We start from the raw sequence: 131301 nt of genomic DNA on the forward strand, positions 1-131301 counted from the left end.
CTGACTGATTGCACATTCTACTGGCTCTCAGCTGCAAACCCCTCTGGGAAACAAAAACCTCAGCCTCTACCACAAACATCCTTATTCTTGCTTAGGGGAAATAATTTGGAGAGTAACTTATAGTTAACAAAGCAGTGGAACTTAACCTGGAAGGGGCTGCTGAGAGGGGCAGCTAGGATCTCAAAGATACAACGATGGAACCCACTGTCTTAGCTGCCAAATGCTCCCATGGGTTATTCTGATACCCCACACAGTGAGCCCGGACTTAATCACAGTCTCTCCCTTTGAGATGAGCAAGTGAGCATTGGGTGGAATACACTAACTAGCCTGACCTTGTGAATAAGACAATCCCGGTGATGTTAAAATCGTATGCTCTGTTCACTCCTCCCCCACACACCACTGAAGACTTACTCACTGGTTAGAAGGAAGACTTTTTACATCCTTGAAGATGGCTTTCGTGTATGAAAAAGATCATTCATAGTTTTACTTGGGTCCTGAAAATTAGAATTTGATTTACTAAATATGTAGATTCAGAAATAAATGGTTCTTCCTTAAGCAGCTTTAAAAAAAAATCAGCTTAGGAATCTTATTATCCTATTTATAAGTCTAGCAAATATTAACAATTACTTTGAGAGGGCTTTTGATTAATGTTTAGTCCCATTTATACACTTAGTTAATTAAACCTCTTTAACATTTTAAGCAGCATTTATAAATTTAATATATTCAATTCCTTTTTAAGTACTTCATCTGACAAATCTTCCTGAGTAATAAAGTGACTCATAGATTTAATAAATTAAGCATACAAAAAATGGTCAGGTTTAAATTCTCTTAAATTTCCAATCTATATGTAAACTTAGAAAGATTTCATCTTAATATCACAAAGCTCAATCAATCATCCCAGTGAAATACAAAAGAGGAACCAAAATCTCTTTAAAACTGCATGAATATAAAGTATGATTAAGTATCATTGCTATAGACTCAATGTCTGTGCCCCCTTCAAATTCACAGGTTGGAGCTCTAGTGCCCAAAGTGATGATATTAATAGGGGCCTTTGGGAGATGATTAGGTCATGAGGGTGGAGCCCCCATGAATGAAGTTAGTTCCCTTATGAAAGAGACCTCAAAGATCTTCCTTGTCCCTTCTGCCATATGGGAACACAACAAGGAGATGACCAATTTGCAATAACATGGGTGGACCTGGAGGGCATTAAGCTTAGTGAAATAGATCAGACAGAGAAAGACAAATATTGCATGCTCTCACTGGTAAGTGGAATCTAAAAAATAAAACAAATGAATGACCGTAACAAAACAGAAACAGACAAACAGATGCAGAGGGCAAACTAGTGATTACCAGGGGGAGATGGGTAGGGGAGAGACAAGATGTGGGAAGGAGATTAAGAGGTACAAACTACTAGATATAAAATAAATATGATACAAGTATATAATATGCAGCACAAGGAATACAGCCACGTTTATAATAATTTTAAGTGGGGTATAATCTATAAAACTTACTGAATCATTATGTTGAATACCTGAAACTAATATAATATTGTAAATCAACTACAAATCAATTTTTAAAAAAAGACAACTACTGTCTATGAACCAGGAAGTGGGCCCTCACCAGACACCAAATCTGTAGCACCTTGATCAGGGACTTCCCAGCCTCCAGAAGGGTGAAAAGTAACTTTCTGTTGTTTATGAGCTATGTAGTCTGTAATATTTTATTATAGCACCCTGAATGGGCTAAGATAATAATATATGAACAAATTCTTTGAACTTGAAAATATTAACACTACTAGTTTTGATTCCCTTAAACAATTGTGTGCTGAATTTTTAATTTTCCCTGGGCTACTAAAATGTCTATGCCTAAGGGAGGTAATTTCCTTTCTTCTGAGGTTGTTTATTGATGAGACTGCATCTTCACTAGACAGGTGACTCTATCTGTCAAGCCCTATATGTAGACTCTAATTTTCTGATTTAAAGATGGAGGTAGCCAGGACTTCCCTGGTGATCCAGTGGTTAAGAATTCGCCTGCCAACACAGGGGACGCAGGTTCCATCCCTGGTCCAGGAAGATTCCACGTGCCCAGGGACAACTAAAGCCTGTGCACCGTAACTACTGAAGCCTGTGTGCCCTAGAGCCTGTGCTCCGCAGAACAGAAACCACCACGATGAGATGCCTGCGCACCACAGCTACAGAGTCGCCCCACTCACCATAGCTCGGGAAGACCAGCGCACGGTCACACAGACCCAGTGCAGCCAAAATGACTGAATAAAGAAACATTTTTTTTAAATAAAACATTTTTGCAACCCCGTGGACTGTAGCCTATCAGGCTCCTCCGTCCATGGGATTTTCCACTCAAGGGTACTAGAGTGGGTTGCCATTTCCTTCTCCCGGGCATCTTGTGCCAACCCAGGGATTGAACCCAGGTCTCCCACATTGCAGGCTGATCCTTTACCATCTGAGCCACCAGGGAAGCCTTTTTTTAAAAGATAGAGGTAGCCAAAGAGATCACCCCATCAGATACAAGTGATTGATCACTGGTTTTCAAACCAGAGTCCAATACATAACCCCCATCCAAGATCCACATCTGATTTTATATTTGTTTGTTTGTTTGTTAGATTTTAAAGTCTCTATTGAATTTGTTACAATATGGTTTTGGTTTTCTGGTGGCCAGGCATGTGGGATCTTAGCTCCCCAACCAGGGATCGAACCTGTATATCCTGCACTGGAAGGTGAAGTCTTACCACTGGACTACTACGGAAGTCCTCTGATTCTGTATCTGCTTAACTCAAAGGGCTTCCCTGGTGGCTCAGCTGGTAAAGCATCCACCTGCAATGCAAGAGACCTGGGTTGAGAAGATCCCCTGGAAAAGGGAATGGCTACCCACTCCAATATTCTGGCCTGGAGAATTCCAGGGACTGTATAGTCCATGGGGTCACAAAGAGTCAGACAGGACTGAGCTACTTTCACTTTCACTTTCATTATGTGTGACTATGTATTTTTTCATATAACTCTGAAGAACCCTACATTCTTCCCATATGCTTCTTATCCTCTAGGACTGCATAATTCTTATGGATATTAAACTTTTATGTAATTTAATTCTGGTTATCTCTCAGAGCTTTGTCTGATTATTGTTATAACTCAAAAGGTCATTCTCCAAGGTCATCGCTCAGCCCCATCCTCTCACCCTACCTTACCCACTTCTGTCCCTGAGTTCCTAATTCTCCAGGGAGTGGAAAAGCAGGCTCCTCTCAAGATCTATGCTCCTTTCTACCTGGAAAGGCAAAGGCAAACATTCTTAAGCCTAGTACCTTCTCTCAGAGATTGCCTGGAGTTACAATGGCACTACAGCCTCCTGCTTCCCACCTCCTTGGAACAGGCACTGCAATGGCCAAGGTCTCCTGGAAGAACAAGGTCCACATCCAGAGACGCTGGAGCAAACGCCTAACCTCCCAGAAAGGTGAGGGAACATTACCAAGTCACCAACCAGTGCCTGAACTAAGGCTACAACCCAGGACTCCCAACTCCCAGCTCTGTGCTCTGACCACTCAGCCACAATGCCCTCAAGAAAAGCAAAGTCAGCCAAGACAGGAAGGAGCTCAGAGATCAGAGCCCCAACCAGCCCAAACATTAGAGCGTGCTGGGTACAGCCCTTACAGTTTCTTGATAAACAGCATCAAAATAGGCATGGTTCCTGCCGTTTCTAAAATAAAAAAGTCACTTGGTGACTGAAAATAAATGTACCTACCAGGTATTTGCATTTTCATACTAGGGAAAAGCAATAATAAGAAATGATTGTCAGCTATGGTGAGAATAGGGGGGCAGGGCTGGGCCCCAAGGAGCAGGGGCTGAAGGAAAGAAAACAGGGCACGAGGGTGGCCTCCAGGAGTCCCAGCCTTGGGGAAAGCAAGCCCTTACAAAAGAGCCTTGTACAAAAGCCAGAGTTTCTTTCTTGGCTGCACTGGGTCTTCATTGTGGTACGTGGGCTTTCTCTAGTTGTGACAAGCGTGGGCTTCTTTGCACTTCTGTAGTTGTGGCACGAGGGCTTAGCTGTAGCATGTGGGATCTTGGTTCCCAAATCAGAGACTGAACCCACATCGCCACACTGGAAGGTGGATTCTTTACCACTGGAGCACCAGAGACGTCCCCTCCAAAAGCCAGAGTGAAGATGCTCTGGTCCCTCCATTATTAGCATTTTGAAGAACCACTGGTGGAGCAGGAACAGGACAGCTCAGATGGAACTTGAACCTTCCTGCTAGTTCAAACCCCAGCTTGTCTCCTACGACTCCTGGGGTTTCTGGTAGCACTTTCCCTTTCCCATCAGCCTGGTATGCAGACTCACCAACATCTCCCCCACCAGCTGGCTAGGACAGAAAACCTCGATGCCTCTTTGGGTTTGGAGGGTATTATTACCAACAGACACAGAGAAAGTGATGCTGTAATTGAAACTAACAAACATAAAAAAAACAAAGCATTCTCAGAATTCTTTAAAAGTTCTACTGCTGTCACCCTTGGCTATTCCTGGATCCTCGGTGGGGCGGTGTCCTTGACCTCTTGGCCCTTCCTTCTTCGCCACCTGCTCAGTCATATGCCCTGAGCACCCTGTGGCCAGGCATTGTTTTGTTGTTAAGGGTACAAAAAAAGCTAAGGATGGGTCTCTGCCCATCTTATGGCGGAAAAGGGAGACAGACAAGTACAAGTCATGGGGCTAGGGCGGGAGAGGTGCCACAGTAGGCATGGCAAAGAAAGAAAGTGAAAGCGTGACTCTTTGTGTCTGACTCTTTGTGACGCCATGGACTGTAGCCCACCGGGTTCCTCTGTCCATGGAATTCTGCAGGCAAGAATACTGGAGTGGGTTGCCATTTTCTTCTCCAGGGGCTCTTCCCAGCCCAGGGATTGAACTCGGGTCTCCCACATTGCAGGCAGACTCTTTACTGACTGAACCACCAGAGAAGACCGAGGCATTTCAAGAGAGTCTCTAAAGAAAGTCTTGTCAAATACCATGTGATACCGCTTATATGTGGAATCTAAGAAAAGGCTACACATGAACTTATTTACAAAACAGAAATAGAGTTATAGATGTATTGACAGAAAACAAACTTGTTACTGGGAGGTAGGGGGAGAGGAGGCGTAAATTGAAAGATTGGGATTGACACATATGAAATAGATAACTAATAAGGACCTAGTATATAGCACAGGGAACTTTGCTTAATACTGTGCAATGACTTCCAGGGGAAAAGACTACACTCCAAAACATTTTTTTTAAAAAGTCATTTCACCAACTTATGGTTGCCCAGTGCAGGGGCGGGGAAGAGACAGTTAGGGACTTTGGGAAGGCCATGTACACACTGTTATATTTTAAATGGATAACCAACAAGGTCCTACTGTGCGGTACATGGAACTCTGCTCAGGGTTACATGGCAACCTGGATGGGAGGGGAGTTTGGGGGAGAAAGGATACATGTATATGTATGGCTCAGTCCCTTAGCTGTTCACCTGAAACTTTCACAACATTGTTTGTTAATCAGCTATACCCCAATACAAAATTAGAAGTTTAAAAACAAAAGTCATTTCGAATGCTCCTCAATGCTCCCCTCCCTCTGTCATTCCAGAAGCATCCAGCACCCCCACTCCATCTCCAGCTGTGTCCCACCTCCTCTCTGTCCCTCCCCTTCCATGATCCAGGCAACTTCCTCCCTGGAGCTCCCTGCTCCTTCTCCCAGCCCCACAGATCCAAGTGGTATTCACCCACCACCCACCGAACATCCCAACGGCTGTCTGCTTAGTCAGCACCTGATAAAATTTGTTCAATAAAAAGAAACATTTCCAACCAAATTAAAAATAATCCCAGCAGAGGTTTTGAATATTAAACCTTCCTTATAGAACATAAACCCTACAAATATTGGAGTTTGTTCTTGGCACAAGTGGTGAGTCACACAACCGATCAAGTTCTCTCTCAGGTAATTATAACATTTATTTATCTAGAACCCAGACTCCTCACTCTGAGTTTCCTATTTGCCAGATAGGATTCAATCCCCCGTTCGATGCTTGCCCAGAAGCTGTCTGATTGTTATTTTCAGCAACGGGCTTAAGTGCCAGCTGTTCAGGCAGTGTTTGGTGCAAGCACCCTTGGGTTCGTTTCATCTTTCCACTGCTGCTCAGAATTCCCTTTGAGAACTCTAAGTGTCAACAGGCACGATCATTATCTGAGTCACCTGATACGATACAAGAAGAGATGTCACACGAGCTGCCAAACAGGACACATTATTGCCAGGCTGTGTGCCCTGAGGGAGGCGACCAGGGCAATCCAAGCAGATGGTCTATGAGCTCTGACAGCCAAAAGCTTTCACAGGGGCATCAAAGTCACGAGTGAGCTGAATCTTCAGCACCGATCAAGGAAACACCAGCCGCCCTCTTTGCTGAGAGGAGAAGAATGAATTAGCCCTTCTCTGGGCCTGAAGTGGACTTGAACTTGTCCAAGGATACTGAAAGCTTGGGGCAGCTGCCCAGAATGCGGCCATATCCCTGCTCAGAGAGCTGCAAGGGGAAGGGCTAAGATGGCAATGAGCCCACTCTCCTCCTTATTGGAAGGGTCCTGGGCCATCCCAGATGTGCCCACTTGCCAAGCTGTTTCCATTGTAAAGCAGGAGGTGGTGGAGCCCGTCACTCAGAAGTATGGCCTCTACCTGCCCTTATCCCAAAGAGCTGCACCACCAGGACCTCATGGGCTCCTCTCCCTTGGCTCCCCTCCACCCTTGGAAGAAGGCAGCCTCAGTCAAGCTGCAGACCTCAGGGGGATAAAGTTGAAGGGTCAGTAAAGAGAAAGTCAGAGAAAACACAGATGCCGCCAAGGCCTCAGGACACACTCCAAATGTCTCCAAACGCAAAGATCTCTGAATGATCTCTGAAAGGCCAGGCCACGAGCCTTTCTGTGTGTTTGTCACTGTCCCATCCCCCTTGTCTTACCCTGGCACCCACTCTCCCTCTGTCCTCGGCCGTCCCTCAAGGGACCCATCCCTGGCAAACCTGTGAGCTGCTCAGCCCCCTAAGTGGTCTCAGCACCTCCAAAGACCCCCATCCTGGGTGAGAAAGAATTCCCCCCAACGCAGGCCCAGTTCAGCGCTTATGTTGGCCAATTCTGGCCTTGCACTTCCTTCCCTACAGTCGTCTTCCCTCTGGGGTAGGGGTAGGGGAAGGGGAGGGTAAAGGTGATGATCTCTAAGGCTCCAAGCTCTTAGGCATTATTCGTGTCCTTTCCCATGGAGGGGATTGGGAAGGGATGTCCATATTCAGAGGTTATAATTCGCTCAATCTTTCACTGAAATTTGTTCACCTAATTTCCTTGGTGGCTCAGTTGGTAAAGATTCAGCCTAGGATTCAGGAGACACCGGGTTTGATCCCTGGGTTGGGAAGATCCCCTGGAAAAAGAAATGGTAACCCATGCCCGCGTTCTTGCCTGGGAAATCTCATGGACAGAGGACCCTAGCGAGCTACAGACCGTGGAGTCGCAAGAGGCGGACACGAATTAGCAGCTAAATCATCATCCACATTGTTCTGACTGAGGCCTCGAGGGCCTAGTTATACTGGAGGCCACCTGACCCTTGGTGATGGACAGGGAGGCCTGGCATGCTGCGATTCATGGGGTCGCAAAGAGTCGGACACGACTGAGCAACTGAACTGAACTGAAGACTCATTCAGTTTCCAAAGGCCCCGCCCCCTAGTTTCTCAGTTTTCCAGTTGAGCAACGCCCACAGTTCTCAGTTACTCGCCAGGCAGAGATGACTGACACAAACTCTGTCCAATGAAGAGCCGAGATTTCAGGTTCCAGGTCACTACTTCCTCTCAGGTGTTCTGATAGAAGTAGGTTCCTTCCCGTGGGCGTCTTAGCATCCCCAAGACCCAACAGGGAAGCTGCCCCAAGGCCCAGAAGATGGGACCAGGCGACCTGATTTAGAGCTCAGGAAAGGAACAGGGTCCTGCGTGCAAAGCATCTCTGCCAAGGCTATCTCTACGTGTGGCCTCTGCCATCTCCGCATTTTGTATCGGCTTTGCATGCCTCTGTCCCAGTTTATATTTGACCTTCACTTTGCTCCTTGGCGAAGTTCCTCAGCAATTCCACCTGCCCTTGGCCCATCTAAGGGAAAAGGAATTTTCTCTTCACGGAGGGCAGATGCAATTGGAGGCCTTCATGGCCCAGAGACTCAAGCAGCCGACTGGACTGAAACATTAATACTTAAGTCTGAATGACAACCGAGGACAGCTGGAGGGACACCTGGCGTCTCTCTTCCTTATGAACAGAACAGTCTCACAGCTCTCTATGCCCTCTCCAAATTTCAGGGCTCTAAGCTGTCGGCCTGAACATCTGGGAGGAAAATGGGGAAAGAAGAAGGAAGAAGTTGGGCCAGCCCCAGAGGAAGTCGTTAACGTAGGGTCGAGGCATCCCAGTTCGGGTGTTCACGGGAGTCCATGACACCTCTTTGCCCCACCCTCTTGTCTCCCTATGTTATGCTTAGTTGCTTAGTCGTGTCCAACTCTGCGACCCCATGGACAACAGCTCGCCAGGCTCCTCTGTCCATGGGGATTCTCCAAGCAAGAATACTGGAGTGGGTTGCTCTGCCCTCCTCCATGGGATGTTCCCCACCCAGGAATCAAAGCCAGGTCTCCTGCATTGCAATTGGGTTCTTTACCAACTGAGCCACCAGGGAAGGCCTAGGAGTTGCTTCCCTGCTGCTGCTGCTGCTGCTAAGTTGCTTCAGTCGTGTCCGACTCTGTGCGACCCCATAGATGGCAGCCCACCGGCTCCCCCGTCCCAGGGATTCTGCAGACAAGAACACTGGAGTGGGTTGCCATTTCCTTCTCCAGTGCATGAAAGTGAAAAGTGAAAGTGAAGTCGCTCAGTCGTGTCTGACTCCTAGCGACCCCATGGACTGCAGCGCACCAGGCTCCTCCGTCCATGGGATTTTCCAGGCAAGAGTACTGGAGTGGGGTGCCATTGCCTTCTCCGGTTGTTTCCCTAGGAGGAACTAAATGTACTTGAATGGGATCTTTGACCAAAGCGGGTCCACCAGGTGGCAGTGCTTCCCGGGCGCAGACCGGACAGGGCCTGCAGTGTAAGAGAGCGGCCACCAGAGGGCAACACAGGGACTAACGGCTGCTGGTTGCCTAGTAACTGTGACGCAACGGGCTCCCAGTTTGCACCCTCCTCAAGGCCTCCCAGGTTATTTCTGGCCTAACAAAGACTGTTGCACAAGGAGTGGCCTCAGGAGTCCCAGAATTGCCTCTCCTTTAAGCCTGGAGAATCTAAAATGGTCCAGGGACCCCAAATCCAGCTCCACCCTGGCGTCTAGGGGACTGGGCAGCTACTGTCCCTGCTCTTCGGAATGTCAAGGATGACGAAAAGAAAAACATTTTCCATTCCCCTCAGTAGCTCCACAGTCATTGGGACGCTCTGGTTTCCCTAGAGGCTAAAGCAGAGCAACCTGCTCTCTCTCCCCTCTCCCTCCCTCCCCTTCTAAACTGGGGCTGCATTAATGGCAAATGACCTTAAGCCAGACCTTGAGCCTCCAGCAGCTGAACTGTACTTCAGAGTAGGGGGTGGGGTTGGGGGTGGGTGATAAGGCCCATCTCTGACCTTCTGTGGTCTCCATTCTCTCCCTTTCCCCTGAGAATTCTGTCCTTGCCTCAAAACTCTCCCTGATTTTGATGACCCTGAAAACAGAATTCTTCCAATTCCAGGTGGTAAGCATGACCCGAGAAACCAGAGAGGGAACAAGAAAGTGAAGCAGACACAAGACAAGGAGTGTGGTTATAATGAGCTCAAAGCCTGTGCCGGTCTGGTCTGTGAAAGGACCTGGGTGAGACGAGGTCAGCGCCAGGGGTAGAGTCAGGGGGTCCTTCTGGTCGAGGCAACGGTAGTGGTTCCAGGCACGTCTCTGGGTCATGAGGAGCCACCTGGCCCTGGGGTTGGGCTCTGACTGGGGCCCAGGTGTTGATCACTAAGGTGTCAGGGTCTCCCAGTGGCGCCGTGGTGGAGGATCACACGGGCATATGAAGTTCGTTGTACTCGTCCTGGCCATCTTCATCAAAGTTTGGTTCAGCATCTTCAGAGTCCAGCTGTAGAAGGGAGTAGAAAGTTGGGAAGGGCAGGGGAAGTGGGCTTGCCGCCTCCCATTCATCAGCTCCTCCTCTGGATGGCAGCCCTCACTGCCCCAGACCTTTAGGGACCATGGCCCCAGGCTGAAGCACCTCCCTCTGGCCAAAAGCTTCAGGTCACCCTCTAGTGACGCCTCCTAATGATGATGATAGGAGCCACCACACAGAAAAACTTTCTTGGTGCTCCGAGCTCCTGGGGTGCCTTTGTACACCATGTGTGAATGGACAGTTTTCAAAAAGATGTCCCTTCCTCTAGCTCAGAGGATCCCAGCCTGGGCCAGTTTCACAGAAGACAGGTTTTCCACAGAAAGGATGGGGGTGGTGGGTAGAGATGGTTTTGGGGTGATTCAAGCACATTGCATGTATTGTGCACAGTATTTCTATTATTATTATTACATCAGCTCCACGTCAGATCATCAGGCATTAGATCCTGGGGAGTGAGGCCTCCTGCTCCAGCTGACCGAAGCAGGGCTCAGGATGGATTTCAACGCCACCCACCCCACCCGTCCCTTAGCTGTGTGTTTTGTTCAGGACACAACCTGCACAACTGTCTGCAACAGCCTCTGCTTCCTTCACACCAAACCACCCTTCTCATTGCTTTACCTGGACTCGTGTTTAATCATCACAATTTCATACGGGAGAATCAATTAGTAGCCCCATTGTGCTGTGCTTAGTCACTCAGTCGTGTCCAACTTTTTCCAACTCCATGGACTATAGCCTGCCAGGCTTCTCTGTCCATGGGGATTCTCAGGCAAGAATACGGGAATGGGTTGCCATGCCCTCCTCCAGGGGATCTTCCCAGCCCAGGGATCGAACCCAGGTCTCCCGCATTGCAGGTGGATTTTTAACCAACTGAGCCACCTGGGAAGCCCAAGAATACTGGAGTGGGTAGCCTATCCCTTCTCCAGGGGACCTTCCCAACCCAGGAATCCAACAGGGGTCTCCTGCATTGCAGGCAGATTCTTTACCAGCTGAGCTACCAGAAACCCAGGAGCCCCACTGAGATTTCAGAAGATCAGTCACACAACAGAAGAGACTGGGAGCCAGGCCTCCCTGAATCCAGGACCCAGGCCCCCTAAGACAGACCCAAGCACCATCCCTTACCGCCTGCAGCTCCCTGTCCTGGAAGAGCCGGGGCAGAAGGCAACGCCTCAGAGGCACTGTGAGCAGCAGCACGAAGGGAAAGGCGAGTGAGGCCGCCGTGGACTTGACCACCCAGAGCAGTGCGATGCAGCCCAGCTGAATGCACGTAAAGAGGTGCATCCGCCAGGTCTTCACCTGGGGAACAGGTGTCGGGTCTCACCACATCCTTAGGGACTCAGCTCCACAGGTCCCAACTTATCCTCCAGTCATCAAGTCCATCTCCAGCGCTGGGGTCCCTCGGAGTCCCCCCATCACCCCGTCTCCCCATCTCCATGCTTCCCAGCCCTACCTTGGTCACATAGGGCTGTTCAGGATGGTGTTTTGCCGGCATGAGGATGAGCAATAGACGCTGGGACAGCTGGATACCAGACAGCGATGTGACCCCCATGTACAGGAAAATCCCAAAGAGCACGGCTAGTGGGATCCGACGTAGCACAGCCCCCATGACGATGGACAGGCCTGGAGGAGGAGATAGACACCTCCATGATGATGGACAAGCCTGGAGGAGGAGACAGACACCCAAAGGACCCCTCCAACAGCGCCTTCAGGGACAGATGAGCCTGTGCAGTCACTGCGATCTAGAGAAGATGGAGCCGGACAGAGAACCAAGGACAGAGAACCAAGGCAAAAAGCACGTGGAGTGTCAAGGAACAGGTATGGGGTCAGAGCCAGGGCTATTTATGAGGCGTTTGGAAACTCAGAAGAGATCTGGGTCAAGTCGGGGATGGAGAAAGGATTTCAGGTTCCAGAAGGCAAGTCTGTGGGGTGGGGGCCGGAGCTTTACAAGGCGGGAGCTCTCACCTACAAGGCTGGCGATGAGCACTCCAGTGACCCGCTGCTCCCGCACTTCCTGGATCTGGGGCTTGTCGCCGGGCGCAATGGCAGTGCGCATAACAGTCAGCGCATTCACGTGGGTCACCGAGCGGACGGTGGCGGCCGTGAGCCAGGGCAACCCAAACAAGCCACAGAGCCCACCCAGGGAGCCGATCAGAAGCAGGTCCAGGTGGAAGCCAGAGCCTTTGAGCAGCCTCCGTGCCTTCTGGCTAACGATGAGCCTGGGGGAGAGCAGGGGTGAGGGGTGGGTGGGCACACCCAGCAGGGACCAGAAGTGGGCGGAGGACATGCAGAGCAGAGGCTGTCCGCCAGGACCTGCCAGCTTTCTCTTCCAAGCTCTTAAACTGAAGTTCTCACATTTAAGCAAGTTTGAGGCAAATTCCCAATACTGTGGATACTCAAATACCACAAAAGCCAGATGCCAACTCTCACCACGTCATTGTGGTTTAACCAAAATGAGACACATGTGAGGATCACAGACTGAGAGAGCATGCTGCTGCCAGGGTGTTCTGAGGACTGTCAAGTGCCACCCTGCAAGCGGTGGTGGCGACAGATACCCTCTCAGAGCACCACGGGGACACCGTGCCCAGGTCCAGGGACCGTCCCCCGGGGGCTGCCAGTCCCCCAACCCCACTCCTCTCCCACCTCCTCCGCCCGGGGCCCGCCCAGTCCCCTCACGCGGTGATCTGTGTCTCCATGAAGATCAGGATGAGGACCAGGAGCGCGGGCACGGCGGCCGCCACCATCATCCAGGGCGGGAAAGGGCGCGCGCTGCCCAGGGGCGGGATGAACCACGTGCGCTTGCTGGGGGAGGTCACCGAGAGCCCTGTGGGCACCGTCAGCTTCTGCACGGCCAGAAGGAAGACCGGGTTCAGGGACGCCAGTGACTCCACATAGCAGCTGTTCCTGCCCGGCTCTGTGTCCCCAGCACCAGGGCTCCAGGGAATTGGGGTGTGAACAGCTTTGGGGAAAATTAGTTCTGTAATCCTCCAAAGTCATTGTCCCTCCAAGGGTCTGGCAGTGAATGAGGAAATGATCCACCTTCTCCCTGAGCCCCAGAGGAGCTGTCAGGAGACCTGCTCTGGGGGCATCTGTCTTTCTGCCCCCAGTCCCACACCGGTTCTCCCAAGAGTCTTGACTAGGGTCACACACAGCCCCAGACCCCCTGCTGGCCTCTGCAGCTGCTTCTGAAACCCCCCACCCACCCCTGTGTGGCACCAGCATGTAGCAGCTCCACTAGGGAAGCTGGGTTCCAGCCCTGACTGGCTGCTGGGGCAGTGGGGACCTGTTATAGCCACCCTCTCAAGGCCTTGGGGATGAGAACCAGCTGCCAGACGGTGTCGGGGCTCACTCACCTGTGTGTAGGTGTCTGTGATGGAGTAATCCACCAGGACCATCACCAGAATGGAGATGGGGATGCCGAAGTCCCCGATGATGCGGCGAGCCTTGAGAAGGACCAGTCAGGGGAAGGGAGTCCGAGGGGGATGAGGGGAGAGTCAGGAGACTGACATGGGGGTTTATTACCCAGACCCTTCTTGAGCCTGCAGTAGTAGCAGCATTATTCACTCCATCGTGTCTGACTCTTTGCGACCCCGTGGATTATAGCCCAGCAGGCTCCTCTGTCCATGGGATTCTCCAGGCAAGAATACTGGAGTGGGTTGCCATTCCCTTCTCCAGGGGATCCTCCCAACCCAGGGATAGAACTCGGATCTCCTGAACTGCAGGAGGATTCTTTACCAGCTGAGCTACCAGGGAAACCTGAGCAGGAGCCAGAAGTCTCCTGATCTGTCCCTTTAAACCCCACAGGTGCCCACCCAACCCAGGAGGGCATTAGTCTCCTGGTCACACTTCTCTGAGGACTTCAGACAGGGGCAGGGGGCTACACGGACTTGGCTGCGTTCTCCCATGACCAGGAGAAGGGAGGAGCCTCTCCTCTCCAGAGCGGAGCCCGATGGTGCCAGCAGGAATGGAGGGACGCCCACGGGGACTCTACAGGCCCTACTCCTGCCAACCACGCACCTTGCCGCCCAGGAAGCGGCTGTTTCTGAACTTTCGCAGGAAGAAGGCAATGAGGAAGGTCCCCAGCATGAGGATGAGGGACAGCAGAGCCGTGTTAGGCTGGTTCCTGGGGCCCGGCGGCCCCTCGGTGGGGGGCAGGGCACTCGCATTCAGGTCCAGCTCCGCCTCCAGGGCTCCCTCAGGGGGGTAGAATGGCAGCAGTGGGTGCTCCGTGAACACCTGGGTGGATTACAAGGTTGCCCCAGTGCTCACCTGGGCAGGTGAGCCTGACTTCACAGCATCAGTACACACCTGTGAGGGCGAGGGCGAGGGCGAGGGCGGGCCCCTCCCCGGGCCCCTCCCTCCCACCCCTGACCAGGCAATGTAACACAGGACATCCAGCTCCATCTCACACACATCCATGCCGCTCCCCTACACACAGTGACCCAAGGACCCCCAGCCCAGAAGCACTGACAGGGTGCTTTCTTCCCCTTTCTTCCCATACCGGTGCAGGCGAATCCCAGACTTTAAACCTCTGGCTTTGACTCCTGCATTTCAGCTCAGATCTGGCTGAGAGCATCCTCACCGCCCCCGGCCCACAGCCCCCTTCCTCCTTGTCCCCTCCCCCTCCAGTGCTCCACACCCCACCCAGGGTGCTGCCCAGCCCCCACGTAAACCCACCCCCAAGACCTCTGGGGCTGCCACCTTGTAGAGCTTGTGGAAGGTCTCATAGATGAAAATGAGCGAGATGAGGAAGGCGAAGATCTCCTGGGTGAAAGGTGAGATGTAGCGGACCAGGAAGCTGCCTTCCGCGGCCACTAGGGCAAGGACGAAGACCACCAGCCAGAGGCCAACCCACACACGGCCCGTGAGATACTCTAAGTCCTGGGCCCGGCAGAACTAGAGATCAGCAGAGAGAGGCACTTACCCGGGCTGTCAGGGCCCCACGGGACAGGCGGGACAGGTGAACCCCAAGGGAGTGGAGGGAGCCACCCCGGAGGCCCATCACCTGGGCCAGGGGCGCAAGGTAGAGCAGGTGGCCCCTGGGGAGGGACTGGGTGACAGTCACCTTGAAGAAGGCTTCTTCGAAGACAAGCAGTGGCCCAGAGAAGCCGACCACGAGCAGCGGCTGGGCCCCCAGCAGAGAAAAGAGGACGCCAAGCACAGCCGTGGACACGATCAGCTCAGACACACCCATCAGCCCCTCCGTCTTCTCCCCTGGAGCGAGTGGAGGTCAGTGGGATGGCTGTTGCCCAGCTCCTTCCACCTGGCCCCCCTTTCTCAACTAGCTTCCCCTAACCTGTGCTGTGTTGTGCTGAGTCGCTCAGTCATGCCCGACTCTTTGCGACCCCATGGACTGTAGCCCGCAAGGCTCCTCTGTCCATAGGGATTTTTCCAGGCAAGAATACTGGAGTGGGCTGCCATGCCCTCCTCCAGGGGAGTCTTCCCAACCCAGGGATCAAACCCAGGTCTCCCCCATTGCAGGCAGATTCTCTACCATCTGAGCCACCAGGGAAGCCCTCCCCTAACCTGGGGACCCAGGAAATACAGAGCAGTGCCCCCTAGAGTGGTAGACAGGGCTACCAGCAGCACCGTCAGCACCAGCCCCCCAGGGTGGTGACTGGATGCCCCACTCCCTCTCACATTACAGGCATCCTAGAAGTGACCATGGGACCCCCTGGCCCAGGAATGCTGCAGGTGACACTGAGTCCCCTCACCTCTCCTCCTGCCCCTCACCTAGCAGCCCCCCGAAGGTGATGGCGGGGCTGAGGGCAGCGAAGTAGATGAAAAGCACGGCGGCCACGCACTGGGAGTGCAGGGCGTCCCGCAGGTCGCTGGGGTAGTGCGGGTACCGGCGCTTCACGTCCCGGACAAGCCCCCCAAACACCGAGCCAGTCCGCAGCAGGGGATCATCATCAGGGGTGGCCTCAGAGCCCCCCAGTTCCATCGACAGTTCTGGGGGAACACAGGGGCTGCTGGAACCTTGTGCTGGGAGCAGGCCCTGGGCCGCATCCTTCCCAGCCCAGGTCCCAGGGCAGAGACATGGGTCAGGGATTAGAAGCCAGAGTGCGGGACTCAGGAGTCAGATGGGGCCAGGGAGACATGGGTGCAGGGGGCCCCGGGCCCCATAGGGTCAGACCTTTCCCGGGGGCCACGTAGCCGCCCTGGGTGGTCAGCTCGGGTTTCGTCTGCTCACGCTCCCGGCGCTTTCTGAGAAGCTCGCGCTGGAAGGCAGCCACGGAGCGCAGCAGGTCTCGGCCCTCCACCTCGGACGGGGGGATCACGATGCTGCCATCCAGGAACTCACTGATGGCGCTCAGGAGGTCCTGCCGGTCGTCTGCCTGGTAGGCAGCCTCGTGGAACAGCTGGAGGCAGGAGAGGCAGGGGCTCAGCCCACGGCCCAGGGAGGGGGGCCTTCAGGGAGGAGGTGTTGGGCCATCACAGAGCCAGAGGCAAGAGGGGGATGTTCAGCCACACACACAGGTCCAGGATGCTGGTCAGAGCTCTGACTCAGGTCCTTTCTGGCAGGGAGCCACGGCCCTGAATACCACTCCTCACCCCGAGGAGCATTCTCTATCCTCCTGGGAGAGTCTCCAGACTTTTCCACAATGCAACAGTGATGCCCGGCATGGCCTTACCAATCCAACCTCCATTCTGATTGGAGAGTGCCCACAGCCTGCTGGTCAGTATTTCGAACACCATCCCTGGCTAGAGGGCCCTCCTGTCCAAGCCCTGGAGGATCCTGCCTCCCTTTCAAGTCTCCTGTCACATCCAAAGCTTCAGAGTCTGGGCTTCTCTCCTGCATCCACCTCCCTGTGCCTCAGCCCAAGGCTCCCTTTCTTCCACCACTCCAGAGTACTGCCTCCACCCAGCGGGGGCGTAGCATCCCTGCATCCGTGGGTACCACTGGGGGGCAGTGAAAGGGACAAACAGGGCTCCTGGGAACAAGACCCACCTTGTCAGACATGAGGGTGGCAATGGAGCGCCCAAGCTCATGATAGTCGGTGCTGGTGTGGCTCGGCCCCAGCATCACGAAGAGGAAGCGAACTGGCACAGGGACCTCAAGCACAGACTCCAAGAGTACAGCCTCATTCAGGCGCACAAAGGCGGCCGCTGGCTGCTCCAAGAAGGGCACACAGCCTGGAAGGAGAGCAAGGCGCAGGGTGCTGGGCAAGGGGGAACGGTCAAGGCAGGCCCTGCAGGGGATATTTGGGGCCATCATGTACTTGTTGAGCAGGTTGCACACTGCATAAAGGAACTCCAATCTAAAGAAGCCCTATCTGTTTATATGCTTGTATATTTATTATAATTTACCAACAGGTGGAAATCAAGGGTATTAAGGAAGAGGTACCTTTGTCTAATTCTCACAAAGGTGCTATATGGACTGGCAGCAGGCCAAGATAGCAGAAAACTGAACAGGAAGCAGACAGAGGATTAGGGAAGAAAAGGCTGGGGCAAGATGGGCTGAGAGGAAGAGAAGGGGCAGGCTGAGGGCCTGGCTAGAATGGAAGAGACAGCCTGCAGGCCAAAGTCAAGACAAGCAGACTGTGGTGGAGGCATCCACGCCCTATAACCCCTATCCCCAGCGCCCAGCCCTCCTTACCCACGAGCACAACAGTAGCCTCAGCATCTTCAGGGATCTTCTCCAGCAGCTTCAGGCTTTTCCCCCGGTGACCATCTCCCCCGGGCATGTGCAGGGGCTTCTGAGGACGCAGAACTGGAATAGGGCTGGGACCCAGACCGGAGGCCGTGGCAGGCCCTCCCATCCCTCGCTCCAGGCCTGGGCTCTGCCTCCAACCCCTGGATCTGGGTCTTGCTTTCTCCCTGCACCACCCCCAACCCAGCCAAGGTGGGGGCTCCTGGTGATGTGTCCCACATCAGGAGGAGACCAGCCCAGGATCTGGACCCCTCCTCCAAGTCCCACCACCACCGCAGCTTTATTTAAGTGGCTCCCCTGGCCCTGCCCCATGATCCCACTTAAACCTCCTGTTTCTCCATGCCTAGCTTGGCACCAAGCATCCAACCATCTTGATCCACTCAATGAAACCCTTGCTGTTTCCCAGCCCAGGTCAGAGCAAAGCAACTGACCTCCTTGGCCTCAGGGTCGTGAGGCCAGAGTGGGGCTGGCTCCCCCAGGTCATCGGCCATGGTGGGCACTGCACCGTCAGGGCCGTGGCTGGGGGTTGGGTGGTGATTTCCTAGGACCGAGTTCACACTGGAGCTGGACGCATTTCGGGGAAAGAAGCCACTGTCCTTGTCATCATTGGGATGGCTGGAGAGAGGGCAGAGGGGGCAGGCAGGTGAGCAGGAGAGGCCCTTGGTGGCCTGAGGTCATGGGGAAATTAGATATGGAGGGTTGGGGCCTCCATTCTCTCTGCCTCAGTGTAAGAAGAAACTTTCTAATGGTTGATACTTTCTAATGGGTTAAGGAATGAGCTCTCTGTCACTTGAGGTATTCAAGCAGACTGGAAAGAGCCATTCGAGAGAGTCTGCACTCCTGGAAGGCAACTGAACCTGAAGGCCATCCCCTCTCCCTGGCGCTCCAGCCTGGCACCTGTGTTTCAGCAGCAGAGTGCGAAGGACACTGGCTCTGTCCTCCGGCCGGATCTGGTCAGACACAATCATAGTCTCTACCACGAGGTGTGCGATGCCTGGCAGAGTGGTCTGCTCCAGGTCGAGAAGGGCAGCCCCTGGGAGAACAGACAGGGAAGGGATCTCATTCCCATTAGATATAGACACACACACACCGCCCCCTCACAGTGGCCTTGCTCCCCCAAGGGCAGGCAAGTATGCTGGGTGAGCATAGCATCCCATGTGCCCAGGGAGATACACAGTTCCACATGGGATGGGAAAAGAGAGCACGGGGTGAGGGCACGGCCCCTCCTTGCCCAGAAAGGGGTCATCTGTTGGCTTTCTGCCTGGACAGACACCTACTGTGCTCCAGGTATAGAACCAGGTCCCCAGGCACAGCCCCGGCCCTCAGAATACGGCTGTGCGGACCCCACATTCCCGAGGGGCAGCCAGGCCTCGCCTGGCCCCAGGGCATCGTCCCAGGAGCTGGGCAGCCTGGTGCCGGCCGAGCTCTGCAGCGCCCCTACCATGGGCTATGGTCCTCCTGAGTTCCAGCAGGCTTCGGAAGGAGAGCGAGGCCACGTGGGGCTTCCCCCAGCGCTCCGTCTCTTCCTCCACATCCTCCTCAAACTTGATCCAGCGGGCCGTCTCCCGCCAGTGGGGCTCCTGGCTGCGATCCAGCATCAGCTCGTTCAGCTCCACAAACACCTGGGGTGGGGTGCCCAGTGTGAGGGCCTGGGGGGCCGCCAGGTGTGCCTGGCCGTCCTGGGGATGTGGGTGATGGGCCAGGCAGGCAGGGAGGGAGGGAGAAGGTGGGAAGAGAGGCGAGAGGAACCGAAAGGCCCATCCCTGCAGGGTCAGGTACCTCATGGGGCCGCCGGTCCAGCTGCTGCTGCTTCTTCTTTCTGCGCAAGACGGGGGCCAGGCCGCTGGCACTGCCCCTCCCACTCTGCGTCCGAGACGGCTTCTTGACCAGGTGCCGCCGCATGCCGGGGTTGTCCTCCAGCCGGTGACCTGCGGAGAAGGTGGGCTCTGCCATCCCAGGGCACCAGCTCAGGGCCCCCCGGGGTCATGGCCAGCTCCCCCTGCTCCGCCCAGCCAGTCTACTTGGGGGAGGGGGGGTGGGGGGGCGCCACAGTCACCCAGGGGCTATGCCAACAAAACCACATTTTCCGGGGTGGGGGGCCGCATTTCATACATGAGGAGACTGAGGCTCAGAAAGGGGACAGGACTAGTCCAAAGTCACAGAGGGGATGCTGGCTAAGCCACAGGAAAAAGGCAGACCCCCACCCACCCTGGTCCACAGCCCCTGCCATGACCACTGCCTCTCAATCTGTAGAGCCAGGACCCACCGTAAGTCCCCAGGCTCTGCACCCTCAGCACTTTGCCTGTGCCCCCTGGCACCCACGTCCCCACGTGGGTACAGTCAGGCAGAGCTTCCGTCCCTCTCTCCCCACGCACCCCTTCCAGGCCCGGAGCCGGGACAAGGCCAGCAGCCCAGTTACTCACAAGCCAGTTCCCCCGCCATGGGGCTCAGCTGGCCCCTGATGGATTCCCACAGGTCATAGTCCTCAAAGTCCAGCACAAACATCTCTAAGTCCTCTGAGGTCAGCGAGTCTTGAGGGCTGGGGGCTGGAGCCCTCCCAGGGACCTGGCCCTCAGTGTCCCCGGCCCCAGGGCTCGATGCCCCCTTGGGCTCTGTGACCTCCTCCAGTGGGCTCGTCATCCCCTAGATGGCTGAGTCTGCAGCCCCTGCTCCTTCCCAGAGCCCTGGCTCTCCGGAGAGATAGGAGCTTGGACAGCGGTGGTCTTGGTCCGACCAGAGCTGCAAGTGGCCAGGCCTCCCAACCCTGACTCCCCAGCTCCCCAAGCCTGCTCCCCGATGCTCCCAGCCCCCACGCTGGGTCTGTAAACACGCCCTCCCCCTGGCCCCCCCATCCCGCTGCCACCGCTGCTCCTGCTGCTGCTTCTGCTGCCATCGGATTGTTCCTGTCCCTGTCCTCAGGCCCTGGCAACTTTCCATGACGTATTGAGCTCAAAGCCCTCCCTCCAACTCCTCCCCCTACCCCGACACACTGTGGTTCCAAGGGGGAGGAGGGAGGGGTCGGTGATGCCCCTGGCCTGGGCACAGTGCCCCATGGGTGATGACAGGTGGCACAGAAACCAGGGCACTGATAAGATGGAAGGAATGTGCCGAGATCACAGCCAGGCCCAGTTGAGGGTGGTGTGGTGGGAGCAAGGGGGCCCCGACACAAGATGAGTGGCCCAGACTCAGGGGTCTGGTTCGGGGTGAGGGGGTTAACAAGAGTTTGCCCCAAGGAGAGGAGCCTCGGGAGAGGGGGTACAAGGATGTCTCTAAACATCATGTGGGGGCTGCCTCATTCCAGGGGTGACTCAGAGGACACAACCAGGACGGAAGGCTAGGGGTGTCATCAGGGGAAATCTCAGCTCTGGCACCCGAGGCATAGTCTGGTGAGGTAGTGAGCTCCCTGTCACTGGCCACATTCCAGCAGGCAGGGATACTGCAGAGGGGGCTCAGCCCTGGGTAGGGGAGCGCACCAAGCTTCTCCAAGGTCTCTCACAGGCTGGGCACCCCTGGGAGTGTGTGTCACTCACTCTTCATATCGTCCAGGTCCGCAGAGCCCAGCATCTGGGCCTCTGCCTCGTCAGTGGGCACCTGCTGCTCCGGGCTGCCCGGGCCGCCCAGGGCACTGCCTGGGCACAGCCGCTCCCTCAGGTCATAGCTGGCCGACGGGCTCCACGGTCGGCCCTTCTCTCCGGTGATTCGGGAGACGCGGGCCCGGGGACTAGGAGAGCTGAGGAGGCAACACGGCAGCCTTGAACTTGGCAGGGAAGCTCGATGGAGATGGGCCAGGTGAGGGGGTTCCCCTGCCCTCCCCCAGCTTGGGACAGGGCTGGACTGGCCCCCCTGGGGACTAAACACAGGCTTCTCCTGGGCAGAGAAAAAGCTTATCTCCACCTTCCTAAGCCTATCACACAGGTCCCCAGGTCCTCTTTGTCCCATTCTCCTCTCCACCCAGACACCCTCTCTCTCCTGGAAGACTGTCCCTGCCAACCCTCCTGGTCCTTCGTGCAGAGAAGGGGTACGCCCTGCCTGCCTCCTCTGCCCGCTTCTCTTGTCTCCTCCCAGCTTCTTCTCTGGGGTTCAGGAAGGAGCCTGGGACCTGCGCTGGGCTGGGCCAGGGGCCGGTACCTGACAGAGTGCTGGGGGCTCTTGTCCGAGCTCGGGCCCACCGAGGGCAGGGGCTTAGTGAAGGCAGCCCTCCCGGAGAGGCTGGGACTGTCATCCTCGTCACTTCCGATGGAGAACTGTGGATAAACCGTGTGTGCCTTGGGTCCGTGCCCCGACTCAGCCCCAACCCCCCACTGCCAAGCCTCCCCTCCTCTCCGCACCCCTCCCTGAGCAGCCAGCCCCACTTCAGGGGTCCCTACCTTTGCTTTTGTTGGGGACCCTGGGGGTGGGGGCTCTGCAGGTTCAGCCTCAGATTCCCCCTCTTCTTCCTCTTCCTCCTCCTCCTCGTCCACTCCGGCTCCCCCCTCCTCCTGGATGGGAGGAGTCCCCTCGGAGGGGGGAGCAGAGGTTTTCTCCTTCTTCCTCTTCCTCCTGGTCTGCCGAGCAGAGGTGGGGGGCAGTCGCCGCAGCTTGTGGGGTGGAGGCAGGCGCGCCGAGAGCGGGTGGTGGGTGTGGTGGGATGTGTGTCGGTGAACTGGGGGTGCAGGAGAGCCGGTTGGGGCCCCCACAGCAGAAGGGGGCCCCTCACCACCCTAGGAGCACACACCTTATTATTCTAGCTCAAGGCCACAAAGAAGGGCACCCTGGTCCTTCCTCCAGAGTCAGGCTCCCCCCAACACCTGTATCCACAGCCTGTCATGGGTAAGGCCTGGTAGAGGGGGGGATGGAGTGATGGAGAGGGGAAGATGGGGGTATGAGAGGCCAGGATACAGCAAGGAAGGTAAAGGTGGAGTCAGCCGAAACAAAGAGGGGAGGAGAGGTGGCCAAGAGGAAAGGGCAGGGCCAGAGGAAGGACAGAGCCTTGAGGAAGATGAAGGTCACCAAGAGTGGCCTCCGGCCCATCTCCCTACATCTCCCCTGTGTCTGGGCCCCAGCTCCCCTGGCAGGCAGACAGGTGATGGGTGAGTGAGGCAGGATGACTTAACACGGCGTGGTGGCCCAGCGCAGCGTCCAGCATAAGATGGCCCTGGGTGACCCAGCCAGTGGTGAGCACGGTGATGGTGGCAAATGAAGGTGATGGTGGTGAGGGCGGCCACACTAGGGGTCCCCGGGCTACCCACACTCAAAGTCCCGCTCGCTGTAGCTGCGGCTGGGCTTCTCGGGGTCCCAGGCCGGGGGCTTGCTGATGAGGTCCCCAAACCTGCTCACAGCCAAGGTCTTGCCCAAGTCATCATCCTCCTCCATGTCTGGACTCAGAGGTGGCTCCTCCAAGGGCACCCGGACCTGCAGACCCAGCAGCCTCTCCTAAGGACCCTCGATCCATGAACTTGACACACCTACCCCAACTCCAAGCCCCAGGTGGAGGTGGGGGAGACCAGCAGACCCCATCTTCTACTCCCTGAGGCCCAGACTGGGGTCAACTTCCCAGGCTCTCAGGGCTTGGGACCAGAGGAGTCAACAGATCAGAAAAATACCAAAAGACCCCCCTCCTTCTCCATATCCCTGCCCAGCTCCATCCCTGGATCGGGAGCGGGGTGGTCACAGAATCGACCAGAGGACACCCCCGCCTCTTCCTGCGGTCCCTCCCCCTCCTCTTCTCCCACCCCCGCGAGCATCAGTCACCTGGGGTAGGGGGGAGGCGCCCCCGGGTGGCGGGATCACTCCGTTGGCCATGTCCGGAGAAGCAGCTTGGGAGGCTCGGACTCACTGAGGGACCCGTGACCCGGGTGAGAAGAAGGGGGCGCTGCGCGAACCTAATGGGGAGCCCTGGGGAAGGAGGGCGGGGTCAGGAGTCTCGCGCCGCCGCCCCCTCACTCTCTCCAGAGCCGGATCCCCCCGGCCTCCCCAGCGCCCATCCAGGCCCCGCCGCACCCCGGACGCCCCCGGGCCGGGCGCGCCGCGCCCCGCCCCGCCCTGCGGTACCTCGGGGCTCCGGAGAGTGCGAGGCCTGGGCCGGCCGCCGCGCCCCATCTCCCTCCCGCGCGGGCTCCGGGGCCTGTCGCCACGCAGGGTCGGACGGCCGGGGGGCGCCCGCGGCCGCGGGGAGTCGGGCGGACGCAGGCGCCGGAGCCCGCAGCCCGCGGCTCCACCTCCTCGCGCTCGGCTCCGCAGCTCCGCCGCCGCTGCTGGGCCGCACAATGGGAGCGGGCGGGCGGTGACTCACCCCGCCCCGGCCAGCTCGGCTCCCACGCACCGGCCCCCGCAGGACCCCACCTTTCCACCAGCCCCTTCTCCCGTGCCCCACTCGTTGCCCCGGGCGGGTGCGCCGCCCTCCACTCCCACAATCCCCAGATTCACGCATCAACCTTGCTTTTAGCCTGCCCTCCCCGCAAGAGTTCTGGAGGCGACCCCTCCGCAGACGCCAGCCCCTCCGACCGTGAGAACTGAGCTCGCAGACCTGGGGGAGCTCGCACCACCTGTCCCTCCGGTCCGACATAGCCCCAGATGCCTGGCTCCTGCTGCCGGGCACCGCCCAACATTTGACCTTGGCAGTTACCTCCCCTCCCTGGGCCTTGGTTTCTCCATCGTAGCCAGAAGGGCCTGTAATCAGGACGTTCCAAAGTTCTCTCCAGCTCTAAGATTCTCTGGCTCAGTTTCCTCAACCTCCGCCCCCCCACCCCCACACTCCCTGAAGTAGTCACTTCTCCTTTCCCAAGGGCAAAGTCTCTGGAAGGCGACACTGGATCCCAATTTGACCCTTGGGGTCTGGATGAAATGGCACTTAGCACATTGCCATGTCCCTAACTTCCCCTCGCTGTACAGCTGATGAAGACACGTCCCTGAATCCTTAGGAGAACTTAGGAGAATGTGGCAGGGAGAACCCAGGATGGAGCTGATGGGCAGGGGAGAGTGGCACTGGCCAGACCCAGGAGAGGGAAACCAACATCGCGGGCGGAGTACAGGGTGCTGGGCGTGATGGGCTCCGGGTGGGAGAAGAGGTTTAACCCTGTGACCTTGGACTTGTAATTTACCCTCTCCCAGCCCTGCCTTCTGGCTCAGATGGTAAAGAATCTACCTGCAATGCAGGTGACCTGGGTTCAATCCCTGGTGGGGAAGATCCCCTGGAGAAGGGAATGACTATCCACTCCAGTATTCTTGCCTGGAGAATCCCATGGACAGAGGAGCCTGGTGGGCTACAGTCCATGGGGTCGCAAAAGAGTGGGACACAACCGAGCAACTGACACACCCACACAGCCCTGCCCTCAGCTGGGTCTCCACTCAACCTGAAGGAAGATTTTCTACATTCAGAGTCGACAGCAGGGAGAGGGGAAGGCAGCTAGAATCAGCTGAGCACTTTGTCCAGTCTGGGCCCTCTCCATCCTCCTCTTGACCTCATCACAGCTGAGAGTCAGGGAGGCTGTGACCCTGCCATGGTCACAGCTGGGAAGCAGGTTGCTGACAGGGCATCTTCAATGTATGTCCCGGCTGCCGCCCGTTACTACTCCCAACCTCTTTCAGCAAAGGAGAGGTGGTCAGCCTTCCAGGCTCATAGGGTGTGGAAAGAGTGAACCAAGATGCCCATGTGAGAGTCAGCTGGGTTTAAGTAGAGTGTGTGAACTATGCCCCAAAACTCAGGGTGTGAGACCCATCTGTTACAGGTTGAATTGTGCACCCTCCCCCGCCCACCACACACACACCACCAATTCATAGGTTGAAATCTTAATCCACAGTACCTCCAGTTCAGTTCAGTTCAGTTCAGTCACTCAGTCATGTCTGACTCTTTTCGACCCCATGGACTGCAGCATGCCAGGCCTCCCCGTCCATCACCAACTCCTGGAGTTCACTCAAACTTATGTTCATCGAGTCGGTGATGCCATTCAACGATCTCATCCTCTGTTATCCCCTTCTCCTCCTGTCCCCAATCCCTCCCAGCATCAGAGTCTTTTCCAATGAGTCAACTCTTCGCATGAGGTGGCCAAAGTATTGGAGTTTCAGCCTCAGCATCAGTCCTTCCAATGAACACCCAGGACTGATCTCCTTTAGGATGGACTAGTTGGATCTCCTTGCAGTCCAAGGGACTCTCAAGAGTCTTCTCCAACACCACAGTTCAAAAGCATCAATTCTTCAGCGCTCAGCTTTCTTCACAGTCCAACTCTCACATCCATACATGACTACTGGAAAAACCATAGCCTTGACTAGACGAACCTTTGTTGGCAAAGTAATGTCTCTGCTTTTGAATATGCTATCTAGATTGGTCATAACTTTCCTTCCAAGGAGTAAAAGATGACCTTATTTGGAAATGAAGTTATGCTGGGAGAGGGTGGGCTCCTTTTCTAATATGAAAGTTGTTCCGTTGCTGAGTTGTGTCTGACTCTGTGACCATGTGGCTGCAGCACGTCAGGCTTCCCTGTACTTCACTGTCTCCCAAAGCTTGCTCAAACTCATGTCCATCGAGTCAGTGATGCTATCCAACCGCCTCATCCTACACCACGCTCTTCTCCTCCTGCCTTCAATCTTTCTTTCCCAGCACCAGGTTTTTTTCCAATGGCTCTTGGGATCAGGTGACCAGAGTATTGAATGGTGTCCTTATAAAAAGGGGAAATGTGGACACAAACACACTCAGGAGAATGCCATGTGAAGTTTGGAGTTATGCTCCCACCAGCCCAGGAATGACCAGAAGCCGGGAATAGATCCTTCCCCTGGGCCTTCAGAGGGAACACAGCCCTGCTGGTGTCTTGATCTCAGACTTTCAGCCTCCAGAGCTGTGAGACAACAGATTTCTGTTGTTTAAGCCATTTTGTTCATGGAACTTTGTTAGGGCAGCCCCAGTATGCTAATACGTGGCCCAGTCCCTTATCCCTCTGAGCCAGGTAACTCAGTTCCAAGTCTCTACCTTCTGTGCTTTGGTGGAGCCTACCCTTGCTCAGAGGTACATAGGAACCTGGGAGTCCCCCACCTTGGGAACATTTCCCAGGACCCTCTGACACCTGGTTCTCTCGGGGTCTCAGGCTCCATTTTCTAGCCTGTAAAGTCAGATGGCAGTACTTTAATACTGAGACAGCTTAGGGAGGGTTTTGACAACCTGGTCCCTGGATATTGATGCCTTAAGGCATCCCTCTGAGGCTCCATCATCCCAAGGGATTAGCCTGAGCACAGGTCTCATCTTCCTAGGGCCCTCAGACTCCCATCCTCTTCCCAGTTGGGGAGTTCCCCACTCTGCCCCCAGTCAGAAGCTTTGGTCTCCAGCTCTGCAAGCCCCTTCCTCTATCCCCTAGCCCCTAGGGAGTGAGATGGAGTGAAATCTCCCCTTAGAGGGTCTTTGGACACCCATACTCATCGCTCCTTCTGGGGTGGAGAACAAAATGCCAATGGCCCCAGCTGTTTCAGACCAATTTTTTTTTTAATAAAAAACAATTTTTTTAAGATAATGGGAATTCCTGGTTAGCATAGTGATTAAGATTCTGGGCTTTCATTGCTGTGGCCCAGGTTCAATCCCTACTCAGGGAAATGAGATCCTATGGGCCCCACGGCGCAGCCAACAATAACAACAACAACAAAAAACGTAAAGTTAGCAACCATGATCATTTCATCACCCTAAATTTAGGTACAAACCACTTTAATATTCATATTCTCATGCACTCACAACAACCCTCTAAGGTAGAGCATCTTAATCCATTTGACAGGCGAGAAAAGTGAGGCTCAGGAAGCGCGAGTGACTTGCCTAAGGTCAAAGGCTCCTAGCCAGCATGGCCAGGAATTGAACCCGAGGGCTTGTGGCTCCATGTCTAATGTTCATCCGCATACACTACAGTGCCCCCTGCCCCCCCACCACCACACCTTGGTGCCTTCCCATAGCTGTTAAAGACCCAGTGGAGACAAATACATTTTTTATATTTATAAATAAATTTATATACAAATAAATATACAGATTTTGCATACAAATTTGTATACAATAATTTTGTATACAAAATATATTTTGTAGAAATATACAAATACACAAATTTATATAGCAAAAATATACAAATAAATAAATAAACCTTCCATGCCTGGAGAACAAACTGAAATATACCACTCACTTCCCAGACAAGTTTTTTAAGGAGACCACATCTTTGCTACCAGAAGCCATACAGGGGAGGGATCAAGCAGCGCCAGTTCGTAGACCAGTCACTGGTAATTGCATGACCTGGAGCAAGTTATTTACCCTCTATGGGCCTCAGATTTCTCATCTGCAAAATGGCAATTAGAACAGGATTGATGGGCTTCCCTGGTGGCTCAGTGGTAAAGAATCTGCCTGTCAGTGCAGGAGAGACAGGTTTGATGCCTGGTACAGGAAGATCCCACAGGCCACAGAGCAACTAAACCCATGCACCACAACTCCTGAGCCTGTGCTCTAGAGCCCAAGAGCCACAACTACGGAGCCCACGTGCTGCAACTACTGAAGCCCGAGCACCACAGAGCCCATGCTCTGCAACAAAGAAGCCACCGCTATGAGAAGCCTGCGCACCGCAGCTAGAGAATAGCCCCATTCACTGCAACTAGAGAAAAGCCTGCACAGCAACGAAGACTCAGCACAGCCAAAAACATTTTTTAAGTTACAAACAAACAAAAAAAAAAACCAGGGTTGTTAAGAGGATGACATGAACTCCTCTGTGTGAAGCTCTTAGACCAGTACCTGACACATAGGGCTTGATAAACGTTAAACTAGCCTCAATACTACTACAAAGCAGAGACACAAAAGCCCTCAGGTAACTTGCAGTTTGAAAAATGATGAAATGTAACACACAGGAAATGAGTGAAAATGGGCTGACATCTCAACGGGCAATGTGTCTTGCAGCCAAACTGAAGCTACCAACCACATCAGCTCAGAGAAGACAAAGATGTGTTGCAAAATCTACCTCCACCAGGTAGGTCCTGACAGTCCTTGGCCAGTGGACCAATCTTCGCATTTATAACCCTAACTTGGCAGGATGAAGAGTTTCTGGAAGACAGTAAAGTGTGGGTTCAGGTAGCTCCATGCTGTCACTGAGACTGGCCTGGAATTCCCTCTTGCCAATAGCATCTCCTCCTTGCTTGCCAGAACAGACCACCCAGTGCTGAATGCTGTTGACTGGCCTCATTATGTATGTGTATGTGAGTCACTCAGTCATGTCTGACTCTTTGGAACCCCATGGACTATAGCCCGCCAGGCTCCTCTGTCCATGGAATTCTCCAGGCAAGAATATTGAAGTGGGTAACCACTCCCTTCAGGGGATCTTCCCAACCCAGTGATCGAAACCAGGTCTCCTGCATTGGAGGCAGATTCTTTACCGTCTCAGCCACCAGGGAAACCCCAAGCCTCATGGTGAACAAGACCTTTTTTTTTTCACTAGAGAAGCAACATGGCTTTGATAAAAAGCCCAGACTCTGGAGTTAAGAGATGCTATATATAAATGCCAGTTCAATGCTTGGCACAGAATAGGTGCTCAATAAATGTCATTCTTCTTATTTACTATTGTTGTTACTCTGCAGTGGTTTATCTTGTAGTAGTCCATATGTCCCTCAGAAAACCTGATCCAGCTTTGGGCTCTCACCCTACAGAGTCCACCTTTCAGCTCCAGAGGTGCGGAGTCATTTGCACTGGGGTGCCATTTTGACATGAGTCTAGGTCCTTTCGCTCTCCTTCCCCAGACAACTAGCCTGCTTTAGATTTCATTATTTGGGGGAAATGGGTGAGACAGAAAGCCAGTGAGCCTTTCTGCCTTTTGTTCATTCAGAGCCAAAGTCTTGGGAAACCTAGGAAAGTTTGAAGAGGAAGAAAAAGAAAAGGTTGGCAAGACCCGAAGTGTCTTGGCCAGGAGCTGGGGGCGAGGAGGGAGGTAGAGGAGCTACTCTTTGCCTTCCCCCATCAGCAAAGAAGGAGGTTCCCCCACACCCCAAGGTGGGGGGCCAGGAGGAGGCGGTCAGTGAGTCCTGCCAACCCCACGGGATGGGGACTTGAAATAAAAGTTTGTGTTGAAAATGTTGTAATGTTTCCTGCACCCCAAGTGTGTAAACTGAGACCCACACACTCACGCTATGCTCTACACCAGGTGTTGGGTACACATCAGTGAAGAAAACCTGACGTGGCCGCTGCCCTTAGGCACCTTACAAACAATAAGCAAGCAAATGCATAAATTTATTAATTATCAAATGGGGCAAGCGCCATGGGGGGAAAGGCGCATTTAGGGAACATTCAGGTAGCGAAGTTAAAAACGTGTTCTGTGAAGAGGAGACAGTTATGCAAAGACCTGAACGGTGAGAATCAGTCATGCAATGAGGGGTGGGGTGGGGAAGCAGGGGAAGCACTCACAGCAGAAGGAAGAGCTCTGGAAAAGCCCCATGGTGGGAAAGAACAGCATCAGTGTGGGGATTTGGGTGCTGAGGATCTGAATGGTGGTGGGATGTGGCAGCCCAGGAACCTGGTGCCACAAGGAGACAGGTTTAAAAGGACTGGAGGGTGGGTATCCTGGAAGGTATATGAGGGCATACGGCTTCATGGAAGGAGAAAGATCATGAGTTTGGGATCCAGCATCCCCTTGGTGAGAATCACCTTTCTTAACCTGAGTCTCAGCTTCCTCCCTTGGAAACTAGAGATCACACTTTTCCTTCAGGCAAGTGCAACGATGTCAATGAAATGATTTGAACAAAGTGCTGGTCTAGAGCTTAGTTACTTCAGTCTTGTCCAACTCTTTACGCCGCCATGGACTCCCCTGTCCATTTGACTTCCCAGGCAAGAATACTGGAGTAGGTTGCCATTTCCTTCTCCAAGTAGAACAAAGTAGATGGCCATTACAATGACATTCTCCTTTTATAATCTTTCCCATCCTCATGACCCAGCTCCAAGGCGCCCTTCCCCAGTCCCTTCCTGGGAGGTAAACCCCTTGAGAGCCAGAGCCTCATATCCCACCCTCTTCTCACAGAGAGCCTAGCACACTTCTAAGAGTTCAATAATGTCATGGCATTGAAGGCTAGTGCCCAAGTAACTATAGTAACTAATAAACTGAAGAATGTTTCTGTGGAGGGCATAGAAGTCACTAGTTTCAAGATGATCAAATGACCAAGTATGGGCCAAGAGAAACATGTCATGGCCTACTCATGTCTCGGGCAGTGTCTGAGGCTCCCTTTGAAGCACCCTGGAGAATAGCCACTCATAAACACCCAGGCAGAAGATGCAGTCTTTCCTCTCTGCTTACAAAGGGCTTTTCTAGGCAACAAAGCATGTTGTATTAACTAACAGGCAGGCTTTTTTAAAACCAGCATCTATTTACTGCCTCATGGTCCACTTAGCGCTTCCATGTCTATCACCACACTCGACAATGTTGTGACCTGGGTAAGTTATTGATTAGTCTTATCCCCTCACTGTAGATGAAGGAGCCACAGAGCAGTAAGGGCAAGTTGCCTTACTATGGTTAAATAGTGTGATAAGACATAATCCTGGATCTTTCGGATCTAAATCTCCTGTGCCTTTTCATGTATGACCATCACACATGCTGACTCTTGAGTAGGTGAGTGCAAAATACTGCACGCACCCAGAGATGGGCAAAGTAACCACACAGAACAGCAGCTGAGGTTCCAGCCACAGCTAACCAATCTGGACAGGGTCTTCTTAGAAGCCACTGCAGCATCTTGGCAAAGGAGGACACCACCCTTCACTCCACGTGATGTGACCCGTCAGCAAAGACAATACCTCTCCCATTAAGAGGGAGAGGTTTTCAAGTTGACCTGCTCCCCTTCTTCCTAAGTCTTCACAATCAAAGTTTACATCACTCAGTTTGGCCACTGATCCCCATCCCAGAACCTCATAAAAATGTTTAATATAATTTTTGAATCATAATACATTGAGTTTTAAAATATTTTTCAATAAAAAAGTTTAAAAAAACACCCAATACCACCCCTCTCCTCCATCTACCTTGTCCCATCTTCACCCACCTTTTATTTAATAAAATATTTAATGTGTGTGTGTGCTAAGTCGCTTCAGTTGTACCCAACTGTGTGACTCCATGGACTGAAGCCTGCCAGGCTCCTCTGTCCATGGGATTCTCCAGGCAAGAATGCTGGAGTGAACTACTGTGCCCTCCTCCAGGGGATCTTCCTGACCCAGGGACCGAACCTGCGACTCTTACGTCTAACCTGCCTTGGCAGGCGGGTTCTTGACCACTAGCACCACCTGGGAAGCCCCCAAATGCTTTTATTCCCTCCATAATCTAATACAAATAGAAGCAAATGTGAATGTCTATTTCACCCTCTCTCACCTTGTTTCTACAGAAAATGTGACATAGTGTTGTTATGTACAATTTCAGGGAGCAAATCCTTTCTCTCCACCACCTCAGGCCTGCTCTGCCGGCAAGCCCAAGGCCAAACAGGCAATCGATAAGCACTCATTGGAAGGGAAAGGCCAGGCTGAGTGGCCAAACCTATCCCTGGGGTCAGTTCAGGGTATAGAAGGCAAGTCCTGCTGACTAACACCTATGCATGTGTGCCAGGTGGCAAAGCTGTGGTCCGTCAGAGGAGGAGTAATGTCCCGGCGCCTCCTCCAGGGGGTGCAGGGCTAAAGGTCAGATACTCCCAGGAAAGCGATGGCCTCGGGGGACAACACCAGCACCTCTGTCCTCTGGCTCACCAAACAGCATCCCCAGGACAAAGAGTGCAGAGGACTTGTTAAATTGTTACAGAAAACAAAAACAAGCCCAGAGATTTTAAGCAGGAGGAAATGGATGAAGCTTTTCTTTCAGGTCCCCCAGCCTCACACCGCTTTCCAGGTCACTCTGAGATGACTGGAGATTATTCTACCCCATCCGGACCATGACCCAGTGGGGCTTCTGGGAATGTGCTTGTCCACGGACCCGGCCTCCCTGAAAGGCAACTCTGGGCCGGCAGCTGGGGAAGGCCTTCGGCAGGACCAGCACGGACTCTTGTTTGCAGATGGTGCCAAATCACTAATGGGGAAGGGGGTGTGCTCACTGCCAAGAAAGTGGACTAGTATTTTTGGGAAGTTTTAATTTGCATCAATTAAAAATTCAGGCCAGCTCTGAGCAAAACAGAAGTAGGTGAACTTATTTCCTGAACCTCTGCACTGTCTTCCCTGGGCCCCCTCCAGCCTCTGCAGGCCTGTCAGTGAGGGATCCTCCACTGGCCAGCATTTCCCAACAGGCCAGTTCTCAGATTCACAAGATTTTACCCCCACTCTCCTGCCAGTACACACTAGGGCCCTGCAGGGAAGGGAAGACAGAAACCATCTGGCTCCAAGAAACAGGAAAAACCCGTCTCTGGAGCCTCAGCACCAGCCTTCAGGTCTGGGTCACGTCTATACACTGAAGGCTCTTTCTTGAGCTTATCAGCTCTGTATCTTTTGACCAAAGGAATATGAGAAACGCCTGGGAAGATTACATGCTTTAAGCAATGCACGGAACGTAGTAAGTGCTCACTAAGCTATGGCATCTTGTTACAGGTGAGGATTGTTTAGGGGTATTCCTCTGTAAATTTCCAAACCTTAAGTCCTGGCCCCACCACGCCCACCCTGCCGTCCTGGCCCAGAGCGCAGCTGTTTCATGGGAGTCATTCATGAGTACTGGAGAACCTCTCTTGAGGTATGCTCTAATGGGCTCTGCGGTAGAACCTGTGTTCTTTTAACCCCTGCTGAGTGAAGGGACGAATGAACGCATCCCATCAGTGGATTTATGAATGAGTATGTAATGCACTTGCTTCAGGAGACAGACGATGCTGACCCACACAGAGGTCAGGAAAGGCAGAGCTGCCAAGAGTGACCCTAACTACCCTAAATGCCTTCTCCCCGCTGGGGCCCAGCAGTTCTTCTCCCTCCTCAAAATCCAAGGATCTGGAGACAGGACTTTCAGCCATTCATGAGGAGGGCCTGAGGCTGAGTGACCGTAGTTCCATTCTCCCAGGACCCAGAGTTTGCAGAGGGCTGGCTGGGTCAAGGATGGGTCCAGACCCCAGATGAATTTGTCTGCTCCCTGCCCCCCAAGCCTTAGGAGCACCTGGGGGTGCTTTTTCCTCTATAACTCAACTTATCTTTGTAATGAGTCCCCACTTCTAACCAATAGAAAAGTTAGCCTAACATTCCAGTGAACTCAGTCCAGTGATTTAAACACAATCGGTTCGACTTAAACTTGCTGGCTTCCCCACATGGGGGCCAGGCCTATCCCGTTCTGCAGTGGTCCCTGCACACTCTCCAGCACCCTCTCAGCTGGCCTCTGGGCCCCACTACGGGCCCACAGAATCTTCTGGGCCAGCTTCCTCCTCCAGTCAAGGAACACCTGAGCAAGTGTCATCAGCCCTATTCTTTTTTCACTTTTATTGGTGTGTAGTTGATTTACAGCATTGCGTTAGCTTCAGGTGTAAAGTGCATCAGTTATATACATATGCATCTCCATTATTTTTCAGATTCTTTTCCCACATAGGCCATTACAGTTTGAGTTCCCTCCGCTACACAGCAGATCCTTATTATCTTTTTTGTATATAGGAGTGTGTGTATCAGTCTCAATCTTCCAATTTATCCCTCCCACTGCTTTCCCCCGGTCACTGAACATTTTTTTTCTACATCTGTGACTCTATTTCTGTTTTGGAAGTAAGCTCATTTGTACCATTTTTTTAGATTCCACATAAAAGTAATATCATACAGTATTTGTCTCATACTTCACTTTGACAATCTCTAGGTCCATCCATGTCGCTGCAAATACTGTTATTTCATCCTTTATATGGCTGAGTAATATCGCATTGTATATATGTACCATGTCTTCTTTATCCATTCCTCTGTTAAAGGACATTTACACTGCTTTGCTGACACCCCAGGTTTGAAGTCATTTGAGCCTGGACGTCATCAGGTGTCCTCTACTTACTGACGGGATCATGGCCAGTCATTCACCTCCTCACAGCCTCAGTTTCCTCACCTGTAACAAGATGCCACTGTCTCCCAGGACCTCTGCATGGAGCAGACTATCAGCACGGAACTCAGTGCCTGGCACGTACATGCTCCCAAAATGAAACCCATCTGTTAGTTCTCAAAACCACACACACACTCAGCCCGAGCCGGGCTCAGGAGTTCAAAGGGAGTCCCCAACACTCCCTTCTCAAGTCCTCTCACAGGACCCCTGTACACAAATATATGGGTACCACCACTCCCCTTGGGTTATTCTTGCATGCAGGAAACAGATCCCTACTCAGACTGCCTCAAGTCAGAGCAGGGGTGTATGCAGAGAAGACCCTTTCAGTGCCTCATATCTGGCTCAAATTAGCTAAAGCCAAAAAGAAACGAACAGGTCTCCTTTGGCTCACATAACCTAAAATTCCAGGGTTATGTGCCTCTGGGCACAATCTGACCCCAGGACTCCACGGACACCACCCACACCTGGCCTCACTCACCCCACCTACCTCAGCTCTGACTCCCTCTCTCGGCCTGGTTACTCCCCTTTCACAATCAGCAGCTGCAGGTCTATTCTCTCAGCAGCCCTCCTGGGGGAAACCTGCCTCTTTCTTGGATGATCTGGCAAAAAGCCAGGCCTGAGGCCTGGTAGGCCAAACCATGGGCATTCCTGAACCACTCACCATGGCTGTGGAGACACAGGTAAAGCAGTGGGGTCAACCCACCCAGGCCCTGAGCTGAACAAAGCAGTGCAGGAGAGAAGAAGGCAGGGATGGAAACCCCCAGATACCTGCCCGCCTGCCCTCCCTCCACAGCCCGGCTCTACACACCCGCTCCCCAGTCACACTCCTTTCCAGCTTGCACCACCAGTGGCCTGAGATGCTCGTTAGTCCCCAGCTGAAACTCGAGAGAGTGGGAACCTAACTGGCCCAGCTGTTGGCTGGGCAGGGATTTCCTCGCCAGGTCACATGACAGGCGCTGCTGGCTGAGGACGAGTACCCGTGGGTAGGAGTCCAACTTGATCCCATCGGTGGAGCCAAAGCAGGGTTGGAAGATGGTTGGTGTCACAGTTCAAATGAGGTTGCCTGGCTGGTCCATTATGGAAGAGCCACGGGCAGGGCAGTTTCTCTAAGAAGTGGGAGGACACCAGGCCTCACAAGTGACACATCCAGGTGCCCCTAGGGCATCTGGAATGGAAACAGCTTTATTGATACCTGAGGAAAGCACAGGAGAAACACTCCTGACCACTTGGCCCATCCCCTGGGGCCAGGTCAACTAGTCCCTGCCAGACTAGTCCTCTCACCCTGCCCGTGCGCTGGGGGTCAGCTGGGGCCTTGCTGGCCCGTGCCCAGACGAGTCAGCGGCCAGAGTCTGGAGAGAGGACATCTGTAGCGGTGGCTTCTACGGCAGGGGCGGGGCGAGCCCAGCAGCCTCACTGGTCAAGGTCCAGAGCCTCCTGGGTCACAGTTCGGAGTCCGATAGAAAACAGCTCTTCCCAGGGCTTCCGGATCCAGGCCAGCAGGGCCGTCAGCTGATCCGGACACACAACGCGGAGTGCCCAGAAGCTCTCCAGCCGGGACACCTGGCATACAAGCAGCAGTGAGGTGAGACACACGAGGGCCGTGCCCAAGCAGCGGGGCAGGCGGGTCTCAGGAGGACCCACTGCCCCTCCCGGTTCAAGGCCTCTTCTCGTCCCCAGGCCTGTCTCTCTCCGGAAAAGATCCTGACTCTGAGCTTTTAAAACAGAACCCAATTGGCACTGATGGACGACCCCACAAAAGAGCTTTCTCGTTTACCACTTTGTGTCTTTAATCCTTCCTGCTTTCAGACTCTCAGTTCTAGAGTCAACTCCAAGGGGTCGCTGGGACTTAGTTCCTGGCTCTGTCATTTATGACCTGGGCCCGCTGGTTAACATCCCCCCAGCCCGAGTCCTCAACTGTAATTGAGCTAAAAACCATACTGCCTCCTCACGTAGAGGCTGTAAAAATCACACGGCTGGCGCACAGGCCCAAAGAGACACAAACTCCAAGTGGCGGCTGCTTCCTCAGGGCCTCCGAGCTCACACAAGGCTGGGCTTCAAGGGCACAGTGTTCCCACCGCCCGTAACTGCTTCCTCACTACTGTTCACACCCCACAATAGGCTCCCAGGTCCCAGCACCCTGTTCTCTGCGTTCCCTGCCATCACGACTGCCTGTGGTTAGGTTCTCTAGAGCCCAGATCCTAGACTTCCTAGACCCACCTGCCGCACCGCCCCTCCCCACCCCCTCCCCACCCCTCTCTCTCGTTCACTCCACACCTCGTCGTAGAAGACCAGCCGCAAAGCCTCTGGGGCCACGCGATACAGCAGCACAGAGCTCAGGCTGCTGAGGGGCTGCTGCTCCCTGACGCTCACTGAGGGGCCTGGCCCGGGGGGTGGGGCCTTCTCAGATGCTTCGCCAGACGCTGCTGGAGGAGGGGGCTCTGCCTGGGACCCTGCAGGGTCCTCATCTAACAGGTACAGGGTGGACAGAGTCAGCAACAGGGACACAGGGCAGGCAGCTGGTCCTAGGGTACAAGAGACAGGGTGAAGCCCAGAGAAGGCCATGGAAGAGCCAGATCCCGGGCTGGTGTCCCAATGCTGCTCGGAGAGGAGGAGTGACCACAGTGAGGTGGCCACAGCAAGGCCTGTGCCTCTGGGGACCACAGTTCTCACTTTCCCAAACTCCAGGGATCTCTAGCCTCCAAAACCTCTGAGGCCCAAGTCAGAGAGAACCTGCCCCACTCCCACCCCTACATCAGAAAGATGCACCCACTCTCCCCTTCACCAAAAGGGTAGGATAGGGCACACTGAGATGATCTGCTCTACTTCCCACAAAGCCTGGGCCCCAAAGCAAAGATTCCTGAGCAACAAGACACCCCATGGCATGCCCTGGACCCTCCAGAGAGGCCGGGACACTGAGACTGCTACTGGGTGGAAGTCTACATCCTGGCACTGAATTACTACAAAGGCATGAAGAGGCGCCAGGGGGCTGGAAGGCCGGAAGGCCCGGGCCAAATCTCACCTTCAACCAGGAACACTCGAAGATAGAAGAACCGGGGAGGCTCCGAGGAAGAGTCTGTCTTCAACAGTGGCCTAGGGAGAAGGCAGCAGGCCCAGGAAGGAGCGGTCAGCCACGGGGTGGGAAGAGCCACAGTGGGGTGGAGTGAGGAGGCCAGGCCCAGGTCAGGAGGCGCGGGCGCTCAAGATTCCACCCGGGGCTTGTGAGTGGAGGGGCTGTGCTCCACGAGCAGCCGTCTGGGCCTCAGCCTGGCCTCAGCCCCCTCCTCAACTCACCAGAGCCTGTGCTTCGGGGTCACCTCCTCCTCCGTGGCGCTGAAACTGCTCCTCCGTGTGGGGGGCAGGGACTGCAAGACATCTGGACAGAGCCAGCCGGGGACAGGGAGCCCTCAACGACTCCGGCTCTTCCATCCCAACCTCTCCACACCTTCCCATCCTCCATGCTGCAGAACTTCCAAGAGGGATGGGTCCTGTTACCCGTCTGTCTTCACTGCGGGCGCCACACGTGGCACTGCGGTCCACAGCCCCCGGCCCCAGCCTCCCTCCTCCCCCTGGCCCTTCTCACCGGTGAGCTCCTCCAGGAAGGCCCGGCAGCGCTTGGCCTCTCGGGGCAGCAGGACACAGGCCCCTGACCCAGCTGCCCACTCCAGCCGCAGGCTCTGTCCTGCCAGGCCCAGCTCTATGTGCCGCAGATCCTGCAGGGGAACGGCCAGGGCCGGCTGCAGCCAGCTAGCTGGGGGCCCGCTGTGGAGACGGGGAGGGCAGAGTGGCAGGAAAGAGTGAGAGCAGAGTCAGAGCATGGGGGCCCGGGCCCTTCCCTGGCAGCGGCCCCGCCCACTCACCAGATCTCCCCTGTCACCTTCAACACGTAGAACCTTTGGTCAGACACAACCACGAGACACAGAAACTCCCCAGGGTGGCCTGCCAACGCCAGCGGCACCTAAGGGGAAGAGGAGGTTGGCAAGAAACAGAGAGGACTAGGGAGGCGGCCGACAGATTGAGGGGACACCAAGGTGTCCTGGGGATACTGCTCAGCCATCCGGCACCTCCGTCAGCCTCGCTCTCTAGCCCACAGCCCCGCCTACACTCGGACCCACGTCAGGCTCTGAGCAGGTCTCCCTGACCGCCATCTCACCCCCTCCAGCCCACCCTCTGAGAGGACAACTGCCCCCAAATACAAAACCCACCACCACTCCCCAGATCCCCAGACTTCAGAGGCGCCAGAGGCCGTGGGATCAAGTCCGAGCTATGCGGCAGACACCAGATGATGCTTCCAGGCTCCTCTCAGGACACCTGCCCCGCCCACACCCTGGCTGCGCTGCTCACTTCTCCCCACGAGCTCCTCTCAGGCTTTAGAGCAGTTGCTGCCTCCTTTCCCTAGAACACTCTTTTTCTCCCTCCCGTCACTCATCCCGCAGGAAGGAGAGGCTTCCCAGGCCCCCACAGGCTGGATCACATGCCTATCAAGGACCTGAGCCTGATTCCGGCACAGGCACACCTCATCGTGGCTGCCTGTTCCTCACACCAGGAGGGACAATGGAGAGCAAGACTGCGGTACTCTAGGCCCTTGGTGTCCCACAAGCGCACACAGATCCAGAGGCTGCGCCAGACAGCCCGCAGACACTGGCTCCCATGTGTGCCCCACACCCTGTGAGGTGAGCAGGGTCCTCCCCATGGGAAAGGGGAGACTTTGGAGGTGCAAACACCAAGGAGCAGGTCCACAGCCACACTGAGAGTCACTGCCGGCATTCAAACTGGAAGCCGAGCCTGGTGGCTCCAGAGTGACTGCCCAGACAGTTTGCTGTGCTGGAAACAGGCAGGGGGGCACAGGGCAGGGCCGGGCTGGCACAGACCTTGAGGCAGCACTGGAACTCCTCCTGGGCATCGGTGAACACCTCGACGTCCAGGAAGAGCCGGAGTCGGTGGTCCACGGAGCGGAGGCCACAGCGCTCAGGGGCTGGGGGTGAGTGGTGGGCCGTCAGCCCGCCCGGGCCACCCCAGCACCCCTCCCCCACCACCACCTGTCTCTGTTCGCCTAGACTCACGCGGGCTGAGGCTCCAACTGTGGTGGTCATGGGAGGCCGGGGCTTGGGATGGGGCACTGCCAGCCCCGTTGCTGGGGTCACTGTGGCCAGGAGGATCGTGGACAGTGCTCGGGGACTGCGAAGGGGCCAGCGATTGCTCTTCCTGTCTCCGCTCCCCACTGGGGGTTCCCGGGGACACGGCCAGAAGAACCACGTGATCACTGCCACAGTATGGACACACAGCAGATGATTCTGGAGGGGGGATAGACACAGCTCATCAACCACACACATACACACACATAACATCCTTCCCCCCGACCCCGCCCCACTGTGCTCACAATACTCCCTCCCGACTCTGGGACTCACCTGGGCCCCATCTCTAGCTTCACATGCTCCCCGTGCTCCCACCCGACCTGATGCCCTCAGCAGACCAAACTGCTGACCAATCACTCCCCATCCCAGTGACAGATGAGCAGGCCCACAAGCTCAATACACCTGCCTTCTCATTTCAGGAGGCCCTTTCAGAGAGGGCCACACCCACTCAGGCCCTGCTGAAGGCCCCTTCCACAGCCCTGGGCTGGGCATGTACTTGAAGTCTGAGAGCCCGAAAACAACAGATAAGGGTCCAATTCCAGGTTCTCTGTGCTTGGTTCCCCATCTGTGAGACGGGAATGATGACAATCCTAGAAGGTTGTCAGGACGAGTGAATTGAATTGGGTAAAGAAACCTGACACAGATCAGCGACGAGACAAGAGACACTCTTTGAGTAGCTATGACATGCTGGAACGTGCTAGACCCTTTGACAGCTGTATCGAAACTCTCCTGACCCTATTGTGCAAGTGAGGAAAGCAAAGATGGAGTCACTGATGCACCCTGTCAAGGCCATATAGCTGGGGTCAAGGTGGCAGCTACTGTGTGTGGAAGACCTCGGCTCTGAGCCAGGCATGGTGCCTGGTGCTGTTCCATCACACTGAAACCTCCTCATGTCACGGGCCAAGTCCATCCTCTCCTTTGCTCAGAGGAGGAGACTGAGGCTCGGATCAAAAGACAGCGGAGCACAAAGGAATGTACAAGACTAACGCACCACGGAAGGGACACCAGGGCCACACGACCCTTGGAGTACAGACGGGTCTGGGACAGGGCAGGGCTGTTTCTGTTATACACACTGTACTGCTGGGATTGCAGCTGCCCAGGCAAGTTCAGGTTGGAGAATGAATGAAGAGGGCTCAGTTTCTGAATAAAATTTAAATCCCTATTTCAGCTACTTCCAGGAAAAAAAAAACACAATTAATAAAAATCAAACATTTCAGTGCAGGTGTTACCAAGAATATTTTTTTCCTCTTCAATGTCTTCAAAGACACGGTTTTTTGACTGGTCTGCAGTGGAAAAATCTGTCATCTTAACAAACAGGGTGTGAAGAAATGCCATGAAGTGTTACTCAAGAGACTCACAGGGTCAGTCAGGGAAGGACAACCTAAGCCCCCTCACACAGCATCCCACTGCGGCTGCCAAACAGCCCAGCACTGCAGGGAGTGCTCGTATGTTTTACATGGCTTCTGAAATAGTAGCCAAAAAAAAGGAGAGAAATGCTCCAAGTTATGGAAAAATAATGGGTATATTTAAGCAGTTACAGAGATTGTACTTCCTGACTTAAGAGAAAAAGAGGATGTAGTTTTTTTTTGTAAATGTGGCAGGCAGACTATTTTAATTCTTCCTCCAGGCTGAAAAGCTGGCCCCCGCTCCTTTCTTCCCTAGGGCTCCCCCTCCACACTCCCAGCTCAAAGCCATTTTCCCTGAAGCAGCAGGAGGCGCATGGACACTGAGGTCAGGGGCAGGGCTGGTACCTGTCTTCCGGAACAGTGGTCTCCAGCCTTCCTCACCGTCCAGCCCCAACCTGGGCTCCTCTGGCTTGAACTCACGGCCACAGCGCAGACACTGGAGTCTGTCCCCTGGCGGGGCCCCCGCTTCCTCAAGCTGATGCTGAGAGGTGGCTGCTGGGGTCAGCACAGCTAGCAGCTCCTGAGACAGGGTGGGCCGGACACAGCCGTGAGCAGGACCCGAGTCCTCAGGCTTCCAGCCTCCCCCAGCTGCCTGGGCCCCGCGCTAGGTTCCATCACCTGGACAGCCGCCTGGGCATCTGGCTCCAGCACCACGTAGCGACGCAGCTGCCGGTCGGGGCAAATGTAGGAGAAGCGGAGAACAAGGATGGGGCCCTGGGGTTGTGGATCTGAACTCTGCACAGGAAGAGGTGGTCAGTGGGATTAGGGTTATGCTGAGAGTGTGATGCAAACGATCGCTCTAGATTCCACAAAAATGCTTTTGCTGACAGCCATGCTGCAGCCCAGAAGCTCTGCCCCTCGGCCAAGCCTCCAAGCCGCCTGGGGCCTGCCTCTGCCCCCTTAGTGCCCCTCCCCGGCTCCAAGCGCAGTGACAGAGTATGGGAAACCCCGGCCCGGTGCCTGACCAGGTTGTTAAGAGTCAGTTCCAGAAAAAAAAGCCTAGCACCCCTCCCAGAAGCCCTGGTCCTTACCACTCACCTCAGGCACCTGCTCGCTCTGGGTCTGGGTCTCTGCCTCTACCTCAGCTGCCTCCAGACTCCGGAGCTCAAGCCGTTGCAGAGTTCGAGCTGCTTGGAGTTCCACCTCAAACAGGTGGCCCGTAGTGACCCAGAGAAAGCACTCCCTGCCCCGCACGCCCTCGGGCCCCTCTAGGGGACACACCAATATGGGCCGGCAGAGCTCCACTGAGGAGAGACGGAGAGTGGGACACCGTGATGCAGCCCCTGTTATGGGGCGGCCGTCCGTCCCCACCCTTGGGCTCTCCCGACTCCCGGACACACGACCACCACCTGGCTCCGGGCCCCCTCACGGCCAGCGAACGCTCACCCTCCACTTCACTCTGCTCCTCTCCTCCCTCCTCTTCTCCCTGCTTCTCCAGCTCCTCTTCTCCCTGCTTCTCCAGCTCCTCTTCCTCCCGAGGCTCCGGCTCCGGCCAGACCTCCTCTGCCACTTCCTGTGGAGACTCCTTCTCAGGGGGTGGAGGGCTGGGTGCAGGCCCTGGGCTCGGGGCGTCCGGGGACAGCGTGCTGAGGGCAGAGGCCTCCAGGTGATTCCGATACTGCAGCCAGTCGCAGCCAAACCGCTCCCGAAAGCTGCTCATGAGTTCCAGCTCCCGATGCTGCTGCACAAACCACCCTGGGCAGGTGGGGGAGCACACGGCTTAGCAAGCCCGGCCCCACCATGACCCCCAGCCGCCCCATCTTATGGGCGTGCTCCTCAGGGTGAGGTAAAAAAGGGGGTGTGGCGGCAGGGGACGGCCAGTTCAGAGGGAAGCCGAAGTCTGCCCTTTCGGCAGCAGGTGCTGAAGCAAGTTCTATGCAACACTGAGGTCATGTGCAACTCAGAAGCACAAAGCGCCTGCCGCTTAGAGAGATTCAAGAGACAGGGCAGAGCATTTAAGGTCTGGAGACGTCCTCTAGTTTAACCCAGCTTTTCCCAAACTGACGGGGCCACAGGATCCTCTCATTATGCGACCCGCTGACATCGAACAAAGATAACGTTCCCTGAAAAACCCTTTGGGAAGTGCTGCCCAGGAGCAGTCTCTTCTCCTTTCCCCAGACTGAAACAGGAAGGATGACGAGATCCCCGCAATGTTCCACTCCACCAAAAAGAGAAGTCCTCCCAACTAGAAGACTGGAGCGCGTGGGACTGAGGCCGGGGGGCTGGGCATGGGCTGACTCACCAGCTGGGGAGGGGTCCAGTGTCCGGGGCTCTGGGTCGGTGTCACTGGGTTCCGAGATACTTGCCCGCCTCACGCGGACTCGGCTCTGAGGTTGGGAGACAGACCCCACATTCTATGAAAGCCAGTGGCCTCCCACCCAACCCACCCAGAACACCCACCCGCAGGCAAGGACATGCCCTGACCACTCCCAGGACCTCTGTAGCCCCCGTAAACACACCCAGGCCCAGGCATGAGGCAGCCTAGGACCCCACTTACCTTCACCTTGCGGAGCGGGGGCTGGGCCACAACGCCCCCTGACGAGGGGCTATCACTCAAGTCAGGGCCACCGGAGGTTTCGATTGTACTCCCCACCGGCCAGGGCGGAGGTGGTACCGAGGTGCTGAGCCCCGAGGACGTGGAGGTCTGGCATGGGACAACAGGAAGGAAACAGAGGTCGGAGCCAGGGCGCACCCCTCTTCCACCCATGCTCACCGAGAGACCGGGCCTACCTTCCAGCTGATTGGACAGACCCTTCCTGGACACCCCCCTGTTTCCCTTGGCTAGCGCCCTTCCTTCACCTCCGCCCCGTCACTCCCGCCACACGAACCTGTAAATCAGTCAGTGACAAGGCCTTTCCATCGAGAAGGAACTGAGCAGAGATAAAAGGGGAGGGCGGAGTCGGTGGGAGCACACACTCTGGGGAGCCCCTAGCCAGGGTTGGGAGCCCTCCTAGTCCTGTAAGGACCAGCAGCTTCAGTGAGGGGGAAAGGCATAATAAGCCAGCAGCCTGAGGCCTCGGTCCCTCACCAACGGATGTGGGGAAAGGCAAAAGCATGCAGGGGTGAAGGAGGCCTAGGCAGGAAAGGGAACGCAGAGCGGGCATGGGCAGACCACTCACCCCAGCAGCAGTGTCCCTGGCACGGGATGACAAGTACCGGGCGGTGGCCACTCGGTGCTCAGGGTGGAACCACAAAGGGTTCCCCTCCAGGTAGAGCTGGGCACAGGAAGAGGTGACTGAGGTGGGCCTGGGGCCTCCTTATATGAGTAAGGGGGCTGACCAACTCAGCACGGGGGGAAGGAGGGCACGAAGCCCGCTGCCTGGTCCTCACCTTGCGCAGCTCTGTCAGCAGCCACAGCGGCGCCAGCTCCCTGTGTCTCTCCAGCAGGTTGTAGGCCACATCCAGGTGCCGCAGGTTCCGCAGCTGTTCCAGGCCTGGGGCAGAGATGAGAGGAGAGGTGTGAGCAAGGCTGTGGGTGAGCAAGGGTGGAGGGGCTGGGGTGGGGTGGAGTGGAGTAGAGGGGGCGTGCCGGGGGAAGACATGGCAGAAAGGCCAGCCTGGGCATCCCACACCTGTCTGAAGGCTGCAGGAGGCTCTGGTAGGCACACAGATCCCAGGCCACCCTGAGTCTCATACTGCCCCCATTCCTTTCCATGCTGGACTGCTCCCCTGCCCCAGCATACTCCCCCACTCACCATGCAGGCTCTGGAGCTCATTGCCCCGCAGAATCAGGGTTCCCAGAGCAGCCCCTGAGGGTCCCATTTTTGGCACCAAACGCAGGTGGTTATAAGAGATGTCCAGGTGACAGAGCTCAGACAAATCCTGGGAGGGGATGGAGGGGGGCAGTAACAGTCTCTCCTTGATCACACTCTGGCCAGGCTTCTCTGAATCCTCTTCTTGACTAGGCCTCAAACTTGGCCTACAAAGACTACAGAGTCTCAGCACAAATGATTTCACCTGCTCCTCTATCAACCCCCACATTAAGACGAACAAATGTACCCGTTTCTCACAGCTCTGGAATGATCACCCCAGTCCCCTGACATCACTGCCCAGGAAAACTCAAGGTGGCAGAAGGATTTAGTTTGCTTCAGACAACACCTGAAAGATAGGGCCCGGCTCTCTGCCTCCGTGGGGCTTTGACAAGAGCCAGTTAGCAAACCAGACAGGTTTACATGGACGAACGCCCCTTCCTGTTTTTCATACACGTCCACTTTGCCAACTTCAGGGGAACCCGACTAGGGTTTGGTCAAAGAGAGAATCTGCCAAAGCCCCCACTGTCCCACTTCCCACTGCCTCATGCTCCCTTGAAAATGCTCACCTCTGCACAAATCAAACTGGAGTTCAGTTCACACCGAAAAGCTTATGACTGATTAAAATAGTTTTACTACTAATTAAATATCACCAATAGTTTTTTGCCATTTTAACCAGAATCCAGCTTTATCTCTGACAGAGAGACATGGGAAAAGGATTCTTCAAGTTCATCATGAAAGCTACCCTTTACTGAGCTAGACCCTGAGCTAAGTAATATCAGATACTCTTCACAATCATTTTCATACTATAAAAGTAGGTACTCCTATGATGTGTACTTTACAGATAAAAAAACTGAGAGGTTAACTAATTTGTCCCACGGAGATTAAGAGTTGAGGTTTGAACACTGGTTTGTCTTATGCCAGAGTCTGTGCCTCCAAAGAGTACTGCCTCCCAGGATGCGACTCCATGGGGAGTAGGGGTGGGGAAGCAGGGGGGTGGCAGGTGGGAGGCCAAGAGCAAGGTGGGAGCAAAAGGAGTCTAGAAGAGAAGGTCTGAGCAGAACAAGTGGAGGCCCAGGTGGCACCCGCCCAGCCAGGCTGTTCATACTCACCATCAGGAAGCCCTTGCAGTCCTGGACTTGATTGTGGCTCAGGTTCAAGAAGCGAAGAGCTGATAAGAGACGCTGAGGGGGGATAGGGATGGGAAGCAGAAAATCAGACGTCCCCAGGCAGCCAACTGGCCCTCCACCCTAAGGGCCCATGCCTGTCGTTCCCCAGTTTCCCAAAGCCCCTCCTGAGGCTCGCTCACCAGGGAGCTGTCTAAGGCGGTCAGGGCATTATAGCTGAAGTCGGCAGACAGCAGAGCCAGCCAGGGCAGGGCAGAGCAGAGGTCACCACCGCAGGCTGACAGCAGCTCCTGCGCAGACAGGCGGGTGCTATTACCTCCACTCTCCGCCCCCCACCACACCAAGGCCACGCTCTGTCACCTGGCCATGCATTCACTCTATATACTGAGCTCTGTCTGGAGATGCAGACTTAAAAAAAGCCCAATGCCCCCTTCCCAAAAATGTGAGCAGACAGAGCAGCGGGGGAGGTAGACGTGAGAATGTCGAATACAATATGCTCGGTGTGATTTTAAACTAGACAGGCACAGAGGGCTGTGGGAACACAGCAGAGGGAGGGAAGACACTGTCTAGCAGGAGGCAGGGCAGGCTGCAGAGAAGCGGGAACATCAGAGCTTGGTCCTCCACGTCCCTTAGGACAAGGCTGCCGGGCTTGCCCCTGACCTTCCTTACCTCTAATGCCTGGAGGCTCCTGCTGCAGATCAGGGTCTCCAGCTGGGAATAGATGCCACGGAGGCCACGGAGGCAGTGGACGGGGACACCTCGGAGCTGGAGCAAGCGAAGGGAAGGAGGGAGGGAGGGAGACTGAACTTCAGAGGACAGATGTCTCATCCCCACCTCCCAGTGGGGAGGAGGGGAATGATGACAAAGCCACCTATGGTTCAGGGCAGCCTTAAATGGAAGAGTAGGTGGTGCATCACTGAAGAGCAACAAGCACACTTCGGTCTGCCCCCCACACCCCACCAAGAGGCCACTTCCCTGTTCCTGCCCCAAATGTCTGCTCAAGCTGGGTTTTGTGCACCAACATCCCCCAGTGCCCCATACCTCCAGCTGCCGAAGGGACTTGAAGGGAAAAATTTTGATGGGCCCTGAGAGGCCAATACCTGGGACATGGACCAGCTACAAAAAAAAAAACAAAAAACTACTTAGGTCACTGAGGCCTGGCACATGTCCCTTTCCTTGGCCTCTCTTCCCTAGCACTGCCAAGCACATCTCTCTCCTCACCTGGGTCTGGGCCCTGTAGATTTTGTGCATGCATGCCACACCCCCAACCCCACCTCCACTCTTCTCTTGTGCTCTCAGTACCCCCGACCCCATCCCCACCCCAGAACCTTGAGTGAAAGTGTTTTCTGCAGCACGTCAAAGAGGAACTGAAGCTGGAGGATGATGGGCGAGTCAGCGGGGTGGGACGGCAGAGCCACAAAGCCTGTCTGGCCAGGGCCCCATGGCCCCAGATGCAGCTCAAATACGTGGTTCAGGTGCTGCAATGTGGCAGTCAGCAGGGTCAGAGTGCTATGGCCAGACAGCACCACATCCCCTACAGGGAGAGGGGCAGACAAGAGGAGGACATAAGAAAAGGCTCTTTCCATTTATTCTAAGACTTATGACCCCAGGATACACCCACTCCTATTCATAGACCCGTTCCCATTCTCCACAAGGATCAAACTTCACCACTCTTCCTCGCTCAAGTCTTCATGGCTCTCCTCTATCTTTCAAAATGTCCTAACTTTTCCGCCTGATAGATTGCTTCACTACAAGACTCCAGCTTTTCTAAATTTCCCTTCATCTTCTGCTCAAAAGAGTCTGGCATACTCATAGTGCTGGCAACAGCACTGGTTTGCAGCTTCCTCATTTTCTGACACACCCCCTTCCACTCTGCCCAGCCCAAGACCCACCTTCTCCAGGAAGCTTTCTCAGCATGCACCGCTGCTGAACTCTTCACCGTAATTACTCACTTTATATGAGAGTGAACGAGAAGTTTTATCTGTATTTCTTTGTCTCATTGTACAAGGAACATGTGCACTTACAGAAACTTTCAAACAACACTAAAATGCATGTCAAAAAAGTAACCACTCATTTAAGCACTAAGATATTGCTACTGCTCTCCACATTAAAACTGCCTTCTCTTGTCCTTGAGGGCATCTTCTGGTATTCATTACTGCATCTAAAAAAATACAGCTACAAGGTCCTACTGTACAGAGCAGGGAGCTATATTCAATACCTTGTGATAAACCACAGTAGAAAAGAATAGAATGTGTATGTGTGTATAACTGAGTCACTTTGCTATACAGCAGAGCTTGGCATAACACTATAAATAAATTATACTTCAATAAAAATAAGTACAAGTGCAACTACAAGGTAGGTACAGAGATTTTTAAGTTTCTTGGAAAAAATAAGGATTGACTAGAACGATTTTGCAGAAATAATACAGAGAGATCCCCATACCCTTATTTGTAACCACCAATGGTTTTATTTTATGTGGAGTACAATATCAAAATCAGGAAATTAGCATTGTGGAAAAGGTGTATAGTTCTATGCCATTTTGTTACATGTAGATTCCTGTAACTACTACAATCAAGATATAAAACTATTCCATCACTGCAACACTCTCCCTCCTGCTACACCTTTAGTCACTTGCGTGCCTGTGTGCATGGACTCACACACACACACACACACACACACCCCCATCAGCCCTAACCTCTGGAACAAAGTCAGATTCTTGCTAAATAAGTTATCAAATCCTACACCCTTGTATGAAGGATTTTCTATGTACTAGACAGTAAGGATAGATACAGATAAGGTTCAAGGACTCTCCCTACCCCGAAAGAGCCTCCCAGTCTAGAAGAGGAGGTAAGACATGTGCACAGTTAATACTACAAGCCAGAAAGTAAAAATGCTATACAGATACCATCAACAGGAGTGCAGAGAGATGAAAAGGTAGCTAACATTGAATAATATGTGCCAGACACACGTTATTTCATTTAAACTTCACGAAAATCTCCTAAAAAGCACTGTCAATACCATCTTACAAATATGGGAACTGGAGCGCAGAAAAGTTAAGAATCTCAATTGAGATCATAAATCTGATAGGAAGTTGTTACTTCCATCTGTTCTCAAAGTCAGCCAGAATTTCTACAACTAAGGCCAACCATTATTGAACAACTACAATGGCTTCACTGTGCCTAGGCTCAGAAGAAAGAAACTATAATAATTACTACCAATTTTGAGTGCTTACTATATATGCAATCACTGTTCTAAATGCTTTATATGAATTAAAATGAATCCCCATAGCAATCTTTCAGTTAAGTACAATCCTTATCCCATTTTGCTGGTGAGGAAGATCTAAGGCTTAGAAAACTTGAACAATTTGGTCATGTTTGAAAGAGCTGGGATTCCAACCCAGGGGCTTTTAATTATCCTATACTTCATGCTTTGCCACCGTCAACTACAAAGTGGCACTCGCCATTGGCACTTGTCATCCACCTCTACAAGGATTAAATCATGTGCTACTGCAGCTGCTGATTCTGGACACCCCCTGAAAAGTTTAGGGTGGAGAGCAGAAATGAGGAGCTCGGTGCTCTGGAACAACAACAAAAAAAACCTAGCAGATAGTTACATATTTTCAGGAGCCAATTTTATTATGAGCCCAATTCTTCTGTATCTCTTTACATCTAGCACTCCTCATAAAAACACTAACATCCTTCGTGGTGACAACTGCTGCTCATCACTAGCAGAAACGGTCTGCAAAAAATATGTGCTTGATAGCATTTACTCTCTCTCCACCAAACTCACATATATACTGACCTTACTCCCTACCTCTTTGGAGCAGTTTCTCAGAGCCATCTGAGATGCTAGCTCATGGGCTATAGTCCTCATTTTGCCCAAATAACGCTTTTTTTAAGTCAGCACCACAGATCAACAATTATGACTAGTCCTTGGTCTAAAAGGGTTTACGGCCAAGTAACGATCACTCCCCTCTCTGAGTATCAGAGAACGCATGAAGCAAGTGGCACCCAAGTTTGGCCTAGAAGGATGGCTAAGGTTTAGACAGTCAAAGACAAAGAGCGACAGAGCGAACAAACTCTGGGAGGAGTAGAGAAATTAATTCTTTGACACCCAAACCCTCGTGACCCTAAACAGCTGTAACCTCATGACTCCTAACGAGGAATGTCTCTGGAACGTAGGAAGTTCCCCCTCTCGCCCAGCCTCAGCCCAACCGGAAGTTCACTCACCGGACTCGCGCAGAAGCCCCGCGAGCTTCCACACCAGAGAGTCCCGCGGGGCGGTCGTCATGGCCACAGGACGCTGGGGGCGGAGCCAGAGAAAGGAGGAAGCGGAAGAGCTTCAGGTGGTAGCAATGCCAAAACGCCAGGACGTCCGCGCAAACCGAAGCCTCGCGGAGAAAAAAAAGCAAACAAGAGGGCGAGAAAGAGCTCCTCTTTGGTTCCCTTTCAAAGAGCATAAGGCCTGACCAGCTAGACTGACCTTCCTGTGTGATCCTCCCACCAGCTCTACAGCCGGGCGCCTATCAATAATAGACAGGAAGTCCCGCCCCGGAAGAAAGGTGCTCGGAAGGGACGGCCGAAAAGTAAGCCAGCGCGGCCGAAAAGTAAGCCAGCGCTGCCGGAAACCACGCGGTAAGTCGTGTGAACGTGTCGAATGGGGGCGGTGCCCGCTGGTTCGGGCGAAGGCGGTCCTTTCGCGTCTCAGCTGCCGGAGCCCAGACCCCAATCCCAAGCTGGGCCTCCGCCGTCCCTGCCCCTCTGTGGTCCCCGCAAGGCCTGACACAGCCACTGAGCTCGGCTGGGGCCGCTCCGGGTCAGTGAGGAAAATCTGACTCCTTGTTTGCAGACTGGGCGGGGAAGCACAGTTGAGAGAAAAGGAGTTTTCTGTTACTGAGGAAAAGACTCATCCAAACACTCCTTTTTCAGTTAAAGGAGAGCGTGTCCGCCATGGGAGGCAGTTTTTTCACATCTGTGTGAAAGAGCTGGGGCTGGCAGAGGTGCCATTTCTGGGGTCCCTTGGACCCTTTTTCCTTCATCTTCCTCCAGACTCGCTTTTCTTTTTCCTTCGTGAATATCAGCCTCTCACATTAGCTTCGTAACGCTCCACGTGCACCACGTCCTTTATTTTTCCTTTGTTTCGACTCCTAACACTTGAATTTAAAAGTTGTTTCGAGTGTGAAAATGTGAAAATAGATTCACAAAAGCCTATGTTACTTGGGAAGGTCATTCAATTAGTAACCGATAGCCCCAAGACTGCCGACTTCCCATTGTAGCTTTCACCTAGTCCCGGTGAAATACAGACGTCGACTACAGAATTAACGAGTAATGCAATGCCTCTTTAACAAAATTTCTTGTTTTCAGGGAGGCTTTTTTTGTTTGTTTGTTTGTTTTAATGTAATGCCCAATCTTCTGATTTATTTTTAAAATTAGTGGTAGGCCAGTTGAGAGTAGGAATGAGGTCATAGTCATTTTTATTCCGAGTTACAAAATTTGAAGGATCTTCTTTTCTGAAGACAAAATATTCGAAATGGCAACTTATGCCTCTAAAGCACACAACTTAGCGACTATGGCATACTATATGTGACTTGAACCCAGAGCTTAAAAGAAGTGAAACAGAGGAAGCACATCATGAACAGCAAAGCAGTATACAAATATAAAGTAACAGTGGGACCTCAATATATTTTTGTTGATTATTAATCCCATAAAGGTGATGATTGTCAGTCCCCGTTTATCAAAGGCCTGGAACTAGAGAATGGCTGGAACTAGGGAGTGGGTTCTCCCATAGGGCTACTGCTAATTCTAACCTTTTTAGACAAGAAGAGACAGATTGTTTTGATGTTTCTGACATTGCAGTGCTTTGAAATCAATTTCAGGTGTGCCTCTCCAGCCCACAGAGTTCTTCACCTTTCATATGGGTAGCCTCCCACCCCCCCCAACCCCCACCAGATTTGTTTTGCATCCTCTTGAATGTAAAAGTGGGAGCAAAGAGTAGCAAAGAAAGCTTAACTGGAAGAAGAAAATAGCTCCTAAGAGAAGCAGCAACAAGAGACTAAGCAGCTTTTTTTTTCCCAGCCCTCTGTGAGGCCCATTCCCCTTTCTGCCCTTGCCTGGAGGGGAGGCCTTGGCCACCTTCCAATGAATTCTCCCCACCCCACCTGACTCCCTTTTTTCCAAGTTAGAGTGTATTTCTGTAAAGTGCTGCCACAAGGACCTGGACTAAGACAGAACCTTTGCAAAAACTTAAAAGTCTTAAAGGGAAAAAAATTACCCTTTTACCATAACAGAAAAAAAAAAAAAAAAGACAGCATACACCTATATTTTGAGAAATGTGCAATATCTATATGAAGAAAACCAGAGAATTTTAAGGACATTAGGAATGACCTAAGTAATTGAAAAGATAACATGTTGTAATGAAAAGATTCAATATTATACTGATGTCAATTTAATGTAATTTCCATCAAAATTTCAATGGTAAGATTTTGGAACTTGACAAGTTGATTCTAAAATTCCTCTGAAAGACTAAACATACGAGCACTGCCAAGAAGCTTTGAGGAGAAAATAGAACAAGAGGCACTTGGAGGGCCATGCCCTACCAGATAGCAGAGTGACCTATGAAGCCACAGTAACCAAAGCAGCATGATACTGACAAAGAGATAGACAAATATCAACAGAAACAACTAAGATTACATGGCAACTTTTTTTTTACTCTCTCTTTCTCTTTTTAGTTGCTAAGTCATTACCAACTTGCCACCCCATGGACTGTAGCCTGCCAGGCTCCTCTGTCCATGGGATTCTCCAGGCATGAATCCTGGAGTGGGTTGCCATTTCCTCTCCAATTGACTTTAATGGTATAAAAATGTGAGTTGTTCCATAGTTTTGGAACAACTAGCTCTCCATCTGAAAAAAACTTAAGTTCCTAACCTTACATCACACAAATTAAATTCCAGGAGGATCAAAGAGCTAAACATTGTTTTAAAAATTAACTCTAAGGACTCTTTAAAGTTTGAATTCAAATTCACCTCTTAAAGAATTATTATCTTAATTTAAAAAACATGCAATGTCATTTCAAAAAAATTATTCTTAGAAAATAATATACAGGTCTTGCTACTGCATAATTGCATATTGTTCAGTCGATAAGTCATGTTTGACTCTGCACCCCCAAAAGCTGCAGCATGCCAGGCTTCCCTGTACTTCACTACCTGTCCATTGAGTCAGTGATGCCTTCTAACTGTCTCATCCTCTGTGGCCCCATTTTTCTCTTGCTCTCAATCTTTCCTGGCATCAGGGACTTTTCCATATTATCATGAATGAAATTATGTTTCTCAAAGAAATGCTATGACATTATGCTCTTAATTTACAAACACCCTTCTGAGTTTTATGCCACAGGAATCACACTCCACCTAAAATCAGAAATGTGCATCAAGTTTCATCTCCATATTATTGTGTGAGGAGGAAAGTGAGCTATAAGCAGCTTTCACTGCTAGCTTCCCTGACACCTCAAGTTCCCTGGGGTAGCATCCGCAAAATGCTTGTTACTAAAGGGGTAAAGGAAGTTATGCTGGTGACTAGCTTAGGCAGCAAGGAAGGAGAGAAGGAAGGAAAGGTATCTTCATACAAGAATGACAAAATCAGCCACCAGAGAATGTAAACCTCAGCATCCTGGTCCAGTGCGTGTTTGTTTCTGCAGCCTTGGAGCATGCAATCCCCTGGACTGTTGCCCATGGGGAACAGAAGTAATAGTTCATCTTTAGGACGTGAGCCTCGTCTCTGACCTGGACCTCACCACTCTGGTGCAACAGCCTCCTACAACAGATCAGATGACCGAAACCTAAGGATTCCTTTGTAATGAAAATTTCACACTTGAAATTGCATTGTGGGTAGGAAGGGTAAAATTAGATGCTTTGTTTCATCAGCTAGGTATCTTCATGGAGTGGAAAGGCAAGGGTTGGGGGGAACATGGAAGGGACTGAAGAGGTGCAAATATTAACCTCCAAAAGTAGATTTTGGTAAAAGAGTTTGTACTAGTTAGTCTGTGTGCCTGGCACCCACAGCCCCAGAATTCAGTGGTCAGAGGCAGTCTATGTTAGAACCACATATCATGTCTCTTGGCTCCGCTCCCAGACTGAGCCACAAAAGACTGGTCCAGGAACTGACCGAGTCACCACAATCAAACATATGGGACAAATCAGCAGTTTTGGAGGAGATCTGGCTTGAGAACTCTGCGTTGGACCACAACTAAGCAAGCCCATCCTGCCTGGTTATAGGAGAGACTGAACGTTAGGTGCACAGAGGGAAAGCTGGAGAAGCAGAAGGCAAGTTTAATGTGAAATCAGCAAAAGCCTGAGAATAAACAGCTGACTGAGAAGCTGCAAAATAATGTTTCAGTGATCCAGCAGCAGCCATGGTCACCCAGCCCAGGAGGAATTGCAGTTCTGCACAAAGTGCACTGAGGGATTCCCTGAGTGGCTTTATGGTAAACCTGAGGTCACCTGAGAGTGCCTTTAATTCTTTTCATTATCTGTCCTGGCAGCCCATGGAATCATCTGAGAAGAGGGCTAAGAAGGGCTATAAAAAGATTGACCTTGGGTTTAATTCAGAACACAAAAAGGAGAAGATGGTATGAGAACTACATTCGCTGTTCAAGCTCATGGGAAAACAGCAAAAGCCTGATAGGAGGTGAGAGTGGAGGCAGCTATGGAGAAGAGAAGAAACAGACATCACTGTTTCAGGCATAACCCATACAAGACCTGTTGACAAAGTCAGGTACATATGTGACAAGTGTCTGCCATCTCAGTTCTGCCTACATGCAAGGCTGGAGAGAGGAAAGAAATGGTGCGCAGCAAGGGAAGAAGCTGCAAATAGAATAGCAATAAAAACCTCCAAAGTGAAACAAAGACAAGTGAGATCAGAGAGCTTAGGGTCTCCAGGACAGAGGTAAGGGGAAAGGCAGAGCCTGCTTTGGAATCTCAGAGCTTCTGTAGAACCTCAAACTTAGAGCACTCTTTAACTCTTTCACTCATTCGACCAGTATTTACTGAGCCCTGACTATGTGCCAGATTCTGTGCTGCATTGGGGGTAGATATAGACAACAACAGTGCAGCTCTTGTTCTCAAGAGCCACCAGTGTGGTGGAAGAGACTCCAGCAATCACATCTCAACATTGTATGTGCTTCCTATCATTGCTGTAACAAATGACACCAAACAGTTGCTTGAAGCAACACATGTTTATTAGCTTATAATTGTGAAGGAGTCCAAAATGGATCTCACTGGGCTAAAAATTAAAGTGTCCTCGGGGCTTTGTTACTTTCTGGAGGTTCCAGGGGAGAATCTGTTTTCTCGTCTTTTCCAGCTGCCTGCATCCCTGGCGGGCAGCCCCCTTCCATCTTCGCAGCCAGCAATGAGTCTTTTTCACATCATATCACTCTTGACACTGACCCTTCTGATTTCCTCTTCTCTATTTAAAAAGGATCATTGTGATTACATTGGACTCACCTGGGTGCTCCAAAATATTCTTATTCTGTGGTCAGTTGATTTACAACTTCAGTGCCATCTACAATCTTAATTCTCCCTTGCCATATAACATAACATTTTTAATTGAATAAATTTGACATATAACATTGTATAAATTTATTAGAGTGTACATGTAACATTTGCCCAGATTCTGGGAATTAGGACATAGACCTCTTTGGGGGGAGGGGCCATTATGTTGCCTATCACAAGCGTGATGCATGTTATAGTAGAGATAGTGATATGGGAAATGGGTCTCATCCCAGACTGGAAACTGAATTCCTGCTGCAGCCTCTCCCTCTCATCCCAGATAGTTAGAAATAACAGAAAACATATAAAAGTAGGTAAATAAATTCATAATTACCCTGGATAACAAGGAGGGCCCTTAGTGGGCCAGAAACCATGAGGAGTCCCTGAAAGAAGGATGGCAAATGGAAACTGGACAGACAAGAAGATCACAGCCCCAAATGTGCATAACAGTAGACTGCTGAATGAGTTGAAAACAGCAGCAAGAGCATGCCATGCCTAGAGAAGGTGGATCCTGGGAGCTCCCGGCCTCAGGAGTCATCAACAGCGCACTGATTATTCAGCATGCTGCAGCCTGTCAGCCACTCCACACATTCTCTCCCTTCTTGTCTCCTGGGGCCACAAAATTCCAGCAGGAGTATATGCCTTCAGGTGGGAGCAGTGGATATAAGATTGTCAGATGGAGAAAAAGGACAGTGTTCTTGGTGACTGGTAACATAAAGGAGAAAAAGGGAGCACCTGATTGTGGAAGATGAGCTGCTGAAACATCCTATCTCTGAGTATATCCCCCTGCCCGAGTAACTGACAAGATGATGCTGTATATATCGTGACATTATCTCATACCCCTTTTGCTAAAGAGTGTATAGTCATACAGGAATCTGAGGTAAAGGAGGAGCCTCCAACTAATAATTACCAAACATTGGGAGAAAGCATCGTAAAAGAGACAGCAGTGCGTAGAGGAACTTTCATGCAGTGAAATAAATCATAGAGCGAAAACAAGACTTTAGAAGAATTATAACATTCTTAGGTGGAAAAAGATATCACACTGACTTTTTCTTATCAACTGAAAAATTGAACATGATTATGAAGCAACAAAAGTGCTCAAAAGAGTGATTTGAGTAAGCCCAGGTAAAGGATACATGTGTGACCAGAAGGATTGAGCAAATATGTGTGTTTTCAGCACGTAGCTCAACACCAAATATACAAAGTATTTTATTTTTTTTAACTAAGATACCCAGAGGATTGATCTAACACTTTCAACATCAGCTAATAATAAGGCTCTGAAGGAGAAAATACAAAGAATATGAAAGGAAATTATACACAAAGGAACAAAATATCATAGAAATGAAGGAAAAAAAACAAACATGAATCTTCAGTTTGAAAGGTCCCATCAAAGGCCAATTAGGATCTCTTTTACAAATTAACATGAGATTTAGTGTGACATAATTTCAGATGTGTGGTAAGGAGGAAATCTTGAAAATTTCCAATGGGGAAAAAAAAATAGATGAAGTACAAAAGTATGAGAATCGTATGAGCATTAAGTCTCATTGAAAACCAGGATACAAGAAGCAGAGAAAATTTTTCAAAATTCAGAGGAAAAAATCTTTGACTCTAGAGTTATACCCACAGCCCAACCATCATCATTCAATTGCAAAAATAAAAAGACTTTTTATGTTGCAAAGGACTCAGAAAGTTTATCACCTACAGACTTATTCTGAAATAAATAATAAAAGAAAGTAGGTCAATACTAAGAAAAATGAGCCCAAGAAAAAGGTAAAAAGCAATGGTCAGCAAAGACTTCAGTAAATTTATTCAAACTAAAGAACTTCCCAACCCAGGAATCAAACCAGGGTCTCCTGCATTGCAGGTGGATTCTTTACCAACTGAGCTGTCAGGGAAGCCCTCTCAAACTAAAGAGTAAGACAAAATGGGGCGTGGGGGGAAGGGTGTGGGGAGAAACATTAAAAAGGCAAGAAGCCAGAAGCTGGTGGCAGATGGTGAAGGCAGCACCTTGCCAAAGAGTAGGAAAAGAAATCTTCAGAGCTGTGGCCCGCACAAGCACAGGATTTGCAGAATTTAATAAAAGTATGAAGATCTTGCCAGGAAACTTGAAAACAACCAAAGCGATGATGTATCAAGAAATAAATTAGCAGAACTGTATAAAGACAAAGTGAAATGCAAATCTTCCAAATCTGATAGACCTAAAGTTAGTCTTTAAGAGCCCACAGACTTTTTCCCACTACTGGGGAAAACATTCACTTAAGGAGCTGACGACCACGTCATTCCATCACCACATCATTTCATCGTTAAGGTTCTATTCAAGTGAACATGGATACAGGGGATTACATATAATTCAACTTTCTACTGGGAAAATGGTGAATAAGCTAAAGAGGCAAGGGAACATGGGACTGCCCCGCTGAATGAAGCCTCAGGAACTTTGGGTCATGAGAAATCTAAGTCTTCTACAGGTGGAGGATAGAGATTGGGTCATTCCTTTTGTAAGTGATCTGAATACATCAATGGAGAAAATCAGCAGCCAGATGTTAGATTCTGCTTAAACTGTGAAGCAGCAGCTTCAATTTATTTGATGGAGAATTGAGTCCTTACAATGACCCAACAAATGTTCAATTTCTGAAGTCTGTTACGAGAAAGGTAACTGTCTTTGCATGTATGCCTGAAATTCTGCAACTAATATTATAAATCCTTTAAACTGGCATTATTTTATTCATTTATTTTTAATTGATAATTGCTTTACAATATTGTGTTGGTTTCCATCTTACATCAGCATATATCCCCTCTGTCTTAAACCTCCTTCCCACCTCCAACCCCATCCCACCCCTCTAGATTGTCTCAGAGCACCAGATTTGAGCTCCTTGTGTCATACAGCAAATTTCCACTGGGTATATAATTTTTCATATGGTAATGTACATGTTTCGATGCTACTCTCTCAATTCGTCCCACCCTCTCCTTCCCCCAGTGTCCCCTCAAGCCTGTTTTCTACGTCTGCATCTCCATTGCTGCCCTGCAAATAGGTTCATCAGTACCATCTTTCTAGATTCCATGTATATGCTTTAATATATGATATTTGCATTTTTCTTTCTGACTTGCTTCACTCTGTATAACAGGCTCTAGGTTCATCACCTCATTAGAACTGACTCAACTGTGTTCCTTTTTATGACTGAGTAATATTCCATTGTATATATGTACCACAACTTCTTATCCATTCATCTGTCGATGGGCATCTAGGCAGCTTACCTGTCCTCAGTTCAGTTAAGTCTCTCAGTCGTGTCCAACTCTTTGTGACCCCATGAATTGCAGCATGCCAGGCCTCCTGGTCCATCGCCAACTCCTGGAGTTCACTCAAACTCACATCCATTGAGTCAGTGATGCCATCCAGCCATCTCATCCTCTGTCGTCCCCTTCTCCTCCTGCCCCCAATCCCTCCCAGCATCAGAGTCTTTTCCAAGGAGTCAACTCTTCACATGAGGTGGCCAAAGTACTGGAGTTTCAGCTTTAGCATCATTCCTTCCAAAGAACACCCAGGACTGATCTCCTTTAGAATGGACTGGTTGGATCTCCTTGCAGTCCAAGGGACTCTCAAGAGTCTTCTCCAACACCACAGTTCAAAATCATCAATTCTTCGGCGCTAAGCTTTCTTCACAGTCCAACTCTCGCATCCATACGTGACCATTAGAAAAACCATAGCCTTGACTAGACGGACCTTTGTTGGCAAAGTAATGTCTCTGCTTTTCAATATGCTATCTAGGTTGGTGACAACTTTTCTTCCAAGGAGTAAGCGTCTTTTAATTTCATGGCTGCAATCACCATCTGTAGTGATTTTGGAGTCCCAAAAAATAAAGTCTGACACTGTTTCCACTGTTTCCCCATCTATTTCCCATGAAGTGATAGGACCAGATGCCATGATCTTAGTTTTCTGAATGTTGAGTTTTAAGCCAACTTTTTCACTCTCCTCTTTCACTTTCATCAAGAGGCTTTTTAGTTCCTCTTCACTTTCTGCCATAAGGGTGGTGTCATCTGCATATTTGAGGTTATTGATATTTCTCCAGACATCTTGATTCCAGCTTGTGCTTCTTCCAGCCCAGTGTTTCTCATGATGTACTCTGCATATACGTTAAATAAGCAGGGTGACAATATACAGCCTTGACATACTCCTTTTCCTATTTGGAACCAGTCTGTTGTTCCATGTCCAGTTCTAACTGTTGCTTCCTGACCTGCATATAGGTTTCTCAAGAGGCAGGTCAGGTGCTCTGGTATTCCCATCTCTTGAAGAATTTTCCACAGTTTCTTGTGATCCACACAGTCAAAGGCTTTGGCATAGTCAATAAAGCAGAAATAGACGTTTCTCTGGAACTCTCTTGCTTTTTCGATGATCCAGCGGATGTTGGCAATTTGATCTCTGGTTCCTCTGCTTTTTCTGAAACCAGCTTGAACATCTGGAAGTTCACGGTTCACACATTGCTGAAGCCTGGCTTGGAGAATTTTGAGCATTACTTTACTAGCATGTGAGATGAGTGCAACTGTGCGGTACCTGTCCTAGATGTTGTAAATAGTGCTGCAATGAACATTGGGATACCTGTGTCTTTCGGTTATGGTTTTCTCAGGGTATATGCCAAATAATGGGATTGCAGGGTCATCTGGTAGTTTTATTCCTAGTTTTTTTAGAAATCTCCATATTATTCTCTATAGGGCTGTATCAATTTACATTCCCACCAACAGTACAGGAGGATTCCCTTATCTCCATACCCTCTCCAGCATTTATTGTTTGTAGATTTTTTGATGATGGCATTCTGACCCATGTAAGGGAGGGTGATATCTCATTGTGGTTTTGATTTGCATTTTCTCTGCGACTGAACTGAACTGACTGAACTGAATAATGAGTGATGTTTAGCATCTTTTTGTGTGTTCATTAGCCATCTGTATAAACTGGCATTGCTGGCAGAAGATTTCAAAAGAAATTCCTCTGGAGCTTCTGCAACTGGTTCAGAGTGGCCACATGAACTTGGGTACAGAGGAGTATCACGATCAGTAATACATATAACCTAGAATAAGATTCAAGGCTTTTAGGAGATAAAGCAAAAACTTGGAAGCCTTACACCTGAAATCATTAATACACCTTCCCCCCAGAAAAGAAGTCAGTACTTAATGCAGTTGTTCCTGTTAACAATTCAGTGCCAATGACAAAAATTCCAATCAAGTTAGCCAATGAGAGTCATTTGATACAAAGATTCAACATTACACCCAGGATCCTGGATGTTCCAGACTTCATTGTACACTCTGTCCTGAATTTGCAACTTTTTACTTATTCTTGGCCTTCATTTCCAGAGAGTCAACAAGAAACAGGTAATTCTTCATGCCTTGGTACTCCAGCAACTAAAATAATATTATTGCTATCCAAGCAGTAGCAGATCAGAAAGATGGTGTGCTGTATTAATAAGAAAAATACTTCCAGCATAAAAGCAATCAAATTATTTTTATTACTTTCCAGATGCATTTTGGTTTTATTGTTATTCTATCTTCCAGCCTTAATATAGATACATTTGGACCAGGAGGAGGTCTTGAGATAAATATGTTCCATTTTGCAGGGCTGGTTTATGTTGAAACTTTTAAACATCCAGGCAAACCAGTTTGTTACAAGCTCAGTGTTAATGTAACAATATTTGTTTGCAGGGGCAAAAAATGAACAAAACCCCTTTTGATAAATCATTTGGTAGAATTTACATTGAAGTTTCTCTATAATGTTTTGACCAACAGCCATTAAGAAATCTTTTAGTCAAAATAAATTTTTTGTGATATATACTGAAAAGTATTTGTATTCTGATTTTGAACTAGTTTGATCATTCAATAATTATTTCTCTTATTAAGAAATTATGCATCTTTTAACTTATTGATTTAGCTATATATTCAGTTCAGTTCAGTCGCTCAGAGACTGAGACAGAACTGTGTTTGACCATCTCCTGTGGACGTACGGGTTGGCAATGTTCTGCTGCAGGGACAGGGGCTCTGGGTGTGGGTATGGCATAAGTCCTCTTGGAGGAGGTCACCTTTAACCCCACCATAGAGCTGCCAGAACTTACATAGGACTGGGGAAAAGACTCTTGGAGGGCACAAACAGAGCCTTGTGCACCAAGACCCAGGAGAAAGGAACAGTGACCCCACAGGAGTCTTGCCTGTGCATGTCTGTGAGTCTGGCGAAGGTGTGGTTTGGTGGTGGCCTGCTGCAGGGACTGTAGCAGTAGATGCAGGGATCTTTTTTGGGAGTTCACCATTATCTTCATTACCTCCACTATAGTTCAGTTCAGTTCAGTCACTCAGTCGTGTCCAACTCTTTGCGACCCCATGAATTGCAGCATGCCAGGCCTCCCTGTCCATCACCAACTCCCGGAGTTCACTCAAACTCAAGTTCATCGAGTCGGTGATGCCATCCAGCCATCTCATCCTCTGTCGTCCCCTTCTCCTCTTGCCCCCAATCCCTCCCAGCATCAGAGTCTTTTCCAATGAGTCAACTCTTCACATGAGGTGGCCAAAGTACTGGAGTTTCAGCTTTAGCATCATTCCTTCCAAAGAACACCCAGGACTGATCTCCTTTAGAATGGACTGGTTGGATCTCCTTGCAGTCCAAGGGACTCTCAAGAGTCTTCTCCAACACCACAGTTCAAAACCATCAGTTCTTTGGCGCTCAGCGTTCTTCACAGTCCAATTCTCACATCCATACATGACCACTGGAAAAACCATAGCCTTGACTAGATGGACCTTTGTTGGCAAAATAATATCTCTGCTTTTCAATATGCTATCTGGGTTGGTCATAACTTTTCTTCCAAGGAGTAAGCGTCTTTTAATTTCATGGCTGCAATCACCATCTGCAGTGATTTTGGAGCCCAAGAAAATAAAGTCTGACACTGTTTCCACTGTTTCCCCATCTATTTCCATGAAGTGATGGGACCAGATGCCATGATCTTCGTTTTCTGAATGTTGAGCTTTAAGCCAACTTTTTCACTCTCCTCTTTCAATATATATTACCCAGATCAAAAAATACAGCTTGGCATTGTTACATGTAAAGCTACTACCATCATAAACTAGAAACACAAAGACATTAAGGTCAGTAATCCTTGGAAAGACGTGTTAAACAACATTCTATTTATTTATTTATGGCTGTGCAAGGTTTTGTTGTGGCTCATGGGCTCTTCCTGGTGTGCAGGCTCTCTAGTTACAGCACACAGGCTTTGTTGCCCCACACAATGTGGGATTTTAGCTCCCCAACTAAGGATTGAACCCACATCCCATGCATTAGAAGGCAATTCTTTACCACTGGACCACCAAGAAAGTCCCTAAACAGCACTTGAAAATAGAGTAATTACAGTCCCTTTCAGAGCCTGTCTTGATCACACTCATTTATTCACTGAACACATTTTTCTAGGGAACATACATATATATTGGGCTTCCCTGGTGGCTTAGCAGGTAAAGAATCCACCTGCAGTGTGAGAGACCTGGGTTCCATCCCTGGGTTGGGAAGATCCCCTGGAGAAGGGAAAGGCTACCCACTCCAGTATTCTGACCTGGAGAACTCCATGGATTGTATAGTCCATGGGGTCGCAAAGAGTAGGACATGACTGAGAAACTTTCACTTCCTCACTTTCATTCTAACTGTTCAACCCAGAATATATTCTACTCCAAGACAAAACTAGTGTAGAAATTCAGGTATGTATTATTAATCAAACATATTGAATCTAAAGAATGATCCACATAATATTCGAAATTCTGCTGGAGCCAAGTATTTCCTGGATGAGACAGACTACATCAGGAAGCAGAGAAAAGCTTTTTCTTCTTCCCAGATGCCACTTCATCTTTGGTCACTATTTCTGGTTAGTCTTCTGTTAACTGCCATAACAGAGCATCACAAGTTTGGTAGCTTAAAAGAACACAGATTAATCATCCTACAGTTCTTTAGGTTAGAAGTCTGATTTGGGTCTCCCTGAGCTAAAATCAAGGTGACAGCAGGGCTGCTTTCCTTTCAGGAGACTTGAAGGAAAAAATCAGTTCCTGGCCTTTCCAGCTTCTTAGAAGCTGTCTCTGCTCCTTGACGTTTGGCCCCCTTCTTCTGCCTTAAAAGCTAGCAACGTTGAATCTCTCTGACTCTATCCTGTCATCACATCTCTCTGACAACAGCCATAAAAGAGTCTCTGTTTTTAAGGACTCCTGTGATTATATTGGGCTCACAGGATAATCCACAGTTATCTCCCCTATCTTAGGGTCTGTAGTAGCCTTAATCACATCTGCAAAGGCCACTTTGCCAGGTAAAGTAACACATCACAGGCTCTGTCGGAGGCTTCGGGAGAGAATCTGTTCTCAGCTTCTCCTAACCTGTGGCACCTGCTGGCATCCCTTAGCTCATGGCTGTATCACTCCAAGGCTGCAGTGACAGGTATAAGATCTATTGGAAAGGGCTGTTACACCACACAAAGCAGGTTTAACTTTGTATAGACAAGTTTTTAAGTCACCTAAGGGATAAAATCATCAAAGAAGTTACCCTTGGGCACCAGGTGGGACATGGACTGGAGAGGTAGAAAGTGACTGCTTAGAGTAAGGAGGCTGCTGAGCTGCCCAATCAAGAATGGCCCTTTAGAATGTAAACTGGTGCAGCCACTGTGGAAAACGCTATGGGCTGTCCTTTTAAAACTAAAAATAGAGTTATCATATGGTCCAGCTGTCGCACTCCTGTGCCTATGTACAGAAAAAGACAAAAACTCTAATTCTAAAAGATACATCTACCCAGTGTTCATAGCAGCACTATTTACAATAGCCAAGACATGGAAACAACCCAAGTGCCCATCAACAGGTGATTGGTTTAAGATGTATTGTGTGCTAAGTTGCTTCATTCACGTCTGACTCTTTGTGATCCATGGACTGTAGCCTGCCAGGCTCCTCTGTCCATGGGATTCTCCAGCAAGAATACTGGAGCAGGTTGCCATGCCCTCTTCCAGGGAATCTTCCTGACCCAAGGATTGAACCCGAGTCTCTTTCATCTCCTGCGTTGGCTGGCAGGTTCTTCTACCACTGAACCACCTGGGAAGCCCTTAAGATGTAGTGTGTATATATAAATATATAAAATGGAATATTAGTGATAAAGAAGAATGAAATATGTCATTTGCTGCAACATGGTTGGACTTAGAGAATATCATACTAAATGAAGTAAGTCAGAGAAAAATGAATATTATATCACATATATGTGAAATCTAAAAAAAATAGTGCAAATTAATCTACATACAAAGCAGACACAGACTCATAGACATAGAAAACAAACTTATGGTTACCAGAGGGGAAAGCAGGAAATAAAATAGGAGTATGGGATTAACAGATATAAACTGCTATATACGTAAATTAGATAAGCAATAAGGATTTACTGCATAACACAGGGAGCTATATTCAATACCTTGAAATAACCTATAATGAAAAATTATCTGAAAAAAGTATAATACGTATATAACTGAATCACTTTGCTGTATACCTGAAACTAACTCAATACTGTATATCACTTATACTTCAATTAAAAGAAAAAGAACTGCAGCTTAAATGGCAAAATGGTGTTCATGTAGAGAGAGGGAAAGGGCTAGATTTGAGAATTGGCAAAGAAAACCAACAGTGCTTTCTCTCAGCATCTACCCCCCACCCCTTGTGTGGTAACTGCACTCTGCTGAGGGGAAGCAGGGAATAACTTCACCTCATGCTTCAGGCTCTGGACAGCAGGGGTGGGCCTCATGCTCTGAATCATTAACTTGTTCTGTTCCCGCTTTTCCTGGAGGAGCACATGACCCAAATCAAGACAGTCAGGCCACCAAGACCCAACCTGCGACTTCTGTAAGCAGACTCCCTCCTACGAGACCAAGTGGTGTCACTTGGGCATGTGGGTCTGCCCCAGACTGCCGTAGACGAGATGGAGCCCACCCAGGGGATTTGGAGCCTATAGCTGAATCCTGGGAGCATCTTTGAGCCCCGAATCGAGCTGTAATTTAGTCAGCTGTGCTTGTGGACTTGTCATAGGCTACTGGGGTTTTTTTATTTCTTTGGTTTAAGCCAGTTTGAGTTGAATTTTCTGTTCAAATGGACTCTGAATGAAGATTATTCAGTGTCTCTAATGATTACCACTGGGAACAGGGAAAATCTCTGAAGTCTCCTGCTCTTGGTCTCATGGCCAGGAGTGGACACAGATTTTCTTAGTCACTGTTGGCCCCTCTTAGGTAGGGGTGGACATTTCTTCCTCACTTGCTAAGCTAGTGGAATCAAAGGCCTTGGAGACTCTGGGAGAGGAGGCCCAGACCAGTGACTCCCAGACTTTAGGATTTCAGATTTTGAGATTTCACAGATTTCAGCAGCAAAATTACAAAGAAAAATCTTAGGATTCAAATTCGAATTGCCAAGTTTTAATTTTGTTAAGTAAAAATCTGAAAACAAACACATTAAAAAAAAAAACACTGCTATCTACCGTCACCATAATATCATAAAAGAAATGACACTTTGACACACACACATGAAGGATAACTTTAGAATACAGGGCAGTCATTTAAAAAGAATACCCTTAGCTTTGTGAAAGTTACTCTGTGGCACTCACTTCTCTCTGTCTCAGATATGTGATACTTCCCTAGCAACACTGCTAACTGGCCTAGTAGAGAACCCTGTACCCCTCAGTAAAGTGTCCCCAGCCCTCAAATGTCACCCACATCCCAGGCACAGGAAACGCCTGGACAGCTCTGACCATCTGTCTCAGTGGGGCCCCCAAAGCCATAATCTCTGGCCATTCTATAAATCACCTGACCTTGAGCTAGGTATCCATCAGCTAAGGCAGAGTGGCGGTGGTTATGACACTTGGGCATAGGCACTATGAGGTGTGCATGGCAGACCACCCAGTTGACACATCAGGGCCAACTTGTACGAGGGCCAGTTCTGGCTCCAGAGTCGCTTTCCTGAGCTGACAGCACCTATTTGTCCTCCCCAAGCATGGTATCTTCCCACCAGATACACATCCAATTACTGCTGGCAAACCCCCATCTCCTGGATCAAGTGAGGCTGAGTGACCTGAGACCCCACAATCCCACGCTCCCAGGGCCTAGACTTCACCCCGACAAAAACACTTATCAGAGAAGCCTGAGAAGACACACCAAGTCATATGCACTATGTCATTTATTGTCACAGCGGGATTCCCTTAGATGCAAGCACAGTGCTGGGTGAGAAGGTTGGGCACCATCTCATACTTAAAAGAGTAACCTCCATCCGAGGTGGTGCGGACGTGTAGGGGCCTCATGGTTCCCGGGAGGGCAGCGCAACAGGGCTGGGCCCCTGGGACCAGAGAGAGGGGCTGGACAGGGGTAGGAGGCACCCCGGGGACCGGCAGGGGCAGGTCCTGTGGGGGGGACAGCCCACACCCCCCATGACAGTAGTAGAAGATGAAACTGGGAGGGTGCACTATCCACCGGTCCCAGCCCAGCTCCTGGAAGGAGATATTGAGGGCGGCTCTGTGGCAGTCGGCATGGGCGGCGGGCTCCTCTGGAGGCCTCTGCAGCAGGCGCAGCGCAGCGGGAGACCAAGGCCAGGGCAGTGGGGGCGTGGAGCGCCGAGCCCTCTCCCCTCCACTGGGCGGCTTGGCCCGTGTGTGGGCCACCAGGAAGGGGGTGGCTTCGGGCCGAGTGGAGCAGGAACAGAGAGGACAACGCAGCAGGAGCGCCAGGACAGGATGGGTCAGCAGAGGGAAGGCGGAGGTGGCCAGGTGCAGGACAGCCCAGCGAGGGGGGGCCTGGCCCAGCGACATAGGCACAGGCATGGGACCCCCGGATGTCAGTACCAGCAGGCTGAGCAGGGGCTCAGAGCTGTTGGCGGCAGCGGTCTCCTGTCTGTCCAGTCCTGTGTGGAACCACAGCTGGGCCGAAGTCACCTGGCGGCTGCGTGTGTGCTGGGATGGCTGGAACACATAGGTGAAGAGGCCCTCCTCAGCCTCTCCAGCATCTGGCTCATCCCCGCAGCTGGCACCTGCAGGGGGCAGAGGGAAGGGAAAGGGCAGCCCCCATCGGCAAAACCTGGGACCCCTCCCCCTCAGCAGGAGGGATCTGGCTGCCACTCACAAGCCTGCCAGGCGCCACGTGAAGTACTCTGCCAGAGGCCAGGACCCTCCCCAATCTTCAGGGAACTAACAGAGGCCCCCCCCACCACGTGTTCAGTTCCCTTCAGTTCAGTCGCTCAGTCGTGTCCGACTCTGCGGCCCCGTGGACTGCAGCACACTAGGCCTCCCTGTCCATCACCAATTTCTGGAGTTTACTCAAATTCATGTCCATTGGATCGGTGATACCATCCAACCATCTCATCCTCTGTCGTCCCCTTCTCCTCCCGCCTTCAATCTTTCCCAGCATCAGGGTCTTTTCAAATGAATCAGTTCTTCGCATCAGGTAGCCAAAGTATTGGAATTTCAGCTTCAGCATCAGTCCTTCCAATGAATATTCAGGACTGATTTCCTTTAGGAAAATCCCCATGTGTTACTTCAGCATTAAAAGACTTCAAAAATGCCAGCCACTGCCAACTTCTCCCTGAAGTAGTTTTACCAATTAATATTCCCATCAGTGATGTGTAAGATGCCCTGCACTCTCTCCCTTCACCATTGCTTAGACTTGTTAGTTTCTATTTAAATTTTTACCTGATACTATGAAATGGTACCTTGAATGCTATGTACACAGGCATTTGTTATATTACTCATGTCAGAAATACTGCATGAGAAACCCTTTAAAATAATTCCACTCTATAAAGGTTAACACCAAGAAGGAGGAGGAAGGGGATGGGGCAGAGGAGAAAGGATTCAGCTCAGAATCAAGGACAGTGCTTTCTAAGAAAATGCAGTTGGCATCCTTACCCTGACAAGTATATAGACTGCATCAAACAGTCACGAACCAGCAGGAGTTAAAGAACTAGCAATTGGGGCTGTACTGTTATGTGGAACATCTCACTATAAACCTCACAACAACTGACCCATTTTGCAGATGAGAAGTGTTAGTCGCTCAGTCATGTCTGACTCTTTGTGACCCCATCTACCAGCCTCTTCTGTCCATGGGATTCTCCAGGCAAGAATACTGGAGTGGGTTGCCATTCCCTTCTGCAGGGGACCTTCCCAACCCAGGGATCGAACCTGGGTCTCCCACATTGCAGACAAACGTTTAACCATCTGAGCCAGATGAAAAGCCCTTAAACTAAGTGCCCAGGCTGGGATTCTGCCTGATCCTAAAGCCACACTCATTGTGCTGCCTGGGGCCCGAAGCACAGGGAGGCAGAGCATCCTCTCTGAGAGAAAAGTGAGCCAGGTTACAAAAAGGTCCAGCCAGTGGAGGGCTTTACTCACTGAGTCAGTGCAACTGACTGGGGAGATGAGAAGAGAATTCAAGGGAAGGTAGGTTAATTTCCCAACTAACTGTTCTCCCGCATCCCTGATATCTTCTCAAGTCTCAGCTGTCTGAGGCTAAAGAAACAATGTTTGGAGCAGGGAGCAAAAGCAAAGGTAGGAGGAAAGATGGCAGGAAGGGGCACACGCCCAGATCTCTCTGTCCCTAGACACCCTCGGCCTCCCAGACGACTATCTCGCAAATGGCTCCTATGAACCGGGCACTCTGGATATACCATCTCACTCGATCCTGAAATGTAGGCGTTATGGCACTTTTCACAGATGAGGAGACAAGAGGCTCAGGAAGGTTTATTAACTGGTCCATTATTGCAAAGTCAGCTGAGTGTCAGGTCTGGGATTCAACCCAACCTGCCTAGCTCCCGAACCCAGGCTACACCACACTCTTTGTCAGAGTCAAGGTGCCAGTACCCCACCCTCATTACCTGCAGCCGGAAAAAGGATGGCCTGGGAGACATCTTGGTCCTCGGGCTCAGAGCCCCTGCGCATGAAGCCCCCCACGGCATGCCTTCGGTGCAGACGCCTGACTCCAGGATCTCCACCTTCCCCAGTCACCGGCGGGGGCCCCAAGGCATCCAGAAACAGGGCCCTCACCTTGGCCAGGACAAGTTCCCGGTCCAGCTCCGGCCCATGACAGCCATGCCCGCCCTGAGGGGCCAGCAGCAAGAGGAGCAGCTGAAGCCACATAGCTCCCCTGGCCCTGCCCACTGGGAACCCACACCCTGCCCTGTGCCCCTTCTGCCAGGGTCTGCCCAGGGCCTCCCCACTCCACCCTCCCCATCCCACCACCGCCCTCTTCTACCCTTCTCACCCCAGTCTTCCCCAGCCCTTCCCACGCCCCGCAGTCGAGTTGCCCCTGCCCATGGCATTGAGACCTCCTATCTCTGACGCAGATGTCTGTGGCCCTGAGCCTTATCTCCCACTCCCGCCAGGAATGTGGGGGAGGGGCTGGAGAGGGCTTTCACCCCAAGTGACCTAAACCACACATACAAACCCTCGCTCTCCATACACACAGAGTCACACAGTGTCACAACCCAGCACAGAGGTGACACCAGATGGGACAGGAGCCTGTTAACTGGGGGTCTGCCAGGTCTAAAAAGCGTTATTTGTCAGGGAGACAGAGCAAGCCAGCCCCTCGCACCTCCTGGGGCCCTTTTTAACCCAGCAGCTGCTGGGCCAGTCCTAGGGGGAAGGGCCGGGGCGGGGGCTAGAACTGGGGTTGGGGCGGGGGGCAGGGGTCCCGCCTGCTCTAAACTTAGCCTGGAGGAGCTGGTCTGGGCTCTTGTTCTCCAGCTGTGTCATCAGAGAATATTTTTGGGATTGGCAGCTGCAGGCTTCTCTGTCACTCAGGCCCGATTCTGGCGGACTGCTGGGGACCTGGCGGCTGGAGGTGGGAGGGAGGAGGGGAAAGAGGCCCTGGCTGTGGGAGGGGGCTGGGAAGGCCGGCTCTCCGGAGCAGGAAGCCAGGCCGCAGGCAGGGGAGGCTGCGGGGCCCCTTGCTGGAGAGGCAAACAGGAAGGACTCCCCCCTGAGCCCTGGGCCCCCGGCCCGGGAATCGCCGCCGCAGCCGCAGAGCAGCAGCTCCGGGCGGAGGGTAAGGAGGCGAGCCGGGAGCGGGCGGACAGCAGAAAGCCCCGCGGGTCCCGGAGCCCAGTCCCCGGACGCGCCCCGCCTCCCGGGCTCCCGCCGCCGCTCCCGGCCTGCCCTTGCGCCGCCACGATGAAGGCGGGCTCGGGGGATCAGGGGAGCCCCCCGTGCTTCCTGCGCTTCCCGCGGCCCGTGCGGGTGGTAAGTGGCGCGGAGGCCGAGCTCAAGTGCGTGGTGCTGGGGGAGCCGCCGCCCACTGTCGTGTGGGAGAAGGGCGGGCAGCAGCTGGCGGCCTCCGATCGCCTGAGCTTCCCGGTGGACGGCGCCGAGCACTGCCTGCTGCTGAGCGGCGCGCTGCCCACCGACGCTGGGGTCTACGTGTGCCGCGCCCGCAACTCGGCCGGAGAGGCCTACGCGGCGGCTGCCGTCACCGTGCTGGAGCCGCCGGCCCACGAGCCCGAGCCCCAGCTCGCCGAGCGCCCGCTGCCGCCGCCCGGAGCCGGAGAGGGCGCCCCGGTGTTCCTGACGGGGCCCCGGTCCCAGTGGGTGCTGCGGGGGGCGGAGGTGGTGCTGGAGTGCCAGGTGGGGGGCCTCCCCGCGCCCACGCTCTACTGGGAGAAGGATGGGATGGCGCTGGACGAAGTGTGGGACAGCAGCCACTTCTCCCTCGAGCCGGGCCGCGCGGGCGCGGGCGCGGGCGCGAGCCTGGCGCTTCGCATCCTGGCGGCTCGGCTGCCCGACTCGGGCGTCTACGTGTGCCACGCCCGCAACGCGCACGGCCACGCGCGGGCCGGGGCGTTGCTGCAGGTGCAGCAGACCCCCGAGAGCCCGCCCGAGGACCCCGACGAGGCCCCCACGCCCGTGGTGGAGCCGCTTAAGTGCGCGCCCAAGACCTTCTGGGTGAACGAGGGCAAGCACGCAAAGTTCCGCTGCTACGTGATGGGCAAGCCGGAGCCAGAAATTGAATGGCACTGGGAGGGCCGCCCGCTGCTCCCCGATCGCCGCCGCCTCATGTACCGCGACCGAGACGGCGGCTTTGTGCTCAAGGTGCTGTACTGCCAGGCCAAGGACCGTGGGCTCTACGTGTGCGCCGCGCGCAATTCGGCGGGCCAGACGCTCAGTGCGGTGCAGCTGCACGTGAAAGGTACCACGGCGCCCCCGGGCGGCCGGGGCCAGGGGCGGCCGGGGCGAGGGGCCTCCAGCGCCCTCCCTGACCCCACTAACTCCAGCCCCACTCAGTGCCTAGAAGACAGCGAGGAGTAAGGGAGGCTGAATATTAAAATGCCATTTCCCTCCTCCCTCCCTCCCATCCCCCAGGGATTCGCGTTTAGTACGTCTCCAAGGTATGCTCCAGGAACTTCCTAGCAAGCTCTCCAAATGATTCTGAGGCAGATGGTGGAAAACCACTCTTCCATAAAGGCCTTTAAGGAATGACTGAATCACCCAGAGGGACCTACAACTCTTGTAGTTCAGTGTTTTTCAGCCTCTTTGTTATCTCACCACCCATTCCCCAATGGGGTTTTGTTATCTCACCACCCATTCCCCAATGGAAACACCATTGGGGCCCCAGTGTATTATATAAAAGAATCATTTTATGGGTGTAAATTTCTAAATCCAAATTTGTAACATATATTTATGAAGTCAGTCAATGAGAACAAGAGATCTGTCTTATTAAGCACACACATTTTAACCATTCATAACTGGGTCTAGCTTTTGAGCCCCATGGGGAAAGCGTAGCTTCAGGTGTCACACTGACAAACTCCCGATTCACACCAAAGGGAGAAAACTTGAGGGCAAAAAAAATGCCCCCCAATTTTTGACTATTCTGTCATTAGACTGCTCTCCGGGTTTGCAAGAAGAAGAAAGTGAAGGAGAGGAAATTTATATTTCAAAGTTGAGCCCCCAATGGTATTTAATAAACAGTACATTGCTCATAACTAGAAAAGTCAGGGGTGAAAAACACGCCAAATTCACATTGGAAGTTAAAGCTGCCCATAATAGGAGTTCATCGCAACTCACGGCATAATACCTTCACTAGTTATTACCCAACTCTTTCCCTCAGAGAAAAATAGTTGGCAAATCTCCCGAGTCCGTCCTGGCACGCAGTCAAGCATGTGGCACCTGTACCACAGCTGGTGGCCTCTTGGGTACAGTTTGATGTGCACAAACCAGCCAGGCGGAGCTGAACTCTCACCCCCTGAGGACAGAAAAGTCCAGGACGAAGGCCGAGATTCCCAGAGCCAAGTGACAAGGCGGCCGTTCCCCTAGCGGCCCAAGTGACCCCACTGGCCGTTTCTGTCATCATGCTTTCTTTTTGTAAAATTCAGTTTTAAAAGTGGTTGAAGTACTTTCAAAATGAAGTTCAACTCAAACCCTTACAGAATTGTGTGTGGTGCCCATGAGGGGCCCCACAGAACATTTTGAAAATCCCTGATAACGGCCCCAAGCCCTTCTATCCCTTTCTCTGCTTTACAAATAAAGAAACTGCGGCCCAGCATCGTGAAAATGGCCTTGGTCAGGGTGATGTGTTAGGGTCAACGAGAATTCGGGTCATCTGACTTCCCTTCTGAGGATTTCTCTGAGTATACAACGCTACTAGCTCTGGGAGAAGAGCAAACGGCCTGAGCTACCATGGGTTTAGGCAGTGGGTGACAGAGGAGGGTCTTTCTCCCGGTCGGGGCCCTCTCCAGAGCCTTCTCTGGTCTCTCTCTTCTCCACAGAGCCCCGCCTCCGCTTCTCTAGGCCGCTGCAGGACGTGGAGGGCCGAGAGCATGGAATTGCGGTGCTGGAGTGTAAAGTCCCCAACTCTCGCATTCCCACTGCCTGGTTCCGCGAGGACCAGCGACTACTGCCCTGCCGCAAGTATGAGCAAATCGAGGAGGGCACGGTCCGCCGCCTCATCATCCACAGGCTGAAGGCGGACGACGACGGCGTCTACCTGTGCGAGATGCGCGGCCGTGTGCGCACCGTGGCCAACGTGACAGTCAAAGGTCGGCTGGCCGGTGGCGGGGCTGGGGGAGGCCGAGACAGAGGCAGGCCGGTGCCCAGTCCACGGGCTGATAATCTCCCATCCCTGTCTCAGGGCCCATCCTGAAGCGGCTGCCCCGGAAGCTCGACGTTTTTGAGGGCGAAAACGCGGTGCTGCTGGTGGAGACACGCGAGGCTGGGGTGGAGGGACGCTGGAGTCGCGACGGAGAGGACCTGCCGGCCACCTGCCAGAGCAGCTCGGGCCACATGCACGCCCTGGTCCTTCCAGGGGTCACCCGAGAAGATGCTGGGGAGGTCACCTTCAGTCTGGGCAACTCCCGGACCACCACTCTGCTTAGAGTCAAATGTGAGGGCCCCAAAGCCCCTAGGCAACCTCCTTAAGGGCTGGACAGGACGGTCAGGGCAGGAGGGTGACCAGATGACAGAGTCTGGGTTGGCAAAGTTGACTTTAGGTCCCAGGGATGTGGGAGGCTGGAACAGGGCTCGGATGCAAACCCTGCCTCTGTCTCAGGCATCAAGCACAATCCCCCAGGACCCCCGGTGTTGGCTGAGATGTTCAAGGGCCACAGGAACACGGTCCTGCTCACCTGGAAGCCTCCAGACCCCACCCCCGAGACCCCCTTCATCTACCGGCTGGAGCGGCAGGAGGTGGGCTCGGAAGACTGGGTACAGTGCTTCAGCATTGAGAAAGCTGGGGCCGTGGAGGTGCCCGGGGACTGCGTGCCGACCGAGGGTGACTACCGCTTCCGAGTCTGCACCGTCAGTGAACACGGCCGCAGCCCGCACGTGGTGTTCCATGGGTCTGCTCACCTGGGTGAGTTGGTCCTGTCAGCCCAGGCTGCCAGTGGCTGTACCTAAAGTTGTGCCCTCCCCATCACTCTTCCTCCCTTCCCCTGCGCTCCCCCCTCTCTCTAGCTATATGCCATCTACCTGCCAGTCTGTGCCCTCTGCCAGCCCCCTGGTTCTGATGGCCGTGCTCTGTCCCTGTCTCAGTGCCCACAGCTCGCCTGGTGGCTGGTCTGGAGGAGGTGCAGGTGTATGATGGGGAAGACGCCGTCTTCTCCCTGGATCTCTCCACCGTCATCCAGGGCACCTGGTTCCTTAACGGGGAGGAGCTCAAGAGTAACGAGCCAGAGGGCCAGGTGGGGCCGGGGCCCCTGCGGTACCGGGTGGAACAGCATGGCCTGCAGCACAGGCTCATCCTGCAGGCCGTCCGGCATCAGGACAGTGGGGCCCTGATCGGCTTCAGCTGCCCAGGTGTGCAGGACTCAGCTGCCCTCACCATCCAAGGTTGGTACTGGTGGGGACCATGGTGAGCAGATAGGGTCAAGACATAGAAGTCCCGTTAGCAAAGTGAGGCACACGCTATTCGTGCTTCTCACATCTGAGCCAGGAGTCAGGAGCATCCTAGGTGAGCTCAGATAGAGCACTCAGGGATCCAGAAGTCCAATTTCAACCCGTGCTTAGTCGCTCAGTCGTGTCCGACTCTGTGACCCTGACAGGTTCCTCTGTCCATGGGGATTCCATGGTGTGGGCTGCCATGCTTTCCTCCAGGGGATCTTCCCTACCCAGGGATCAAACCCAGGTCTCCTGCATTGCAGGCGGATTCTTTACCGTCTGAGCCACCAGAGAAGCCCGTATAGGAGATTCCTTGTTATTTTCACCAGCATCATATCCAAATTCTCTAGGGGTACTTTGTGGTTTGCAGAATTCGGTCATGTTTGTCGCCTTAAAGACACAGACCTTGGCCCCTAGTCCCTGACCACTTCCTGCCCTACCATGTGATGGCTAACACTATCTGAGTCACTTCCTGTGTGCCAGGCACAATCCTAATTGCTTTACATATATTAATTAGCACAGACTGCTCAACAGCCCTAAATCTTCCCTGGTGGCTCAGATGGTAAAGCGTCTGCCTACAATGCGGGAGACCTGGGTTCAATCCCTGGGTCGGGAAGATCTCCTGGAGACGGAAATGGCAACCCACTCCAGTATTCTTGCCTGGAAAATCCATGGACAGAGGAGCCTGGTGGACTACAGCCCACGGGGTCGCAAAGAGTCGGACACGACCGAGCGACTTCACTTTCACTTCTTTCACTTTCTCAACAGCCCTGCGGGATGTGTTCTTTTGTCATCCCCATTACAGATGGGGAAACAGACACAGGTCCAGTGACTTGCCCGAAGTCAGAAAACTGAGAAGTGCTAGTGCTGGATTATGAACGCAGGCGGTCTGGCTGCAGTATTGCACTCTGCCACCCTGAGGAAAGAGGAGAGGAGAGGGAATGAGGCCTCCTTGAGGATGACAGTTCTTGGCAGGAGTCTGAAAGTTCAGGGAATGCACTGGCATTTGCACCATTGCTGGAATTTGTAAGGCCAGTCACAGAATTCCTCAGTGTCCACGCACAGGGCCTGGAGGCAGTTAGCTCGCAGCAGCCCAGGAGGAGATCCAAGTAAGAAATACCCACAAAGAGAGCAGCATTACTAAAATACAACCCAGGTTCACATGGTAAAGAATCTATCTGCAATGCAGGAGACCTGGGTTCAATCCCTAGGTTGGGAAGAACCCCTGGAGAAAGAAATGGCATCCCACTCCTTCTTGCCTGGAGAATTCCATGGACAGATTAGCCTGGCAAGCTACAGCCCATGGGGTCTCAAAGAGTCAGACACACAACTGAGCAACTAATCTTTCACTAACATTGGGCTTTCCTGGTGATTCAGGCGGTAAAGAATCTGCCCGCAATGATGGAGACCTGGATTCGATCAGCTCAGGAAGGGTCAGGAATCTCCCTTGGAGAAGGGAATGGCAACCCACTCCAGCATTCTTTCCTGGAGAAGTCCATGGAAAGAATCAGACAAGGCTGAGTGACTAACACTTTCACCAATGTCAGAGTCATGCTGAGGGCTGGTTTATAATGCAGATTCTTTGACCCTTGCATGCTGGGGCAGGGGGAGGGGCAAAGCCTAGGAATCTGCATTTTCAGTAGGCTTTCTGGGAATTCTTATGCACACTAAAACCACTGCTCTTGAGAGTTGGTGTGTAAGCACAAAAAGAATTTTTAAAACCAACAGATGCATCACAACAGTCATCTAGCCTGATGTGCCCAGCCCCCTCCCCCAGCACATGCCCTGCAGTGGGGCGCTCACTGGGTAAGCAGAGCACAACCAGGGCGCTACCCATAACCACACCTCTCCCCACGCAGAGAGTCCCGTGCACATCCTGAGCCCCCAGGACAAGGTGTCGCTGACCTTTACAACCTCCGATCGGGTGGTACTGACCTGTGAGCTCTCCCGGGTGGACTTCCCAGCGAGCTGGTACAAGGATGGGCAGCAGGTGGAGGAGAGCGAGTCACTGGTGGTGAAGATGGACGGGCGCAAACACCGCCTGATCCTGCCCGAGGCCCAGGTCCAGGACAGCGGCGAGTTCGAGTGCAGGACAGAAGGCATCTCAGCCTTCTTCAGCGTCACCGTCCAAGGTCAGGGACTGAGGCAGCCTAGGCTCCCCCAGTCAAGGCTGACCCAGGGGGCTGTGCCAATCCTACCCCATCCCCTGCTCTGCCCGCTTGAGGGTCCCTTCCAGGGAGGGCCTAGGGGGCCAGGGGACATGTTTGCAGATCACGCTGCCCCCACACCACCCTCCAGCACACTTGGCCCTCATATACCCTCTGCTGGGAGGGATGTGAGGGGACCTCAAATCAATGAAGGGCAGGGGAGGTGGGAGCTAGCATTTGTTAGGCACTTGCTAGCCAAGCCCTGTGCTGGATACTTGAAATGTACACTTTCATTCAACATTCAAGGCTACATGAGAGCCAGTATATCTCCACTCATGGATGAAGTAGCGGAGACTCAGAGAGGTTATGCAAGTTGCTCACAATCACACAGCCAGCAACTACGCTACCTGGGTTCACACCCAGGACTGCTTATCCCACGCCGCAGGAGGTCAGGGTCAAAGGAAAGCTTTAGGTGCAGTGGTCCAGAGGTTCTTGGAAGCCAGTCCATGTTCTGGCTGCTTCAGAGACTAATATCAGGAAACCTATTATTAGTGCATAGCCTCTCCCCACCCCCACCCCAACCCCAGGCCTCCAGAGCCCGAATATCCAGGACAAAGCTTTGAGATCCACTCTAGGAGGACAACTCTGGAACCACTGAACCAGCTCAGTCTTCTCACTTTGAGTGGAAATCCTGTTACGGCCCCATTGCCAAAAGGTCCTTTGGCCCTGCGTGAATGTGCCCTGTGATGGGGAACTCACTACCTGTAGGGGGTGTTGCCCCAAGGTGACAGCACTGAGTCATTCCCACCTCCCACCTCCTCCCTGTCCTGGAGCCAGCCCACCAGGGGCTTCCTGGTAAAAGCCAAAGCAAGCAATGACCTCCTCTCAGCCTAGACAAAGGCCCTCTGTGTTCCCCCCACCCAGCACCCTCGGATCCTCTGGGGACTCCCAGGCCTGTCCACAGGATCGCAATACTGACCTGTGACACCTCACCTACCACCATGGACTCAGGTGTTCCATGTGTGGGTGTCGGTGTGACCCCATCTCTGCTCCCTCCAGACCCCCCAGTGCACATCGTGGCCCCCCGGGAGCATGTGTTTGTGCACGCCATAACCTCTGAGTGTGTCATGCTGACCTGTGAGGTGGACCGGGAGGACGCTCCCGTGCACTGGTTCAAGGACGGACAGGAGGTGGAGGAGAGTGACTTCGTGCTGCTGGAGAGTGAAGGGCCCCACCGCCGCCTCGTGCTGCCCTCCGCCCAGCCTTCCGTCGGGGGCGAGTTCCAGTGCGTCGCTGGCAACGAGCGCGCCTACTTCACCGTGACCATCACAGGTGGGGCTCCAGGCAGGCCACGGGATGGGGCAGCTGTGCCCTGCTCCCACCTGGACAGCCGGCACACTCCTGGGCCACCATTCCCAACCCCCCCAGCCGATCACACCCCACCCTTTCCCCCCAACCCATGGTCTGCACGCTGAGGTTCAGCCACTGCAGAAAATGCATTGTCATAAGCGCACTAGTCATAGCTACATGGCAGAGGGAAGCCCACCTTCTCTATTCTCCTGAAGGCCCTCCGAGGGGAGCCTTAGGGTAGTGTGGGGTGAGGAGACCCGAGCACTAGAGGGGTTAAAAGTCTCCTGTGGGAGACCTCAGCTCCGTCTGGGCACCCAACTCTCCTCTCCCCAACCTCACACTTCGTATAGCCCTGTCCCCACCCAGAGAATGGGGAGAGTTTCCACAGGCGAGGCTGACACCACGGTCCCCACCGTGCCGCTACACCCCTGCTGTGCTTTGTGGTCATGTCACGGTTAGCTTTGAGTAACCATCTGAGCCGCTGTGAGCCCTGGTCCTTTCCAGGAGTAGGGAACAGGCGTGAACCGGGCAAGGTGGCCGGGCACCTCGGCCCCGGCCCCAGATGCCCAGCCACGGCTGTGTCGTGTCCTGCAGACGTCTCCTCGTGGATCGTGTACCCCAGCGGCAAGGTGTACGTGGCGGCCGTGCGCCTGGAGCGCGTGGTGCTGACCTGCGAGCTGTGCCGGCCCTGGGCCGAGGTGCGCTGGACCAAGGATGGCGAGGAGGTGGTGGAGAGTCCCGCGCTGCTCCTACAGAAGGAGGACACAGTGCGCCGCCTGGTGCTGCCCGCCGTTCAGCTGGAGGACTCGGGCGAGTACTTGTGTGAAATCGATGACGAATCCGCCTCATTCACGGTCACCGTCACAGGTGTGGGTCCACCCCCCGCCCCCGGGGTCATCAGAGGACTGCCCTGAGCCCTTGGGGAGCTGGCCACATAGCCCCTAGCTAGCACACTGGGGGCAGGGAGGAGGGGCTGCAGGTGCAGGAGGTGGTGGTGGGGGGTGGTCCCTACCCAGAAGATCCGGGGATCACTGTTGGAGGAAGCAGGCTCCTCCCCAGCGCCCAAGCCAGGAATAGCTGTGCTCCACCAGCTCACTTACTGAGCAGTCTATATGTGTCAGGCGCTGGGCCAGGTGCTGTGGGTCACTGATGCTTATTGCATATAAGGTCCCTGCTCTCAGACAGGTGCCGGTCTAGCTGGGGGTGGGGTGGGTGCAGCTGTTAACCAGGGGTCGCAAACCGGCAGTCCCTCGGGCCTCATACAGCCCACAGGTGTGTTGTGTTTGGCCTGCAGAGTCATACCAAAGTCAGGACAGTTCCAATAACAACCCGGAGTTATGCATCCTCTTGAAAAAGCCGAAGACCCGGCGCCTCTGGTCCCGCTTCCCCCCTTGGCGACGAACAGCTGGCGCTGAGTAGCAGCTGCCCCCATAATTGGGGGCCCACATTCCTCTGTTTCACACCCACCCCCATCCCCCACTGTTCTTTTTTGCTCCCCTTCCTAGACTGCTTCAGCCTGGCCCCTGTGGGCATTTGAGTTTGCGACCCCTGTGTTTAACCAATAAACACGCAAATAAATGTACGGTGACACTTCGTGACAAGTGCCGTGGAGGAAAGAGGGCTCAAGAGAGCCGGACAGGAGGTCAGGGAGGGCTTCGGGGAGAGTCACTGTGCCATCCGCAGGAGCCAGTCCTGGGCCAGGCTCTGGACACTCGGTAGCTCGCAGACACACGTGCATCCCTGCAGGAGTGGATAGCCTGGCAGGAAAGCCAGACACCTTAAGTCTTAGAGGGAGTGTCGCAGTAAGGCGCAGTGAGAGCTCAGGGCTGGGGGCTGCTAACCTGGTTGGCTAGCAGGCAGGAAGTAGCTTCAGAACAGATATTTGGAGCAGGGGCTGAGTTAGCTAAATGGGGGTCTGGATTTGGACTGAAGGTCAGAGGTCAAGGTTCAAAGCAGGAAGGCACAGGATGATTACGGAAATGATGGTTCACTGCCGGAAACTTTGGGGCTGCAGCTCATGGCGCCGATCACAGTGTGTACCTGAGCGGGGCGGGGAGTGTAAAACCCAGGTGGCTCTGGATGGCACTGAAGAACCCAGCGGCTGCACTGGAGCGACCATCCCGATGCCGGCACCTTCTGGTTGCCCTCCCCACTGACCTGCTCTAGAAACAAGGCTTCAGCCTAGATTTGAGCTACTTAGGGCCTCCCAACTCCCTGCATCCCAGATAGGACAGCCTGAAACACACAAGCCACAAAGCCAAAAAGGCCTTTCTGCACATATTCTGTTCTGTAGTGGCTGCCTTCAACCGCTCCCTCCCCAAGCCCTGGCCAGACATCATGGCTGCAGACACACACATTCCAGCCCATAATTGGCCTCCCCACAAAACACAAGATTCTTCCTGGTAAGTTCGCACAACACACCACCTTGGCTGTGGACCAGGAGAATCAGGTCTGATGCCAAGCTGAGGTCCCATAGCCTTGCAGACTCCCCAGTCCCATGGCTGCATGCCATCTACACTCCACTGCCTCCATCTCTTCCCCCACCATTCAGGCAGCCACACTCCAACGTCTCATGGCGCTGGTAGACCCAGAGAACCAACCTGCATCATACAGACTATTAGAACAAGCCCAGTTAGGGAGGCAGAGGCAAGAGCTGGATGTACCCTGGTGGGCATGTCTGCCCATACTCCCCACTGCAAAGACCTAGACCGGGAAGCTAGCAGTTCCCCAGCCAGCCACTAGGGGGCCGAATGCTGAAGGAGCACTTCCGCGTCTTGGAGAGGATTAGGGGAGACCTCGAAGGTGCGTAGATGCCTGGGCAGCCTGGCGCTCAGAGCCCTTGTCACCTCCCACATTGACATCGCTCCTTTCTGTGAAAGGCTGACCACTCCAGAGCAGTTAGAGATGAACTCGAATCGGCATTTAACATCCCCAGGGAATTCAGGCACAGATGCAAATTCATTACTGAGTTTCCTACAAGCCTTAGCTTGGAATCCCTACCACTGCTGGCAGAGTCTGTCAGTTCAGTTCAGTCGCTCAGCTGTGTCCGACTCTGTGACCCCATGGACTGCAGCACTCCAGGCTTCCTGGTCCATCAACTGCTGGAGCTTGCTCAAACTCATGTCCACTGAGTCGGTGATGCCATCCAACCATCTCATCCTCTGGCATCCCCTTCTCCTCCTGCCTTCAATCTTGCCCAGCATCAGGGTCTTTTCAAATGAGTCAGTTCTTCTCATCAGGTGGCCAAAGTATTGGAGTTTCAGCTTCAACATCAGTCCTTCCAATGAATATTCAGGACTGATTTCCTTTAGGATTGACTGGTTGGATCTCCTTGCTGTCCAAGGGATTCTCAAGAGTCTTCTCCAACACTACAGTTCAAAAGCATCAATTCTTTGGCACTCAGCTTTCTTTATAGTCCAACTCTCACATCCATACATGACTACTGGAAAAACCATAGCCTTGACTAGACAGACCTTTGTTGACAAAGTAATGTCTCTGCTTTTTAATATGTTGTCTAGGTTGGTCATAACTTTTCTTCCAAGGAGCTAGCGTCTTTTAATTTCATAACTGCAGTCACCATCTGCAGTGATTTTGGAGCCCAAGAAAATAAAATCTCTCACTGTTTCCACTGTTTCCCCATCTATTTGCCATGAAGTGATGGGTCCAGATGCCATGATCTTCATTTTCTGAATGTTGAGTTTTAAGCCAACTTTTTCACTGTCTTCTTTCACATTCATCAAGAGGCTCTTTAGTTCTTCTTCACTTCCTGCCATAAGGGTGATGTCATCTGCATATATGAGGTTATTGATATTTCTCCCGGCAATCTTGATTCCAGCTTGTGCTTTATCTAGCCTGGAATTTCGCATGATGTACTCTGTATATAAGTTAAATAAGCAGGGTGACAATATACAACCTTAACATACTCCTTTCCCAATGTGGAACCAGTCTGTTGTTTCATGTCCATTTCTAACTATTGCTTCTTAAGCAGGTAAGGTGGTCTGATATTCTCATCTCTTTAAGAATTTTCCACAGTTTGTTGTGATCCACACAGTCAAAGGCTTTGGTGTAGTCAATAAAGCAGAAGTATATGTTTTCTGGAACTCTCTTGCTTTTTCGATGATCCAACAGATTTTGGCAATTTGATCTCTAGTTCCTCTGCCTTTGCAAAATCCAGCTTGAACATCTGGAAGTTCACAGTTCATGTACTGGTTTGGAGAATTTTGAGCATTACTTTGCTAGCATGTGGGGCTTCCCTGGTGGCTCAGAGGTTAAAGCGTCTGCCTACAAGGCAGGAGACCCAGGTTCAATCCCTGGGTCGGGAAGATCCCTTAGAGAAGGAAATGGCAACCCACTCCAGTATTCTTGCCTGGAGAATCCCATGGATGGAGGAACCTGGTAGGTTACAGTCCACGGGGTCGCAAAGAGTCAGACATAACTGAGCGATTTCACTTGCTAGCATGTGAGATGAGTGCAATTGTGGGGTAGTTTGAACATTCTTTGACTTTGCCTTTCTTTGGGATTGGAATGAAAACTGACCTTTTCCAGTCCTGTGGCCACTGCTGAGTTTTCCAAATTTACTGGCATATGGAGTGCAGCACTTTCATAGCATCATATTTTAGGATTTGAAGTAGCTCAACTGGAATTCCATTACCTCCACTAGCTTTGTTCATAGTGATGCTTCCTAAGGCCCACTTGACTTCGCATTCCAGGATGTCTAGCTCTAGGTGAGTGATCACACCATCATGGTTATCTGGGTCATGAATATTTTTCTTCTGTGTATTCTTACCACCTCTTCTTATTATCTTCTGCTTCTGTTAGATCCATACCATTTCTGTCCTTTATTGTGCCCATCTTTGCATGAAAAGTTCCCTTGGTATCTCTAATTTTCTTGAAGAGATCTCTAGTCTTTCCCATTCTATTGTTTTCCTCTGTTTGCACTGATCACTGAGGAAGGTTTTCTTCTCTCTCCTTGCTATTCTTTGGAAATCTGCATTCAAATGGGTATATCTTTCCTTTTTTCCTTTGCCTTTCGCTTTTCTTCTTTTCTCAGCTATTTGTAAGGCCTCCTCAGACAACCATTTTGCCTTTTTGCATTTCTTTTTCTTGGGGATGGTCTTGATCTGCCTCCTGTACAATGTTGCAAACCTCCCTCCATAGTTCTTCAGGCACTCTGTCTATCAGATCTAATCCCTTGAATCTGTTTCTCACTTCCACTGTATAATCATAAGGGATTTGATTTAGGTCATATCTGAATTGGTCTAGTGGTTTTCCCAACTTTCTTCAATTTAAGTCTGAATTTTGCAATAAGGAGCTTCCCTTTATCGAATGGTGGTTTTTCCTCCTGCCCTAGGTAGGTGTAGCCAGCTGTGACCATAAGGAAGTTGTTTAACCACTCTGTGCCTCAGTTTATTCATCTGCAAAATGAGTTTAAAACAGTACGTACTCCCTAGGATTGCTATCAGGGTGTAAAGTGCTTACAACTGTCCTGGAACTTTAGCAAACAATGTATAAGTACTTACCAATACTATTACAGATCTGCCATCCCTTATCCACAATCCTGAAACCAAAATAAGAAAGAAAACACTTAAAATCAAAAGGCTTTTTGTACGTTTGGTATTAAAAGTTATTTCTGTAAAACCTGAGCTTAACTCTGTGAAGCTATTTGCACTTTTAAATTATCCTGCTTAGGGTGTATCTCCATATGTTAAACTGCAGAGATGTTAATATGATTGATTCTGGGGGGTCCACAGTAGGGGCTGAGGGGGAGTATGTGCTATATGATAAATGCACCATTTCTAGAATTGGAAGCATTCTGGATGGTTCCAGCACATTCCAGCACACTTGTGGCCCCAGGGATTTCAGAGAACTGATTTTGGACCTATTACTATCCTTATCACTCTTAACGATTTGGGCAACCGGGATTTCATGCTGCCGGACGGCTCCAGGGAGGCTGACCGTGAGTCTGTGACAGCCTGTGGTTGTCCCTACTCTGCAGAACCCCCAGTGCGCATCCTATACCCCCGGGACGAGGTGACCTTGGTGGCCGTGAGCTTGGAGTGTGTGGTGCTGATGTGTGAGCTGTCTCGGGAGGATGCCCCAGTGCGCTGGTACAAGGACGGGCTGGAGGTGGAGGAAAGCGAGGCCCTGGTGCTGGAGAGCGACGGGCCCCACCGTCGCCTGGTGCTGCCCGCCGCCCAGCCCCAGGACGGGGGCGAGTTCGTATGCGACGCCGGAGACGACTCAGCCTTCTACACTGTCACTGTCACAGGTGGGCAGTCTCCGAGACCCCCTTGGAGAGGAAGAGAGGCAGGAGGCTGAGGGACAGATACCCACCCCTCCCAGTTCCTGCACCTTCAGGACCCCTGTGTACCACACACAACTTTCCCCCTGTCCAGGCTTCCCTCCCTCCCAGCCTCCTCATTCTCAGCCATCAGAGAGCCCTGAGTTGCCCAAACCAGGTCAGGACAGTGGCCAGAGGCCTGGTGGAGAGAGCCCAACAATTGGGAGAGCTCATTCATTCGTGTATTCGACAAACACTGATCTGCTCAGCACCGTTCTGATGCTGAGGGATTCGGTAATGAACGAAGGAGAGAAAACCTGTCTTTATGGAGCTTGCCTTCTTGTGAGAGCAGACAGACAGCAAATAAGGGAAACAGGTGGTTTTTCAGGTGGTGATCAGTTCTTCAGAGGCAAAACAGGAAAAAGGGACAGGAAATGGAGGGGTAGGGAGGGCTGTGCATTAGGGTTAGATCTGTGAGGGTGGGTCTACCTCTTCCTGTCCATGCAACCCTGGGCAAGTCAGTTCCCTATAAAGAGGCTTCAGGTCCTCATCTATAAAGTGAAGGCAGAAATAGGGAGTGTCAGGAGTAGCTGAGAAAAGAACTGTAGTGTCCTTAGCATGACACCTGGCACACAGTAAGTGCCTACGGATTGTAGGTGGTACCATTTCCCAAGAGCTGCTCTGCAAAAGGAGAGGATTGAGAAACCAGTGGTCAGACAGGTAGAGGCCGAACCCACCCGATTCTGTCTCTGTTCACCCACCAGCCCCTCCAGAGAGGATTGTGCACCCAGCAGCCCGCTCGCTGGACCTGCAGTTCAGGGCTCCGGGGCGCGTGGAGCTGCGCTGCGAGGTGGCCCCAGCTGGGTCCCAGGTGCGCTGGTACAAGGATGGGCTGGAGGTGGAAGCATCGGATGCCCTGCAACTGGGTGCCGAGGGACCCACCCGCACCCTGACCCTGCCCCACGCCCAGCCCGAGGACGCCGGGGAGTATGTGTGTGAGACTCGCGATGAAGCCGTCACCTTCAACATCAGCCTGGCTGGTGGGTGCTCCTGGCCAGCCCGGGTCTGGGAGGCGGGAGCGGGGGGCATCACTGAGCTGACACACCCACCCTCTGTCCAGAGCCCCCTGTCCAGTTCCTTGCCCCAGAGGCAGCCCCTGGCCCGCTCTGCGTGGCCCCCGGGGAGCCAGTGGTGCTGAGCTGTGAACTGTCCAGGGCTGGTGCCCTGGTCTTCTGGAGCCATAACGGGAAGCCGGTGCAAACAGGCGAGGGCCTGGAGCTCCGAGCCGAAGGACCCCGCCGCGTCCTCTGCATCCGGGCTGCAGACCTGGCCCACGCAGGCCTCTACACCTGCCAGTGTGGGGCAGCACCGGGGGCCCCCAGCCTCAGCTTCACCGTCCAAGTGGCTGGTGAGTATAGCCCTGGGCAGGAAACCTGAGAGTCTCGCCCCTAAACCCTTGAGTCTTCCCCCTCTCTAGTGCACCCAGCCCCCGGCCCCTGCCCCACGGCTCTCAGTCCCTCTCCCAATCTGGCCTCCCACCACCCTCCTCCCCAGCCCTTGAGCCATTCCCTCCCAATGACACCCGGCCCTGACCCCACAGAGCCCCCCGTGCGGGTGGTGGCCCCCGAGGCAGCCCAGACGAGGGTTCGCAGCACCCCAGGTGGGGACCTAGAGCTGGCGGTGCGCCTCTCCGGGCCAGGGGGCCCTGTACGCTGGTACAAGGACGGGGAGCGCCTGGCCAGCCAGGGGCGGGTGCAGCTGGAGCAGGACGGGGCAAGGCAGGTGCTGCGGGTGCGGGGGGCACGGAGCAGGGACGCTGGGGAGTACCTGTGCGACACGCCCCAGGACAGCCGCATCTTCCTCGTCAGCGTGGAAGGTAACAGTGCCGTCCTCACTCCCCTGGGGCCCCAGCCCCCCCACTAAGGGCCTCACGCCACCCCCCCACCATTCGCCCCCACCCACCTCGCTGCCCACCAATGCATGCACAGCTATCGCATGGATGAGGGCTCAGGGCTCCCCTTTCCAGGAATCCTCAAAAAGGAGGGGCAGAGGGCTCTGGAGTCTACCCCCCAGGTTCCAGTCTCAAGTCTCCTTCCCAGTAGTTGTGTGACACACTGGCAAGTTGCTTAGACTGTCTGAGCCCCGGGTCCCCAGGGGGAGGATAGCGTTTGGCCTGTAGGGCTATTGTGACAGTTAAATGAGATTGACAGGGTCTGTCCTAAACGATCTGTCTTTATTAGGGAGTCAGAAAGGTGGGTGCCCGGCCAGCATGGAGACGAGGTGGTGAGGAGTGGCAGGCAGGGAGTTGACATCTTGTCCTTCAAAACAGCTCATGACTGACACACAGCTGGTCCTCAGGAAGATTCTGTTTAATAACTGGGGGGTGAAAGCCTGTTACTGGGGATGAGGAGGGGCTGAAGAGGGTGGCGGTAGAAAGACCCAGCCCCCCTCACTGTCTGATCCTGCCCTCTGCCCCCAGAACCCCCGCTGGTGAAGCTAGTCTCGGAGCTGACACCACTTACTGTCCACGAGGGGGATGACGCCACGTTCCGGTGTGAAGTCTCCCCACCAGATGCCGACATCACTTGGCTGCGCAATGGGGTCGTTGTCACTCCAGGGCCCCAGCTAGAGATGACCCAGAATGGGTCAAGCCGCACACTGACCGTGCGAAGCTGCCGGCTCGAGGATGCAGGGACTGTGACTGCCCGAGCTGGGGGCACATCCACAAGTGCCCGGCTGCACGTTCGAGGTTCGGTCCTGATGGAGACGAAACAAGTCCTGTTCCTAAACCTGTTTTCCCAGCCCTGGCCCTGCTAGGAGACCAGTCCCTGAGAAGAGGGAGCCGGGGTTCAGCCCACCAGGCTCCATGGTCCGCTCTCTCTTCCTGCCCAGAAACGGAGCTGCTGTTCCTGCGGCGGCTGCAGGACGTGCGGGCAGAGGAAGGCCAGGACGTGTGCCTCGAAGTGGAGACCGGCCGCGTGGGGGCGGCAGGGGCCGTCCGCTGGATGCGAGGTGGGGCGCCCCTGCCCCCTGACTCCCGCCTGTCCACAGCCCAGGACGGCCACATCTACCGCCTCTTCATCCACTGCGTTGTGCTGGCCGACCAGGGCACCTACGGCTGCGAGAGCCACCACGACCGCACCCTGGCCCGGCTCAGCGTGAGGCGTGAGTGCCCCATCCTCTCCTAACGCCTCCCTTTCCCCATGGTGCAGCCTCTCCTGGCTGGTCAGGGCCCCTCAGACCGCTCCCCCCCCCCCAACACCAAAGTGCCCCTCGCCAGCAAGGCAGGTCAGCCCTGGCTGACCCCCAGGAGCGTGACCCAAAGCAGCCTGCCCAAAACAAAACTCTTCTTTTTCTACTGTTTTCTATTTACCGTAGAAGTCCCTGTGGATTTTGGTTTCCATTTCATACATCCAAGTTGGCTTTGCTATAAACATAAATATTATACTTCAGAAAGACTTGCCATATTTATCCTTCAGTCACCTGCCCCAGGATATACGAGCCCATCTGAGAAGCAGGGATGGTTAGCAATAGCACCCCCACCCCGAAGATGGAGCCCTCTATCAACTGTATGACCTCAGGCAAATTACTTAACCTCTCTGAGCCAAGTTTTCTTTTAAAAAGGGTCTTTGAGAAACTTAATCGGGATAATATGAGAAATACCCACACAGAACTTGGTAAACGGTTGTTGGTGGGGATGTGTATTCTCTTCTGATTTATTTCATTCATTCAATCACAACAAACCCATGTCTCAAGGCTATTATCCTCATACAGTTGGGGAAACTGACGCCCAGGGAGTTCAAGCAGTTTGCCAAAGGTTCCATAGCAAACTATGTGGCAGAGTTGGGGTCTAGTCCTGCTGTGTCTGATTTTAAATTCTGGGCTCCTTCCAGTGTCACAGCACCCTTCACCCCAACTCCTCACCCCACAACCACACATCACCCCCTTCATGTGTCCCCTCTCCTAACCCCAGTAAGCCCCTCTCTCCACCCACATCTGGCTGGTTTCACTCCCTTCTTCCTGCTCCCTGGTTCTGAACTTTGTTCATAGGGTCTTACTAGATTAGGGGTTAGAGGCAGACAGAGCCAAGGGGTGTGTGGAGCTCCCAAAAGCCCTGCCCAGATGTGGAGGGCCTCATTTCCCCCTCTTTCCCCATCTCCCCCCACTAGCAAAGCAGCTAAGGGTGCTTCAACCTCTGGAGGATGTGACCATCATCGAGGGGGGCAGTGCCACCTTCCAACTGGAGCTGTCCCAGGAGGGGGTGACTGGGGAATGGGCCCGGGGTGGAGTGCGGCTGCAGCCGGGGCCCAAGTGCCAAATTCAGGCCGAGGGCCACTCTCACCACCTGGTCCTCAGCGGCCTGGGCCTGGCCGATTCGGGCTGCATCTCCTTCACTGCGGATACACTGCGCTGTGCAGCCAGACTCACCGTGAGAGGTGTGGCCTCTAGGACTGCTGCCTGCCTGCTGACTGCTCCGGTGTGATTCTACTGACCCCACTACCCGTGTGGCCCGCACTGACCTCCCTACCAGAGTGTGATGCCCTGACTCGCCACATGTGGCCCTGGTGACTGCCCTACCTGTGTGAGCCCACTGGCCACCACTGCCTGCTGCAGCTCTCTCTGCCTGCCTGAGTGTGGTCCTCTAATCACTAAGCCCCAACAGTGCCAAAGAGTGACTCCGTGGGCAACTCCGCTTCAGTGACCCCTTCTCTTGCTTGCAGCCCTGGTGTGTTCCCCACTGACCACATCTACTCTGGGGTCCCCGCATTGCTCCTCTGAACCCGTGGTGTCCCTCACTGTCCAGTGTCTCCTGTCCATTCCAGCCAGTGTGACCATGCCTGCTTATGGGTGACATCTCTGCTCCAATTTCTCCCACTCTGGCCCCACCATGTCCCCCACTGACCACCTTAAATGTGACCCATCCCCAGCTGGCCATTCCTGCCTTGTTGACCCCTCTGATCTCACTGTGTCCCCCACTGATCAGCATCCCCTTTGGACCCCTTGTTCCAGCATGCCCCCCACTCACCGGTGGCCTCTGTTGATCACCTTGTCTAAATGTGCCCATCAGTGACCCCTGTGTCCAAGTGTGTCCTCCTTCTCCCACTCCCAGAGGCCCCAGTGACCATTGTGCGGGGGCTCCAGGACCTTGAAGTGACCGAGGGCGACACAGCTACGTTCGAGTGTGCACTTTCCCAGACCTTGGCTGATGTCACCTGGGAGAAGGTCAGAGCCCAGCCCCAGCCCAGCCCACCTCAGCATCATGAGAGCAGTAACAATGCCCCAACAGAAAGAACTACTACTCAGTAAGCCATGTGCCTGGCATGTGCTAAGGTTTACTTTACATTTAAGCCTCTAACCTTATAGCAGCCCGATGAGGCAGGTCTTATGATCTTGTTATCTCTAAGGAGACTGATGTTCAGTGGAGTGAAGTATTGCCCCAGGGCAGACATAGAGTTCATATTTGAATCCAGGTTTCCTGATTCCAGAATCCACACACATTGCTGACATGATTGGTACATGACTCTCGGCTTCCCGCGTCCATGGCGCCCCTCCTCAGACCAAATGTCCCCAAAGGGTGACACCGTCACAATGAGACTCCTGGCGCGGCCCAGAAGGCGCGGGAGGGCCCTACCCCGTAGCATAAGCGTGCCTCGAAAGTGTTAGGTATCAACAGAGGGCGCCGCCGCCTACTAGGGCCGGGGCCGCTTGTGCCCGGCCGAGTTTTCACCCCGACCCTTTGCAACCCCCGCCCCTAGGATGGGCAGCCGCTCACCCCCAGCGCTCGGCTCAGGCTCCAGGCCCTTGGCACGCGCCGCCTTCTCCAGCTGCGGCGCTGCAGCCCCTTGGACGCAGGGACCTACAGCTGCGTGGTGGGGATGGCCCGAACTGGGCCCGTTCACCTAGTGGTGCGCGGTGGGTACCAGGTGCTGCCCGGGCCGGGCTCTACTGTGGGTGGCGGGGCTGCGGACCGGACTTGCCCAGGGGACTCGCTACGCTGCCTCTAAGGAGGGGGCGTGGCGTGGGCGGGATCTGGTACCGCCCCCCTCAGGCCCGCCCTCCTCACGCCCCCTGGCTCCGCCCCAGAGCGCAAGGTGTCTGTCCTCTCTGAGTTGCGGTCCGTGAGCGCCCGGGAAGGCGACGGAGCCACGTTCGAGTGCACCGTGTCGGAGGTCGAGACAGCTGGGAGCTGGGAGCTCGGAGGCCGCCCGCTGAGACCCGGAGGCCGCGTCCGCATCCGGCAGGAAGGTCTGCCGACTCTCTACCCACTCTGGCCCCCTCGCTGCCCCATCCCTCCGGCTCAGACAGACCCCACCCAAAGGCCCACCTCCAGCTCCGATGAGTTCCGCCCTGCGGCCCCAGAAGCTGTCTCTCCGCCTCTCCCTGACCTCCAGCTCTTCAGTCCGTCCAGGACCACCCCTCTTTCCCCTCGGCATCCCAGTTCTTCCCCGGGACCTACTCTGGCCCCACCCTCATCCCCCCACCCTCCCCAGAGGCGGCTCCGGCCTCGCTAGCGCCTCCTATACCCCCAGGGAAGAAACACATTTTGGTGCTGAGCGAACTACGCGCCGAGGACGCTGGTGAGGTCCGCTTCCAGGCGGGACCCGCCCAGTCCGTGGCTCAGCTGGAGGTGGAGGGTAAGACCTGGGGCAGGGACGACCAGGAGTGAACACGGTTTCCCCCGGAACTGCCAGGCTGGCGATCGGTCCGAGGAAACCTGCCTCCCCACCCCTTCCTCGAGAGACTCTCCGGAGGCGGGTCACAGAGGGCAGTGCGTTTCCTGGGGAAGAGGAGACTTTGGGTTGAAGATAGAGAGAAATGGGCTGGTGGCATAGAGATCTAAGATCAGGAATGGAGGCCAGAACGGGAGGGAAGATGCGTCTCTCCTGGGGTCGTGCGTGTCCCTATTAACTTAATAAGCCCTCGTTCTCCACCCCCAGCACTGCCTCTGCAGATGCTCCGCCGGCCCCCTCGCGAGAAGACGGTTCTGGTCGGTCGCCGGGCGGTGCTGGAGGTGACAGTGTCCCGGCCGGGAGGTCAAGTGTGCTGGTTGCGGGAAGGGGCTGAGCTGTGCCCGGGAGACAAGTATCAGCTGCGCAGCCACGGCCCTGAGCTGTGCCCGGGAGACAAGTATCAGCTGCGCAGCCACGGCCCCACCCACAGCCTGGTCATCCATGACGTTCGACCTGAGGATCAGGGCACCTACTGCTGCCAGGCCGGCCAAGACAGCGCCTACACACGGCTGCTGGTAGAGGGTGAGTAAAGCTGACTGGGCACAGGTCAATGAGGCGAGCCGGCTGGCCAGGGGTCTCCTAGGAGCTGGTGGGCTGAGGCACACCTCCCACAGGTTTTCCAGGACTTGGGATGGCAAGCTGGTTCTGAGATGTGTTGGAGGTGGGCAGTGGGGAGGCAGCAGATCACACAGCCAGGGCTGAGAAGAGGAAGTAGCCCTGTGGTGTCAACAGGAACCACTTGGTTCCGGGCAGCTGTTCCTACCTTGCTACATCCCTGCCTGTCTGAGCTTCTCCTCCCTCCCTCCCACCGCTGGACCACATTCATCTCTCCTGAACACCCCCATTTGTACCCAAATTCCTCTCCCTCCAACCTGCTGGCCCTGGGTCTGTGCCCCCCACCTGTCCCTCATCTTCTCCTGCTCTCCCCCATCTCAGCGAGCTCCACCTTGGCCTGTGCAGAGGGCTTCTGAGCTAGTCCCATCTCTTTCCTCTTCCACATAGGAGATGCCACACTCTCCACCTGAATTCCTGCGTTCCCTTCAGATGCCTGCCTTGCCCCACCTCTGACTGACCACCCCCACTCTCCTGCTCCAGCCCTGACAGGCCTAGAAGGGGTGGGTCAGAGGGTGAGGGCTCAGTTCTTCCTGTGTGGGTACCAAGGCTCTTCCAGGGGAGAGGAATGTGGTACCCACTGTCTCCGCAGCCCCACTCACAGTCATTCCTCTGCAGGTAGCTAGGAGGCCAGAACCAGGCCAGGCAGGTGCCCTCAGACAGCCTGGAGGGCACATGCTCTTACCCTGGGAGCGGGTAGGGAGGGAGGGGACCCGAGGTGTTGGAAGACAATAAAAAAAGTTACAGCTCCTTTCCTGGCTCTCTGTGTGACATGTGAGGGCAGAACTCACCTGGAGCCCCCGCAGAGTGAGTGACGCAGGGAACCAAAGCCTGCAGTGCTTCCTCCATCTTGGCCCCTGGAAGCGCCAGCCATTAAGACCACCACTACTGGCAGAAGCCTCACAGTTTGGCACATTTATAAAAGATGTAAAACAGGGTGGGGTGGGAGGAGACAGAAGCATGAGGTGTCCAGAGTGGCATGACAGACACCAGACATGCACCGTGCACTTAAGCCCCCTCCTCCTAGCCCCCTTGCCAGACCCAGGCCAGAGCAGCACCCTCCACCCCATCCCCTGCCACTACCCTTGGGCTGGTGACTTGCAGAGGACAGGGGACCAGAGTGAGGACCACTGCAGTCTGCCCCATGGACAAGGACAAGAAGCCTTAGATGAGTCTGGCTGAGAAGTGGAGGTGATGGGGGAGGAAGGCAGACCTCCTCCACTTAGACATGCAGGAGACTGGCCCATGGGACCCCAGCAGTGGGTGAGGAGGTGGGGCCACCCTTGGAGAAGCCCTACCAATCAGAAATCTAAGGCAAGGGTCCCAAGGTCCCCTCCAAGCCCACCCCTCCACACGCACACACACAGGCGACACACTCACAACCCTGAGCACAGCCCAGTGGGGCTCACACTCGCGTCCCTCAGGAACTCCTGGGGAGCTTGGGAGGGGCTCTCTCCTCAGGCCAGGCCAAGCCTGAGCAGGTCCTCCCATCTGGTGGCCAAGCCATCCCTCTCCAGGGTAGGGAAAGGAACAGCCAAAGGGCACAAGGCCAGGTGGGCTGAGCCTCGGCCCAGCAGGCCTCCCCAAGCCGGCAGAGCTGGTGACCGATGAGTGTAGGCGAGCAGGAGCAGCTGGACTGCTATACCCGCACTGGAGGCCCAGAGCAGGCTGTCAGCGGGCCCCGGGACCCGTACTCATAGTCCGCATCTGTGGGTGAGGCCATGAAGGAGCTCAGAGAGCTCCCAGTCTGTCGATCCCGGAAGCTCTGGATGTAACTCTGTGGGAGAGGAAACACAGGTGTGAGAGTGCCACTGCGGACCCCTGCCCTGAAAGCCACCCAGGCAGATGGCCTCAGCCCGCACCATCACAAGCCTGAGACCCATCCTGGTCCTCTGCCGGTCTGGGACCTCACCACCCCCAGAGTCCACAGCCCTGAGACCCTTCCCTGTACCATGCCTCATTAAAATCCACACCCAGGTCACCTCTTCCCGTTACCCATCAGGCCCCTAACTACGGGGGTTATGGTGGTGGACAAGTCCTAGGCCTTCTAGACAGTGACCAGCCCTGGGGAAGGCCCAGTCCAGCTTGGACAGAGAGTCCAACACCCCCTTCTCCCCACTTGGGCTGGAGGGAAGGGCTCGGGGTGCTCACCGGGGAGAGGATGTCTCCATTGAAGCGCTTGATGGGCACTGGCCTACGCCGATAAGCAGGGTCAGGGGGCCCAGGCCTCGGAGGAGCCCGAGAGCCTCTGGGGAGAGCCCTTGGGGGTCTCTTTTTGCGCCGCTTCTCCTTGCGTTCTTCTTGCTGCCGAATCCGCATCAGTTGCACACGTCGGCGCTGCCGGCTGATGACCACTGCGAAGGGTGGGGAAGAGCAGGTTCTCAGAGGCCCACATAGGCTCCCAGATGCCCCTGGTCTGAAACCTCTCCTCCTTTACTTTCCCGGTCTCCCACTTGCCAGATAGGGCTTCCCATAGGTCTTTTCTTCCAAAGGTCTTTAGGGAAGATTCCTAGGCTCTAGGTACCTCTTCCAGGCTGCTACCCTACCCCTCTCCCAGTCTGGAGCCATAGGTGACTCACCTAGATTGGCCAACATCATCCCTAAACTGGACAACTAAGCTGCCTCCCCACTGGCTCCCCTTCTACACCTGCCTTCCCTGATGCTTTCTACACTCAGAAGCCAGAAGATACTTAATTAGTTTATATCCCTCCTGCTAAACTTCCAATGGCATCTCACCAGCCCTCTAATAAAATCCGGAGTCCTCATTATGGCCCACTGTGGCCACACAGTCGCCCCCCCTCAACCCCCACTCCCGCCCCACCTCCTCACCAGGCCAAGCTCATTCCCTCTCAGGCTCTCGCCCTTGCTCTTCCCTCTTCTCTAGCTCTTTGTATGGCTGGTGCCTTATCCTTCAGGTCTCTGCTTAAATGTCACCTCTTCCATGTGACACCCCTCCTTGGCCACCCTGTCCATACGTCACATTATCCTGCACACCTCTTTCATATCAGTCCACACAATGGGAATTATCTTGTTAGTCTGCCTATTGTCTGTCTCCCTCACCCTGAATGTAACCCTGGAAGGATGGGGGCCTTTTCCATTTTTGTCTCTGTTGCATCCCCAGATGCCTGGAAGGGGCTTGGCACAGAGCCGCTGTTCCATCTGTTGTTGTGGCATGGACGGTGGCACTGAGGTCCTGCTTTCCCAGACCCTGAGCCAGTCAGCTCTCTGTAACTCAACTGAGGCCTTCTGCTGCTGGTGCCTACAGCTCCCTCCCCATCCTCAACAGCTCAGATCCCCCCACTCAACCACCCATGTCTGTCATGCCCACCCTGGCATGTACCCTCTCACCTTCCGTGTGGGAATCCCGCTCGGTCGTCACCCGCCACTGCACCAGAACGCCCATGAGGCTAAGCAGGGGCCACAGTGCCAGCAGGGCCCAGCTCCGCCAGCAGAGGCGGGGTACAGGGGCAGCCCGCAGACGCTCCACCGCGTAGCGCGCCAGCAGCAGCAGTTCGGCAAAGTAGTCCGCAGCCGTGGCGATGAGCGCGGCACCGGTCACTGCGGTGGCCAGGGTGGTGAGCGGGCGGGGCCAGCGTAGAGTGAGCAGGGCGCAGAGCAGGCCGCCCCCCAGCAGCAGCCCCAGGGGGCCCCAGACAGAGCCCGGCTGGTAGTAGGGTGCGGAGCCCAGCAGGGCGGCAGCGGCAAGCAGAAGCCCAAGCAGCAGGCCCACCAGGAAGAGGCCCACACTGCGCACCAGCATGGCCACCAGCCCGCAGAGCAGCCCGATGCCCAGCGCGATGCCTGCGCTTGCCCCAGCACTCAGCTGCGTCTCCAGCACCCGCTCTCGGTAGCACAGCAGGAAGATGACCACCGAGCCAAACAGCAACCCGGTGAGAAAGAGTACTGCCTTGAAGCAACGGTAACCTGGAGGGAAACAGGGGCTAGTGAGAGGCCAAAACAAGGTCACGGGGCTGGAGGTAGGAGGTCAGAGGGGTCAAGAACAAGGAATTACAGGGGAACCAGAGGCAGGACACTAAGCTCAGAGAATTGGGGGTCACTGGGGTCCTGAGGGCAACAGTGAAGGGACCACTGGGATCAAGGAAGGTCAGAGAGATAGGTCATTGGGAGTCTCTGGGAAACAGACAGTCATTGAAAGGAATGTTGGGTTTTTGAGATAGAGATAGTTCATTGTATCAGTTACAGGGTCACTAGGGTCTTTGGAATCATAGAGGTCAGAGAGAGAGGTCACTGGGGTCACAGATAGAAGACCAATAAAATCCCTGGAGTCCTTAGGGTGGGATTGTTCAGAGGGATGAGGTATTTGGAAGTCAGAAAGAACTTGAGAGATGAGGTCACACAGGTTCAGAAAGATGAAATCTTTTCAGGTCAGGGGAATTGACAGATGTGGGATCATTGAGCGTATTAAAGGGTTTTTGAGAGAGGGTAATAATATTGAAGCCAGAAAAAATGGAATCATTGAGATCATGGTGGGGGCAAACAGACAACAGGGTCATAGGGATTCCCCTGTGTTAGGAGTAATAGAATCAGAGGGATGGAAGGTAATGAGATAGCTTGGTGGGGGTGTCAATAGGGTTCACAAGGAGCCATAGGGAGTCAAAGTGGATTATAGGGCAAATAGTGGTGTGGAGTTTCAGAAAAATGGAGGTTATAGGGCCATTAGGTCCAGTAAGGGTACCTGGAAGTGTGAGGGACCCGGAAAAGCTGAGAAGATGGAAGTCAGAGATGGGAGTCAAATGATCAGGGAGAGCCAAAGAGAAAGGTTATAAAAAGGAGAATCAGTGCTAGGAATGAGAGGAAGCACTGGAGTCTAGGAGGTTCTAGGATCAGGAAAAGGAGTAGGGCATGCACAATGTCTCAGAGGGTCCAAGAGCCTGAGAGTGAGAGCCTCCAAGAGCCACAGGGCAGGGAAGCCCAGGAGAAGGATTGGCAGGCTGCACTGGGCAACTGTAGAGGGATTGGGTATAAATAGTGGAGGGGGTGAGGTGACACAGACTCCTTGGAGACCCAGAATGTGTCCTGAACCTATAGAAGGGCTCTTCCTCCTGCCCACTCTGCAATTGTTCAGCCCAGAGTTTGGAGGTGGAAAGAGAGGGACCATCTGGCTTCCATGCCTGCCTACTACCCAGCCATTCTAGGGGGAGGTGTAAAGGCTGCAGAGCATAAGTCCTGCCCTGTTTCTGCCCAACCTGGAACTCAGACCTCCAAGCTTCCTTTGCACTTCATCCAGCCACCTGTAATGCTCTGCCTGGAGGCTTTCCCTGGATGCTCAGCCAATAAACCTCACTTCCTTATCTGAAGTTCTGTACTTCTTGCTATAGAGTCACTGGGCACCTACTCCACTAGACCATCTGGCACTTTGGTGCAAATTAGAAAAAGTTGTGCCTTCCTCTAGGCAAAGCAGCCTTGCACCAAGCTCTAGAGTTTGGCAAGTGGAGCATGGACTGGATTTCAGCCCCCACTTGCCTATCCAACCAAACTCCCTCGTGTCCTGGACAACCATCCACAGCAGCACTGATTACTGGAGCCTGCCTGTATATATATCTCCATGTATGTGATCACCATTTAGCTCCCTCTAATATATATCGCAGGTATGAATATGCCAGAAGTCTCTCCCTCATTAGACATTATGCCCCATGGTAAGGGACCATGTTAACTCACCCTTCTAAATGTTTTTGGTGCCTACCTAGAATAGTGACCCAAACACGTTTTCACCACAATAGCTATTATTTATTGAGTGTTTATTATTTTCACAACAACCTCGTGTGAGACAAATATCATTGTTTCCACTGTTCATATGAGAAAACTGAGGCTTAGAACGGTTAATGTGCCCAAGGCATTGTAATTAGTAAAGTGCAGAACCAGGTTCAAATCCAAGCACACCTAAATCAAAACCTGTGTTCTCTAGGATCTAGAGTCTAAATGATCTACAAGCATGTACGGGATGAAAAAAGAGAAAAGACAGATAGTTCATGGTAAAGTTCCAAAGAAGGTTTGAGGTGCCTCAGAAAAATAACTTGGGGAAACAGGGGGGGCCCAAGTAAGGAATGATGGGGTCTTACCGAAGAAGCAGTAGACGACTCCAAACAGACAGCACATGATGCAGACGAGCGCCGGAAGTGCCTCGTACCTGCGCTCCAGGGGCTGTTCACAGGGTGCTCCCCAGAAGGCATCATCTGGCTCCGGGGGCAGCAACTGGAACCGAAGTGTTGCCACAGTGCCCGGCATAGTGCTGGGAACAGAAGGGAGTCACCCTCCCACGTCAGCCTGACAGAGAGGAAGTTGGGGGTCAAGGAGGAGTCCTGGGTCTCCACCAGGATGAGGGTGAGATGGGAGTGGAGAACTAGGCAAAGATACAGTGGACAAAGGAGTGGTGCCCACATTACACAGCTCTGGAAGCATCCCTGAAGTAAGGGACAAAAGACAAAAGAGGGGAAAAGTGCCTGGCTAGAGGGAGCTGGGATGAAGAAGTTAAAAGGGGGACTAAGTTGGGGGGAGATGAGGGCAGCGTGCTGCCGGTGAGGAGGCAGCCAGGAGACTGGTCTGTGGGCGGTTAAATCTGGGATTATCCAAGATCTACCTGGGCTGGAGGCGACCTGAGCTTCTGAGCGAAAGAGGCTGTGCAGGGGCCGGAGGGGCCGCGGTCGCCGGGCGCCAGAGCCTCCAGCTGACTGGGGTCCGGTAAAAGTCCGCGGTGAGGGGAAGGGGGCTGCTGGGCCGGAGGGACCGGTCCCTGCGCGGCGGCGACGCCGCTCCGCCTCCAACACCGGCTGGCACTCCAGTCCCGCGACGTCCGGGGACTTAGGCTGGGCCTGGGGAAGGGAAAGAAGCAGGAGCAGGGGCTCGGGCTGCCCCAGAGCCGCGGCCCCATGCCCTGAGCCCGCCCGCGGCCTTTGGTGCTGATGGACAGCTCCGGCCTCTGCTCCTTACGTCACTCAGGGCGCACCATCCAGGCAGGGGCGGGCTGCTTCTGACGTCACACGGGACGCACCAACCACGCCGCGGGGGGAGGTAGGGGACTCCGCCCCCGACGTCTGCCTCTCCCTCACTGAGGAGGGGGCACTTCCGGGGGTCCTTCCCCTTTAACCTCCCCCTTCTCCTCCCTCTCCGGTAGCTGGAGCCCGAGACCCCACCCCGGAGGCGGGGCCCTTCCAGTGACACGTCGGACAGCGGCGGCCTCGGCGGAGGCTCCCGCGCCCAGCGCCGGGACCCTACGCGGTACCGAGCGGCAGCTGGAGGGGCACAGGAACGCGGCGCAGGGGATTCCGCTCCGGCGGCTGGCCCTGCTCGGAGGGGAGGGAGGGGGCCCGCCCGCCCGCTTGGCTCGGGACCTCCGGATCCGCCCCCTCCCCGGTCCCGCCCCCTCGAAGCCTCCTCTTGCGGCTCTGGGGCTGCTCCAGGGCCGGGGGCCCGCTGTCCGGGCGCCATGCGGGCATCGCTGCTGTTGTCGGTACTGAGGCCCGCGGGGCCCGTGGCCGTGGGTATCTCTCTGGGCTTCACTCTGAGCCTGCTTAGCGTCACCTGGGTGGAGGAGCCTTGCGGCCCAGGGCCGCCCCAGCCCGGAGATTCTGAGCTGCCTCCGCGCGGCAACACCAATGCGGCGCGCCGGCCCAACTCGGTGCAGCCCGGAGCGGAGCGCGAAAGGCCCAGGGCCGGTGCAGGCGCCGGGGAGAACTGGGAGCCGCGTGTCTTGCCCTACCACCCTGCACAGCCTGGCCAGGCCGCCAAAAAGGCCGTCAGGTAAGGATTGGATCCGCCTGCCCCACCCCCTGGGAACCGGCTGGGATGGGTGCGCAGAGGAGGCCGCCTGGGGCTGGATCAGGCCCCGGAAGGAAGGGTCTGACAAGCCAGGAAGTCTTTGGGCTCCGATCATTTCCGATGGCCCTGCTCCCTGGGAAGGTTTGGAGGCTCCATCCAGACTGGGCAGAACTCACTCGCCTCTGACCTAGACCTGCTTGACCCCCTGGACCCTCAAAGGTCTTCAGGGCTCACTGGGTGTTAGGTTTAGAGAAATGACTAGTATATAGAATGGGTGCATTGAGAGAGGGAAAGAGAAAAGAGAGAACTAGGATTTATCTGTGGGGGCTTCCCTGGTGGCTCAGCAGTAAGAGAATTCACCTACCAGTGCAGGAGACCTGGATTTGATCCCTGGATCAGGAAGATCCCCTAGAGAAGGCAGTGGCAACCCACTCCAGTATTCTTGCCTGGGAAATCCCATGGACAGAAGAGCCTGGCGGGCTACAGTCCATGGGGCCATAAAGAGTCAGATATGACTTACTGACTAAACACCAACAAGGATTTACCTGTATATCCTGTTCCTGGGTGGGCATCTGGGAAAGAGGGAGGTTTGTGGGGAAAGGATGATGTACCCATCCCATTAATGCCTCTGCCTATGAGTTGAAATAATTTCTCCTAAGTAACACTGAGTTCAAATTCCAATTCTTCAACTTACCTTCCGTATTATGGAAGATAAGTTTCTGAATCCCTGAGCCCCCCCAAACACATTCACTATGCCTCAATGGCATCTATCCGTTTACATCATTTCTGTGATGTATTTGTGGTATAATGGCATATTTTTAGAAATAAGTATGTACATGATGTGTGCAGTACCTGTGTGCCAAGAATTTGGCAAAGTGCTTTAAAGGGATACAGTCATCTCATTTTACAGATGAGGCTACCCAAGGTTTGAAAGTGAAAGTGAAAGAAAAGTCGCTTCCAACTCTTTGGGACCCCATGCACTGTAGCCTACCATACTTCTCTGTTCATTGGATTTTCCAGGCAAGAGTACTGGAGTGGGTTGCCATTTCCTTCCCCAGAGGATCTTCCCAACCCAGGGACTGAACCTGGGTCTCCCGCATTATAGGCAGATGCTTTACCATGTGAGCCACCAGGGAAGTCAAGGTTTAGATGGGTTAAATAACTCACTCAAAGATTCAACTACTAAATAACAAACTAGAGAATCAGACCCATAATATATCTCTCGTATCTGCATGGATAATACTATCTCCGTTTTAAAAGCACTTGGGTAGGTAAGGACAACAATTCCCTTAAATCCTCGTGACCCCTAGAAGAGTTATTCTATCATAAATGAGGAAACGGGCCCATGGAGGACATGACCTGCTGAAGCCTATGTATGCTACCCTCTGCCTGCCCTACTTGTCTTTTTGATAACCTTGGGCCATCTTTCCCCCACCCCAGGACCCGCTACATCAGCACGGAGCTGGGCATCAGGCAGAAGTTGCTCGTGGCGGTGCTGACCTCACAGGCCACGTTGCCTACGCTGGGCGTGGCCGTGAACCGCACGCTGGGGCACAGGCTAGAGCGTGTGGTGTTCCTGACAGGCTCGAGGGGCCGCCGGGCACCACCAGGTATGGCGGTGGTGACACTAGGCGAGGAGCGGCCCATTGGGCACCTGCACCTGGCACTGCGCCACCTGCTGGAACAGCACGGCGACGATTTCGACTGGTTCTTCCTAGTACCCGATGCCACCTACACTGAGGCGCACGGACTGGCGCGCCTAGTCGGCCGCCTCAGCCTGGCAGCCGCTGCCCACCTCTATCTGGGCCGGCCCCAGGACTTCATCGGTGGAGAGCCTGCCCCAGGCCGCTACTGCCACGGGGGCTTTGGGGTGCTGCTGTCGCGCACATTGCTGCAGCAGCTGCGCCCCCACCTGGAAGCCTGCCGCAATGACATTGTCAGTGCGCGCCCGGATGAGTGGCTGGGCCGCTGCATCCTTGATGCCACCGGGGTGAGCTGCACTGGCGACCACGAGGTAGGAAGAGAAGCCACCCCACTGGTGCCTCCCATCTGGGTGTCTGCACTTCCCCCTGAGAGGCAGAGGGGGTGGTTGGAGATATAGGCCTGGGTTTCTATGCTGTTTTGTCATTTTCTATCCCTGTGACCTTGGGTAAGTTACTGAATGTCCTGAGCGTCCTCATCCATACAAATGGAAATAATTATTTCTCAGGCTTGTTATAAGGATTAGAAAAAATAAGGGAGGCTTGCACATAGTAGGTGTTTGGTATTGGCCATTATTATTTTATTTGAGCCCCTGGACAGCTCTGAGATAGGACACATGCCTGTTTCACAGATGAACTGGCAGAGGCTTACCCAAGGTCACACAAGCTCACAACTGGTCAAGGTAGGCCGACACCCACAGGATTCTGACCCCAAGTCCACAACAGGTCATAGGATGGAGAGATGAGACACACAATATTGGGGGGGAGGGCACTGTCCCTTCATATTTCCCACTTCCCTTCCTCTCCCCAGGGGGTGCACTATAGCTACCTGGAGCTGAGCCCTGGGGAGCCCGTGCAGGAGGGGGACCCTCGTTTCCGTAGTGCCCTGACTGCTCACCCTGTCCATGACCCTGTGCACATGTACCAGCTGCACAAGGCTTTTGCTCGAGCTGAACTGGAACGCACATACCAGGAGATCCAGGAGTTACAGGTATGGTCTGGGCTGGGGGTGAGGGGTAGGGAGTTTAGGGGGTGAGGAGTTAGGAGTAGGGGGGTGTGGAGGGTAGGAGGTGGAGGATAGGGGGTAGGGGGTGAAGAGTGGAGAGTGAGGTTTCCTAAGAGGTCTCAGAGATCCCAGGAAAATAAAAAAAATTAGCACAAGAATCAGAGCATCCCTGCTTTCTGGTCCCTGTCTGCTTCTACCTTTTCTGAGGAGCCTCTCCAATTTAATTCTTAGGCTGCCTCCCATCTGGGTAAAGGACAGGTGGGAGCATTGAGTGGGCCGAGGTTGGCAAGGGACTGGGGATCTGTGCTGAGTGCCACGTGCTGCCTGCCCAGCCTCCCGGCTGCGTGCTGGCCCCGTGGTCCGCGCCTGGCTCATGGCCTCTTTCTCCAACCCAGTGGGAGATCCAGAACACCAGCCGCCTGGCAGCGGATGGGGAGCGGGCAGCTGCCTGGCCAGTGGGCATTCCAGCACCGTCTCGCCCCGCCTCCCGCTTTGAGGTGCTGCGCTGGGACTATTTCACAGAGCAACATGCTTTCTCCTGCGCTGATGGCTCCCCACGCTGCCCGCTGCGTGGGGCTGACCGGGCTGATGTGGCGGACGTTCTGGGGGCAGCCCTAGAGGAGCTCAACCGCCGATACCACCCAGCCCTGCGGCTCCAGAAACAGCAACTGGTTAATGGCTACCGACGCTTCGATCCTGCCCGGGGGATGGAGTACACGCTGGACTTGCAGCTGGAGGCACTGACCCCCCAGGGGGGCCGCCGGCCCCTCACCCGCCGGGTGCAGCTGCTACGGCCACTGAGTCGCGTGGAGATCTTGCCAGTGCCCTACGTCACCGAGGCCTCGCGTCTCACTGTGTTACTCCCACTAGCCGCAGCCGAGCGTGACCTGGCCCCTGCCTTCCTGGAGGCCTTCGCCACGGCGGCGCTGGAGCCTGGCGATGCTGCCGCAGCCCTGACCCTACTGCTACTGTATGAGCCCCGACAGGCCCAGCGGGCGGCCCACGCCGATGTCTTTGCCCCCGTCAAGGCCCATGTGGCAGAGCTGGAGCGGCGTTTCCCCGGTGCCCGGGTGCCCTGGCTCAGCGTGCAGACAGCCGCACCCTCACCACTGCGCCTCATGGATCTCCTCTCCAAGAAGCACCCGCTGGACACGCTGTTCCTGCTGGCCGGGCCAGACACGGTGCTCACGCCTGACTTCCTGAACCGCTGCCGCATGCATGCCATCTCTGGCTGGCAGGCCTTCTTTCCCATGCACTTCCAGGCCTTCCACCCGGCCGTGGCCCCACCCCAGGGCCCGGGACCCCCCGAACTGGGCCGCGACACAGGCCGTTTCGATCGCCAGGCGGCCACCGAGACCTGCTTCTACAACTCTGACTACGTGGCGGCCCGAGCACGGCTGGCAGCGTCCTCGGACCAGGAGGAGGAGCTGATGGAGAGCCTGGATGTGTACGAGCTGTTCCTGCGTTTCTCCAGCCTGCATGTGCTGCGGGCGGTGGAGCCGGCGTTGCTGCAGCGCTATCGGGCACAGACGTGCAGTGCGCGGCTCAGCGAAGACCTATACCACCGCTGCCGCCAGAGCGCGCTCGAGAGCCTCGGCTCCCGCACGCAGCTGGCCATGCTGCTCTTTGAGCAGGAGCAGGGCAACAGCACCTGACACCGCCCTGCGCCCCCGGAACTGGGCAAGGCGGCGCCCCGCCCCGCTCCTCCCCCAGCCACCCGGAGCTACCTGCCAGACTCGCAGGATAGGGCTGGCCGCAGCCCCAGACCCCAGGGGCCCCTCTCTCTGGCTTGGGGTCGCCCTCGGGCTCAGAGCAAGCCTGGGAAGAGGTACCCTTGGAGCCACCTCTTTCTGCCCCAAATCTCGTCTCCCTGGCCCCTTGACGCTGCTGATTCAGGCTGTGGCCTCCGAGTATTTATGCAGTGCAGTCTGCCTGACGCCAGCCCCACCTCCTAGGGTCAGCCCAGGGGACCTGGGCTGCAGATGAGTTGTTGGAGAAGGGTAGCTGAGAGAGGAGGGTGGGTCATCTCCCATCTTCTCCCCTCTGCATTCCTGATGAAGCTCCCTGACTTTAATAAACTGGCTGAGTGTGGACTAGTGGTGCTTGAGTCTTTGAAAGATGGGTGTGGGGGCAGGGAGGATGAGGATGGAGGCTCCCTGGTGCTGGCTGGGGTCAGGATTTCCTCTTCCAAGGGACCGAGTCATGCGTGTGCCCTGCCACGCCCCAGCTCCCAGCTTAGTCACATATACACACACAGAATTCTTAATACCTCTTTATTCCCAATTTTGTCAGCACTTTATAAAACCAGATCGGAAGCAGAGAGGCCTGAGGAAGCCCCCTTTCCCACCCCCAAGCTCAGCCAAGGTCTGGAAGAGCTGCTGCTCCCTGTGGCGCAGGCTTTGGGGAGTGGAGTTGGGGCAGGGGAAACTGGGAGCTGGGCCAGGCCGGCTGGATCACCCACTCTCCTGCGGAAAGAGGAGCTGGGTCTGGAGCGGGGCAGGAAGCAGGACCAGCCCAGCTGTCCTGAGTCCTGAGGGGCTTGCCCTCTCCTGCTGACACTGCAGGGCTAGGACCCTGGCTGTCCCTAAACTACCCACCCCTATCACCATCACCCCACCCGCTTTCTACATCGGTACCCTAGCCCCACCCTGTCCTCCCTGAATATATACAAATGTACAGAGGGTTCCACTCCTGCTAGGGTGGGCCCCTTTCTCCTCCTCCCTCTTTCCTCCCTCAGCCTTTCTCTCCTCCACAGGGGCCCACGTCCTAGTCTCCAGTTCTCCCTGGTCACCAGCCTGGGGGAGGAGGGTGTGCACAAGAGGAAGCCTTGTGCAAAGCAGCTGGCGCCAGGGTGAGTGAGAGTCCCCACCCTTCCAGTGGGCACCGCCCTCACTCCCTCAGCCTTGGGTACCCCTCTCCCCTGGCCTCCTGTCCCGGGAGCCAGAGTCTACAGTGGGGATCCAGGGAGGAGTCCCAGACTCCTGGGTCCTTTAGGACACAGCACCATCCTAGCAAGCGAAGTCTTCAAAGAGGCTTCCTGGGGGGCCGTGGGGGTGGTGGTGGTTGGGGAGCAGGCTGCTGGCACCCCCGCCTTCAGCACGGCCTCGGCTTGGGCAGGGACTCTGCAAGGTGAAGAGGGAGGGGGACAGGGAGAGATTGAGTGAAGCCCGCAGGCCTCTCACAGCCAGCCTTCCCTTGTCCGTGGGGGGCAGAGGCTCCAGGAACCCCACCCTGGAGGGCTAGTTCAGAGGTTATCGGGGGATTCAGTCCTGGGAGACAGCACTGGCTGCATACTCATCCTCACCTGCTCCTTCAGCTCCTGAAGCCCCAAAGTGGAGATGCCCCCAGTAGAGGTTCGGAGGGGGGTCTTGGGGTGACGCCACGCCCGCTTCAGTCGGTCCCAGGACACCTTGGGGTTCAGGGTAGGGGGACAGCAGTGGACTCAGGAAACTTGCTAGAGGAGAAGGACAGGCCTCACCAGCCCCACCACATAGGACTTGCTGCCCCAGCAAACCCTCACCGGGACACCCCAGCCCTCCTCCCCCATCCCCCTTCTCTTTGCCCCTCCTTGCCCTCAGACCTTCTGGCCAGTCAAGGGAGGAGGGAGGCCTAGTAAAGAGCTTGACTTCCTGCCAGTCCAGGTCTACCAGAAAGCCTGCCGGGCCTCTCTGCTTCTTCCCCAGCCCCTCCTCCTACCCACCAGGCCCCTATCCCTTGCCTCATAGATGTAGTCGAGGATCTCCAGCAATGTAAGGATGCTGGCCCCGATGAACAGTCCCATCTGTCCCCCGAGGTCTCCTGGGGAGCGCGAGAGCAGAGTCAGAGGGAGGAGGCTGGGCTGCTCCATCCCCGTGCAATCGGAGCCAGGCTCACCCAGCAGGGCTGACAGGCCGTAGGCTGCTCGCTGCTCCATGGCCTCAGAGGTCAGGGCTTCAAAAAAGACATCAAGAACCAGGAAGTTCTCTCTGCAGAGACAGGAAGCAGGGTATCCCTGAGGGGCCATCGTCTCAAGGAGACAGCTGGTGGGACATCCCAGACCCAGCAGACCCAGATCTGAGGCCCCTGCACGGAGAAGCTGGTGATCACCCCCAGGCTCCCAAAGGCTGTGAGGAGAAGCAGGCCCAGATTCCTGTTAGCTTCATGTTCTGAAGGCTAGCAAAAGGCCTGGGAGAACAAAACAAAACTCCCAGGCCTGCCTTCCCTCCTGCCTTCTCTAAAGCAGCAAATAGCATTCACTTTGCCTCATCCCCGTACCTCTGTAGAACCTTCGTGTGTGTGGGCGTGCGTGCATGCTGAGTGACTTCAGTCATGTCTGACTCTTTGCAACTCTATGGACTATAGCCTGCCAGGCTCCTCTGTCCAAGGGATTCTCCAGGCAAGAATACTAGAATGGGTTGCCGTGGCCTCCTCCAGGGGAATCTTCCTGACCCAGGGATCAAACCTGAGTCTCTTGTGTCTCCTGCATTGGCAGGCAGGTTCTTTACCCCTAACGCCACCTTAGAAGCCCCATAGAACCTTCAGTGGCTCCCTATTACCCTGCAGTCCACTCCATAATTCCTCTTCCAGACTTTCAAGACTGCCCATGATCCGCCGCACTGTACGTTCTTGTCCAAACTGCGCTCTTATCTGCTTCTCTCCACACAGCCTTCTTGATTCTCAGGCGGGTCTCTGCAGCATCCCACACATCTCTAACTGGGATTCCCCCCTCCCTCCTCTTCTCATGGACCCAAACCCGGGGTCCACAGAAGCCCAGCTCATGCCTCCCCTGCTCCCCTTACCCCACCCGCACTCGTCTCTCCTGGGGGCCTAAGAACACTTTCAAACAAGGCCTCATCCACAAACTGTGGCATGAGTTATAATCATCTCTATCCCCACAGGGCCCAGCACTGGGCCTGGCACTCAGAGGATGCTCAGCATTTGTAGATTGGCTGCAGGGTACCAGATCCAGGGCTCAGTGGGGCCACCTGTGGGCCACCCGGCTCCTCCCCCATCCCTTCCAGTTCCTTTCCCTCTGCACAGAACTGGACATGCACTGAACAGTTCCCAGGTTGCTGGGGCAGAAAGACACGCAAAAAGAGGGTTCTAAAACAGCAGGTTAATGCAACGATAGAGATATGGGAGCATGCTGTGGGAACTCAGATGAAAGGCATTTGGGCTCTGAAGGGCATCCCTGGAGGCAGAGACAATGGATATGACTTGGGGTGGGCAGAGGTTAGTTAGAAAAAAAACAGATCAAGATCCTGAAAGGTATTCCTGGCAGAACGCTCATTATTAACAAAGCTGCAATCCATTCCTAGCCTCCATCATACACTTAGACCTATTGAGGGTGGTCTCCATTACATACATACACACACACACACACACACACACACACATACCGTATGTAGGTCTCGTTGCGATTGTATTTTCTTGCCAGGTACCGGGCCGAGCCCCTGTTGGGGATCCTGACCATGGAGATCTCTTTCCCGTAGCGGGTCAGGTTGCAGGGAGTAGGACAGAAACACGGGCCTCCAGAGCCCCCACCCAGGGAGTCTGCAACACAGAGGCACCAAGTGCAGTGGGGGAGGGCAGGATCCCCAGAGGCCCACCAGCTGTTGGAAGGAAGCCTCGGGGGCGGTCCTGAGGCAGGCACGCCCACACTGAGGGCGGGTTCTGACCAGCTCTGGCACCACCTGGAGGAGACCGGCTTCCAGGTTCAGTTTCAGACCATCCAAGAAAGTGGGCAGACGCAGAACCCCCAGCACATTCCTTCTCCCTCTGCTGCCCAGCCCCCTGGGGCGGAGAGGTCCTCGTGGCTTAGAGGGAGGGCTCAGCCCACCAACCAGAGCTAATCAATCATGTGAGGCCACAGACACACGAGGGGCTTGGAGAGGATGGGTGAGTGGACGGATGAATGAGTAGATGACTGAACGGACAGACAGTGGGCAAGATCCTGTGCTCAGTGTGCTGGGTTTTCTCTGTTCGCCCCTTCAGATCCACTCTCCCCACCTTGCTCTGTCCCAGGAAGCTGACCTCTGCAAAATGCGTCACCTAGACTCCCCGCCCTCTTTGCATCTCTCCTCTCATGGCCCCAGCTCCCAGCTCCTGTCCATCTCGGACAGTCACAGGTCCCTCTCTGGGTGCCCCTAGTTCTGTGGAGTCTCACCCCTCCTGTGGTCCCCTTATCCCCATTCACATCTGTTTCTTCATGAAACACTCTTCAGTCACCCCTCTGAAGATGAAGTAGTAGGACAGAGAAGGTGTGACTCTGCCCCCAGATCTTAAGCCCGCCCCTGTGGCCAGCATCTAGATTCCTCAGTGAGCTCCTGACCAGTCACTCTGAGTCTAGTCTACCTCCTCTCTTCCTCCTCACCTTTCCATCCTTGCATCTCATCAGAGTCCCCTTTGTAAAAGCAGAAGGCATTCTTGCCTGGCCTTAAGCCGCTGTTGGCTTCCCAGAGCCTCCTCTGCGCACACTGACCTTTCAAGGCCCCAGACTCATGTGTGCCCTCTCTGGCCACAAATCTTAGCAAGAGCTGCTCCCACTGCCTAGAAGGGTCCCCCTCTTCACCAGCCTGATTCCTCTATATCCTTCAAGCCTCAGCTCATATGTCACTTCCTCTGGAAATCCTCCCTTCCTGCCCAGGTGGGGCTGCCTGCCTTTGCTGGGGCCCCACAGAATCGCTGAGGTTCCCCTACCCAAGGACTAACACACTGCATTGTGATGCCCGTCCACACCCCTGCTGGGTAGTAAGCACCACAGAGCAGGGCTCTTATTCCCATTCTTACCTCTGGCACCAGCGCAGACTGTAAACATCTGTAGAATGAATAAATGAATGAATGAATGAAGTGTGGATCAGGCGAGATCTATGGACAGAAGGGGTTGCCTTACCCACACTGATAGCCAGCAATGCACCTTTCCTCACACCAAGGGAGAAGTCATTTCCCCTTCCCAGAGAGGCAAGTTCATTTGCTGGACCAAGATGAGAAGCCCCGCCCCTCACTCTCAGTTCCGGTTCTCGGCAACCTCCCACCCCGCTGCTTTCACTTACCCAAGTACCACACCTGCAAAGGTCCTCAGACCCCTGGAGGTATGGGATAAGGCTCAGCCCCCAGGAAAACCCCCAGGAAGAGACTGGGAGGGGAGGAGCCAAGGCAGTGAGGAGAAAGGTGGACAGAGAGATGAAGAGGAGTGGGGCGGAGAGGCAGGGCGAGAAGGCAGCACGGACCCAGTGTGTGGTCGGCACACTCGATGTAGATATTTGGCGGGCAGATGGTCTCATTGCCTGAAAGGAGAGAAGATTATTCCTGGAGTCTATGGTTCCATCCACTCTCCACAGCGCATATTCCCAAATATGGGCACACATGTTCATGTGCACACATGTGGGTGTTTGTGCATATATGTGCATGCACGAATGTGTACGTGTTTGTACATAGAAGCATGGAGATGTATGCGTGCATATATGCATGCAAGCCACGCACGCTTCCATGGACACAACTAAGCACATGCATTTACATGCACGTGATGAAGCACGTGCACACAACCCACATACACAAGTACAGATTACACAAGTACATGTGTGCAGAGATACATATGCATATGTGAAAACATGCACAAAATCCCAAACACATACCAGGCACCCTCACGTGGGTAGACACATGCACACGTGTGTCACACACATGTACCTGCCCCCATGCACATGAGCAGTGTTCTGCCCTCAGAGGTTCTGGAGCCTGGCAGGGTGGCACGCAGGGCTGGTGGGGGTGGGGTGCCCACCTGGCATGTGCACCATCCGGCAGTGGCAGCGCTGAAGCACGGCCTCCTTTTCACAGCGCAGCCGGCAGGCAGACACGCTGTAGGCTGAGTAGCCCTGAAGCTCAGGCTCCCTGAGCCCACTCTCCGCTCGGCAGTTGCCCCAGGGCTGGGGCAGGTAAGTCAGCTGAAGAGGCAGGGCACGATGGAGTCACGCATAGAAGTCTTACCCTGCCCCCAGCACCCACAGCCCCAGCAAAGGCTGTGGAAGGGCTGGTGGGATGTGAGCTTCTGGAGGGCAGATCCGGTCAGCCTCCTCTCTGGGCCCAAAGGCCCCACCCCATGGCCAACCCAGGACCCAGTTGGGCATGCTCACCCGCTGTTCCTGGCAGGACACGAAGGTCTGGAAGCCTGGAGACACGCCAAAGCCCAGCTGGTGGATGTAGGGTGGCTCCTCCTGGCTGTGGATCTGCACTCGGATGCCCGCTTCAAACGATGTCTCATCTGCACAGTGGAGATGGGGTCCTTAGGAAACCTTCATTGCAGGCAGAGGACCCCGGCTGGAGCCCCTGTCCCTTTCCCGCCTGTGTACTTGTCTCTCTCCAGATGGGCAGGTACTCCTCCTGCTGAATGTCCAACATGATCTCCAGGCCGCTGCCCATGCCCCCTGCCCGGCTGGGCAGTGAGCTCTGCGGATCCGCGTTGAAGGTATAACACTTTCCATAGCGAGTATAGACCTGGGGTGAGAGAGAGGAGGGGCAGGGTGCAGGATGAAAGACAATCCCTTAAGCTTTGGTGGTCTATAAGGGCCACCAGACCTGCCTGGTCACCCCTGTCCTATATCCCAGCAACCAGCCTACAGCCCAGCTGCTCCCTCAAGTTCCATCTTTTCTACTGGCATCCTCTCTTCAATGATTAGAATGCACCTTCAGCTTAATGGGGCTTCCCTGGTGGCTCAGCCAGTAAAGAATCTGCCCTGGGTCAGGAAGATCCCCTGGAGAAGGAAATTGCAACCCACTCCAGTATATTTGTCTGGTAAATCCTATGCACAGAGGAGCCTGGTGGGCTACAGTCCATGGGGTTGCACAACTGAGTGACCAACACTTTCACTTTTCTTTTCCAGCTTCACGTATCAATAGCAGAACTCTTGATGTTTTCCCAAATCCTGTCCCTGACTCCTTCTCCTCTTCTGAGTAAAGGGCTCCGCTCTCAACCTAGTTTCTAGAGTCAGAATCCCTGAAATCTCCCTTTTCTGGTAAGTTGGTTGCTCAGATACGGAACAGGGGTGACCAGGCATCTAATCCAGCAGCCATCTTGGCAATTCTACTTCCGAAATCTATTTAGAATCCATCCAGTTTCCTTCCATCTCATGTCCCACTTTCACTGTCATCTGCCTCTGGCCATGGCGGCAGGCTCCGAACTAGTGTCCCTGTATCTGCCTTTGCCTCTACCTTCCAAGTCAGACATGATTGAGTGTTGGCGTGTTTAAGGTTTTTTTACCAAGCCATTCACAACATGGTAGCCAGAGTGCTCATTCTAAACTGCAGAGATCCAATCAAGTCACTTGCCATCTTAAAACCCAACAACCACTTCCCATTCCCCAGAGAATAAAGCCAAGTTCCCTCCTTGCCTGAAAGTCTCCATGAGAGGTGACCTTTGCCTCTCTCCTGCAAAGAGATCTCCATGACAAATTCAAACTTATGGAGCACCATCTCTCCCAGGGCCTTTGTTCCTGCAGTTCCCTTTCCTGGAATGCTCCCTTCCACCCAGCTGGCACGGCCCAGCTGCTCATCTTTTAAACCTGAGCTTAAGTGTCTCTTCTTCAGATGCACACTCATAGGCCACACCCATGTTCACAGCGTCACCCTTCCCTGATCAGTGTGTTTGTGGGTTTGCTCAAACTACTCATCAAGACTTCAGATAACCTTGCTTATCTGTTTGTCTCCCTGAGCAGCGGTCATCATCCCTCACTCGACTTCATGCTACACAGAGGCAGTGAGTGGATCATCCCCAGTGCAGGGCACAAGAGATGCTTCCAGAAAAGACGACCCGCGCTGAACGAAGCCCATCCCCGGTTTCCTCTGCGGAGAGTTCTCCCATATGGACACCAGATGGCGCTGGCGCCCCGGAGATGGAAGCCGAGGCTCCGGCGGGGACAGAGCTGCGGTTGGGAGTTAGTTGCAAGCGGCTGGGGTTGGGGAGGGGGTTGAGGAAGGGAGGCAGATGGAAGTTCCCCCCTGCCGGGCTCACCCCACAGAGACCAGCCCCCGGGTCAAACCCATCACAGGCAGCACCTTCTCTGGGGGTAAGGAGGTCAGCGCACTCAATCTCTCTCTCTCCCCTTCTCCACGGGAACATTTTCACTCTGGTGAAAGCTGGGAGGAGAGGCATGAGGAGGCCGTCTGAGGGAAAAGATTCCTAAATGCCTCGCTCCAGGGAAAGGGGAGGGCTGGGTTGAAGACAGTGGGAGTGAAGAGTTCTAGGAACTGGGGGCCTGGGGTGCCCCCGTCTGTGGGGCAGGGTTGTCTCACCCTCCTATCTCTACTAGGTTAATGATCCTGATAATTCTTCCCTCTCAGACAGTTCTTCTATCACCCAAGCACCCCGCCTCAGATTCTCAAAACAAAAGGACGCAGTAACAAGCACTGTGCAGTTTACAAAACACGGCAACGTCTGCTGCCCCATTGCATCTCCTCGGCCACCCTGGTATCAGGCAGGTTTAATTAGCCTGATGATTACAGATGAGGGAGCCGCAGCTCAGAGAGGTGATGTGAGTTGCCCAAGGTCACACAACTAGTCAGTGGGAGAGGTGGAGCTGACTGAGATAGATGTAGGACTCGGGTTCCTACCATCCAGTGCTGGCAACTCCCCTCCCAGCCTACCCCGCCCCAAGTCCCAGCCCCTGTCCCGGCCCCATCCAGCTGAAATGAGACCGGAGTCTCAACACTCAACCCCTTTTCTTCCCTTCGCCGTCCCATTCACTCCACTCCTCTACACCTTCCCTACTCTCTTTGCCATGTCTGCTGCCTCTCGGTTCAGTCCCTCACCTGTCTCTCCCCTCCGCCTTCTGCACCCATGCCAGCTGCTGGGTTCCAGTCGTCATTGACCCTTTCCGTCACACCCCTGCCCCAGCTCCCTGCTGTGTCCATCAGTGGGGCAAGAGTGGGCATGGCAGACAGTCCCAGAGCATTCGCTCTGCCCCAGGCACTGCGCTCAGTGCTTCTCACACTCTTTCCAATTCCAGTCGAATCTCACAGCCACCCGACATCCTACAGATGAGGAAACTGAGGTCCCAAGGTTGGCTGATTTGCCAAGGTCTCCAAGAGCAGTGCTTCTTAAACTCTAATCTGCACACCGAGCACCTAGAGGTCTTGTCAAAAGACAGGTTCTGAGTCAGCAAACGTGTATTGGGGAGCAGGACTTGAGATTCTGCATTTCTAACAACCCACTGGTCTGCAGACCACACGGTGGGTCAAAAGTCCCTAGACAAAAGGGCCAGAGTCCAGCAAGACAGCCCAACTCTAGATCTGTGTTTTCACAACATGTCCCCAGAGGGAAGAGAGCTTTGAACAGGGCTGGGGGCAAGATTGCTGGATCCTCAGCAGTGTGGGAAAGGCAGAAGGGGGAGAATATGTGAGCATTTGCCCCAATTCTCAAAGCACTCACCTCCTTCCTATTTTGAGCCAAGCAGATGCTGGAATCAGCTTTTGCTGCTGCAGCCATTTTTCAGTGTGGGTTCCAGTGGGGCAGCTAAACAAGGTACCGGGCTGCATGGGGACCCTGGTAGGGAGCTGCTCACACGTGCCCCCCAGTGTGCAGCGACTGACCCTGACCCCTGGGCACTGTCATGATCTCTTCTTTGGGACCGTGGACTCCTTGAGGCTGGGAGCCCCAGGCCCCAGGCTGGGATACCATCTTGGTATCCCCATTGCCTGCTAAGTCGCTTCAGTTGTATGTGACTCTTTGTGACCCCATGGACTGTAGCCTGCCAGCCTCCTCCTCCATCCATGGGATCCTTCAGGCAAGAACACTGGAGTGGGTTGCCATGCCCTCCTCCAGGGGATCTTCCTGACCCAGAGATCGAACCTGTGTCTCTCAAGTCTGAACCTGGGTGGGGCCAGAGCCGCCTCCCTACCTGATCCTTCCACCACACACACACACACACACACACACACAGACTGCATGACACTGAGACTACCCTTGTGCAGGGCAGAGCCAACTGGGAAGGCTTTGGCTCCAATGGCTTCAGATGGGGGTGGCTACCTGGTATCTCTGCCCTCGAGGCGATTGTGCAGAGAGAAGGTGACAAAGGAAGATGGGTGGAAGGACTCTGGGTCTGATGGACAATGCTCTGCAGGGAGTGGACAGGCCAGACTGGCAGGGCCAGGCCACCTGCACCGCCTGGGTCAGGCCCCACTGCTGGGCAGAGCAGAGCGTTGCCCTGGAGACGGTCCCTGGGCCAGGCAGGCAGCAGCGGGTAGAGCTGCCGGCTCCTAAGTGGCAGAACCCTGGTGGCCACACAGTCCACAGACTCTTCCATGGAGACGGCACGGCCGCTCAGCCACAAGCTCCCACTGGCTGTCCACTGTGCTCTCCCCAAGGACTGGCCCCAGAGGAGGGTCAGTGCGCAGGAGTTGAGGCTCCAGAGTCCGGCCACGGAAAGAGGCATGTCCTGGGCCAGGATGTACCCTGATGGACTGACGGGCTATTTCCAGATCTGCCACCACTAGCCTCAGCCTCTCAGGCTGTTCCCATCCCAGCAACACCTCCTTCTCCCGCCTGGTGCTCCCTCTTCTCAGCCCTCCCTTGCTGTCTGCCCTCATTCCTAGGTCTGCCCCCCCACCGCCCCCCCAACCCCGGACGTGGGCGGAGCCCCTCTGGGCCGGGCTGGACAGCTTCTTGACAGCACTGTGTCTGCGGCACTGCAGGCAGACCCCTGGACCCCTCCCCCAACTCACTTCCTGCCAGCCCTCTGCCTATCCCTCTCGGACCACCTCCCCTTCAGCATTGGCCTGGGTCTGTCTGCCTCTCTAGCCTCCCCATCCCCTGATCTCAATTTGTCTCTCAAGCCTCTCTGCATCCTCTTGAGTCTTTCTCTGTCCTCAGCATCTAATCAGTTATTCATCTGGCCTGTGTCTCTGCTCCATGCGCTCTGCCCGCCTGTCCATCCCCCGGCCTGGCCTTTTTCCCATTGGCCTGGCTACACCCCCCTCCCCCCGTCCCCTGCCCCCCGCCGCCTCTGTTCTTTTGCCCACTACATCTCTACCTGTTTGCTTTTCTCCCTGTCTATCCCCTAGACAAGGTATCCAGTGTCTGACTATTGTCTTCCTCCTCTTGATTTTTCTCTGGGCCAAACCACCTCCCTGACCAAGAGTCCCTGCCCAGGCGCACCTCCCTCCTTCTCCCTGCCTGCTTCTCTGGGTCTGCCCCAGATGATGACCAACGACCAGAGACTGGGAGAGACCTGTCCAGAGCGTGCTCCTCTGAGCAACGGCTTCTTTCTCAGCTCCTTGAGTTCCATCTGTCCACAGCTCCGGTTGCCTTGAAAAACTCTCCCTGGCTGGCTGGCTGGTATCTGCCCTCACCCTTTCCCACTCCCTCATCCTCCCTACAATCATGGAGCCCACGGGGTTAACAGGCAATTAGCAAGGCCAGGGCTTAGAGTGGTGGGGGAAAGGGCTCTGGGCCTCCAGGAGATAAGAAGCAGCCAGGAGCAGCTGAGGCTGGGCTAATCCCAGCACTAATCTGCGGCCTGGGCTTTATCTCCAGTGCCTTCTGGGCACCCTGCCTCTGCCAAGGCCTTGGCACCTCCACCCACCCCTCTTTTCCACGGCAGCTTTATCCCTTCAAATTCCATCAGCCCTCCCTTGATCCGGTCCAGCCCCATGCCTCTCACTTCAGCCCCTGGAACGAACTCCCCTTAATCCTATAGTGCCCAGGGGTCCAGGGTAGCCAGTGGAAGGGGTTGTGTTTTCATCTGCCATGGACCGTAACTAGCATCCCAGGTCAGATGGCTCTTCAGCCCCAGCTTCACTCAGGGGTAGCCCAAGCATCCAGGTTCAAAGCCTCTTCCTTCTCTGTCCTCACCAGGGAAGACCGTGCCAACTCAAAATGCCTGGGGTGTCTTCACTGGTCAGAACTGGGAAGTCACTCAGTCCAAAGCCTCATTGTACAAAGGCCAAATCTGAAGCCTAGAGATGGCAAGGGACATACCCAAGGGCGTACAGAAAAAAGAGGGCACATTCAGAACTAGTACCCAGCCCCCAACCCCCACTGGGCCCCAGCATTGTCCACTAACCTCCATTATGCATCCTGGAGGTCAGTAGACCCTGGTTCCAGCCCTTGCTCCACCAGTGACAGCTGTGTAACTTGGTTAGTAAAGTGATTTACTGACTTCTTTTGTCCTCAGTTTCCTTATCAGTCGAGTGGGGACAGAAATTCCTGCTCGCCTTATCTCATAGGTTGGTAATAAGTCTCAAAAGAGATGAAGTAGGTGACAGGCATTTGCAAGGTAAAATCACATACATGAGGCCTCAGTATTAGTTATGAGGGTGTTGTGGAGGCCAATAAGATTCAAACTGGGGCAGAGATCGGCCAGCGGATGCGGTGCTGGGAGAGGATCCACATAAGATTCTTAAGGTGGAAAAATGGGTGCACATTTTGAAGTCTAACAGAAGAGGGTTCAAATTCTGGCTCTGCCACCAGCCTTGGACAAACAACCTTGGGTGGTGAGTTAACCTCTCTGAGCTTCAGATTACTCTTCTGTAAAAGGGGTAATGGTAATTCCTCCTCCTGAGGTTCACAGTGAGGATCAGAGGTAAGTCCAGAGAGATGCATGCAAGGTGCTCAAGAAAGTGGGGGAGCCCAACTGGGGCAGCCATTTGACCTTGGATCCCTCCGGGGCCCATTCTCACTGGGCACAATGCCCCTTAGTAAAGGCTCTCTCAGCAGTTGTGGGCGAGGATGAAACGTTGTCAAAGCAAAACCCCCAGGCTCTGAGATCTGGCTGTCCTACCAGAGGAGGGTGCGGGCCAGCAGCCCTGAACTGTCTGTGAGATTCGGGTTCAGTCATTTAACCTCTCTGACCCTCCATTTTTCTTCTGTAAAATGGGAATAATAATAGGCATCGTCGGAGGTGTAATGGAAAAGAGAAAATGTATTGAATACATAAATAATAGTGACAGTTAACATTTATTCAGTGCTTACTCTGTGGCAAGCACAGTCCTAAGCCTTTTATATAAATTAACTCCTTGTGTGCATGCATGCTAAGGCATTTCAGTCGTGTCTGACTCTGTGCAACCCTGTCCGTGGGGTCGCAAAGGGTCAGACACAACTGAGTGACTGAACTGAGGGACTGTAGGACTGCTGGGCTCCTCTGTCCATGGGATTCTCCAGGCAAGAATACTGGAGTCGGTTGCCATGCCCTCCTCCAGGGGATCTTTCCAACCCAGGGACCTTAATTCTCACAAAAACCCTCTACTGGAGATGTCTTAACATCTCCATTTTACAGGCAAGACAATGGAAAACCAGAGAGGGTAGAGCAAGCCAGAGTCACGTGAGGTAGCAGAGAAGGGGACTGGGTCAGGGGCATGGGACTCTGTGCTCAAGGCCACTGTGTACTGATACACACCTGGCACAGCCCCAAAGACTAGGAGGAGCTCCTGAAGTGGCGGGCGTTCACATCAGGCGTCCTTGTCCTACACTGTTCCTTGAGCCTGTACAGTATGCCTGGCACTGTGCTTGCTGTTGGGGATAATTCAGAGAACAAAATCCCTGGCTTCTGCCCTGGAGGAGTTGGCCGTTTGGCCCCAGAGGCATTTATTCATTCCAAAAGTGTTTGTTGAGCACCAGTGCTGGGAGCCAGGTGTATAACAGTGGAGAACAAAGCACACAAAACCAACAATACCCGGGACAAGCAAATGTTAGTAGCTGGGATGTGGGCTGTGATAGGGGGACGAATCCAAGTCCTATGACTGTGGAACAGGAATTTAACTTGGGTTGGAGAGTCAAGCTTCCCAGAGCAAGAGCACTAACCCACCCAGGAAAGGCATCTGATCACAGAACAGTCAGACCCAGGGAGCATACCCCACCCCCACCCCTCCCCCTTAAGGGATTCCTAAGGGGCACTAGTAGTAAAGAACCCACCTGCCAATGGAGGAGACATAAGAGATCTCTGGGTCGGGAAGATCCCCTGGAGGAGCACATGGCAACCCACTCCAGTATTCTTGCTTGGAGAATCCCAAGAACAGAGGAGCCTGGCGGGCTACGGTCCACAGGGTCTCAAAGTGTCGGACACGACTGAAGCGACTTAGCACGCACGACCCCCACCCCATAAACCTGGCCCCCTTCCCTACCCCAGGGACCATGACGCAGCACACCCCAGCCCCCCAGCCGCCAGGTACTTTTCAAGGCGACTTCTTCTCCAAGGTATAGGTGATTGTGAGTCTAGCAGGAAATGGGCACAATGTTTGTTCAAATGTAAATGCATGAGCAGTGGTGGAGAAGTACGAGACAGTCAAGGCCTTGTGTAGCTGCTGAGCTGGAGCCGGTAGCAGGAGCACGTGAGTCTGTGGGAGAACACGGCGATTTCAGGGAGCGCCGTGTCTCCACGGCGGAGGAGAGAAGGCGGCCCCCGGGGCCCAGGTAAACAGCCGGACCTGTTAGCGACCGCATAGGCCTTAAACCCTAGAAAGCAGTCTTGCATAAGTAAAAGTCGCTCAGTCCCATTAACTGTGTCCCGCCAGGCTCCTCTGTCCCTGGAATTCTCCAGTCAAGAATACTGGAGTGGGTAGCCGTTCGCTTCTCCAGGGGATCGAATCCAGGTCTCCCGGATTGCAGGAGGATTTTTTTTTTTTTAGAGTCTGAGCTACCAGGGAAGCCCCAGTCTTGCAGGCAGGAATATTTTTAATTTGTAACGAAGTCCTTCCCTGATGTTCCAGCCTTCGATGCAAAGTTAGTAGTTAAAAAGAGTTTGCTTGCACAGTGAATCGCACCCGTAGCCCGGCGGGAGTTCAGGAGCCGGGAACCAGAAGGTGGCAGCGGCAGTGAGACGGTGGATGTGCCATCGCCCCCACCTCGCGGGTGCACCGGAGCATCCAGGCCGGGCCCACGCGCACCCAGAGGGCCGCACCCACCGCCTGGCGCTCCTCGCCGCCTCCCTCGTCCCTCCCGCGGGGTAGGCATCCATCAAGGAGCCGGGGCTCCCTCCCTCTCGTCTCCTTCGGGCTCCTCCGCTCTCCTCCCTGGGTTTGCCTCATTTGCATTCCCCCGGCTCCCGGCTCCTCGGCAAAGTGACCTCCGCACACAGCCGCGCCAAAGGCTTCCACCGCGGAGGGAGACCCCGCCTCCCGCCGCCCTCCTCGGCCGGGGACGGGCGGGGGCCCCAGGCGAGGGCTGCAGAGGGGAAGGCGGGGTGCCCAGGGCCGTGGAGGGACTCCGACGGGATTTGAACCCGCGGCCTCAGATCCTCAGCGGGGCGAGAGTGGGACATGGAGGTAGCACAGGCCGGCGAAGCTGTGCCCCCGAAATGGAACCCCTGCTGGGAACCCGGGCTCCCCGACACCCCCGTTTGCTTGCGCTGCATCCCCACTGGAGAGGAGCCAGCCCTCTACGGGGCCATCGCCCGAGTGTCCCCTGCCCTTCCGGGGGCCTCCCCAGCCCCCCAGCCCCGCTCCCCTGGCCGCCGAGCCGCCGCCCCTCCCCCCGTTTGGTATTTACACCTTTCACACATTTGTAAGCTATTATCCTGTCCACGCTTAGTCACCGCTGAGCCAAGCGCCACGGATTTAGCTCCTTTAATCTTTCCTCCTAAATCAATCCTCCATTTCCCCTTAATCATCCCGTGGCTCCTCTCTGAACTCTCTCGCTGCTGCCTCGGCGGCTGCAGCCTCTGCCTGTCTTTCTGGAACTGTTCCCCCTCTGACTCAAAATGGGTGTCCCAAGGGCATAGTGAACATTTGGGGGGTGGGTTGGATTTTCAGTGCTGCCATCCCCGGCCTGGGGGCTGGGAGCCGGGGAAGAACTGCAGGCACCCCTCCCTTTTCTGGAAAACTGCACTCTGAAGCCTCTGATCTCCACCCCTTGGGGGTCTCTGTTCTCCCACCCCCACTCATGTGGGATGGCTCCAAGACCCTAAGCCTCCTGCGGGATTTACACCCCCCCCAAAAAAAAAAAAAAAAAAACTTCTCATGCCTCCTGTCCACGGTTCTGACTGTCCCACCCTCTCCCCGCACTGCTCCAAGGAGGTGGCATTACTGGGAGAGCCTGGAAGGGCAGGGAAACACTGATAACTCAGCCTGAAGCTGCCCTCTCACCCCCCTCCTCCAGGGAGGCTATCCATCTCTCGAGACCACCCTGAGTCTTCACCCCGCCTTCACTCCCCTCCTCCTCCCGTGGGACTCACTGACTCGGGGCCCCAAACTGAGTAGCCCTGAAGCTCTGCACTCCGAGTGCTCCTTGAGGTCTTCCTGCCTCCCTGCCGCTCCCCCTCCCAAATCCCTGATCTCTTTTGCCCCTAGCCTGGGCTTGGCGGCAGAGTCTGCCCTTCCACCAGCCAGGAGAGGGAACATAAGGGCAGGGGTGGGGGTCCCGGAAGAAGCACAGGTAGGGGAGACAGAGGGAAGACAAGAATGCGGGGGCCATTTCTTCAAATGCTAATCAGCATCTTCCGGCAGTGCCACAAGAAGCTGAGCTGATAATGAGCCCAGCTCGGGGCTGATTCCTAATTAATAAAGAGGCCACTGGGCTGCTGAGTGGGGCCGGGTGGGGCACGGCCCTCCCCTTTGCCCTTGCAGACTAGCCCTGGGTAACAGTAACAGTGCCTGCCCGCGGTGTCTGGGCCACGCCACTTAAATCCCCCCCAGCAACGCCACTAGCCAGTAGGAGGTACCCAGGCTGAGAGCGCCCCCTTCAGGTGGGCCGGAGGGGCAGCAGCCAGTGATGGGGCCCGCAGTGGGGAGGGCAGGCTCACTGAGTTCTGCAGTCCAAGTTGTAGGTAGCTCTTGGGATTATTTTTTTAATCAAGAAATTTTAAATTAAAGTAATCAACACTCTAGGCTTCTCTGGACAAACTGGAAGACACCCCCCCACCCCCAACACTGGGCATCCTGACCCGAGGGCAATAGTCAGGTGAGGCTGAGAAGCTGCTGCTCCCTTCAAGGGTAAGTGACCTTCCCTTCTCACCCCCCACCCTTCCCTACTGGGTGAAAGGCAGGACCAACCCTGAACTAGATGTTGAGTTAAATGTTCTCCCAGTTCTTGCCTCGGGAGAAGGTGGGGCTGGTGGGCACAGAGGGTGACTGGCAGTGAGGGTCAGAGGCAGCTCATATGGTAGATAGTGGCTTGGACCAGGCTCAGCCGGAACCCTCTCCCCTCCTGAGTCAAGGGGGCGAGGAGAGGTGGCTTCAGGCAAAGTTATGGAGCTGGGATATCTGCGGAGGAGCCCCTGCCACAATCAAGGAGCAGGTGCGGAGACTGTCAGTACTGGCCTGACCATACCAGGGAAGGGGGTACTGGGTTCAGGTGGAAGCTTGGATTGAAGGCAGGAGATGGTGGAGGAGCCTCCAACTGGGGGCTGGGGCAGCCAGAGAGTGATGGAGGGCGACTTGCTGCTCCCTCTGCCTCAGAGCCATCCTGATGGCAGCTGGGGTGGGGCTGGGAGAGGAGGGAAGAGGGCAGGGAGGGGGACTGCCCAGCTGGAAGAGGCCTTGTCTAATTGTGCCTGATTAGTAGAGAGGAAGAGAACAGGGCGAGTGATTAATAGTCACGGCAGTCACCAGCGCGTGGGGGAGGGGTGTTGGGATGGGGAGGGAAGTCTGAGAGTGGATAGAGACAGGGAAGCGCACACAGGTCCCTGGTCACCCTGCCCCAGCCGGGGGGGCTGCCCAGACCCCAAAGGACAAACTGAGACGAGCTGGCCTCCCTCTACCTCCTCAGGGATTCTCCACCTTCCCCGTGCCTCAGTTTTCCAGACAACAGAATGGAAAAGACCAAGGTCACATCCTACACCCGGGAAGTAAGGTGTACCTGCTCACATGGTGAGCAGACACCTCGATGTCCCGAGGCACAGGCCCCATCCTTGGCTCAACCTGGGACCTTAGTAGACGGCCAGACTTCTGATCACAGCCCACCGCCACCACTTCATATCCTGTGACGCCAGTTGGAAAGCCTATCCTCCCCAACCTGGCAGCTTGAACCCCATCCCCACGACCACCTGGAGCCCCACGGTCTGATACCGCAGTCACTGGCCACGCTCGGCTGTTTGAATGGAATGTTGGTCCTCCGTCATGCTAATCACACCGCAGATGCTCCCTGGCCAGTGTGGCTAGCGACGACCACCGTGGACAGCACAGATTTAGGACGTTTCCATCATCACAGAGTGTTCTGTGTGTCAGCATGGATCGTGAGTGTGTGCACTCCTTTGCATGCACACACGTGCCTGAATCTTGGGGAGGGGTGGGGAACATGGGGATGCTATGACAGAGTGGGGGTGCAGGCTCGAGGGTCAGGAGAGGAGCAAGGCTAGGTGATGGAGAGCAGCGAAGATGCCAGCAAACGGGGTGGAAAACAGCAGGTGGTGCTGGGAACAGTCAGGTTAAGGAGGGCCAGGAGCTGGGGTGGTGGTGTTTCTAACAGCTGACACTCTGAGTGCACACTACGTGTGTGTGTGCCAAGCAGTGGGCTAAGCCCTTTACAGCCATCTCTTTTGATTATCACAAGCACCCAATTTTTTCTTAGGTTCTACTATTGTATTTAACGAATACAGAAGTGGATGCTCACAGCAGCTTTCTGACTTCTCCAAGGCCACACAGCCAAGGTTCGAATCCAGGTGGTCTGGCTCCAGAACCCACACACTTGATTGCTTCACCATACAATCCCCAGATGAGAGAAGATGCTGAGTTTTAGAGCTGCATTTTACAGCTGAAGAAACGAAGCCTAGGGAGAAAGAGTGATTTCTGCCTTCTAGTAAGTGGGCAGGCTCAGAGCAAGCCGCAGCCAGGGAAAGTATGGATGGGGCTTGGCACACTGGGGTTGGGGAGCTGATGGTGGTAGGAATCAAGGAGGAAGAGAGAGTATATGGGTGGTGATGGAAGGAGGAGGTGGAGGTGGGTGGTATGAGACTGGGTGAGGCGGGGGGCAGGAAAGAGAAGAGATGGGGTGAGCTAGGTGGAGGGGCGTATGGGTGGAGAGGTGGGAGCATCCCCCACCACCCAGGAGCCCTCTCCTCTCTCACCCCTCTCCCCTCCTCCCCAGACCTAGCCCAGCCTGCCTCATCCCTTTTAAGCCTTCCCAGCCCTCTTCAGCAGAGTGCCTCTCCGAACCTTGGCTCTCACTATCCATGTACCTCGTTTGGCAATTAATCCTGGCGCCTCCTGACACTGCTTGCATGGCTGGTTAACTCTTGCATGGTTGGTTAAGCTCTGAAGTCTCCCCGTCCCCGCCCCACCACGAGACTGGAGGCTGCTTGAGGACAGGGACTGGTGACCAGGGGCTCCCCCGTTCTTTGTTCTTTGCCCCCACAGCACCTGGCAGGGAGCCTGGCACATAGTAGGTGCTCAGAACTCTGTGTTGATTGAGTGACTGATTGGGAGTTGGTGAGGGGACATTAGGGAGCAGGGGGTGAGAGCGATGGCAGTGGTAACAGAAGCAAGAGCTGCAGCTGAGGGGACTGGGGGAGGGTGCATTACCCAGAGTAAAAATAGGCTGGAAAATGTGACATTTATTAACTTGGATTCGGAGGAAAGGTCACAGCAGAGTGGGGAGTGGGAATGAGAAAACGGGGAAGGCAGCAGAAAACACACACCAGCCCCTTACCCACACCCCATCTATCGCTGTCACTGACTGTCTCAGCACTCATGCGCTGGAGGTTCCCATCACTGATCCCTGTACCTGTCTCCCCTCCATGGATCCCAAATCCCCATCGTGGGCTCCACATTCTCACCAGAGTCTACTGTGACCTCAAGTCCCCATCAGAGAGCCTGATGTCTTTGTCTCTCCGTACCCCTTCTCCAGTCTTGCCCACACAGCACACCCCCAGTTTCCCCATTGCCATGGATCCTGCCGTCCCAACCATAATGCCAGACCATGCTAAGCTGGCAATAAGGACTCAGCCCTAGAATGCCAGGTCCAGGGAAGAGTTCCACTTGGCACACGGGGGTTGGGGTTTGGGAGACAGGTACAGGACCTAGGCTGGGTCGGGGGCAGATGGGTCCAAGGGACATTCCTCTCCCCGAGTGCTGGCTCTGCTCCTCTGCCCCTCACTGTCCTGCTGCATCCAGAGCAGAAAACCACAATCTTTAGTCCTTTTCTCTCCATCGCAAAGGGCCTATGGGAGATCCACCCTCACCCATGCCTGGCCATGCCCACATTCAAAGGGATTCACCAGCTTTGATCCCGGGACTCCCTGTTCCCATATCCTCCTTCCCTGGAGGCCAGGCAGGAACCTCTGGCCTCCCTCACCTTGCTTCCTCGACCCCTATCTCTCCCTCCCCACTGAGGTTTCATCGCTCTTCCCCTTTTCCTTCCACCCCCACACTGGGGCCTGGGACACAAACTCCCACTCAGTGACACAAAGCCCCCATTGATTTCTCCCCCAACAACACCTGCTGACACTGGGCTCTGTCCCCCAACCAACCCAGCGGGTGGGGATGTCTCAGGAGGAGCCCCTCGGACCCAAGAGGCCACATTCACACACTCCTTAGGGACAATCGCTTTGAGAGCAGTGATTTTTCCTGGAAGAAGGGGTGTGTGGTTGGACCACAGGGCTAGTGCTCACCCCACCCCATTCCTCTCTCAGCACAATCCTCCTTCTCGTCCCTTCCTCCATTTCTACCCACTGCCCCCACCCCACGGCAGGAGGACCCCGAGGCTGCAGGCTTGGTGGGGGCAGGAACATGGCTGGAGCATATTTCCTGGTGCTACTGAGGCAGTGAGTGAAGGAGACCCTGGGTGGGGGGCCCAGGTCACGACAAGGAAGAGTGCCTCGTTTGGGGCTGGCTTTAAAGCCTGGGCTGGATGGGCACCATGTTGATGCCATGTATTTGCATATGTGCTGGGCACGGTCACAAGAATGAAAACACACGCCCCACGCTCCACACATGCATAATGCCAGGAGTAAACTGGACCAGGGACAGCATCCCAAGCCCTGGGAATACCAGACAGCCTGTGACTGTGGGTGAACGGAGCACCAACAGACAGACAGCATACAAGACACACCTCCCCACACACACACGCCTCACACACCTGGATTATGGGAGGTGTGCATGGGAGGGCAGCTCCACGCCTCCACGTGAGTGTGTGTGTGTGTCTGCGTGCATTCACACATATGTGAGACGGAGCAGGGAGGGGCTGAGGTAGCTGGGGTCACAAGATGGGTCGGCATCCAGGGGGTGACCCTGTCCTGGGAAGCTGAGTAAGGGCTGGGCTGTGGGCACGTGGATGAGTAGCTCTGGATGCGTGTGTGGGTGTGCAGGTGTGCACGGGAGCATAGCGACAGGGACGCTGAGTGTGAGTGAGAGAGTGTGCAGGAACTATGTCCCCATGTGGTAGGTGTGTGTGTGTGTGTGTGTTGCATGCACGTGTGTGCCGGGGGCAGCAGTGAGGGTGAGCCAAGCTCCTGAGAGTGAATGAGTGATTCTCAGTGTAAGAGCTAGAGACATGCAAGGGAGCAGCAAGAACCAGGAAATGGAGGGAGGGCCTGGGCCGCGGGAGAAGCTGGAGGGGAGCATGAAAGAGGGATGTGTGAGGGAGTTCGTGAAAGGGGGTGTGTGTGAGAGACAGGGACAGCGGGAGACACTGGCACCCAGTGTCCGCGAAGATCGGCTCTATCCAGTCTGCCGGCCGGGTCGGCTCCCCAAGACGCAGCCCCGAGTCCCTCCCTTGCTGGAGCCCCCAGACACGCTCTCCCCATCACCCTTGTTTGGTGGGGTGGGGGGAGGAATCCAGCGACCACAGAAGAAAAGGGGAGTAAGAGAAAAGCAGGGGTCAGTTGGTCTGGCTATGGCCTGGTGCATCCCTTCCGAGCAAGCTGACTGGCTTCCAGGCCCCTGTGAGCCCATCCCAGGACCCCCGGCCCCCCAGACCCTGGCGCTGCGGCAGCCGGAGAGCCCGTGGAGGAGCAGCAGCAGCCGCCGGGTAAGCCCCCAGGAGCGTCCACTGCTCCCTGCTGGGGAGCCCCAAGGGAAACACCGGGCTGGGGGGTGACATGAGGCCAGCCTGTGGCGGCAGAAGGAGGGGAAGCCCTGTCGAGGATGCCCTGCACGCCACCCTCACCCCCACCGCCAGCCTCTGGCCACCCTAGGTTGGCCAGGCTGCCTGACAGGACTCACCACAGAGAAGTTGCTAGCAGAGCAGTGGTGCCCGCTGAAGTTGCAGCTCTTGAGCATGTCGGCGAGCTGGTGGCCGGTGCGGTTGAGGATGTCTACCATGTCGGGCTCCGGGTAGCGCAGGCCGGCAGCACGGTGCCCGTCCCGGTCTTTGGGGGGCAGCCCGGTCAGGTTGGCCAGGTGGAAGATGTCGGCGTCGCTGAGGGCCGAATGCCGGAAGCGGTTGATGTTGCAGAGGGTGACGGCGGGGAAGCCGGCCGCCGGGGCTGGGGCAGCGGGGTCCATCACCACCAGGTGAGGCCGGGTCAGGTAGCCCCGGGCCAGGCCGGCCGCCTGGTACAGGAAGGCAGCCAGAGAGGTGAGGAGGGCCAGTGCCCAGAGGGTTCTCCGCAGTCCATGGGGGCCTGGGCCACAGGCCCGGCCCAGCCCATGCAGAGTGCTGGTGCTGGCGAAGGTGGCTAGGTCCCGGGGGGCTGCTGCCCCTTGAGCGGCCCCCAGGAGGCTCTGCTCATCCCCTGCCTCCTTCTCCTTGGGTTTTGCATCCTCCTCTGCAAATTTGATTTTGCACACAATCTCGATCGGCATCTGTCCCCAGATGCTGGGACCAGCCGGAGCCTTCCTGCCCCTGTCCCTCCCTGGCCAGCAGCCCCCGGTGCCCTCTGGAGTGGCGGTGGTGGCAGCAGCGGCTCTTCTAAACTCAGGGCAAGCGGGGAAGAGGATGGGGACAGGGTGGGGGCCCGAGGTGGGGGAGTCACTCCCACTCCCAGCAGCTCCGCAGCCCTGATGATGCCTCTGCCTCTGCTGCCTCTGCTGCCGCTTGTCTCTCTCCTCGATCGTCTCCTTGTGGCTTCCCTTATCAGCACCAGCACAGCTGTCAGCCCCTGCGTGTGTCCCTGCGAGCGAGCGAGTGAGCGAGGGAGCGAGCGCTGCTCTGCCACGCCGTGCAGCCCCAGCCGCTCCGCTCAGCATGTGCTCCGGAGCCCACCCCGTGCTTAATAATTCAGGACATGTCAACAGCGTTTCACCGGCGGCACGGGCGGCAGGAGCCAGGCCAGGGGAGGGGGGCAGCCCCCAGCCCAGGACAGGGATCTCCGTTCCTTGCCTGGGACCTCGTCGGGAGGCCCCCAAACTCTTGCTACACCCTCGTCACGCATGGGGTCTCCACCTGGCCCCACTCCCAGGCCACCAGGGAAGAGGCTTGCACCCAGAGTCCTTAGCTTATTCTGCCACTTTTCTGGACCACACCCTGAGAAGGGTCAGCCAACTCCATCCCCCCACCTCCTGGCCTCCCTGACTCCTAACACCAGCACCTCCTGACCTCGCTACCCCACTCACAGCACCTTCCAAAGAACTCCTTGGGAAAGCCACTTGTTTGAATGAGGGAGGGGAGGGGAGGGCAGAGAATGGCAGGCAAGACAGACAAGGGGTCAGTGATGGCTCCATTAAGATACTTGACTTCCTTAGAGCTTTGCTCCAGACTTAACATCCACCATGCCCCTGCCCGCTCTCCAGTTTTGGCTGCCCTCTCCCCCACTTCATCTCCATCCCCAAACTCAGTCTCTCCTGTGTCTGGGATAGAGGGCACCCTGGCCAGCATAAGCATCTGTGGCCACTTTGCCTCCCCAAATATTCCCCAAATCCCTTGCCACAGCCAGGCCTGTGGTGGGGGCAGGGAACGTGTTGGGTGGCCAGGCCAGGGAGCAGAGGATGTATAATGTGGGGAGAGGGTATGGCATGGAGGTCAGGAAAAGCCCAAATGGGGGGTTTGGAGGGAACCCAGATGTGCTGGGTTTGAATCAGAGGGAATGCAATCCTAAAGAAACAGGCGCAGGGGGTGCCAGGCAGAGGGGCAGAGGAGCAGAGCGCTGGGGTGGCCATGCCTAGCTGAGGAGAGGCAGGATGGGGCCTATGGTGGCTGGCCCAGAAGGGACGATGCCGGGGTACCCCCAGGGTGGGGTGGTCACAGTGAGCTGCCTGTGCCCTGGGAGCGGGGGGCCTTGTGTGAAAGTGAGAGCCCTCATGGGAGAAGAAGCACTTGTCCCCTAGAGGAAAGGGGGCGCTGATTAATCGGGGCGCTAATGAGCAGCAGGGAGAGGAAGCTCAGAGGGGCGGGGAAGGCGGCTCCATCGATCCGAGCCGTGGAACCAGCAGCTGAAAAAAAAAAGTGAGAAGGGAATCGATCTGAGGGAAACGGCAGCAGCCGGGGATTAGAGCCTGAGGTCCACCCGCTGCCCAGCAGCCACCCCTCCCCTGCGGCTGGCCTGCCCTGCCCCGGAAAGGGGCCCGGGGTGGCTCCCCAGGGGGGCAGGGAAGGGCTCTGCACACTCTTGGCTGGAAGCCCAGGTCAGGCCGTGTCCATTGCAGGTCACCCAAGCGTGGAGCACACACACACACACAACCCCAGCCCTGTGTGGCACCCTGCGGGGGTTGGCCCCAGCCTCTCATCAAAGTAGCTTCCTCAGGGGCCCTTGGCTGGGCCAGCTCCTTCACTCTGAGGATCCCAGACTCCTGGGGGCCAGGGGCTTTGTCTGGCCAAGTCCCAGAGGGGACAGGGGTTGGTACTGAGAGCAGCTGCTGAGTTAGCACTCAGAGTCGCCAAGTGACCACCAACAGCCCTCATCGCTGCCTCTGCCGTGCTCACCCCTCCCTGTAGACCACTAGACCCTTCCAGCCTTCCTCCCCCACCTCCTTGTCCTCCCCAGCCTCTCTTTCCCCTTTTCTCCTGGTATTGATTTTTCTTTACTGGGTTTTTTTTTTTTTTTAAAGGTGATTTAATTGCTTTTTTAAGGTTACTTCAGTCTGGGGCTCTGCCAAGAAAACGGGGAGCTACCCCCAAGCTCTCCCCCAGCACTGGTTGCCGCCCAGGACTCCGTGTGTGTTACTAAATTGTCCTGTGAACACAGGTTGTGCTCCCCAACATAACTGGTCTCCATTGCAAGCCCAAAGCACACCCTTTTCCTCCTGAGGGTGCGTCAGGAAGCCTTCAGCCTCTAGCAGGAGTGAAGTCGGGTGGTAACCTGGTGTGGGGGGGATAAAGGGGGCAGAGGGCAGAGGGTGGTGAGGGGAGCTCCAGGCCACTGTGAAGTGGAGCAGCAGTGAGCCGCAAGCGCCCCCACCCCTGCCCCCCGACTGCCCCACAGCCAGCTGTCTCCAATTGTTCCCAAGTCCCCACCATCCAGTCTCCCAGATCCCGGGAATATGGCTGTGCTCAGTGGGAGCCCCTCCATGTCCTTCCAGCCCATCCCTTGGTCTTCCCCCCCATCTCTCCAGCCTCCCCTGTCACTCCACCCCATCCCCTTTACACCCCCTTCCCCTCTGGCCCCCCGTCCCTTCTCCCCTCCCTCTCCCCGCTTCCCTGCCTGCCTCCCTCTCTGCCCGGCTGCAGTTGGGTGATAATCTCCCTCATTTAGCCTCCCGGCTGCTTCCCCGGCTCATTGCCCAGCTGGTCCCTGGGGCCCGGCCCAGCTTCTTCCCCACCCCCACCCCCAGCCCTGGGCCCAAGCTCCCCCTTCCCTTTCCCCTGTGCTTCTCCCACCCACTCCCAGGGGACCGGCTGCCCCCTGCAGTGAGCATCAGGGCCAAGTGTGGCTAGCTGGACAGGGGCCGGGTGTAAGCAAGGGGGGAGGGGCTGCCCAGGACTCTGGGGGTGGGAATGTGGGTGCAGGTTGGGGGGGAGGAGTTGGGGGGAGGGGGGAGGGCAGGGTCCGGACGTGAAGCCTTAGCCAGTCGTCCTCTGCCCGCCCTCCGCCCTCCCATTGGTCCCACTGCCCAGTCCAGTTCTCCACCCATCCCCACCCAGCTGAAGCAGGCTTCCCAACAGAGAGAGCTCGGTGGATGGACTGAGGCAGCGATTAGATTGGCATCTGTACAGCCTGACCAGCCAGGGCTTGGGAATGGGGGGCGGATAGGTGAGGGAGGGCCGGAGGGTTCTGACTCAGAGCCCCTGGTAGGGGGCATGGAGGTTTTATTTGGGCAAAGTGCTCCGGAAGGTAGACCTGGAGGCCTCTCAGGATCCAGTTTGGGGGTTCCTAGCTATCTTGCCCCTGGCCCCCAGGCCTTGGGTTGCCTCTTCTCCCAGCCGGGACCCCCAAGCTAAGCTGCATTTGCCCCTTACCCCCCCTCTTCGTGGGTCTCACACTCCCAGCCTGGGTGACATGACCCCCAAACTCCTAGACAGAATGGTCCTAGAGCGAGCCCCGAGCTACCCTCAGCTTCCAGAATACACCCCCTGCCACCCTGCCCAGCCCAGCTGATACCTGTCCCAGGCCTGGCTCTGCTGGGCACCCAGGGCACCAGCCAGTGTGGGACAGACGTGGGTGGGAAAGGGACACGGATCGGGGGGCGGAGGCCGGGACTGGGCCAGTCCTGGCTGGTGAGCGAGCAGCGGTGACAAACGGGCTGTGCGGGGGCCGAGGGGCGGGGGGCGGACGGCGGCTGATTTATCTGGGTTATTTATGCCGCGGACGAGGCAGGAGAAGCGGTTAATGAGAGTCCCAGCGAAGGGGGTGGGGAGGCCCGGACGTGATCTGAGGCAACTGAAGAGGGTTAGCGTCCCGCCACCGGGCCCTGCCCCCACTGGC

The 131301-nt window shown here is 54.4% G+C and overlaps 7 protein-coding genes and 1 pseudogene across 17 annotated transcripts; 3 read left to right on the top strand and 5 right to left on the bottom strand.

Annotated features, from left to right (window-relative positions):
- Positions 1-9795: 9795 nt before the first annotated feature.
- Positions 9796-24447, bottom strand: SLC4A3 (solute carrier family 4 member 3). Of its 4 annotated transcripts, none has more exons than XM_070386018.1 (23): positions 24391-24447; positions 23517-23660; positions 23015-23177; positions 22154-22428; positions 21915-22030; positions 21317-21516; positions 19566-19714; positions 19228-19408; positions 18684-18819; positions 18218-18401; positions 17733-17832; positions 17085-17269; positions 16269-16494; positions 15866-16084; positions 15198-15346; positions 14834-15028; positions 14150-14368; positions 13486-13575; positions 12809-12975; positions 12098-12351; positions 11586-11755; positions 11258-11431; positions 9796-10114 (listed from the first exon to the last, which is right to left on the bottom strand). In XM_070386018.1, exons 2-23 carry the CDS (start codon positions 23565-23567, stop codon positions 10037-10039), a joined length of 3681 nt encoding a protein of 1226 aa, XP_070242119.1. In that variant the 5' UTR covers positions 23568-23660; positions 24391-24447; the 3' UTR covers positions 9796-10036. The 4 variants fall into 4 exon arrangements, with proteins under 4 accessions (XP_070242119.1, XP_070242111.1, XP_070242122.1 ...); XM_070386010.1 differs by lacking the exon at positions 24391-24447 and adding an exon at positions 24292-24363; XM_070386021.1 differs by lacking the exon at positions 24391-24447 and adding an exon at positions 24200-24217.
- Positions 24448-35887: 11440 nt separating this feature from the next.
- Positions 35888-50730, bottom strand: STK11IP (serine/threonine kinase 11 interacting protein). Of its 3 annotated transcripts, XM_070386030.1 has the most exons (25): positions 50653-50710; positions 50400-50472; positions 47499-47704; positions 47212-47286; positions 46840-46935; positions 46353-46460; positions 46156-46227; positions 44990-45116; positions 44625-44728; positions 44414-44509; positions 44123-44164; positions 43792-43938; positions 43537-43621; positions 42681-42989; positions 42333-42538; positions 41913-42029; positions 41640-41814; positions 39817-40047; positions 39625-39728; positions 38614-38711; positions 38337-38515; positions 38048-38129; positions 37776-37846; positions 37031-37278; positions 35888-36316 (listed from the first exon to the last, which is right to left on the bottom strand). In XM_070386030.1, the coding sequence occupies exons 2-25, from the start codon at positions 50458-50460 to the stop codon at positions 36167-36169; spliced, it is 3189 nt and encodes a 1062-aa protein (XP_070242131.1). In that variant the 5' UTR covers positions 50461-50472; positions 50653-50710; the 3' UTR covers positions 35888-36166. The 3 variants fall into 3 exon arrangements, with proteins under 3 accessions (XP_070242131.1, XP_070242138.1, XP_070242147.1); XM_070386037.1 differs by lacking the exons at positions 50400-50472; positions 50653-50710 and adding an exon at positions 48063-48954; XM_070386046.1 differs by lacking the exons at positions 35888-36316; positions 37031-37278; positions 37776-37846 and having other exon boundaries at positions 38086-38222; positions 50400-50730.
- On the top strand, positions 50459-58405 carry LOC102264725 (UBX domain-containing protein 2B-like; annotated as a pseudogene).
- An 8475-nt stretch (positions 58406-66880) lies between these two features.
- Positions 66881-69940, bottom strand: INHA (inhibin subunit alpha). Its single transcript, XM_005889697.3, has 2 exons — positions 69578-69940; positions 66881-67741 (listed from the first exon to the last, which is right to left on the bottom strand). Exons 1-2 carry the CDS (start codon positions 69837-69839, stop codon positions 66921-66923), a joined length of 1083 nt encoding a protein of 360 aa, XP_005889759.1. The 5' UTR covers positions 69840-69940; the 3' UTR covers positions 66881-66920.
- A 154-nt stretch (positions 69941-70094) lies between these two features.
- Positions 70095-92935, top strand: OBSL1 (obscurin like cytoskeletal adaptor 1). Of its 5 annotated transcripts, XM_070386059.1 has the most exons (21): positions 70096-71883; positions 73460-73729; positions 73822-74073; positions 74239-74541; positions 74721-75017; positions 76925-77197; positions 78272-78544; positions 79157-79429; positions 84558-84830; positions 85607-85882; positions 85963-86250; positions 86443-86718; positions 87322-87591; positions 87735-88007; positions 89012-89278; positions 89953-90065; positions 90599-90755; positions 90927-91088; positions 91373-91477; positions 91781-92095; positions 92576-92935. In XM_070386059.1, exons 1-21 carry the CDS (start codon positions 70872-70874, stop codon positions 92596-92598), a joined length of 5751 nt encoding a protein of 1916 aa, XP_070242160.1. In that variant the 5' UTR covers positions 70096-70871; the 3' UTR covers positions 92599-92935. The 5 variants fall into 5 exon arrangements, with proteins under 5 accessions (XP_070242154.1, XP_070242168.1, XP_070242160.1 ...); XM_070386053.1 differs by lacking the exon at positions 91373-91477 and having other exon boundaries at positions 70095-71883; XM_070386067.1 differs by lacking the exon at positions 89012-89278 and having other exon boundaries at positions 70095-71883.
- A 142-nt stretch (positions 92936-93077) lies between these two features.
- Positions 93078-99271, bottom strand: TMEM198 (transmembrane protein 198). Of its 2 annotated transcripts, XM_005889694.2 has the most exons (6): positions 99134-99271; positions 98784-99015; positions 98266-98470; positions 95534-96109; positions 94337-94539; positions 93078-93962 (listed from the first exon to the last, which is right to left on the bottom strand). In XM_005889694.2, exons 3-6 carry the CDS (start codon positions 98429-98431, stop codon positions 93825-93827), a joined length of 1083 nt encoding a protein of 360 aa, XP_005889756.1. In that variant the 5' UTR covers positions 98432-98470; positions 98784-99015; positions 99134-99271; the 3' UTR covers positions 93078-93824. The 2 variants fall into 2 exon arrangements, with proteins under 2 accessions (XP_005889756.1, XP_005889757.1); XM_005889695.3 differs by lacking the exon at positions 99134-99271 and having other exon boundaries at positions 98266-98435; positions 98784-99125.
- A 110-nt stretch (positions 99272-99381) lies between these two features.
- On the top strand, positions 99382-104760 carry CHPF (chondroitin polymerizing factor). The gene is made up of 4 exons (XM_005889696.3): positions 99382-99943; positions 101402-101975; positions 102473-102652; positions 103063-104760. The coding sequence occupies exons 1-4, from the start codon at positions 99630-99632 to the stop codon at positions 104320-104322; spliced, it is 2328 nt and encodes a 775-aa protein (XP_005889758.3). The 5' UTR covers positions 99382-99629; the 3' UTR covers positions 104323-104760.
- Positions 104761-104944: 184 nt separating this feature from the next.
- Positions 104945-116033, bottom strand: ASIC4 (acid sensing ion channel subunit family member 4). Its single transcript, XM_070360481.1, has 10 exons — positions 115864-116033; positions 110992-111136; positions 110776-110903; positions 110424-110586; positions 109730-109932; positions 108046-108353; positions 106541-106632; positions 106386-106465; positions 105972-106076; positions 104945-105789 (listed from the first exon to the last, which is right to left on the bottom strand). Exons 1-10 carry the CDS (start codon positions 115918-115920, stop codon positions 105676-105678), a joined length of 1395 nt encoding a protein of 464 aa, XP_070216582.1. The 5' UTR covers positions 115921-116033; the 3' UTR covers positions 104945-105675.
- Positions 116034-131301: the final 15268 nt, after the last annotated feature.

This window comes from Bos mutus, chromosome 2, assembly GCF_027580195.1.
Source record: "Bos mutus isolate GX-2022 chromosome 2, NWIPB_WYAK_1.1, whole genome shotgun sequence".
Lineage (NCBI taxonomy): Eukaryota > Metazoa > Chordata > Mammalia > Artiodactyla > Bovidae > Bos > Bos mutus.

Bases quoted from the DNA above. Each gene is read 5' to 3' on its own strand.
- SLC4A3 (XM_070386018.1), bottom strand. From the start codon at position 23,567: ATGGCCAACGGAGTGATCCCGCCACCCGGGGGCGCCTCCCCCCTACCC. The intron at 18,402-18,683 runs GTGCCAGGCTGG...CCCTCTCTCCAG, and splicing joins ACTCTGCTGCTGAAACACAG to CCATCCCAATGATGACAAGG. The intron at 10,115-11,257 runs GTAAGGGATGGT...TCCCTTCTACAG, and splicing joins AGGACAGGGAGCTGCAGGCG to CTGGACTCTGAAGATGCTGA.
- STK11IP (XM_070386030.1), bottom strand. From the start codon at position 50,460: ATGACGACCGCCCCGCGGGACTCTCTGGTGTGGAAGCTCGCGGGGCTT. The intron at 46,228-46,352 runs GTGAGCGAGCCT...ATCCCCCCTCAG, and splicing joins CCGCCTTAGACAGCTCCCTG to CGTCTCTTATCAGCTCTTCG. The intron at 37,279-37,775 runs GTGAGATTTGGC...CTTGTACCCTAG, and splicing joins TCGAGTGTTCCTGGTTGAAG to GACCAGCTGCCTGCCCTGTG.
- INHA (XM_005889697.3), bottom strand. From the start codon at position 69,839: ATGTGGCTTCAGCTGCTCCTCTTGCTGCTGGCCCCTCAGGGCGGGCAT. The intron at 67,742-69,577 runs GTAATGAGGGTG...TGCCCCCTGCAG, and splicing joins CATCCTTTTTCCGGCTGCAG to GTGCCAGCTGCGGGGATGAG.
- OBSL1 (XM_070386059.1), top strand. From the start codon at position 70,872: ATGAAGGCGGGCTCGGGGGATCAGGGGAGCCCCCCGTGCTTCCTGCGC. The intron at 87,592-87,734 runs GTTCGGTCCTGA...CTTCCTGCCCAG, and splicing joins TGCCCGGCTGCACGTTCGAG to AAACGGAGCTGCTGTTCCTG. The intron at 92,096-92,575 runs GTGAGTAAAGCT...TCTTCCACATAG, and splicing joins CACACGGCTGCTGGTAGAGG to GAGATGCCACACTCTCCACC.
- TMEM198 (XM_005889694.2), bottom strand. From the start codon at position 98,431: ATGCCGGGCACTGTGGCAACACTTCGGTTCCAGTTGCTGCCCCCGGAG. The intron at 96,110-98,265 runs GTAAGACCCCAT...GTTTCCCTCCAG, and splicing joins AGTCGTCTACTGCTTCTTCG to GTTACCGTTGCTTCAAGGCA. The intron at 93,963-94,336 runs GTGAGCACCCCG...CCTCTCCCACAG, and splicing joins ATGGAGACATCCTCTCCCCG to AGTTACATCCAGAGCTTCCG.
- CHPF (XM_005889696.3), top strand. From the start codon at position 99,630: ATGCGGGCATCGCTGCTGTTGTCGGTACTGAGGCCCGCGGGGCCCGTG. The intron at 99,944-101,401 runs GTAAGGATTGGA...CCCCCACCCCAG, and splicing joins GCCGCCAAAAAGGCCGTCAG to GACCCGCTACATCAGCACGG. The intron at 102,653-103,062 runs GTATGGTCTGGG...TCTCCAACCCAG, and splicing joins AGGAGATCCAGGAGTTACAG to TGGGAGATCCAGAACACCAG.
- ASIC4 (XM_070360481.1), bottom strand. From the start codon at position 115,920: ATGGAACTCAAGGAGCTGAGAAAGAAGCCGTTGCTCAGAGGAGCACGC. The intron at 110,904-110,991 runs GTACACAGGCGG...TCCACTGTGCAG, and splicing joins GCCCATCTGGAGAGAGACAA to ATGAGACATCGTTTGAAGCG. The intron at 106,077-106,385 runs GCAAGGGATAGG...CTGAACCCCAAG, and splicing joins TCCTCGACTACATCTATGAG to GTGTCCTGGGACCGACTGAA.